Source organism: Strongylocentrotus purpuratus, unplaced genomic scaffold (assembly GCF_000002235.5).
Source record: "Strongylocentrotus purpuratus isolate Spur 01 unplaced genomic scaffold, Spur_5.0 spur5_scaffold_7, whole genome shotgun sequence".
In the NCBI taxonomy this organism is placed as follows: domain Eukaryota; kingdom Metazoa; phylum Echinodermata; class Echinoidea; order Camarodonta; family Strongylocentrotidae; genus Strongylocentrotus; species Strongylocentrotus purpuratus.
In genome coordinates this window covers 9,577,830-9,722,008 of record NW_022145613.1, presented here as the reverse complement: position 1 = coordinate 9,722,008, position 144,179 = coordinate 9,577,830, and the positions used below count along the sequence as shown (strand labels likewise).

Here is a 144,179-nt window from a genome sequence, read left to right as displayed (position 1 = left end):
ATGGGATCGACTCATTTCAATAGGAGCCATCTATGTGTATACATGGCTCTGATTTCAATGGTGAAGAGGCGCCCTCACCTGTTCCCCTTGAATAACCGATCTTGTATTATTGTGAAGGTTTTCAGGATTACACCATGTAATTCTTTCAAAGATATAAGAGCCATTAAAAGGGCTGGTCAGCTCAGATAAGAGCTCTTGGTTCTCTACTTTTCGATCAGAACGCTCTGTTCGGAACTTCATGGTATTAACCAGTGGGGGCTGGTGGCGTGTAATTAAAAGAATATTTCTTGTATTCGAAAGATATTCACCTATGCATAGATTCGAAGGGATTTACAGAGGAAAGTTCAGCTATTTAAAGGACTGATTAGACGACTTCTATAAAAAGATGAAAATGCAATAATTTTATCTAGGGTGCGTCTGTAGAGGGCGTTATATGCATTCATCATAGATTCATAGAGATCTTTCACAGAGATCTATATCTCTATATGGCATCATTCAGAGCATTCATTAAATTCGGTAAGCAGATAGATCCCGGAAGTACGATGGACATTACTATTGGAATTTTTAGGAAATAAATTGGCAGTGGAAACATATAAAAATGGGTGGAAATTGTGCATTTTGTTTCAATATATTTGTTAAAACTTATCTCTTTTGTCCTTCTTTCTTTTTCCCCCTCTTTTTTCGTTTTCTTCTTCCCTTCTTTCCGTTTTTTTCTCTTTTTTTTTATTTTGCATGGCGTGGGCACAGGGGGGGGGGGGGGTAGTATTCCCATATTTCACCCCTCTCTTCCACTCCACCTTCACTAGCTCCCTCAGTACGCCAGTGGTTCGAGGGACCAAGCTAGGAGCAGACTCAAGTAGTGGATTTTGAGGGCACATTACACTCTAAAAAAAAACTTAACCAACTTGGCAAAAAATGTTAACCAACAGTTGGTTTTCAGGTGAACCTATCAAATCTTGGTTAAAATATTAAGCAACCCTAGTTGGTTCATTTTTTAACAACTATTTGTAAAAACTGTACGTAATAATTTGCTTAGAAAAATTAACCAACTTAAGGTTTTCAAAATGTTGACCTATATTTATTAACATTTTAACAAATCATTTTGAAATAACCCTTGTTGGTTCCAAATTAACCAACTATCTACCGATCTTTTCTTTTACCGGGGGGGGGGGGGGGGGGGGGGGGGGGGGGGGGGGGTGGGGGGGGGGGGGGGGGGGGGGGGGGGGGGGGGTTAAGCGAAAAGTGAAAAATTCCGTTCTTTCTTTTTTCTCTTCTTTTTCTTAATTTGGGGCCGTTGGCACTGTAGGGGGGGGGGGTAGTATTCCCCATATTCCACACCTTATTTCCCTCCACCGTACTCCCACAAGTACGTCATTGGTTCGAGGGACCAAGCTAGGAGTACCCCCCCCCCCCCCCCCCAGACCACGATCGTCGCTCTCATGTGTGTGCTTATAATCTGGCTAGGCTTTTATCATAAGCAAATACAGGGCAGTGCAGGACAGTATTTCACGTTACCTGTGAACGTGAATGTCAAATAAGTTCACAAGATTGTAGCAAGTACGTACATCTCGACCTTTGAGTCTATAATAGGCCTACGTGGAAAACGCTATCAAAAGTTGGAAATAACATAACGTGCGCATGTATAATGCCGAGCGTGAGCAAGCGAGAGCCAGAGAATCTTTCCCAATAGGCCTAGATCAACATTCAAACTAAACATGGCAGAATCAACGTTCACGGACCGGACTTTCCCGAAGGTAAGTCAGCCAAGATTCTACATGTATATTATATCCCGATTATCAGAACAGCACCGCGGCAATAGTCCTTAAGACATTCGTATAATTGGTTGAATATGTTAAACTTTAAAGAGATTATCATCGCATTAGATGCCGGTTTAAGATTTCGATAAAACTACATGCTTGTTGTTGTTGTTGTTGTTGATGTTGTTATTGAATTAAATGGCGTTTTCCATCGTCGTTGGATGATTTTAGCCATATGCGCGTGATTTACCTGTTTATGTACCGGCTATGGAGGCGCGCCTTGGTTTGACCAGGGAGATGTCAGTTACCTCCCTGGTTTGACTTTAAAGATCATGGGTATGATTATGATTGTCTTCTCATCCCTAATTCACTGCATGGTATTATGTGTTTTAACTTTACCTGTTTGGTTAGTTTGGTCGTTTTACCTGGCTACTAAGTAACTGTGTATGATTGTAAGTAAGCTGCAGTACCAGTCCTCTCCTATATGGAACTGGTATATAATGAGATTAATTCCTTACCCAAATAGGACACTATAGCGCCAGTGGCGGATCCAGGGGAGGCGGGGGCGGCTCCCGTGGGGGAAAACAGTTAAAAACAGGTAAATGTTACCTTTATTTGGAGACACCCCCCCCCCCTGATGCTCAAGCGATTTGCAAATTTTCGGGGCAAAAAAAAAATATTGCTCCTTACCCCCCCCCCCCCCCCCCCCCCCCCCCGCTTATTCACCGGCTGGCTGTCGCTCAATATTTTCTCACGAATTGGGCCCTCTCTTTGGGCCCTCCCCTGCCATCGGCTGGATCCGCGCCTGACTAGTGTATCGACTTGTTTTCGAACCTGGGACCTCCCGGTCACGGGTCCTCCGCTCTACCACTGAGCGACCACGCCTCTTTTAATGTTCAGGGGCGGATTCAGAATAATGTCCTTGGGGGGGGGGGGTTGTGTAACAGGTATGTGTTACAATATCTGACAGGGAAAGAAAATAAAGTTGTCAAAGTTTACCGGGCTACTGAAAGTGCGTGAAATGCAAAAATGATTATGATGAAACTTCTGACATGTCTCTGTTGATAGGCTGCGCCTAGATGTATTATGCTTTATCCTTATATGCTTTTGCATGCAGTCAGACTGCCGTAACGGTACAATAATCCGCTCAGTATTGACTTAACAAAGTTTTACTTTATTTCTCTATGAACTATGGCTACCTTCAAACGTGGAATGTTAACATAATCTTTTGATGATAATTCTGATCAAATATTGTTTTTTACAGGATGAATGCAACCTACGCACGCCCACCCATAGATTATGATTGTTCTGCTGCTTTATAAAGTTCACCAGAATACATATCGAGGAGTTCATTATTCCTGATTCCAAAGTTCATTAAAAATTAAAGACAGTTTTACCCCGCACATTTTAAAGACATACTTGTCCTAAACACACATTTTTAGAATACGCCTGTGCTACAGTATATCCATTACCAATTTTCCCGTTTTAGAAGAGTAAGAGGATTATGAAGTGACTAAATCAGTTGCGTATCCGGCATTGTACGATCTACCTCCCCCCCCCCCCCCCGTCATCTAGGCGGTTAACAGTTTGTTACGGATCAAAAGCTCACAGGATTGCCCAAATACATTACACCCGGGTGGATGCAGCGCGATTTTTTCGAGGGGGGGGGGGGGTTTAAAATCTGAAATCACGCCGAAAATTTCGCAACGACTGAGCCAGCCGCTGAATAAGCGGGGGGGGGGGGGTAAGGTCGGCTTTTTTAGGGTCACCCATTACGCCCAATTTTTGTTCATACTTAAAAAAGGGGGGATTTTCCTCAAAACATACACATTAAAAAATTAAAGGGGGGGTTAACCCTACCCCCCCCCCCCCCCCCCTGCGTACGCGTCTGGGTGGGTGTAATGTATTTGGGCAATCCTGTGAGCTTTAGATCCGTTTTTTGTGAATTTCGCCCTACTTTTTGTACATGTTTATGTTTTTGTTTGTTAGGGGGGGGGGGTAGTCTATTGAGGAATACCACAGTAAAATACAATTTTACGATGCACATAGGATCAGGAATTCGAAGGCTGAGGACAGCACGCATGCACGAAAGCAAATAGCGATCAGTCTTCCTCGGTTTTCATTTCCTGAATTAGCTTCACCAGTCGATCCGGATCCATCTATTTTCTGCTTCACTTAATTCTTTCCTCTTTCTCTTTACGTCGTGGTGAGCTTCTGGGGATTTCGTTGTTTATGTAGGGATTTCATTGAGAGCTATATTATTAGTAAACAGACCTCTTTGTGCACAAATGAAGGGTGATTTAGTTTTGTTTTAAGGGTAAATGCGTAGTGCAGGGGGCTGGGGGGTGTGGACGTGCATCCTTTTATTAAATACACTGTCGCTCATAACGTTGAAATATTGTTTTCCTCCATTTATGAATTATTTTGACAATGATTTATTCCTAATAGATCTAGATAATAGTAGTACTAGATAATAGTATACATTCTCAGATTTTATTGAACAAATAATTTGCCAGTATTTTGTTTTGCGTGACTGCTAAAGCATTGTATGCTACTATGTTTATCAACTAGGGGACCTACGCCCTTCAGTCATAAATGACAGTAATGAGGATTAATTCCCCACTAAAGAGCACTAATAAAGCACATCGACACGGTTTTGATCCTGGGCCCCTCACAGTTACAGGCCATTTTTTGCCCCTGAACCATGACTGTACGCAGCGGGGCTATAGGGTAGGGGGCAGTTCCCACAAATAAAAACAAGAAAAGAAAATGCAATAAATTTGCAATAATTCATTGAATTTTCCCCCGGTCCCAACAGAAACAAATCTTCTGTGTGCCCATGCCTTGGGTCATAATGCATGGCCGTACAGAGCATTTTTCTTATGTTGGGGAAGCGATCGACAGCACCACAAACGACAACAAAAAATGTTTACACCATACTCGACGTTTGCTAACACGTATTGTTCGTGTGACATCGTCTTTTATGATAAGGATGTCGTGATGGAAACCGTAAATTGGAATCGGTCATTTGAGTCAAACAAAATTGTACATTTATGGCTTGATTGCATCGATGCTCCCCATTGCCATTGCATACTTGGCTAAATTCAATGGTTAATAATATAATAATAATAATAATACATTGATATAGCGCAGAAACTATCCAACATTATGGCAGTATTCTCGAAAGCGGACTAAATTTAGTTCTTGTTTAATCCACCGACTAAGTATGAATGCCAAGTGTCCCATATAAATATATTTTTGAATAATTTACTATGTCCATATTATTATGATAACATAATTATATCACAGTTATATTGTTGTTTATTAATTATGTTATTACATTTTATTTTAATTCAGTGACAGATTAAATTATTCAAAAACATATTCATATGGACAATTGGCATTCCATACTTAGTCGGTAGATTAAACCATAGACTAAAGTAGTCCGCTTTCGAGAATACCACCCTAAGTATAATATTCTACTGCGCTACAAGAGCTCCTGATATGCTTAGATCAGTGAATGACATGCAAGTGCATACAAGTTTCCTGATCAAGAAAAAAAAGAAGTAATAAGACGAGCTTGTTATTTCCGTGGGGAGTGAGAACAGTAGGTTGTCATGTGAGTCATGTGACATCGGGATCATGGGACCATGCCTACAGAAAGTTGGAATCGATTCTTCCTCTCCCATGCCGTCGGGATTAACTTGGGATGTAGCCATTCATTTAAAGAGAAGGTTGAGTTCTTGGAAGAGGTGAAAATAATTTGTGAGCGTTAGCATTGTTATCATGCAAGGGTGGAAGAACATCATAAAACATGTTCCCTGTAAAGTATGGCTCTTCAAATGCCTTCATATTCTAAAAATGTCATGTAACATCGTAAAAATCGGGACGGATTTTTACGCCACGTGTTCGTGTAGACCCATATACATCCTTCTGTGTACAGTGCTTGTTACTTTACCAAGACTTGGCCATCATTTTGATTCTAGAACCTTGCCATACACACACACATACTATATGCCAGATGATCAGCCTTTTCTGATCGATTCCACACCGTTTCTTTCACAATGCAATCGCATGGAGAGAACTCAAATTTATCTTTAATATCTATTGATAGGCTGGTAGTACAAAGAATAATTATGGAGTTTTATATATTTTTTTAAATCAACAATTTTCCTTTAATTGCGGTAGAGATTCACCTCCATCTAGATGGAGCCATTCGACCATCCACTATCTGGGAGATTGCACAGTAAGTATTGCTCATTACACAGAACCCTTCTTTTCGAGAATAATAGGGACTTTTAGATTTGCACGACGAGAACGTGGACTGCTCGTGTGACACCCCTTTAAGGCAATGTGACGTCACTGCCAGTGCCCCTGGATGTCACACGTCGCAGTCCACGTTTTCGTCGTGCAAATCAAAAAGTCCCTATTAATACGAAACTGTGACCGTATACACTGAGAGAAAAGTCAGGATAATGTAAAAGTGACGTTACGCTCATAAGTACCCGTTACACACTAGTCGATTTTTGCCCGACATAGCACTGCATCAGCGCCTTACCTTGTGGTGTCTTTGACGCGCTATTTGAGGGTGAAATCTGTACTAAAGTGAGGGCAAAATTAACAAGTTCAAACGTTACATTGAATTCCTGGTGTGTAATGGGCAATTCGCTTTCACAGCTTCGATTAGCGCAGGTTGTAGCGTAATCGAAATAACGCTTCGTGTGCAACGGGCTTCGAAGCGTCATGACGTCAATAAGCATCATTCCCATTGCACATTTAACAATGGAAGTTACAAACATTCAGCCGAGGACGCAGGTTCGAAACTGAGTCACGTCTTTCGGATGGTGACGTTTAAAAGATCGGTCCCCGGACGTAAATAATCATAATCTGATTCGATTTTTAAAAAAAATATTTAGTTCATATTTGATATCAATTTGCCACCTCATCCGATCGAGGCACCATGGTTAATTGTTTTCTCATTTCCATGGTTACAGGAAGCGTGATATTAGTGTTGGGTGCTCATCTTTGACGGAGCTTGAAAGAGAGCTGGTGGAATGGAAATCGGGAGATCTGAGCACATTCTTATCTCAGTTTGAAAGATATATGCCAGTTTTCATGTAAGTATATAAGCCTATAGTATGTGGGGCCTGGGTGACATGTTACAGTGGTAGACACTGTCTACTGTTTTACATTTTCCTCTGGCGAAACTGAAACATATATATTCATAATTTCAATTTCCCTTTTGAAATTTAACTTTATTCAACAAACGCAAATTATACAAACAGATATAAAATATTTCCATTTAGGGTAAAATACATACATTCAAAAGTAGAATGATCAAAGAAAGTTAATTTGTAAATGTAATTAAGAAAAAATTCAAATGCGGAAGGTGTAGTCGGATATATATATATATATATATATATATTTGTCATGGACTACCCCTAGTAAACAAAAACTATTTATACAACAAGGAAACAATTACGGGAATTTGGGGCAGATTAAAAGCAATGCCCCCGCACGGACACACGTGCTCACATGCGCGCGCACTCGCACAAACACACCACACTCGCACAAACACATCACAAACCCGCCATTTGGACCCACGTTGTTGCATCATCGTCTTTCAAAATAGTAAACCTGAACTGCTGTCTCGTGAAGATCTAGATGAACTGACGCAAAGAGAGAGAGAGAGAGAGAGAGAGAGGGAAAGAGAGAGAGTGAGAGAGAGTGTAAGAGAGAGAGATAAACCAGCAGATTTCAAATCGAGTGACACTTGCAGAAAGCGGTTTCCACTAATTCCGAAGAGGCTTCTTGAATTGCTATGGTGATAATTGTAGTTGTATAGGCTAATCAAATAAACTCAGTGCCCTCATAGCCTCCAACTGCAACTTGTGTTTATAATTTGTTTTAATTATCTGTTTTCACTTTTGTTCTCACTTTGGCAATAATGTCCGTTAAAGACAAGGCGCCATTTTCCTGACAAAGGACTGTGTACGCGTAGCCAGGGGGTGGGGGCGGTGGGGGCGGTCGCCCCCCCCCCCCCCCAAAACGCCGGCCAAAAAAAAAAAGAGAGAGAAAGAGAAGAAAAAAAGGAAGAGGACGTAGAAAGAAAAGGGAAAAAGAGTCGAGAACGGTACAACGGATCGTCTTCTTTCTCTAATAATTTGATAAAACTTCAAAGCTTCCGCGCTTCGCGCGTAAAGGGGAAATTGAGTTCAAATTAAGGATTACTAGTCGAGAACGGAACAACGAATCGTCTTCTTTCTCTAATATTTAATGAAACGTCAAAGCTTCCGCGCTTCGAAAGATGGGAACTGAATACAGATAGGATTAAGGGTCGGGAAAGGTACACTGACGATCGTCTTCTTTGTCTAATAATACGTCAAAGCTTCGCGCAGGAGAGGGGGGGGGGACTGGATTCAGACAAGGATTAAGAGTCGAGAACGGTACTTCGAGTCGTCTTCTTTCCTCTAATAATTTAATGAAACTTCAAAGTTTCCGCGCTTTGCGCGGGAGGGGAGGAAACTGAATCAGATAAGGATTATGGGTAGAAAGGTACAACGAATCATCGTCTTTGTCTAATAATACGTCAAAGCTTCCGCGCTATGCGCATGAGGGGCGGACTAAATTCAGACAAGGATTATGGTCGAGAAAGGTACAACGAATCATCGTCTTTGTCTAATAATACGTCAAAGCTTCCGCGCTATGCGCATGGGGGCGGACTGAATTCAGACAAGGATTATGAGTCGAGAAAGGTACAAGAATCGTCTTCTTTCAAAGCTTCCGCGCTTCGCGGCACCCTCCCTGCACCCACCCCCCTAGGGAGCGCGCTACGCGCGCTCTTTAAGTGATTTACACGCTTCGCGTGCTCACTACCGCCCCCCCTAAAATGAAATCCTGGCTACGGGCGCTGCCCATTATGTGAAAATGACCCTATATTACTAACGGTGGATCCTAGTGAACGATACAAACAGTTTATCGAATCACTGACGTATGCATGCGCTAGTGTACTTCATAAGGTTGAATTGACCAGGCGCGTACGCAGGGGGGGGGGGGTTTGGGGGTTAAACACCCCCCCTTTGGAAATTTTTTATGTGTAAACCCCCCTAAAAAAAACCTAAAACCCCCCCCCCCCCCCCCCCCCCCCCCCCCCCCCCCCCCCCCCCCCCCCCCTTTTGGATTTTTTTTTTTTTTTTTTTTTTTTTTTTTTTTTTTTTTAATTATTTTAAAAAAAAAAAAAAAAAAAAAAAATTATTCCCATGGCCGACCTAAAAAAGGTGACCTTACCCCCCCCCCAACGGACAAAAATGTCAAATTTCCAAATTTCGAGACCAAAAAAAAAAAAAAAAAGTGTCCTCTTTACCCCCCCCCCCCCCCCCCCCCCCCCCCCCCCCCGCTTATTCAGCGGTCGGTTGAGTCGTTGCGATTTTTTTTGACCAAAAAAAAAAAAAATGTGTCCTCTTACCCCCACCCCCCCCCCCCCCCCCCCCCCCCCCCCCCCCCCCCCCACCCGCTTATTCAGCGGCTGGCTGAGTCGTTGCGAAATTTTCGGACCGATTTATAAATGTTAAACCCCCCCCTTGAAAAAAATCCTGCGTACGCGCCCTGGAATTGACAATAGCGCAATGCAAATGGCGCACCAAGTTTGGCATTTGGTGATATGCAACCAAAGAGATTCGATCATACACAGTATGTCCTCCGTAGGAGGACTAGAGGGCCAACTAAAATCTTGACCTTTGACATTTCATAGGTTTTGCATTGGATGCATTATGGGGGTTTTGTCCGATTTGAACGACGGTTTTGGAGGGTCAATGAATATTCATGAGCAATGACGTAAAAAATACGCCAACTACTGTTTGTTGATTGGCCATCGACAAAATGTTTTATGTATTAGGTCATGCATAAATCATTTTTTTCATTCCCAGAATTCCCTACGATTTGAGCACGAAAATGGCGGTTGTATGAACTGCAACTTTCAAGTTATTCAATACGAACAATGAAACATTTTTCTTTTAAGTGATTTTCTATTATAATAGAAGTTTGTCAGGTACATCTCAGTGAAGCAGAAAATCTTCAGGCGAACATTGACATCGAAGTGATACCCTATGATATCAAGAAAAGTAAGTAAAGATTCATTTTGTTTGAAGGTCTCTAAAATTATTGTGATGTGTTCGTCATTGCAGTGAGCGGCTCTCCGCATTGTCACAACGTATAACCCGGTTAACGCCCTACCCCATCCTCTTTTCTTTCTTCTGACCAAAGAATAGGTCTATTAACTGATTGAATGAACTCTAATTTAAGTCATCGACGGTAATATTTTTATTTAGAAACAATCGGGATTTTACCGTAGGTTATTTCATTAGAGCACATCTCATAATTTTAAGTTCAGTTCTTAGCTTGATTAACGATAGTAATCGGTCGTAGATGTGGACCTGTTGTAGACTGCGCAAATGGCTCATTGCTAGTCCAAGCCGATGAGATCTCGTCGAGCGGAATCTGATTTTCAATCCGCCGGTGCTAGCCGGCTGTAACACCAAGAAGCGACTGCGTTTCCTGAGCTAGCTGGCGCGGCTATGACTTTACAGTGTGTTAATGTTACAGTAAAGCCTAGATCTAGACTAGTATTCATAGCATATTCTAGCCTGAATTTTCTGTCTCTTTCGTTCGTTAGCCTCTGATTTGGGTAGGGTCGGCTCTCTCTTTAGCCGACCCTACCCAAATCACAGGCTAATGAACGAAAGAGACAGAAAAATTCGGGCTAAGCAGGCCTAGGCTAGAGTCTAGATCTAGCAGTTGCACTGTCTTAAGTAGATCTAGAAGTCTATAGAAGTCTAGACCTAAACAGCATTTAACCCCGCATCTAGTATAGATCTAGGCCTAGATCTAGGCCTAATTTACTCTAACAAAAAAAGACTAAATAAATGCCTGATGTAGACCTAGACTTCCTCTAGGTGGATCAATGTGGAAGTTATGGAGGGGGGGGGGGGGGCGGGTGCACAATCATTCTGTGCCCCCTTTTTAAGATGTGGCATAGCCATAGGGACGGGTCTAGATTTAGGTCCAGAACCACCTAATAATATTAAAAATAGGCAATTAGATCAGATCTATAGCTTGTGTTATGTCATAGCAAAGACTTCCAAAGCCATGGGTCTAGGCTCGTTTTTGATCCACTAGACTAGTCGTGCACATGTGTCATTATTGTGATCCAGGTCCAGATTCAGCTTAGTTTGAATGTAGATCTAGGCTAGATCTACCAACAACAACAAAAACAAAACAAAAAAGGTGTACCCCCCCCCCCCCTCCCCACCTCCCACTTCCCTGATTTCGTCTTAGTTATGTCATTGTGCCTTGTTTGACATAATTAGTTTATTTTCAGGATTTTATGCCACTCCTTAGTTTTATGTTGGTGAGAATTCTGGATCCAACCCTACATATGACATGGATATTTCTTTCTCTAAAGGACATGAACAAAGTTATAAACTGATAACTAATGCATGCATTTGATATTAGCAGGAACCTTACTAAGTTTCTGTTTTCTTTTAATTGTAGATGCTATGGAACAAAGAAGCAGATAATGATCACAGAAGTGCAACAAAGAGCACCAGGACCTGATCAACAAATGTATCTAATCAGGAACAGGACACCTAAGACCTAAGTTGAACTTTGGCAAGGTATGTTTGTATGAAGTTCGAAAATATTCAGGCTGTATAATCTAAGCCCATGCGAACACCACACTCGACTTGGACTATATACAAAGATTTGGGAACTGTCATCTTGTGTTGCATTATATCTTGTAATTCTCATTTATTCTCTAGCTTTTTATTTAGGTGACAAACTATGGTGTTGCTACAGTTTATTCTCTCAGCATATTAAAAGACGTACTCAAAGGTATTTTTTCCTAAATATTACATGATATCTAACAAACTTTTGTTCACAAAAGTCTAGCAAATAATAACTTAAAATAAATTGGAAATTACTTTTAAAATAATTGGTAATACATTTAAACCTTTACTCTTCTCTTCAAAAAAGGCCCTATCAGATAGACATAAGTTTATCATTTTTTAATAAAATTAAAATGCAAGACCTAAAAAAAGTGGGGACTGGGGAGGTACTATTTTTGAAAATCCAATATAATGCAGCAGTTTTAATCTTATTTGATTTCTCCTCTCTTTTGTTTTTATTACATGTATGCAGGTTGTCCCATGCAGAAGGTTTGATTCTCAGGCTTCTTTGGTACAAGTGCCTTGTCTACCCTCATCTTGAGAACTGTTCCGGTGTCTGGGATCCCTACAACATCTCAGATGTCCAGGATGCTACTTCACAATGGGGACCACAAGAGAACCAGCAGTTTGACTGAGATGATCAGCACCTTTTAGTTGCCTACTATATCTACAACTACAAGGCACTCTGCAAGAAGACTGGGAATGGTGCACCAGATAGTCAATGGTCTCTCCACTCTCCCTTGAAAATTTCCCCACTGCACTACTTATAGCTACTTTTCTTATATTAATTGAGAGCTGATGTGATGAGATAACCACCTGTCAGTGACCTTGCAGGGTGGTCTAATCCCCCTGGCCAAACTAGTACAGACGGGCTTTAACAAATCACGAGCAGGAAGTACCATGACATGACCCTCCAGTTGCACCAAGCCAGAAGCGACATAGACAAGTTTGTATTTGCCCAACACTGTCCCAAAGTTAATGGAACTGACTTCCAGCAAATATAGTGCATGCTGACAGTCCAGCTGCCAGGGACTACTTCTGAGGCATCTACTCTCCTTATCCCACTTAAAAACAGTCTGTCTTCCTCACACCACTTGTAATCTTTAATATTAGTTCATCTTCGTGATAGGCTACAACGCCTTTTGAAGATTACCAGAAGAATAAGAAGAAGATATATCGAGGATCATGAAAGTAATCATATCTTCTTTTAAATGCGTGTACATTTAATATAGTTTTTTGATATTTAATCTGAAGTCAAGTTCTGACAAAAATATTAGGGATGCTGAACTGGATAGTAAATTGAAGGGGGGGGGGGGGTATAAAATGATGTAGTTCAATAGTAATACTGTAGTAATATAATTATACACTGTCGCTCATAAAGTTTGAATATTTTTGTTTTACCCCAATTTATGGAATTATTTAAAAAATAATTTAAAAATAATAGATTTAGATTATAGTATACATTCTCAGATCTTAATTTCAAATTATTTTTAAAATAATTCCATAAATTGGGGTAAAACAAAAATATTCCAACTAATAGTAACAATAATGACAATGATCATGATAATAGTAGTAATAATAATGATAATACAGGTAGTAGTAAAAACAACAATAATAATGTCCAATGTAAGATAAATTACTCATAAAACTCAGTATATACCTGTTCTTTACATAATAAAATAGCATGTTGATATTATTGAATATTTTTTTCAAAATCTACAGTAAACTTTTACAACTGAAAACTTTGAATTCAAGAGACAGTGCCCCCCCCCCCCCCACATCCATTTGTCATCCTTTTGTTGATGTCATGTTGGATTTAAAAAGACCTTTATAGAAACAAAATATGTTCATAAATGAGTTCATAAATGTTGATAAATTAGTTGATACTGCTTAATTCTGTTCTTTTCATTTTCTTATTTTGTGAAATATATGTGATGATGCTGGTGATTATGATGATGTAGGCACTCTGTAATGATAATGCTGTATGACTGAGGTGAGATGGGGTCTGATGCAGTCTTGTGTAGAATTGAGTATGGTGTTCGACCTTTTGATGTTTGTGTATATCTGGTATCAGCGAGATAGATTTAACCATCTTTCCTAATGAGAGAGAAAGCGGAAATGTAACAAGAGAGTGGGCAAGACTAATGTATAAATACAGTATAAAAAATGGTTTACAATAAAGATGAGGGGGGGGGGTAAATAAAGAATAAGTCGATGCCAAAATGATGAAAGCATAGGTAATTGGGGTGTGGATGGGGGAAGGAGGTTAATAGAGCCTATGGAAATGTCAATATTGGAAGGGGTCCCTGTATTGAAAATGTTACTGTTAGCGGGGGGGGGGGGGGGGGCAAATTTCAAACAAATCAGTGGCGACGAATGCAAAAATTTAAATTTCATTGGGGATGGGGCACAATATGAAGAACATTGAAGTTGAGGTGAGAATGATTCATTATTTGGACACTAAAAATATTTATATATTACTTGTTAAGTCGGCTAAATGATCAGTGCAGTTTTTTCTGATTTAAAAAATATTTAAATTAATAAACAAACAAAAAAAAAGAGGTAAAAAATGAATTGAGGTACCACAGTGAAACGGGGTCATTATTTTTGCCTTTTAACTGAACTGAATTTTTTTTAATGTAATAATAATAATAATAGTAATAATAATAATTAAAATGTACTTTCCATCCTGGTGACAGTGAAGTTTGTGGCCCCAACTAAGTCAACCATTTAAAAGTTTATTACCCCCCCCCCCCCTCCCCAACACACACACCTCCTCAACTCTGCATGACCTTTGTTCTACACTTATCCGACCCGATTATGTCGATATAGTAACGCATGCGCATTGTCTTTTTTCATTGCGATAATATGCTAATAAGTGGAAAAGAGCTCATGAATATTCCAATTTTAATTTAAATATTTTGCGCGCTACGCGCAGTCCAATATCCCATTTCGCTGGTGCACTAAAAAATTGTCGTCTTCATAGGCTAATACATGAAAAGTGGAAGCAGTGTGCACTTTTGACCCTCCAAAATCTCCCCATGGCTAGACGGATGCAGAAGCGGAGTTGAACCCCCCTGTATGCAACCGTAAACACACTATCGCAAAGTCTTTCAAAACATCAACATTATCCTGTCAACAGTCTTGTGTGTCTCAGATTGAAATGTGCGACCATTACAATTCCATTTTACATAAGCCGAACACGCCAACAGCTGATACCACAGCGTCTTGAAATTGTCCCTAAGTTAATTTCTTGAGAGTCTTTGTGATCACGTTATTTCAATCCGTCAGTATATTTACCATACATTAAAAAGAAGCTTGTTTGAAACCATCTGCATTTTTGGGAGCAAACAAGGGTCGATTAACGCAAGGAGACACTATTGATTAAAATCTGGAAGGATTCTTCAAACATTGTGATGTTCTTTTTCCAGAGGGAGCCTCGAAGCAATAAAGCGTATCAGCTATGAGCTGTGTGAGGACTTGTCTAATGAAGGAGCGGTCTATTTCGAGGCTCGCTACAGCCCCCACCTCTTATCCAACTTACCTAGAGTAAACAATTTTTTCAAGTACCCGAAGGCGACGTGACACCCCGTGACGTCGTCCGAGCAGTCAACGAAGGTATCCGAGAAGGAGCGAAAGACTTCGGCATAACGGCCCGAACGGTGTTATGCATGATTCGTGACAAACCAGGTAAGGTTCCACACCGAAAACACACGTCATGATAATCGGACATGCATATACGTTAAAGGTATAGACCAGTTTTAGAAAAGCCCCCTCTCAAAAAATGAAATGGAAGCTGTTATTTATCAATCATGTAAAAGTATATGTTTCGACTAATAAGTGATGATACAAATTTTGCCGGGAAATCGCCAATACACACCAATACTTATATGCTAGATGATCAACCTTTTCTGATCGATTCCACAACGTTTCTTTCACAATGCAATCGCTTGACCAGAACTGGTCTATACCTTTAACAATGTTAGAGACGTTATTCTTGAACAAGAATGGCCAGCTTAGAATCAACTATGCCATTTAAGTATGACTTTAATTATTTTGTATTTAATGGAATGGGATATTCTGTATTAACCATGATAAGATATTTAGAAAATGAATTATCTCGCCTCCGCGCTCTCTCTCTCTCTCTCTCTCTGCCTCTTTCTCACCCTCTCTCTCTCTCTCTCTTCTTACTATCGCTCTCCCTTTCTCTCTCTTTCTCTCTCTCTCCCTCTCCTTCTCCTTCTTAGAATGGTCTGCTGAAGTACTTCAATTGTGCAAAGAGTTCAAAAACGATACGGTCGTTGGTGTTGATCTAGCAAACAATGAAATGCTGGAACTCTACTCGCAGCATATTAACGCTTTCAAGGTAAATCCACTTAGTTCATTTTATTCTCTCCACCTTTCTCTCCTTTTCTACCCCCTCCCTCTCTATATATCTATCTCTGGCTCTTCATATCGCTTTCTCTATTGTATTGTGTCATTTATCTAATCAATGATAGTGCGACGTATGGTAGCATATATTATAATGGAATGTAACATGAACTCGAAATAAACGAAAGTGATGAAACCACTTAAACCCCAGTCACACCGACGGGAACGACAACAGGGGGGTGTTTCACAAAGATTTTAGGTCAAACTTAACTCAAAGTTGGACTTAGAAATTATGGAGAGCCATTCGTAGCCTCAAAATAAAATATATTCAAAAGCAAAAACTCCAGTATTTTAGACTTTTCATAAAATGAAACATTGCATGATAATAGAAAATACGAATGATTTGAATCAACATTGTTATGCCTTTAAAATAAATTTAACAAAATATTTTCAAAGATGCTAACGGCTTTCCATAATTGTTAAGTCCAACTTAGAGATAAGTTCAACTTAGGATCTTTGTGAAACACCCCCCAGGCCTGCAAAATAAATTATAAGAAATGGCCAAGAATCAGTCGATTTGGATTCGATTTGACGGGGTGAGTACCACCTTAGTCAAACTACCAAACCAACCACTTATCATCAGATTCTTGACTATTCAGGGGTTATTAAATTCTTGGTTTTGTTAGGTATTTTCGGTCTCATGTCGGTCTCATGTGTGTCCATACCACTGTCACTCCGTCCAACTGACTCCACCCCGATCTATAATTCTTGACCATTTGTTGTAATGCAAATTCTTGTTTGCTATGTGGTCAGTCTTATCGGTGTGATACGTCGGTCACACCGTCAAACCATGGACCTATTACGGATGGACATTCAACGTGATTCTTTCTTTGATCCTATGATGGATCACCGCCTTCTGATTATGTGCATCTTAATGAGAACATTCAGCTGTTTTAACAATAACGACTGCGTAAGCATTTTCGGTCATTGACAAAGGAGCAGTTTCGTTCTCTTGGGTTTTGTTTGGATGGTGTGGTCTGTAAGAGTGTGTCTTTAATAAAAACATTACCAATGGGGAGCAGCAAAGTTGAAAAGCAGACGATTTTGGTGATATGAAATTTATTATTACTGATTCGCACACTATTGCACGCACCAATGACCTTATAAAACAATTCGAGGGCCATGATCTTTATAAGCCCTATGCGTTGTAATTCTGGAATATTATGAGGAAATTGGGGAAAAGGGATTTTAAATCACAAACAAATCAAATATAACCTACCTGGTAATATCAACATGTTTTTCAAAAATAGAACACAGTACATGGAACAACAATTTCCAATTATTAACCAGAACTGCACATCGATTTCCCATGATTTAAGCGATTTATTATCTTCTGCGCATGTATATTAACATGTTTAAAATCACTATCTTGATTCTGTCCCGGCTTATTGGCGGTGACCCTCATGAGATCAAAGTCAAGAAACATGTACGGAATGTTATTGAGACGACATTGACGAAGACAATCACAATGAATTCGTTAAGAAAACGATGAATGTTCATTCGTAATAGGTCCATAGTCAAACCATCTCCGAACCGACCGATTCTTTGTCATTCGTCGTATAGTAATGTAACCCTTGTTCGATGTGCTGTCGGTCTGGGTTCTAGAACACCTACCCCCCTGGACATCCAGCCCCCGGATAACCACCCCAAGTCAACTACCCCCAAGGACAACTACCCCCTAGGGCAACCGCACCCTCTAGGACTACTACCCCCAGGACAATTACCCCCGGAAAACTACCCCAGACAACTACCCCCGAGGACAACTACCCCCGGACAACTAACCCCTGGACAACTACCACCCAGACAACTACCCCTACGACAACCATCGTATAGGATTACTACCCCCCGGACAAATTTCCTAGGGGGAAGTTGTCCGGGGGTTAGTTGTCCTGAGGGTAATTGTCCTAGGGGGTAGTTGTCTGGGGGTGGTTGTCCGGGGGTAGTCGTCCTGGGGGGTAGTCGTCCTAGAGGGTGGTTGCCCTAGGGGGTAGTTGTCATATAGGGGGTATTTGACTGGTGGTGGTTATCCGGGGGTGGATGTCCAGGGGGTAGGTGTCCGGATACGGTTGGTCTGGTGTCGGTCTTACCGATATGACTGAGGTATGACTGAGGTATGACAGAGATATGACCGGATGATGACCGGTGTATAACCCATGAATCTCGCAGGGGGCTGAAGCTGCTAGCATTCACCGTACATGTCATGCCGGCGAGACGGGACCAGCACGCAATGTACGGGACGCCATCGAAGTCCTCCATGCTGAACGGATCGGTCACGGTTATCACGTCTTCGACGATGAGAGCGTCGTGCAGGTAAATGCGCGTTCACGCTTGACCAGTACAGGCCCATTCAAATATGAATAACTGCGGGCAACACTGGTCCGTAACTCCTTAGCTCCATGTTATAGGATACAGAACTGTGAACCAAGCGTTATGTTATCATTACAATTATAAACTCGTTCACCGTTTCATATTTGAAAGAGCTTCAAAAACCACGGCCAAAGAACAACCTATATATATGTACGTTTAAAAAAATAACATGTTGAAGTGAAGTTATAGAAACGAGTATTGCACACGAGGCATCATTTTTGCTGAAAGTGATATCGTACAAAACGTAAATGCAAAGTGAACAATATAAAGAAATCAGTTGAATTTTGAGCGCATGGACTAAAATTGCCTTCATAAACTTAATTAGCGCCAGTGATGGCGTAATCGAAATGACGTAACGTGTATAACAGAGTTTATTCATGGGGCACGTGAGAAATTATGATGAATTTTCCCTGGGGCGGTTTTTTTTTTAATGGTTAGTTGAGGTTGTGTATATTACGTGAGATCTGTTGGGCGTTAAAATTGGTCTGACTAGTGGATACACCACCTGACTGTAGATCACAAGGTACGGGGTTCAAATCCCAGCTTGGTGTTATAATGTCCTTTGGCAAAACGTAAATCTACATTTGCTACTCTCCACCAAAGTATAAATGGGTACCAGATGTGCTTGAGCGCTGGTCACTTTGCCGGCTCGGCTATAACCATGGGATTAGCGTTACTGCATATTAACGGATATGAACGCTATATAAAGTGGCCATAATTACTATGATTATTATTAGCAGCAGTATTATGAGTATTAGTAGTAGTATTATCATTATTGTGATTGTCTTCATTATTATTATTATTATTATTACTATTATTATTATTATTATTATTATTATAGTTATAATTACTATTGTTGTTGTTATCATCATCATCATTTATTATAACTGTTATTTTTGTTGTTGTCAGTGTCATCATCATCTTCATTATCATTATTACTATTATTGTTATTATTTGTAATATTGGATAAATTTTCCAATGTTATCAAATTCCTCCTAGGAACCCACAATATTGAGAGTTTTTTTTTTTTTTTTTTTTTTTTTTTCCTTCCAACATTGACTACATGTAAATGTTGTTTTTGTCGTTAGCTTGCTAAGGATAAGTCCATTCACTTTGAGCTGTGTCCAACTTCAAGTACACGAACAGGAGCTCTGGAAGATGATTTCGACAAGCATTGCGCTAAGAGGTACAAAGCATTTTATACGGACTTAATGCTAATATACTTTTTTCTAAAACGGTAAACAGTGATTAATATTCCTTAAAAAATTATACGGTATCATACATAATTTATTTACTTGAACCGAGTACGGTTCATTGAGGGGGGGGGGGGGGGTTGTGTTTCGAGACAAAATTGGGAAGAAGGAGGAGAAAAAGAAGAGGGTATTTGGATTATTCGAATGATGGTCACGTGGTGGTGTTGGTGATGATGTTAATAGTGATGATAATGATGGTGATGATGATGATATTGATGATGATGATTGTGATGATGATGATAATGATGATGATGATGTTGATGTTGGTCTGATGATAATGTTGATTTGGTTGATGTTGATAGTGGTGATGATGATGGTGACGTTGATAGTGATGATGATGATGGTGATGATGATCATGATGTTGATAGTGGTGATGATGATGATGTTGATAGTGATGATGAAATGTTGATGATGATAATAATTGCAATAAATAACGAATGAATTAATAAGTAATTTGTAAAGTAATTGTTTACCTACACATTTCCGTTTCCCATTCCATTTTTGAAGGTTTCTCAGTGAAGGCATGAATATATCGATAAATACAGACGACCCGACGCTCTTTGGTACGACACTCTCGCGAGAGTTCGGTATAGCTCGGAAGTATTTCGGCATGGACGACAGGGCCCTAGCATTAATGGTGAGAGCGATAATAAGGCCCGATCAGTGGGAGGGCGGGCGGGGGGGGGGGGCAAAATGTGTATGGGGTTGTCAACGGCACACATGCGCTAGGGATGGGGTGGCATGCTTCCCAAGCTGAGCGCATGTTATGGTTGCTCTTACCTGTAATAACCTGTTGTGAAATAGTACTTTATCGGCTTTTTTTTCGTCGCCAGCCACTGGGAAGGACGAGACAATAAAATTATCACAATGACACTGACCAAGGCCCGGGGTGAAGAGATCGTGTCCCCCGATTTATGAAGGAAAAAAAAGAAATTGGAAAGACAATTTATCTTTTTATTTGTTTAAAGATAACCAAGTATGATATTAAGTTCTAATGTCCACATGGTCAAATGCTTTACTAACTTAGTAATTTATTAGGCCTACATTGAGTTATCAAGGGTCAAGCTCTTCGTTAAAAACGTTCTGTAAATATTTGACAAAACGAATAAACAAAATGTATCTATTAATAAATTGGAATTACTTCATAATAATTTGCCTGTAATAGTTACGGAATCATCGTAACTTTCTAGGATAAGCATAGTTGACACTTAATCATGCGTAGTTCACACTTGATCCTCCATTTGTGAACTAACTCTTCATGCTTAAGCTTGTACTAAGTACTAGTTAACTAAATGCTTTTTAATATATATATATATAGAGAGAGAGAGAGAGAGAGAGATTTATAGGTCTGCATTATGGTTTAATGAAAATTCCCTGTCTATCTTTCAGACTCTTAACACTGCACAAGCTACCTTCCTGCCTGACGATGAGAAAGCTGTCTTAATCCAGAGCCTCAGGGACAAGTTTAAGAATATTTTATAAATTATATATGCACCCTTTCCAAAGTATATTATCCTGTATTTGATTGTACGACAGTTGTTCGGCGACAATAATCCACGATGAATTCCCAACAACAACCGACTTCTTAAATTTAGCTCGAGACCCAACACAATACAAACCCTAAAACGGCTAAATATATCCTAAAATCCATTTGCAACCAATGCCCCATTACGACATTTTTTTTTGGGGGGGGGGGGGGGGGGCGGGTGAAGAAAAAAACCAGAGCGGATTTTGCCAGAGCTAAATTGGTACGACAATTATGTTCTTTACATTAATTATTTATTAATTTTCTGAATTAACGGTATAAAGAGTATCCTCTTGAATGCACATACTTCCGCTAATGCGCCCCCCCCCCCCTCACCCGCAGACAAGAAACTGTAGAGTTATGCTATGGTCACATAACCCAAAAGTAGACTGCTCGGCGGCCGAGCGGCGAGTTTTTAACCAATTCTGCCCGGCGGCTGCCCGGCCACCGAGCGGCGGCCGCCCAGGCACCGCTCGGTTTAAGGGCATCGCTCGGTCGCCGCTGAAGTTTTAGCGCGGAGTTAAAATTTGGGCGGTGCCTGCTCACTTTTCACTCGCCGCCCAAAATACGCTCGGTGCCTGGGCGGTCGCCGCCCGGGCACCGACCTAATCGCTGGGCGATGCCTAATTCCAGCAGCGACCGAGCAGGCTACTGATCGGTCGGTCGCTGCTCTGATTTGTGACCATAGCTTAAACTGTGAACCCTGTGGAGCTTACAGGGAGCTTATGTTTCTGAGATTGAGTCCATCCCCTTACCACCACCATCGCCGCTGCCACCACCACCAGCATCACTACCACCACCATCACCAACACTGCCACCACCAGTACTGCCGCCACCACCGAGGCCACTAGTCAAATGTTTGGAATAGCAAAGATGGACCGCAGTATAATTATATTGTCGATAATGTGTAATGTAGTATATAACTATAAACAATTCACGTATTAAAGCATGTCCTCGTTGTGTCATTATGTAGGACTATGATAATGATGTTTTCTAACACAAGATAGGTATGAGCAGCTTTAATTTTTCAATTGCATATGACGATAAGACTCCAAAATGAATATTACGCAAGTTAATGGTTTGGTGGTACACTTTTTACCTCAAATAAAGAACGATTAGAAAGCAACGTTCTTTAAAAGACTCTACTGCCATAGCGGATTTTTTTTCGGGAGGTGAGGGGAGGGGGGGGGGGGTTACAGCAGGCTAATTTTGGTATAACTCAATTAGACGGAAAATGCCCATTTCCTGATTGTGTTCTTGCCTCCCCCTTTCAAATAGTAGGCTCCTATAAAGGCCTGAACAAATCCTATCGGAGAATCCTGCTCATTCCCTCCGCGCTGTACTGATTCCTTTGTGGATGCGCCTCTACTATAACCCAGGGGTGACTTCCTAGCCATATACATAATCAGGCACGGGGGCGTCGCTAGAGAAAGGCTTCGCATTGTCAAATTGCTCACAGCTACCAGCCCCCCCCCCCCTCTTTCTCTCCCTCTCTCCTGACAATTTATTCTACCAATAGTCGGGCAATCGTCATCTCATTTTGATCTTTATCTTGTATAATTAATAAATACAACAAAATGGTATATGATTGTGGATACCGCTTAAATAAAAGGCTTACGTGTCGATTTATTTTATTTTATAGAAACATTAATTTTTGTACTAAGGCAACAGGGAACAGCCCTCCCCCGGAAAACTGCCCTAATTACTCTGCTATCAGTGATAATCAGTATTAATCATTATTATAACGATTGCACGTGTGATTGTTTATGTCTTTTTATGAGCTTTGTTACCATTGCAGCTTGAACAACTCTAGATCTATAATAATATTTTTGACGTATATAGTGTGTTTTATCTTTATTGTTATATAGAGCTACGTATTTGTTTTAAAAAATGCCCCACCTCTTTATATCATAGCCCGTCGCACACGAGGCGTTATTTCCATTACGTTATTACCTGCGCTATTAAAACCCGTAAAGGCAATCAATAAAGGATTTTATAAACTGTTCATTCTACTTTCTGTTCGACATCGTTCTTATATTCATGGCGCATCAGACGCCACGTCAGGCAGTCATTGGAAACCTCGGCTTACGTCATTACACCTCGTGAATCGTAAAATAGTGCATTAAAAAAAATGGTATCATGATTGTACGATTTACGGTAATATATTAAACAGAATTTAAAAATATGCATGATAATGCGGCGAAATTGCATTCTTATCGTTGTAGCAGTAGCGGATCCAAGGGGGGGGGGGGCCGGGGGCCCGGCCCCCCCCCTTGAGAAAAAAATCATGTAAAATCACGTGATTTTTACCTTTTTTGGGGTTGGGCCCCCCCCCCCCTGGCGCTCAAAAGGGGGGGGGGGTGCAAATTGAAATTTTTTTGAGAATCAAAAAAAAAAAATGTGCTCACTACCACCCCCCCCCCCCCCCCCCCCCCCCCCCCTCAGCGAATTTTTGGCCGGCGCGTTTTTCAAAAAAAAGTTGGGCCCCCTCCCCTAAGAAATCCTGGATCCGCGCCTGCGTTGTAGCTAGGGTGAACAAAATGTCACCCGTAAATTTGTTTTCGTAGCAAGTTTCAGACTATATTTAAAAATGAATTGTCTTGAAATTCTGGATTTGAATAGCCTTTTTAATGCTTAAAGTAGTAACTGGATCAATACTAGGCTAATTTTGCATTTCGGGTTCTTGTTCAGTAGGAGAAAGTATGTTTCACATGTGTTACGGTGCACTAACGAGTACGTTTTGTGTTATCATTTTGATTACTGGAATAAATTCATTTATATTATAAGATGTTGATTGTCTGTTTTACACTGAATAAAGTTTCGGGCAAATACCGTGAGCACAAATAATTATATTTTGGGAACAGAGAGAGAGAGAGAGAGCAAAAAAAAAGGACGCTCAGTCACTGCATTGTATAGGGTGGCCTTCCCAAATTACCCTCGTACTGAAATCCAGCTTTGTATCGCATGCAAATTAAACAAACAATATAAAAAATCAAAATCAACGATATTAATAGTTTATTGTTAATAGTTTGCACCCCCCCCCCCCCGCTCCCTAGCCCCGTCTTTTGATAGTGACCTCTTTTGATATCTTCATTAATTCATAAGTTGTTTGCTGCCATCTGCTGCCCGCCAAATTCAACACTTTATTTTGTTGTCGATCCGGAGTGACAAGATGTCTCATAAAACGAATTCTACACTTCTTCCGGCTCTCCGGATTAGGACGATCATGAAAAGTTCCCCGGAAATTAGTGCAATCAGTCAAGAATCATTGTATTTGATTACAAAAGCAACGGTAAGTCTGGAGTTTAAGTAATGTCCCGATGTATTTTTTTACGGGCCATGTTCACTGTGGTCCCAGTAATTCTTTTATATGTGGCTTTTTTTAGAGTCATTGGCTAAATCGTCGCGCGTCGCCGCTGGACCGGCGGCGTCGTTGCATGATGCCATATGCTGCCTGCCCCAGTGCCTAACCCCATAAATCGTGTTGGGCCTTAAAGGCATCGTTTACCAATGTTATCAGTGTCTGTGATATGGTGTAATAATATTGAAGCCCTAACTAAGTAAAAGTAAAAAAAATTGCACTTCAAAATGATCAAAAAGTGCCTCAAAAAAGTAAAAAATCTTGGACTTTGGAGTGATGACCGACCATAGACTTGCCTTTAGATAGGCAAATTCGTGCAAAAAAATATATTAAAAAAATTGACTTGAAAACACATCAGACAATTAGTCTGAACCGAGTCAGGAGCAAATTTGAAGAAATTATATTTTTAAATGTTGTAAAACCAAAGATATAAGAAGAAAACTGACCAAGTATCTGTACTAAAAATTGTACATGTAAAATTGGTTGTATACATTCGACAGCTGAAAATGACGCGCACGGTTGCATTACGTGCGTTCTCGAATCCAAAATCATACTTCACACACACACTCTCGCCATACCGCGAATGGTCCTTCGTGGGGAGCTAGCCGGCTGAGAGTTACTTTGCAGCGATACCAACGCAGCTTCGGAGCTCCGCAGAGCGCCATTTTAGTGGGACTCGGAAGGGTTCGCGTGGGAAGGCAGCGGCCTAGCTTTTTGCCCAAACAACGCTAGATCGGCTGCTGGCAAAATGAAAATAACTAAGATCGAGAACATCGTCGGTTTCTTAACTTTTCAGTGAGATAATTCTGAATTCTAATTGAGACTATATAATCAATTGAATCGACAAAGAAACCTCGGTAGAACTCTTATAACTATACAAAAGCTTGTTTATTTCTTCATTTGACATTTTGTTTTCGACCATTTTTTCGTGCGCGAGTCAATGCAAACTATGTATTACCAAACTTTCAACACGCAAGGAACGGGGAACACTCGCGGACCTCGTATCAAATTTGTTGCAAAAAAAAAATTCAAGTGTGATTTTGAAGCAGTCTAGAATATTGGCGCTGCAATGCGCAGAAATATACTTGAAAGAAACTTAATAAATCATACCTGAATTTTCAGAAAATCGTATTTGTATTAGTGTACCTAGATGTGACTTGTTTATAACTCAGATTTTATGAAGATTTGTCGGGAAAAAATGTCAATTATTTCCGTTTGGTGGTCATTTCTAGGCTAATATTTAAAAAGTTATTTCAGTAATGGGCTCGATGTTTCTCTTATCACACTCGCATGTTATTTCTACATAGATTAAACATAGGATGGTTAAGGGTAAGACCGGATAACATTATAAAAAAGATATATCCTTCCAACCTCCCATATCCAAGTTTTGGGCTGATTATTGCCGACCCACCGCAGCAAGGCCATTCAGATTGTCGTACGCGAGCGAAGCGCCCTCTAGTGCCCCATGAATGTGCCTACTTTAGAGGTCTACTCGTTTTTCCCCAATAGACTGTAGGCCTAGTGTTTATGAAAACTGTTAAGAAAACACAAAATTTGATTTCGATTTCCAATCATATTCATAAATATCTTGATAATCAAACGGGCGATCGGCTTGTAAAACTGAAAGTCATGGGGTTCCTGACTTGAAATGACTGACCTAAACGTAAAGGTTTATAATTATCATTGCAGCATGAGCTAAATCCAGGATTTTGTTGCAGAATCTGAGACAAAATTACCTGATCCCTTCAATATCTAAAGAGATGACGCTGCCACTTTCTTGTCTTCTTTGTCTGTTTGTTGACTTGTTGTAGATCTACACTGTACGTATAGCTGAAACTTGAAAGTCTTGAAATTGTGTTGCATTTGCAAAAACAAAATTATCTATATTCTCAGTGCCCTTGTCACTGAAGAAGTTAATTTTCACTTGAAAATGATGAATAGGAATGAAATCTGAACTTGAATCACTCTGAAAAATGTTATCATTAGATTCTTACAAATACATTGTTTATTGGCCATTACCAGTAGTTCTCTTGTAAATGATACATTGTAATGAAATTCAAACTTAAATCACTCTAAATCATTACAGAAGTATTTTGTAGGTTCTCTTGAAGACTTGAATTGATAGATACAATGTAGTACTTATGAAACTTAAACTGAAATAAGCCTCTACCCTGAATTGTTTGATTCTTGCAGGAGCTGTTTGTTGGTTGCCTAGCCCAGGAATCACTCAAGAAAAGTGCCTCCCCTCGTAACGTGGTCTACAATGACCTGGCCAATGTAGTCAATGACGAAGAGGAGTTCCAGTTTCTTGCAGGTGAGTTGTGGCCCTGATTGCTGTTTTTGTTCATGTTTTTTTTTAAAGAAGAAGTCCACCTGGACAATATTCCTCCCAATGACACAGTGTAAAGTTCATTTTGGAAAGGTGATAGTTTGTACACAAAATTAAAACAAAAATCCCCTTCAGATTCCCCAACATATTTAAATGCAATGGTGATAAAACTGTAATTGAGAGTTTAATGATTTCGCACCACTTTTTATTTCATTTTGAATCTTAAATTAATCTTTTAAGGCTTTTTTACACATGAAGTGGAAAAGAGACTGAAAGAAGAAAAAAATGCTGCATCAAAATAAGTATATGACGTGTAAATAAATTGAGAGGAGGTGAAAAGAAAAGTTGCAGAGAATACAACAAAGACCCCAAAGCCTTCTAACCTAATTGTGTTTTAGCTATAAAAATATGTAATGCTAATTTTATTTTGCCACATTACCATGTCATGTGAGAGCAAGGCTTTTCTTGTAAAGAACTGTGGTTTAACCCCAGTGTTATTGCACTTATTGTACAGTATGCATTCTTATCTTTATAATATTAGTTAATGTTAGTTTTTTTTAATTATTAGCAATATTATTATCAATATTTAAATGATCATTTTTCTTCTTCGTTTGTCTTTTTTCTTGATAGATGTCGTACCTACAAAGATTTTGGCCTCAGAGTACCTTGAGATGATGAAGCAACAGGAACAAGAAGGGAATTCTGGGAATGATTGATTGACCTTTGCCCCTTGGCTCAAAAGCTAAGTGCTGACCTGCAGTAAAGACATTTGATGTGACCTGCTTGGTCAGCAGTGCTATGGTATTTTTTATAATGAATCAAGAGCAGCAGACACGTATGGATGACATTTACCAGATTAGTCATGTGACCAGTCACATGACTTCTTTTCTCTTTTTTTCTCCAACTGATGTATCCATTTTGAAAGAAATATTACATGGGGTGAGGTCACTTTATTTGCACACAGTGGTCCAAACATGACAGTTCAAATAGTTTATGAGGAAGACTGAATGGATTAAATGTGAAATAACCCCTTCCAAATTTTACAATTTCATTCATTTTTATTAGGTAATACAAGCACTCTGGTCTTTCAGGGGTTGATAGTAGAGCTACATTGTACATGTTAACTAGTCATTGTCTCATTCAGTCTATCCTCTTTTGCAAGATTTGTTTATTGTATATTTATTCAATTCCCTGTTTCCTGATGCAAGTTTGAATGGTAGAGAAAAGTGGTAACACTGAAGCAAATTTGTCATATGAGGACTGTTTCAGTAGAAACGATTTAAATACACTGCATTGCTAATATAATTATACATTTAGTATACTCTTAACAGAGATACAGAGCTGCCAATCATTTTGATGTTCACTAATTTAAAAAAAAAATATTCTGGAGGTTTTGTACAGATTTTTGTTTTCAAAGGGTTCAGTTCTTGTAATAATAATAATAATAATGATAATAATAGCTAGTTCTTATATAGCGCTTTTCAGGACCAAAGGCTTTACAGATAAGTATATTATTACCCCGGTCATTGGATTCAGCCTTACCTCTATTATATTTATGTTATGAATATACTGTCCCAATTAAACATTTAATGATTGGTACCCTCTGTTTAGTCTTTTATACCATTACCAAAATGTTTCAGTCAAAGTTGGCAGCTCTGTGTAGAGAAGTACATTTAATGCATTGTGGCCAGTAAGTAGTACCACCTAGTTCCCCAAAACACCATGGACGGTATTTAAAAGCACTTTGTATCCAGTGGAAAAAGGTGCTATATGAATTGCAACTATTATTAAAGGTATAGACCAGTTTTGGAAACGCCCCCCTCTCAAAAAATTGAAACCGAAGCTCTTATTACCAATGATGTGAAAGAATATGTTTTTGACTGATATGTGATGATACAAATTTTGCCGGGAAACCGTCTACTAATTGATATATTTGGTAAATTATTATATCTATCCGGACCGGATAGATATCGCGCACATGACGCGTTGTCACATATACATCTTTAGTTGTACATTGCTTGTAACTTTACCAAGACTGGGCCAATTTTCTTATCATTTTGATGATTCCAGAACTTTGCAGTACACACCAATACTTATATGCTAGATGATCATCCTTTTCTGATCGATTCTACAACGTTTCTTTCACAATGCAATCGCATGACCAGAACTGGTATTATTTGATTTGCAGTTTTGCACCGTGCTTGTAAATTCTGCATTAACGACATCAAGGATTGGATTATGAAAAAAACATTTGAATTCAATATTTCTTTTATTGAGATCTTCATAGTCATGCTTTTTGTGGAATAAAGAATCTATTTATTCTTATTACTTTGGTCTGCTCATGATCAGTTTCTGCGATATGATCTGAATGTAAAATATGTACAGAATAAACAAAGTGAAAATGTAATATTTGTAACTTAGTATTGTGTTAATCTTTAAGTAAGGTAATCTATCGTGGCATTGTCTCCCAACTGGGATATTAATTAGAACAGTTTTTCCACGCATCTCTGTTCTCTGCCATTCTAGTACACTCTTGCATTGATAGTCCACTCCGCTCTTGATGTTCTCTTCCCAGTTGGGTCTTCGCTACCCTTGTGCAGAATTGTGTAACGCTGTTATACGCTTTATACATTCTAATGGTGTGTAATCAGCATTGGTTAAATACAGCTTTTCCCCCTCCCCCCCCCCCCCCCCCCTCCCCTGACAGGCCCAGGGGAACCTTAATGATAATGACAGCTTACCAGGAATGTTGGGAGAGGTGCTTTGGAGGTTCTTGTATTCATTTTATTGGGGGGGGGGGAGGGGATTGAGCCCCAGTGACCCAGTCTAAGAAGGATTCTGCCCCTGAATAATGAACATAATTTTCCTTAGTATGATATTCAAGAAGTCTTTAGACTAGAACAATAATATAATATTTTGTGTGCGTGTGTGAGAATTTAAGAGAGTCTTAGGAGGGCCTGAAATATACAATTGTCATCTTTAGTCCAGAATACCTGTACCATGTATTTCACTTGACGGACCACAGTTTATATGTTTTACTTCACTTTCCCTACCCAATTTTCTCTCTCAAATTGTCCCTCTCAATCCATCTCTCTATCCCCCCTTCCCCTCTATCTTTTTGTTTATCTTCTCCCCCTCACACATTTACTCTCCGACTCCCTTGTCTCTCAACCCCCACCCCCCCCCTCTCTCTCTCTCTCTCTGTATCTTTCTCTGTCTCTGTCTCTCTCTCTCTCTTTCTCTCACGTCCGTTATCTCCCATCACTTTATCATCCTCTCTCTTTCCACTCCACCTCTCTTTCTCTCAATATACTCCTTTATTTTAGTGCACTATGAACCATTTAGAGACACACAAGCAAGTGAAGAGATGCTACAGCTTGTATTCTAAAATATATTTTCACGGCAGATCAAGAGGTATGATTATATGCATATCTTTAGAATAATTATATAACATAATATATAATAAATCTAAATAAATCAAAATAATGAAAAATGCTTTACATAGCTACTCTCACATTTGATTCCTTAGCGTCAACACCAGACACCTTTCTTCTTTTTTGTTTTTGTAAAGTATATTGCATATAGGATGATTTTTTTCAACTTCTTGTCCAAAGATTTTAATGAATTTTCCTGTCAAGGTGAAAAAGGATAATATAAAACCTAAATGTTTGCTTACTATTTTTCTTTCTTCTTCTTCCCCTCCCCTTCTTCTCCCCCTTTCTCTTCTTTTCTTCTTCTTCTTCTTCTTCTTCTTCTTCTTCTTCTTCTTCTTCTTCTTCTTCTTCTTCTTCTCTTCCTCTTCCTCTTCTTCTTCTTCTTCTTCTTCTTCTTCTTCTTCTTCTTCTTCTTCTTCTTCTTCTTCTCCTCTTCTTCTTCTTCCTCTTCTTCTTCTTCCTCTTCTTCTTCTTCTTCTTCTTCTTCTTCTTCTTCTTCTTCTTCTTCTTTTTCTTCTCCTTCTTCTTCATCATCTCATTTTTAATCATCTTAGGGTCCTTTAATATGGCGGAGGGCGAAGTGTCAATCATTATATACAAATATTTAGTCTAGTCTAAATATACGACGGCAGTGTAATAGCACAGCAAAAAAAGTCTACTCTGGATTCTTACAATGAATCAAAACAGGGGCGCCGCGAGTACTCTGATTTTGATATAAGAAAGAAAATTATGGAGGCCAATTGTCGACCTGGGTAGCGTTTCACGAAACCGCCATGTTCGCCGACAATCCGTGAAATGCACGTTTTAGATTCAATTTGTGTTTCAATTGGTGGAACTTGTGCTTCTGACGGTTTTGTGAAACGATGCCCTGGCTGCCGTCAAAAATGTTTCGAATTGGCTAACTGAAAGGGGGGGTTTAAATGTGCCCAGAAAGCTTTGAGAAAAAGTAGTAAAATTGACAATCTGCCAACATCTAGATGTGGCGGCAATATAGCAACGCCCCTAGAAGATAATCAAGAACTGAAAATTTGTTTAATCATCCATACATTAAGGGATTAAGCCTAGGGATGGATAAAATTCATTTAATCATCCCCATCCTCCGCGTATCGATCCATAACGTCTTGCATCCATTCAGTCATGGAAGAGATACGGGCATAGACTCCGGGAGAACCCCGGCGAGCGCACCCGTAGCCGAAGCTTGTGGCACCCACAAGGTGCTGACGCCCGTCGACCCCCTCGCATATCAACGGTCCACCGCTGTCACCCTGTAAGAGAGAACAGCAGAGGGAGAGAGAGAGAGAGAGAGAGAGAGAGAGAGAGAGAGAGAGAGAGAGAGAGTGACAGAGGGAGAGAGAGAAACGAGAGAGTGGTATTGAGACATAGAAAATACAAAGTGAATGTAGTGTTATATTGTATTCTATGTCCTTTTAAATGTGTTGGTAAATGGTGAACATATTCAACCAATGACTGCTAATCCCGATTTGTATTATACCGTAAATAAATAAAAGCACCAAACTGTATATAAATAAAATATATCAAGCAGTTACGTATATTCTTGACCTAATCATACATGATGGGAAAGACAAAATGTCCTTTTTAATGTTTATCAACACACTTTAACAGCAACTCTTGCTTCTCTATCATGTATCGCCAATTTCATCATTAATTTCCCTCAAATTGCATGTATTCACTTTAAAGTTCAAAACCATTACCCCTAATCGCTTTGTTCATTATTGCATCTCCACATATTTTTCTCTTTTTTAAAAAGAAAAACATGCATCATTGCATTACATTTGCTACTTCGGCTAAATAATTGTTGGGACAAAACAAGTCATGTACCCCCAAACAGACTACAACAAACAGTAGGAAGTTGGAATTTACCGACGTAAAGATATGTTCTTCCTGAAAGAGAGAATTTGACAAAAAGTGCATGCATGCCACTAAAGAAAAATAAAGCTCGCCGACGAAAAAAATTAAAAGAGGTCTGTGAATTGACTTACCTGACAAGTATCGATGCCACCAACCATATAACCTGCACAAATATGGATCCTCTCATTAAGCTCAAAATCATACGCAGCGTTACACTCGTCAAAGTCGATCAACTTGACATGGGCCTTCTGCACCGTGTTGGCTATGTCACCATCTAGTCATGGAAAGGAATGCAATCATTTGATGTTCATTCATTCAAATTGGTTTATTTCAAATAAAACTTTCATCGCGGCGTTTAGCCGAATTACAAAAAGGTTACAAACAAAATTAATAACACATAATGTAATATATAACATAGCATAACATGATATATTGAATCTGAAAAATAAATCAGTTTAAGTACGAGAAATATAGCTTATTGCAATATATGGGAATACAAATTAGAAAGAAATCAGAATTTAATAGCATAAAGCAACATAGTTCTACTGAAATCACGTGGAGGAGAAGAACTGAAGAAAGCAATAAACGGTAAACGGAGCAAGTGTATGTGGTGGAAAATATCGATAGTAAAACTGAAAAGTGAGGAGTAACGTTTGCAAATACAATGTAAATTATTGAAATTAAGAGTGGGAGAGATTCAAAGAGGAAGAGTAAATAAGCCTGAGAGAGGGAAAGGTAGAGACAAAAAGTAGTAGAAAGCGACAATTTATTTATAGGAGGATACGGAAAAGAAGAAAATAGAAGGAAAAAAAAAAGGAAAATGAAGAAGAAGAAGAAGAAGAAGAAGAAGAAGAAAGAGTTGGGTGTGATAATATTGTCACTATTTACACCACTTAATTTGCCGAACTTAGTCTAAACCGATTCGAAAACCGATCGAATCTTGGTCATCAGGAGGACTATATTATTTTCTCATTCTAAATATTGTCAATCTGGTTTCGGTCTCGTCGGTGTCATACTGTACCTCAGTCACAACTCCAGAATGACTACCAAAAAGACGCCTAAACTGATAAAATCTTGTCCGAAGGGGGAGGGGGTTGTTGGCCTAAAGACGGCCCACCTTTTGGTGTTCGGTATTGTTCTGTTTTAAGACTAAAAATAGATCCACTGGGTTAATAAATTTGGTCTCGTGAACCTTCAGCATGAATCCTCATTACCAGGTCCCTCGGAGAGGAGTTAAAGCAGTCGGCCGTCTGGTTGCTTTCTAACAAGGATTTATGCTATCTTAGCAGTCAGATAAAATAACCACTACCACCACCTACCCTCTGCTGTAAGTCCCCAACCAACGATGTAGCAGTTCCTGTAGGACTCGTGTTCCCTATGTGATTCGGCCAAACAAGCTGGCTGGATGTAGTTGCCGATAGGCGCCCTTTCCTCCAGTCGGAGCATAGCGTAGTCGTAATCGGTGCTGTCGTCATCATACCATTCATGTCCAATCTGATCGGCGATATTAGTCGTGAAACTTGCGCTTGTTTCACTGTCCAACTGCAGGTCACCGAGGGTAATGCGATTGAAGGCATAGCTGCAAAAGAACATAATATTGTGTAAGTAATTGATGTCGATAATGCTTTTCATTCCAAACTATTTCACTTATCGTCTAGAAATTAGACTCTCGAAGACTATTGGCCTTTCGTCTTTCAGCAGACTGTATAGCTTTCGAACAATATTCGAAGACGACAATACCTTAATCATCAAATATTATTTATAGTCTGTCAAATCTTAGTTGCTGACGAGCATACGGATAATTAATTCGAGAATTAAAAAAATAAATATTGCAGACCGTCTAAAGAAAATGTAACAACATTACTGTGGGGATTGGTTTCGACCATTTGGTTTTTAAGTGAACAATACAACTTCCAGTAGGACTACGGATCTCGGAGTAACCCATGCAGGTACATTCAATCTCTCTATCCACGGAGGCTACATCAATTTCAAAAGACGCCATTGCTTAAATCATTAACTTATATCATTAATTCCTATTGCACACAAGGCGTCAGTTTGATTGCGTCATTGCAAGCGCTACTCAAAAACGTGGAAGTATTTGGAGCATATACTAGGTCGTTCAAACTATTTTTCAATTCATTTCGCATTCATTTATGTACGCTATCACTTTCACATGGCACTTCAGAGGCTGCATGAGCGAGTCACTGACGCAGTCCTTTACGTCACTTTGCGTCAGCTCCGTGAGGCATCGTGCGTATCGGAGTTTACTTACAGACAATGAGCTGCCGTGACAGCCCATCCTGGATTGATCAAGGTAGCTCCGCAGACGTGACCACCCCGAGAACGCAAAGAACCTATGAAAGGCCACTCTCCATAGATTGCGTCTACACCACCAACTATACGGCTATACGTTGGGCGTTCACCGCAAGTCCCAAGGCCAGAATAATCTGTCAGAAAATAATGTCTCGGGTCAAATATTATGCTAACAGAAAACATTGATTCTTTGATGTAAATAAATGTTAAACCTACTGCATCTTTCTGACTCTTTACCATTATGATAAAGGACTCGTATAGTCACCTCGATCCTTGACCAACACATTATTAACCCCAATCCTAAACCTAACATAAAACCTAAATCAGCCTTATCCCCATAAAGCCAAACCCTTCATCTTTTACTAAATGAAGCCCGAGTCTGATTATTAGAAAAGGTGTTAAATCTATACACCAGTGATGCATCAACCACAGGACAGAGTCGGCGCTATACGCCTCTTTGTTTAAAGTCCTCAAAAAAACGACTCCCTAAAACCTTGACCTCGGTCGACCCACCTCCTTCCGGTCCATCGCAGAAGCCTTCTCCATCCGGGTTCTCGTCGGAGTGCATCTCGCATTCCACTGGCCAGTCCCCCATTTCCAGATTCTCGAAGTCACCTCGACAACTCTCCTCGATCTCATAGCATAGAGATTTGCATATCCTGGCTACGGTCGTGGTACCGGCGGTGCATTGTGGGAAGAGCATACTGCAAGCCGCCGTGAGAAACATCTCGTGGCAGTTCGCAATGCGTCGCACGATCCTGTATTCTCGTTTCCCCTTCCTGTGTGTAGTCACCATGGCGTTAGGGAAGTATGACCGCTTGTAGTCGAGTCGTGCAGCGCACTGCCTGTGGTTGAATTTTCTACAGTTGGCTGTAAAAATATAAAAATAAAAGAGGATTGGTCTTTCTGGCTACAATCTACTAATCTAGCCTTTGATATTGTTCTATTGCGTAGTCCATGCAGTGGGTAATTTGCAAATCTCTCACATCACATCAAACTCCCAACTATTGTTCTTATGTCATTAGATTTTCTGAGGCTATTGCTGATTGCTATGTCAGTTAGAATTTCCCGGTCAATACTCAAACTGTTAAACGACATTGAAGATGCCCCCTAAGTGTATGAACTACATATCAATTCCTTCGCGCTCCTTTTGGGAGATCAACCGACCCGCGCGCATTTTATATTACATGACATATGGTAAAATTCTCGACATCTTTTTACACTTTTCTTTACCATTAAAAATCGAAATTGAGAACAATATCCTCAATCGAGATATGAGAAGAAGGAAACATTTCCTTTACATTCCATGTAAAACCATGCCCTTACTTGAAAAAAAACCTCCGTCACTTTGACGTTGAACTTTACAATCCATTTAAAAAAAATTACTCTCTCATACACAATGTCAATGGATCGGTCGTACTGTGCTCGATTGCCTTTCAATAAACCAATCTTTAACTTTGCAGCAACGCGTTTTGCGTCAAATTTGTAAATCCTCAATCACAGACAATGACATATGATACGTAAGCTTTTCATACATATAAATTTCATTTTGATTGATTCATTTTTAGCTCCGTCATTTTTCATGTCAAATCATGCTTCATGTCCCATTTTAGAAGCCCGACCCAGGGTTTTGTGCCAGCTAGCCGTATGCATGTACGTAATGCTATGCATACACATATAACTGAACATGCATAAGTACAGTACATGTACACACGCAGCGCAGCGCGTACGAGCGCACTGCACTACATTTCATTGGGTCAGTACCATTATGAAAATAGGGTAACAATGAGTGGGATGGGTTTAGTGCCGTCACAATAAACTTGCGCATTACACGCGTACGTATAATTAGAGCAATTTATGCACCCCCAAGAAATAATGAATACAGCCCGACCTCTCTACACACAGAACTGCACAGATACCGCACAGTCCGGTCAAGGCGGTACGCGTAGCGTTAAACTGCCAAATTTACAGAAATTGTGAGGAGCGCTTTTGCTATGAAAGGAATTGATATGTATCCCCTTTCAACGAAGAAATCGAAATATTTGTAAATCTTTAAAATCTTTAAGACTGCGTGCTCATTTTTATCAACTCAATACTATCGTCATCATTAAACATAATTTTCACAGTCATGAAAGATATCAACTACATTAATAGGCCAACAAAACATTTCGAATCGTTTATTTTATTTTTTCGTCTGTCCAAGCTGCACGTTATCCTACATACCGTCGCCTTCTTTTGTACTCCTGCTCCTTTTCCATAAGTAAATTTGAATAAGTAACAAAAAGAATTAGGAATCCTTTAAAATGAAGATTCTCTTACAGTCAATCTTAGCAAGATAACCATCGACGTCGGATGAGGGTCACTTTGTGCCTAATTTGGATGTAGCTCCGCCCGTCCACTGCTGGTCGACAGAATCATTGATCCCAACATGCCCGAGGTAACAATGTCGTGATGGACATGCACTGTTTGTTTCTGATCAATATGTTTGTACCCCCCCCCCCCTCTTTCAGTCTTTAATCATTGTCATTGCTGAACCTATACGATATGTGCCAATATTCCCCTTTTGTGAGATTTCGACTCGCACGCACGTGCCTTGCCTGAGAGCAAGTATGGCAGATCTCGCCTTCAGAGGGGTATTCGATCCCTCTATGGTGAGAGCAGCGCTGCTCCAGGATTTACTGAAAGGCTACGCCATGCCCATACTGAAAATTAACCCAATGATGGAATTAACCCGAATATACTCACGGCAGTCGGTTTCGTCAGAGAAATCAATGCAGTCGTTGACGCCATCGCACACCTGATCGTCAGCGATACAGATATTGTTCTCACAAGTATACTCCTCACAATCTGCGTTAGATATGAAATGATCAAAAAAAAATCTTCAGTATTGGTTATTTGCGAATCTCAATTTTCCATATTCTTATAGACTGGGTGAAAATTGACGAAATCAACATCCATCGGAGGCCTAGCACTTTGGCATTATTGCGTATGTAAACGATTATACATTTCAGCTATAAAATTATGATAAACACCAATTTAACTGTTTATCAATAATTATGCAATTATTGTATATCTTGGTCGATTTCTTAAGCGGGTAGCGAAAAGGAGCAAAGGGAACTATAGTTTAAACTTTTAAAGACAACACACAGTATGTTGAAATAACACCGTACGTGTGTACTACTATAAGCAAAGGCTGCTTTCAGACCAAAACAAAAAGCAATGGAATCTGATGAATGGATTCTATCATATTATATTCTTGTGAGTATTTCAGATTACTTCTTCAAAGGACCTCCTCGTAATTATTGGTTGAGACAGTTGCTTCGGCATCAAGTGCCCCAGGCTCTATTTTGTCAACGATTGTGAAGTTAATGTTGCAAGTTGCAATTGAGTTTTAGATCAGGTTTCTTGACGTTTTGGGTAATTGATCCAGGGGTGGAGTGAGGAGTTCGAATAGTGTAAGAAATTTACCACAAAGCATTTTTTGCCATAGCATCATGTCATGGCAACATTGATAAACCACGGAGCACGGATAAACTTACCACAATCTGTTTCATCGCTCAAATCTTCGCAGTTGACGATGCCATCACACAGATCATCCTCAATGATTCCCTGATCATTATCACAACGGATGATATCTACAAAGTAATGAGACACAATCAACAGACTCAGATCAGTAACATGATTCTAATGCTTAAGATTGAACGTGAAATTTCACATCGAAAGGCATAAACATTGGAAGAGAGAGAGAGAGAGGGAGGGGGGCTGATAATTTCTACAAATGAGACAAAACGACTCGGATCAGAGACGTGATTGTGATGCAACCTCAAACTTTACACATTGTTGCTTAGCCTAAAGGGCCCTAGGCCTTTTATGAACAAGTTGCTTTCATGAATTACGAATATTGGCGTAGCGTTTATTCAGCCATTTAGGGAGGGGAGGAGGTACCTGGACTATTTACTTAATGAAAATGAGCTTTTATAAATATCCCTTTTATTATAAAAAAAAAAATACCTGAAAATTAGCAAATCAGTAATATAAATGTCGTGTATTGTCGGACAACTCTGCCAGTTGCTCTTATTTAAGAAATCTAAATATCAACAGTAACTTTAATTATAGTTTTAATATAAGTTGTTGCCAGTGGTGAACACTGGAGGGCGCCGGGGGCAAGCGGGGCAAATACCCCTATCGAATGAAGAAGAAAAAAATGGAAAATGATAATAGGAGAGGGGGGACAGGGGGTAACATGGGAGAAGAAAGGAGAATGGTTAGGACAATGGTAGGAAGAGAGATGAAAGAAAAGAGAGGGATAAATAGAGAGATAAGTGGAGGGGAGGAACGTACGTACGAAGAAGACTTCATTGATTATGTATATCCCAGGGATTCCATGGCACTGTTTCATAAAAGTTATTAACAATAACAAAATGCTAACATTCTGCAGCAGCTTGCAACAATTGCAACAACTTGTGATTCATAACAAGTTTATGAAACAGCGCCTAGGACCCACCCCCCCCCCCCCCCGTCCCTTGTTCGTACCCCACTGCGCTTTGTTATACAGCAATGGATGTTGCCTTACCTGACTTGTGAACGACGGTGATGTTGAACCCGAACCCGAGATCGCGCACGCTATCATCCGTGACGAAAGCAATCCACATGGTACGTCCATCAGAGATGAACCTTGTGCCTCGCCTGATGGTACCAGTCAACTCTCCTTCCGGGTCATCCCCAATGTTTTCATCACCGGAACCTGGAGGTTATAGGAAAAGCAAAACGTTCATTCGTAAAGCCCGTCTGTCCTAGTTTGGCCGGGGGGATTAGACCTCCCTGCAAGGTCACTGACGGGTGGTTATCTCATCAAATCAGCTCTCAATTAACATAAGAAAAAGAGGATCATGCGGGATCAACAGGCACCGATGAGGCATTGTTTGCTAGATAGAGGGCGCAAGTAGCTGCTATAAGTAGTGCAGTGGGGCTTTGAGTACGATGTTTGAAAACATCCGTTACGTCTATACCTGCTCAATGTAATATGAAAAATCAGAATCACAACTCATAATCTCTGTAGTGACTTTTCTCTTGTAAACAAAATGATATATATTAATTCTTCTCGGGTCACAAGCCTCGTTCAATGTAGAACGCAGGATCTGGCAATGGTATGTTTAATGTAAATATAAATGTTATCTTGTTGTCTGCACCATCACCGTATTAACACATCCCATCCCATCAAACCTGCTTCAAGGGTTATCATATCAAGTTTCATGACCATAAGGGTCAAATGCCTTGAAACTTGATGAGATAACTCTTGAAGCAGGTTTGAATACTCGTATGATGTTTTTAAACATTATCATTAATATTTCTTGCTCGATCTTCCTCCTCATAATATGCAAGACATAGAAGGCTTCTATGTCTTCGGGAGGACAAGTTATTGACATAATAATAGGAGGAGAAAGATCGAGCAAGAGATATTAATGATAATGTTTAAAAACATCATACGAGTATTCGCATTCTTGAGGACCAAGGCAATGAAAACAAATCTTTGTGGCATCTTAACACATAGTATCTTGTTGGGGAGGTAGGGAGTACACTAACAGATCAATTGAAAGAGCAAAAAAGAGCCCTTAGATTGAGCAATATTCATCTCACTCAGCAGTAGCAGAACACGCCCCTATTACTGGACACAACATTGGATGGAATGATGCTCATAGAAGGGACTTTTAGATTTTCACGTCGACATAGTGGACTGTTACGTGTGACGTCCTTTTGAGGAAATCCTCTTAAGGGCAATGTAGCCTTAAAAGGACGTCACACGTAGCAGTCCACTATGTCGACGTGTAAATCTAAAAGTCCCTATTGTTGACTTTGAACTGGTCAAGAAAGGTGAACGAGTCAATTTGGATGAAAAGGATCAACCCGTCACTGAATAGGGACTCTGGCTATTCATTGTCATCTATCTTCGCTCCAGTAATATCGAGGCAGCAGATAGCAAGAAACTGTGAACAATCACTTGGCTTGAGAGAGTTCCACAGGAGTGGATAAAAGCTTGCTTTATAAATTTTTAAGGTTGGTAGAAGCTTACATAATTATAATTAACCCAACCAATGAAAGTTTTCTGCATCAATACCTTGCACTTTCGAAAAAACACCCTTTTCACTAATAGGCGCACTTCAAAACATGGAAACAATCGTTAACACAATAATATTGTTGCATTTTACTTTTAATGAAAAAATATTATGTTATCCTAACACCTCCTATTTTTGCTCCCTTGTCTTAAGAAGCCCTACTCACCGAAATAAAGGATATCGTAATCAAACTCAAGAGCGAAATATTCAACGAGTATGGTCACACGATAATTGTTGGGTGCCTCAATAATCCAAACACATTGCAGGTCATTGGGGTACGGGGCATCATCGTCGGTCTCGTGCGAGGAGATCCATTCGTAGTCACCGGCCGACAACGAGATGGTCTCGTTTCCCGAACAACTCACGATCCTGGAGCGATCAAAGAGAGCATCATACCGACCCGGCTTCCTCTTTGGTGGTCGTTCCCCCGAACAGAGGACGAGACACGCAACGATTAGGAGCAGGACGAATCCTGCTGGTTGCGCCATAACTTCAAGATTGTTAAGTAGTCTTCTGAAGAATTCAGCGGGTGAATCTTGCTGCAATTGCTCCAAATCTTGTAACCCCAGTTATCTGTCTTCCAGAGGTTTCATCCGCAACTTTATCACTTAGCACTATCGACTAAAGTGATGGCATCATTATTGCGCAGCAAACCAGTGTGCGTCTACATCAGGCAGAAGACTACAATAACCCCGTTCGTTCGTGGAACTTAAAATCGATTGATTTTAAAAGAGGGACAGGTTCTTACAAAAGATTTGTAGACGGTGGTCGATACAAGCGTCAGTGCAAATACTACTTCGCCTGGCAACAAAGAACATAATATCAAACCCACTTGCATAAGGGTTTGTTTCGGCAATATCTTCAAAATTACCCTCTTTAAATTAAGAAATTCAGTAATCTATTACGATTTCCTTATTTATTTTCATATAGGAAATTCGACCATTTATGACAAACCAAACTCTAAAAGACAATTTTCCAGGCTGTTATCCTCATGCCTTGGAAAGTGTAGGGTTTGGCACATTATTGATTATGTAAAAAAAAAATTGATTGTTGCCAATTGTTTAGTCAATAAATGTATCATGCAGGCATGGTACCCGACGTCTTTTTCTATAATGTTTTGACTGTCTGTGATGGACACGTCACAGACACATTTCGTAAAAGTAAATTTGCATCTCGAATGACCTTTGTTTAATAAATATATTGAGGAAATTATGTGGAGTGGAAGCCACATGCCTAAAGATTTCTGCGAATCATCAAAATTGCCTTCTCGGAACAAAAGTTAGATAAAAAGACCACCATTATATTCACAATCATGAAGAAAAGGACTGGGGAGAGTGAATGAACAAGGAACTTTACAAAAACTGTCCGGAGTCGGAAGAAAAACCGAAAAGGACACATCTTACGGGGATACTCAGATACATCTTGGAAGGGAAGATAGATGATAAACGTGGACGAGTATTAACAAGAATTTGGAAGTCAGACATGGTAGATCATATATCATTATGGCATAATGAAGAAGAAGGCTAGAAAGAGACAGAGAGAGAGAGAGAGACAGGAATGGAGAAAGAACTAAAGAGGACTCTGGTGTGTGCACCTGCCCTTGGCAGAACACCTGAGAGATCGAGAGAGACTGAACCAAGGAAAATCGATTTATATGTGTCATAATGGCCAAGGTTAATGAGTTATTGAGATCATGGACGAATAAGAGGTCGAGTGTTGTAGATCAATGACGGCAATCATATTGTTATGACCGGGGGTAGTGGCTAGTCGGGCAAGTTGGCAATGAGTGAAATGGCCGAGCTGGAGAATGGTTTGTAAACTTACATGACCTCCAAAAGAAGATACATTTCAGCTATTATCAACGTAAGGGAGCATATAAACCGAGTGTTGTTTTTTTCAATTAAAACTGCGTACTAAAACAGATTAAATTATCGAGTAAAGGTTTACTGAGGAGAGAAATCTAAATAATTTTAGTGTAGAATAATGAGTTGTGTCCAAATTTGGCATGATTGTGCAGTCAATAGACCAATTTTCCATTTTGTGGTAACCAGGCGCTTTTGAGAATGGGAAATGATGGGCATTTGTCTACGAAAAAGGGGCCCCATCAGATTTTTAAAGGGGCACTTTTGAGAATGAAAAAGGGGCACTTATAATAAAGGAAAAGTGTTTAAGTTGAAAGAAAAGGGGCATCAATCCGATTTGAATAGGGGCATTTAGCGGAGGTGATAGGGGGGGGGGTATGAAAAGGGGGAAATGGTTCGAGTCCCGCCACGGCACTAATGTCCTTTGGCAAGATATTAATCTACATTTGCCACTCTCCACCCAGGTGTTAAATGGGTACCGGTAGGAAGCATTTCCTTCAATGCTGCGAGCGCCGAAATCGGCTGCCTAGCAGAGCCGGGGTAATAGTTGAAGCGCCTTGAGCACCATACATGGTGGATACATGCGCTATAATTATAATTATCCAATATTATTATTATCAATATTAAAAAGAAAAAGAGGCACGTGTTTAAAAAAAACGGGGCACTTATCAGAGATGAAAAGGGGTAATTATGAGAAGGGGAAAGGGCACTTATAAGAAGGAAAAAGAGCATGTATTAGAAAGAACAAGGGGCAACTATTGGAGGTGAAGGGAGCTTTTATCTTAAGTTAAAAAGAGTAACTTCTCGTACCTGAAAAGGGTCATTTACCTGAGATGAAAAGCGGCATTTATGAGAAGGAAAAGGGGCTTTCTTTTTTTAATGGGGCCACTTATTAGAAAGGAAAAGGGGCACATGTGGAAATGTAAGGTGCACCTCTGGTGATAACATATTTAGTGGTAGAATCTTGTTAATTACTTTGATTTTTTGAATCACTTTTTAAAAGATTTCTGTCTGACTCACCAACCAGTTTGTGTAAATTGTCTGGTTTTACACAACTCAACCAAAATGTTTCAAAAAATATTTTCTGAAAGAAAACTGTACGCATCAGTTAGAGGTGGCGCTATAATCTGAAGTAAGGAACGAGAACATTGATCTCTGCCGATCAATACATGATTGTAAAAAAAAAAATCATTAGGCGCGGCAATCTCGGGCGAGGGGTTGCATCCCCCCCCCCCCCCCTGGTTTGGACGGGGTCTGCCGCTCCAGCCTCAAAACCCATACCCATTATTAGGGGTCATTTGGGGTCATTTTTCTCGAGAAAAAAAAAACCTTGGAAATTTTGACAAAACGGACCCATTTTTAATGGTGATAATTTTGTGAAAAGTGGGACTTATGTTTCAGGATATTTTGTGTGAAAAAGTGAGCCATTAGGGCGGCACCCCCCCCCCCCGTATGTGTTAATATGTGAGTACCCCCCCCCCCCCCCCCTCCTCCATCGGTTTAAGGGGGTACCACTCCCTTGGAAATTATGTGTTCAGAAGAGCCGAGAATGTGAATTTCCGAGAGGAAAAGCACTGTCGACAATGTAGGCAGGGGGAGGGGAGAGGAGGGGTGGGGTGGGTAGCAGTGGCGTACGCAGGATTTTTTCAAAGGGGGGGGGGGTAACATTTTGAAATTGGGCCAAAAATTTCGCAACGACTCAGTCAGCCGCTGAATAAGCGGGGGGGGGGGGGGGGCGGGTAAGGGGACATATTTATTTTTTTTTTTTGGGGGGGGGGGGGGTCCCGAAATTTGAAAATTCGCCGATCGACATTCGGTTCCGTGGGGGGAGGGGGGTTAGGTCATTTTTTTAGGTCATCCATTAGGATTTTTTTTTTTAATTAACAAAAATAAATCAAAAGGGGGGGGGGGAGTTCCCCAAAAACATACATATAAAAAAAACTGAAGGGGGTTGACCCCGACCCCCCCCCCCCCCCTCCCCCCTGCGTACCCGCCTGGTGGGTAGGGTAGGGCGATTTTGACTAGAGACTGAGGCACTATATACACAGAGAGGGAGAGCGAGAGAGAGAGAGAGAAAGGGAGAGAGAGGGGGGTGAGAGTGAGAAAGAGAGAGAGAGAGGGAGGGAGATAGAGAGAGAGAGAGAGAGAGAGAGAGGGGGGGAGAGAGAGAGAGAGAGAGAGAGAGGGGGGATGAGAAGTCCATCAACTTTTGAAACGCGCGAGCATTTTAATACAAGTCATACAATGTCGTATTACGTAATCCGAACATGATTTCTGTGGGATATAATGGGCTATTGAGATTGCACCTGAGTTAATTTTTGGAGAGTATGAATTGCGATAGTGTTTGAAATTAAATCACTCTCTGATTTTGAATCTTTCTATATATTTATTTGTTTGTTTGAGGATTGTTTTACTCGCAGGCATTGTATTATTATTAACTAATAGACTCTCATTATCAGCTACATATCCTTTACTTTTCTTTTCTATCTAAAAATGTTTTGATCGGTTTCAATTTGTTGTGTGTTTGTTTTTCCTTTGAAAAAAAAAACTTTTAATTTTGACATAAAAAGACCTCGGTGTATTGATTGAAGGGGAACAAATATACAACGATGGAGTCACAAACCGGGGCCACAGACCCCACAGACACGTTACGTTGATGAATCATTATTGCCACGTCCTATCTATTTATCTCTAAAAACCGCGAGCATATGGCATAAAAGCATATGGATGTACAGACGATCGAACTATAATTTCATCTATGAGTTATGGAGTACTACGGAGCCCGGGAAGGGACATGGTAAAAATATTTTTATCTCGTTAAAACGAGATAGTTATCTCGTTTTAATGAGATAGTATCTCGTTAAAACGACATAGTATCTCGTTTTAATGAGATAGTATCTCGTTAAAACGACATAGTATCTCGTTAAAACGACATAGTATCTCGTTAAAACGAGATAGTTATCTCGTTTTAATGAGATAGTATCTCGTTAAAACGACATAGTATCTCGTTTTAATGAGATAGTTATCTCGTTTTAATGAGATAGTATCTCGTATAAGTCCATTGCATACTGGAACCGGGTGGTCCCTGTATTAAGCCTATGGGAGTGAGAGAATTCAGTAGTCCACGGGTTAACAACATAATACCCGCGAGGCTAGACTAGACTGCGCGCGCTGGCGCTAGCGCGCTCGCTGCTAGCTTAATGCAGTACTAGTAATAGCGTATATAGCCAGGCGGCCATGCCATGCCAGGCCTTGTACGTATACTCGCACAAACTGAGAAGATTTAGTTCATTGAGAATGGGTGAGTAATTGATTGAAATATGAGTAGATTAAGTGAATTTAGTCATCAATTTTGAAAAAGCTGCAATAGTCTTTGTGATCTACGGTAATTTCGTTACATTGTGAGACCGTTCTCAACAGATTTTTGGTGAAAAGACTAGGAAATTATTGCTCTTGAAATTGAACTTTGATTTTCATCGTCATGAAGTAGTTTGACTGCGGTTTGCCGTCATTTCATCCTAGTACTCCAGTTAGGGGCCCGGCCGTTCCGCCAGGCCCACCCCGGGGAATTTCGGTGCTCATCTGCATCAAGATCAAACTTTCTAATCAAGTTTTATTTGAGATTTGATCGTCATCATGTATCTAATTCACCAATCATCGATTTAATTTAAATATAGATTTAACGTTACACCTTACAATAATCTCTGAAGCATGATTTTTTTGATAATCCAAGTGGATTAATTCTTGTTAAAATCTTTAGTAGATCATAGATGTTGACTCTGATGGCTTTACTTATCAGTGCCATCCGTTCGCTCAGTTGCATCCGTGTCAACTTTATATAGACCAAAATTATCTGTGACCATTGATAATCAAACAACTCGAAATCCTATTTCATTTAGATGTAACTTTAAACCTGGAACTTATTAATAAAAAGTATTCAAAAAACATCAACACTAGGATTTGTTTATTTAATAATTAGATTTTGTGTGGGTCCAGCATGCTTGTCAAGTTATCATTAGAGTTTAGACCTTGACCTTACTAGAGTCTACTAGATCTAGATCTAGACCCCTATCAGTGGCGTACGCAGGATTTTTTCAAGGGGGAGGGGGGGGGGGGGGGGGTTAACATTTTGAAATCGGACCAAAAATTTCGCAACGACTCAGCCAGCCACTGAATAAGCATGGGGGGGGGGGGGGGGTTAGGTCATCCTTTTGGATTTTTTTTTTTGTATTAAAAAAAACAAAAAAAACAAAAAAAAAACCAACTCTAAAAAAAGGGGGGGGGGGTTCCAGAAAAACATACACATAAAAAAAAATGAAGGTAGGGGGGTTTACCCCCCCCCCCCCCCTGCGTACGCTTCTGACTCCTGTTATTACTTTTAATATATTATTAGAGATTTTTTTCTTTGAATTGTGCAGATCATGTTGATAAATCTATTTGTGTAAGAGAAGACCCCTTTTCCACAATTATGTTTACTCATGAAGTCCACTTCTTCTTGTCTTAATAAACCAATTCTACTTGAGACTACTTTATATTTATAGGCCATATGAAGCACTTTTTGAGGCACAAGTTAAATCTTCCATTTGATTTTACTTTGTACTGTGGTCCATTAAATTGGAATGTTGATTTCCACACTTTATTAAAATTAAGGCCAACCATGACGTGAAAAATAGCTTTTATGCTAGATCTATTTTTATTTTGTTAAGGAGAAAGGGACGCCTTGATTGTCGTATTGATTTTGTTTTCTTTTTGTTCCAACAGATGGAAACTGATGAAGAGCTGGAAGGAGCTAACTGATGAGTAGACATTACAACATTTCTTATATTTTCAAGATGAAGCTGAAAGTCCCATGCAGGTAAAATTTTCAGGATATTTAGCACACAAATATTAAACGACCACCTATTAATTCACTAAAAAGGAAATGGAACTAAGTGTATGTTTCAAGTGTGTATAGTGGAGGGAATATTTTATTCTAGTTCTTCCCTTTCTTTGTTTACAAAGGGGTTTGTCCTTATTTACAGGAGGTCCTGTGTGTAGAAGAACGATGTCTAATGCACATTCAAAGCACTACATAATAATGATAATGATCATACATGTAGGGTATACACAGGACCACTCATTACTTTTTTTTTGTAAGTGGTCCTTTCACTTCTTGAGCAATGAAGATGAAGAAGAACACAACATAAGATTAACGAAAGTCTGTTTATACGATGAGTTATGGTTGATTTGTATCTATTATTATCACTTTTTAATTGAAATACCTACATTGCTTTCTCTTATGTAGGATGATGCTTCTCTACAGTGGATGATGAAAGCATGCTGATTACAAACCCAGGAGAGGAATAAAGAACAGATATTGACAGAATCATATCTAGAGATGTGGGCCTACTGCACTTCATACAAGCAAGTGTGCTAATATACCATGTAGGTACCCCCAATAAACTATTGTAGGACACATTTATCATGCAGAAAGTTATAGATCTGACAGTTATATTTTTCATTGTCCATTGACTTGTAAAAGAATACTTGACTGAATATCACAATTGTGATTTAGATTAAAACTAAAATGTCAATATACATGAAATATAAGTCTACATAACGTATGTTTCAATAGCATTATTTCCTGTACATTCTCTGTTCCAAGTTGTTTGGTCATTTTATGTAAACCGAGTATTATTCATTTATGACCACAAGTTTACATTACAAGTACATTGTACATGTACCAGTATTACTTATTTCATACTTGTCTGATCCAAGCTCCATCAGGCCTATTGTCTTAATGGGATCATCAGGAATAATCTAACATGTGGTCAGTAACTAGTTTTGTAGGAAAAAAGTTTAGGTTTTCCCACTAGAACCCCAAGTGAATATTAGTCCTTCCTCTTTTTGTCAGAGCAGGTATCAGGGTGTATGTTATTAGTTGTTGTTTATTTTCTTATACACTGTATCTTATTTCATTTTTCCATTCAACAGACTTGGGTTATCATCACAGCCCTTTCTTCTGAAAACTAGCCTACAACTTCATCGTTGAATGCAGAAGACATCTACATGGGACTACGTCTTAAAGATGCCCCCTCATATAATGAAAGAGGACAGTAGAGATGGGCTTAATCTTGAATATTTACATACTATTTATTTATTATTTGTATTATATGTTTGTAGAATACCACATTTAAAAAAAGCTAATGAATTTATCATCTTGTCAACTCTCAAATAATTAAAGATAACTAATCATCAATGAATAAACATTAATGACATTTTAACAATGTCAACTACCATCTTATAGGATGAAACTGAGTGCTGGGCAGAAAGAAATTTCCTTGAAATTTGAGTGATAAAGATTTATCAGTCTATATCAAAGATTGAATCAATCAATGATATTTATAATTATAATTATACATGTTGAAATTCATTTACCTGTCCTCAGTCTATGGACTTCTGTATTTGAAGTTTTGTAGATTATTACATTATTGCTGCTTCAAGTATTGTATGTAAGAAGGTTTGAAAGACAACCCTCTAAATGCACTAAATATGGAAACTGCTAATCATCATTGCCTGTTGTATCCAAACTGCTAATTTTAATAGAATCATGTTTTGATACTTCCTAGCTTAAGAAAACAGGGGGGGGGGGGGGCTTGTTATCCTCTTCCTGGTGCTGTTTCTAAATGGACCATGTAACAGGTTGCAAAAGTGTAAACAATATTATATTTGTTATGTGTTTATATTAGAAGGATTTAGAAAATGAAAACGTTTTGAATTATAGAATTACTGTTACTAGAAGTAATGACAGTATTGATGTGTAAGGTAAGGGGTGGTTTTCCCAGTGAAATTAACGGTATACCAATGTCAAATTGATAAAAAAGAGAAAACTATTCCTAAAAATAAAATTATAAAGGACATGGGCCTCCCAACTAACTAACCCTGGTACCACTCCTGTTTTTTTTTTTTTTTTTTTGGAGGGGGGGGGGGGGCGCCCCAATTCAAAATTTCCAGTGTTAAATTCCATTGTCTTTAAACAAAAAATATGTCAAGATATTGAAAAACAATGTTTCACTTTCCGTTTTCAATTCGAATAAAATGATTAACATATTTTCCGATCTCTCTGGTCTCTACATTAAAAATGTTCAAAGCTCCTGCAAAGGCTGCAAAAAGGAAAAGTGAAGATAATCCAAGTGAAATGTGGACAGTAATGGAGTGAATATGGATCAATGGTTGATCGTAGTTGATAACGAGTAAATGTAAATGAATGGTATTACGACTGAAAGTGAGACAGAAAGGAACTGCAACAGATTGTTCAGTCAAGACAACAAACCGTTAGTTGCAGAAGATAATTTACGAAAGACAGAGAAAGAGAGAGAAGGGGAATCATTAAGGTACGATGAGAGTGGGTGGAGAAAAACCATCCTCTTTGCCACATAATTTGTTTGTATAAAATAAGGACACTTTATACATTAGCATATTTAACATGTATAATCATAGCCAGAGAATGTGTTGTTATATGGCTTATAGCATGTTTGAGTTAATAAAACAAAAACAGACCCAGTTATTGATAGACTAAAAAGGGAATAAGATCGGATCAGTATTTCTTATTCAATGAAGTTAAGGCCACTCCCCCATATTTAAAAACAACAACAACACAACAACGAGAGGTCCACTTCCCGATGCATTCTGGGTACACCAGCTGTTATATTTTTTTTTGTTTTGTAATATTCTTTATTGTATTCACTCAATAAATAATATTAATTCATACAAATTGTAATATATAACATATTGAAACCAATTACAGAGTACAAAATACAGTAATCTCAATTATATTGAATGAATTAATCCCTATTACATATTATAATTTATAACATATTGGAACAAAGTACAGACTACAATCAACCTAGTTATATCGAATATTACATATTACATATATTATATATATACTGGTGATCGATAATACAAGTTCGAGCGCGTATTTCACCTAACGGTGATCGCATCAGAATAATCTACGCTGATTCGCTGAATCACTTGCGTTGCTGGCGCGCAGCGTGATGAATAAATTACCCATATACGCGTGTTGTCTTTTACCATGTAGTGAACATCATTCCAGTACACCACGCAGTATGACACGCAGTATGACACGTTTCGTGGGGAGCATCCTTCAGAATGCATAATTCATAGGGCTCATGAATTATGCAAGGGGCTTATTTTGGCTTCTAATGGATCCGGACAAAATGGCGGAGCTTGGGGGGCCTGGTCTAGCCTCGCGGGTATTATGTTGTTAACCCGTGGACTACTGAATTCTCTCACTCCCATAGGCTTAATACAGGGACCACCCGGTTCCAGTATGCAATGGACTTATACGAGATACTATCTCATTAAAACGAGATAACTATCTCATTAAAACGAGATACTATGTCGTTTTAACGAGATACTATCTCATTAAAACGAGATAACTATCTCGTTTTAACGAGATACTATGTCGTTTTAACGAGATACTATGTCGTTTTAACGAGATACTATCTCATTAAAACGAGATACTATGTCGTTTTAACGAGATACTATCTCATTAAAACGAGATAACTATCTCGTTTTAACGAGATAAAAATATTTTTACCATGTCCCTTCCCGGGCTCCGTAGAGTACTGCATTGTGCAAATAAAATAAAAGTGATCTCGAAGTCCTTTCCAAAATCATTTAGTCATCAGTGGAAAAGGTGGGCGTGATTCCGAGTTATGACGATATGATCCGAAAGCTTCCGAGAACGCCCAGTATACATTTTGCATACTAATGTACAGCCGGTTTCGGGTCGCCAAGTTCGCCCAACCTCTAAATCGACATATTTTGCATCGCCCGGTGTTGAGCGATGATTAGCCAAGCTCGACATGTTTTAATATGTTACCATTTTATCAATTCTATAAGTTACCATATTGATTTTGTTTCATTTTTCAAGAAACTTTCGTGGTAGCTCATGTATTATTAGGGAATATTTAGTATCCATTACTCATCTTTGACGTCTAGATTGTATCTCGAATTCCAATAGTGTAGGGAGCGAAATTAGGAAGGTGCATGTTATATGTTGGACGCGTTAACCAGAACCAGATTTTTCTAATCCACATTAAACATGGCTGATGGTATGGCTGAGTTCGATGATCTCCAAGCTCCTGCTGCCGAAAATCCTCCTCCAGCCACCGAGGAAGATCCCGCCGCAGCATTTCTAGCCAGAGAACAGGATGAACTTGCTGGAATTGAAGATGATGACTTCGGAATTGGTTCAGATCCCGCACAAACCGTCCCCGGTATGTATGTAGTGATTCGGTGCTGGTGAATGGCAAATCCCCTTCCGTAGACGTAGGCTAGCTAGCCGCAACGTAAATGTGTGTGCAACTGCTCTGCATTGCATTGTGATGAGATTGAGAATGTATGACTATAACCGGCGCCGGTAGTACTATGACTCAGACTTTTACTTTGACCTTTGAATTCGATAACAACAACAAAATTCATTCAGATGTAGTCAAGACTTTAAATAATTATGAATCTTAACCATCCATTCCTTGCAGCAGGGGCTCTTGTCCAAAAATGAGGATTGTCCGCATAAACGCGGACAAATTGCGTCTTAAAAAGTAGACCCTCTAAGGATCGTCTGCATTTTCGCAGACAATTTGTTTAATCGAAGCTCTGCGGTTTCGGGTTCCCTAAGGTCAGGATTGTACGCATAAACGAGGATGGTCTTCATAAATGCGGACAGATGCGTTCACAAAAACAAGGATCACCGGCGTTTTCGCTAAAGTTTGTATTTTCGATCCCTACGCTGGTGATGCGAAAAAAACGGATTCTGTGTAATAAAATACCCCCAGTACATTGGGTTGTCCCTCTTTCCAATGAGTTATCGCTCATAACGTGAAAGTCTCTGTACAAAGTCAATGTGAAATGCATCAAAAGAATCATTGCGGAATCTGTTTTTTCGCATTACAAGCGTCCGTGAAAATGCCGACGATCCTTATTTTTTTCTTGTCTGTCCGCATTTACGAAGACAATCCTTATTCTTGGACCAGTGCCCCTTACGATCCACTAGTCGTATTAGGCCATGTAAAATTGATTACATGTTGATCGTCCGGATTTTTTGAAAAAGAGGAGGAGGGTGTACCATGTTATTTGATATTTGATATTTCAAAATGGCCGCTCAAAATGGCCGCTCGGTACATTTTCCCTGACAGTCGAGGCTATTTTTTTTCAAGATGGCCGCCGACAATTTTTTTTTTTTTAAATCAGAAATAGAGCCATTTTAGCAGTGTTTTTCATGTTTTTTTTCTTTCAAAAAAAAAAAAATCAAAAAAAATTTCAAAAAAAAAAAAAAAAAAAAAAAACAAATAACAAATAACAAATAACAAAAAATAGGAGGCGGCCCCAAAAAAGGAAGCGGGCGGGGACGATCAACATGAAATCAATTTTACATGGCCTTAATATTAAATAATAATAATATAAAAACTGAGTATTATTATTATTATTATCCCTTGAGTGTTAAAACTTGTATTTTGAGTTGATGACATAACATGTTTTGATATCTTATTTTCTCTTTGTAGATGCAACTCCGGCTACTCAGCAACAAGATGACCTAGATCCCCTTGCTGGCATGGGTGGTGGTATGGGTGGTGGCATGGATAGTGAAACGGTAAGATTACAGTGATTTCTGAAAGCTATGCTTGACCTTTGTAGCAGTCAAAGGGCAAATGTTTGTGAAGCAGTCTTCTCGGTGTTGACATTTATGTAAATTTTGCTTTTGCTATCACAACAATTGTACTCGTTAGCCCCTTCCACTCTACACAGGGCGAATGGCTTTCTAAATTCCCAGTAACTCTCAAATTTGAATCATTGTCTATTACTTACATTTTTTTCAAGAGGAGAAAGAAATCAATTCCCATGATATGTTACATGTATGTCAGTGACATTAATTTTGCACTTTCCCCTCCTCCTCCTTCTTCTTTTTCTTCTTCTTCGTCTTCTTCTTCTTCTTCTTCTTCTTCTTCTTCCTCTTCCTCATCATTTTCCTTTTCTTCTTCTACTTCTTCTTCTCATTCTTCTCCTTCTTTTCCTGCTTCTTCTACTTCTTCTTCTTCTTCTTCTACTTTTCCTTCTTGTCCTGTTTCTTCTACTTCTTCTTCTCCTTCTTCTTCTTCTTCTTCTTCTTCCTCTACCTCAACATTTTCCTCTTCTTCTACTTCTTCTTCTCATTCTTCTCCTTCTTTTCCTGCTTCTTCTCCTGCTTCTTCTCCTGCTTCTTCTACTTATTCTTCTTCTACTTTTCCTTCTTGTCCTGCTTCTTTTACTTCTTCTTCTTGATCTTCTCCTTCTTCTCCTTCTTTTCTTTGTCTGCTTCTATTCACAGCCCGCTGATGACTTGCAAACAAATGGACCCTCAGACCTTTATTCGGCCATCTCAAGTGCAGACAACAGAGCAAATGAACCAGAGAAGATCCGCCTATGGAGGGAAGAGCAAAAAGAGATCCTCGAAAAGAAAGGTGAGATGTTTTTCAGATTCTTCATTGTAAGAAAAATTGAAGTATTGAACTTTCTATCTCTCAAAATTAACTTTCCCATGGAGAGTTAAATCCAAATATGTATTTCTTTGCACATGGATTCTTTTCAAATAGACAGACTGCATGCACAAGAATATATAATTTTTAAAACGGTAAAGTGACGTTCAGACGGAGGTTACCGGTAATCGATATATAAAGGATATTAGTAGAGAAAATGGTGCTAAGGTAGTGACTTCAATGCTAGATGTACTATTAAAGATAATCTGAAAATTTAAGTGAAAACGGACCATTATTAACGATAAAAATTGGGAAAAACTGATCAGATCGATTCCTTAATTCTCCCAACTATATTATTACAATTTAATTACATTTTAGGTGAATGTAAATTATCAAAAAGCAATACATTGGCTCTATATACCATTCCAGACATTTAATTGTTGACAGATTTTTTATAGCCTGTTTTATGACTTATTTTCAAGGAAAAACAGTTGGGAAAATTAAAAAATGGTTAGGAGAATTTACTGTTGATCAGTTTTAGAAGGTTTGACAAGGGACACCTTCATAGAAAACCATAAATATCTTTGTGGTTTGAGGATTTTCTCAGGATTTTGTTGCCTGTTAGAGGGTTAGTAGGCCTACAGTAGAAGGAATATAATAAGTAACATTTGAAACAAAAATTACACAATTTTTTTCATCAACCTTCAACAATGTTACAGAGTAAGTTTAACTGCCATTATTACATTGACAGTCTGTCATTATCCTGTGTATTATCATATTCTTTTATAGATGAAGAAGCTGACGAGCTAGAAGTAGAATGGAAGGTTTCGGCTAAGAAGGAGATCTCAGACTGGTACGCTAGGCGAGAAGAGCAAGGTGTCAAAGCAAAGGCATCGAATAGGTATGTCATTTGTTGAGATGTACAATGGTGTAACAAGCCCCCTCGGAACCAAGGGAATAAGCCAGTTTGTAAATAGCCTGGGAATGCATGACCCCAAAATATCCACAGATTTTTACAGGATGGATACATCCCACTTAATTTGAGAATAATCACTGCTGAAGTGATGGAGGTGCTTCATGAATTTCTTTTGTTTGCCTCTTGAGAAGAATACTTCAACCTGTGTATCAGATAAATGTACTGTCAGTGCATGAATGAATACTAATTACATAACTTTCATGAGCACGATACCAGTATTCGTCTTGATGGGTTTTACAATTTGGAAACAAATGACCTTTATCTGCCCATGCGCAATTAGTATTTACGAACTGGCTTATTACCTTGTTTTATCTGGGCTATGAAATGATTGAAAAACGAAGAAGTGGCACTGGAAAATTACGTTGTTATAATAAGAGTTGATTGTAGAAGTTAACTTATACCAAGTTCCTAAAGCTTCCTTTGTATTTGGGGAAGTACAAGCTGTTCAACATACTGTATGCCCTACCACCAATAAAAGAGAGAGCAAAGGAAACTTTAAATAGGGTGCCCCTTGATAAAAGCTTGAGATGAAAAAAGGGAGACAAACATTTGTTGGTCATCTGTTACAGAAATAGAGCCAAGGATATTGCAGAATAGAGAGATAGTACCGTAAATACAGAAAGTCCTGCATGTATAATTTTATGTGTTACAGGTTTTGAACACAGTCTGGTAGGATATAGTATCTGTGCTTATTTAATCTGTATCATTATATTTTTGGATGTAACTGATGTGTATCATAAGTCCCTACTGTATTAAAATTGCATAATTGATCATGCAAGTAATTTTGTAAGTGCAACTACTTTTGTAAGTGCAACTACTTTATTTTTGATTTGACATAACCATAGAATCTTATCGTTCTTTCTTGCTCTTTGCTTCAGGGCGGCTGAGGAGGCGTTCATCCAGGAACGTGACGAGATCACACCAGGGCAGGAGTGGGAACGCATCGCTCGTCTCTGCGACTTCAACCCCAAGAACAACAAGAACCTCAAGGACATCACCCGCTTTAGGTCAATACTCCTTCACTTAAAGCAATCGGGTGTCCAGCCCTCCAAATAAAACCCCATCTAGTGCAGTCAAGAAATAGCCGTCAACCTTTGTGGTAACTTTGTGTTTATGATTCAGTGGATCAGATTTTTTCAGTAGACTTTGACAAAACTCACATACTGTAACAACATTATATAAATAAACTTCACAGAATGTCAAATCTGAAAGTGTAGCTGTGCTTTTAAGATTCATATCCGGTGTTTCTGATGGTCTTTTAAGAACAGCTACATGTATGTCTATTCTTTATAGTTAAAATATTGAATTATGCCCACATTAGATTGGAGAGGTATACTGGTAATATACATGTCCAGCAATACATGATACCAAGTACACATTTTTGTTTATTTTTTAGTTGAATGAGATCAAGTTGTAAAAGAGGTCAGGTCTATTATATAATATACCTGAGACATTAATGCTACATTTCTTTTCAATATATAATATCATTAGCAGTTAGCTGCTTTAACAGAAATCATTTTTTTTTCTCATTAATTTGTTCTTTTTTCCATGAAGACAATTTGGGGACATTAGATAAATTGGATTGGGAATTATTTGAATTTGAAATGTTAAAGTGGGTTTTCCATCAGCCTAACTCAACGATACCTATATGATATAACACAATATGATCCACTGATCTATGTATATTTTTATGCCTCCGTTACGAAGTAGCCGGAGGCATTATGTTTTCGGGTTGTCCGTCCGTCCGTCCGTCCGTCCGTCCGTCCGTACGTCTGTACGTACGTCTGTACGTACGTCCCGTTCTCGTGATCACGTTATCTGAAGAACGGATCAATGGATTCCTACCAAACTTTGGTCATATATGTATCTAGCAAAGTCGATGAACTGATTGGATTTTGGGGTCACGAGGTCAAAGGTCAAAGGTCACAGGGCTCATTATGTATGCAAAAACAGCTTGTGATCGCGTTATCTGAAGAACCGATGGATGGATTCCTGCCAAACTTTGGTCATGTATGTATCTTGTAGAGTCGATGAACTGATTAGATTTTGGGGTCACGAGGTCAAAGGTCAAAGGTCACAGGGCTCATTATGTATGCAAAAACAGCTTGTGATCGCGTTATCTCAAGAACCGATTGATGGATTCCTGCCAAACTTAGGTCATGTATGTTACTTGCAGAGCCGATGAACTTATTAGATTTTGGGTAACGAGGTCAAAGGTCAAAGGTCACAGCGCCCATTATGTATGCAAAAACAGCTTGTGATCGCGTTATCATTAGAACAGATTGATGGATTCCTGCCAAACTTAGATCATTTATGTATCTTGCAGAGCCAATGAACTGTGTAGATTCTTGGTTCATAAGGTCCAAGGTCATGGGCTCATTATGTATGCAAAAATAGCTTGTGAACGCATTCTCATTAGAACTGACAGATGGATTACTATTTAACTCTGGATATCTTGCAGAGCCAATGAGCTGAGTAGATATTAGGATCATGAGGTCAAAGTTCAAAGGGTCATATATGTATATGAGAAATTGTTTGTAATCACGATATTCTGAGAACCTGTTAATGGATTACAATTGAACTTGAATTTGAAAAATTTCTTCTGTTTTGGTTTGTAAAATTGCTCTATGACGGAGGCATCATTTTCGACTGCGCGCAGTCGAATTCCATCTAGTTATATTATACATTCATTCCTTCTCATTGTTGTAAAATAGTCTAAGTAAATAATGATCTTGACCATCATGTGGCAAAACGTTTGAAGTTTATGTCTTGAAAGGGGTCAATGGTGATCCTTGCTCTTCAAAATGACATACATGTACTTTCATAAATCAGTTTAACTTTTTAAACACCAGTATTCGACACAAAGTTTTGCCATGTTATGGTCAACAGTGATATGAGTCAGATGAGAGTTTGTTTCTTTTTTTTAATGTCAGTGCTACTGTTTTTGTGTATTGTATGTAGTTCAGAGACATTTTATATAATAGTAGGAAATCTTTCTCCAAAATCCAAATATAGTGGTCTATATAGATGTCTGGAATATTTTTAATTGAAATTGTATCATTTCCAAAATGCACTGAGTTTAGTATTTCAGATATAACTTCTGTAGTAAATCGACAATATTTTCTACTCTTTTGCAGGGCTCCTCAATATATTAGTTTCAAACAGGTCTGTGAGAACCAATCTCTGTACATTAGAATGTTTTAAGGGGTCCAGATTGAACATGTCTTGGTCCTCGAGTAAAGCATCAAGCCCTGGATTTTTGTGAAAATACACATAATTGTAAGGCATCACAATCCAATCCAGAAATATTCTTAAGGGGGTAATCATTGTAGTGTTACAGTAATAGCTTTGATGGCTGTGGATATTTACGATTAAAAAAGAACTGCCATTGGTGATGGAGAGATTGCATGCATATATATCATACAGATGATTAACCATCATGATTTACTTTTTATCAATGCATGTACATTTGTGAATGTACTTACACATTTTGATATCTCCATACATCTATTAAACTTGGTTTCTCTTTGTGCAGGAAATTCTCTTTGAAATGCGCTATTAAATTAGGGTTTTGGGAAAGGCAAAATGACTTCAGGTCTACCTGGTTGAGAAACTTTTGTGGAGAGGCCAATGGGGTCTTGTATCAGTCTTGTTTTGTTATGGAATAGTCGAACCCAGGAATATACATATCATTATTCAAGCACCATGTCCCAGTATCGAAATATACTTGCCCAATTATAGCCATGTTCATTACTGTTCGATCAATGACCAATGCTTGTCGACATAACGTATCATTGTAGATCAGTTATCATGTACACGTACTTTGTTTTAGCTTAGTTCAGTTAAGTATGGGGGAATACTCAGTTCATGAATATTCAGTAGATGGCACTGATTATTCATGATTGTGGGAACAGTGATCATGGTCAAAGACTTAATATGTTTGTATTTATTTGAAATTGCATTGAATAGAAATCGAGTCATATCATCTTTTTGTGTCCAGGTATAATTTATTTCACGATTTGCAAATTTGTGATAGTTGTATTTCAATTGGAAAGGACATCTAGAGAAGGGTGAAATAAGGGGGAAGAAAGAGAAGAGAAGAGAAGAGAAATGGGGAGGGAGAGAGTAAGTAAAGGAGAGAGAATTTAGAATGAAAGTGAAGTAAGAAAGAGAGCCAGAACGATGTGGCTATATAAGAGAACATGGGTCTCGATTGAAGGGGTGCTGTGATGTCAATCCCAGCATACTTTTCTTTAAAAAACCAAAACAAGTTGACACGGTAATAATAATAACATATTTCCCCCTTGTATACAAAGACCCATGTCACTGATTCATTCATCATCCACAAAGACATTTTAAAAGGGTCTGCATCGTTCCTGAAAATTCTGAAAATGGTTTCCCGTTTCTACTGCAAGACCTTTGGAATAGCGCCATCTTGTACGCGATGACAAAAGCTCTCCCTTATTACACTTGTCGGTATTTTCTCACTTTTTGTCTTTCCCTCCCTCGTCCAGAACTAGAGCAGTTTCCCACCATTACATACAAATAAAGTAAACATAGATTCAAACAACAATGAGTCACGAGCATTAACCGGAGGGTACGGAAAGTAAATGTATTTATACAGGGGTTGACTTGTTTTCTACAAATTAATAAAAAACTAAGATATTGAGACGGATGTTAGCTCTACATAGAGATTTCAAAAGAACGATAGTCGGATAAGCCTACCCGTGTTCACAGATTAACGAAGGGTTCATTGTTTAGCCCTCAGCCCACAGTATGTCTTCCAAGAAATACATACCACTTTCAAACTAACGATATTTTTGTTCATGCCCTTTTCTTTAATTTTTATAAATGTTCACACATATTACAGTATTTTGATAGAAAAGATTCTGACAGATTGAAACAAAAAGATGCTACTGATTTCCGTTTTCTTTCTTTTTTGAGAAAATAAATTCACTTTGTTTTTTTTTAAATAATTTTTTTTTTTTAAGAGAGGGGAAATAAAGCTACGGGAACTTGGAATTAAAGAAGGGGGTCGGAGGGATAAAGCGAGGGAGGTAGGGAAAGACAAAGAGGGAAAAGGAAGAGGTCGAGGGAGGGAAGGGGATCGAGGAGGGATGGAGAGAGAAGAGAGGGATAGGGAGTGAGCCAAATAAAGAAAGAGAAAGAGAGAGAGAGAGCATTTCATTTGAAAATTATGCTCCACTCTTGGTCATTAACTTGTTATTTATGATCAGTGCGTGATGATTGTATTTGTATGGTCTAGATTGTGAATATTCTTCACATCCTTGTTTGTTAATATTTAAAAGTTATTTGTCAGATGGATCCGGCTGGCGTAGATTCGGTATTCATGTAAGTCAGATGACTACGGTGATTTAAAATATCGTTAATCATCTATTTTGGGGGAAATCATGTTCTAGTTTTGTTTCAGGTTCTGTAAAAAAAAGTAAGAATGGTTGCAAGAAACGTTTGCGCCGTCAATAAATTTCATAAATAAACAAAAATCTAAACATTAACTTCTTAATGCTGATCGCAGACATACTGTCTGTGTATTGTATACACTGTTACCATGGTTAGATTTAATGTCTATTCCTGTTCTGTCTCAAATTAAAGCAAAAATTGCGATTGTGTGTCCATTTTCTTAAAATCAAATTTAAAGAAAAAGCTAGCTAGCAAGCCAACACACGAAAAAAAGAAACACAATAATAACAACACAATGCCCATAGGAAAACAAAATACACAGACATTACTGTGTCAATGGTGTACATTAGGTCTAGCTCATGATGAAATACGATAAGGCTAATAGTACCGTAATATTATAAAATGTTTTATGAATGTCTGGATATCACTCTAACCAAACAATCAATGTATAATATACCGGTACCATCATGATTTTGGGAGGCCGAATAGAATGTAAAATGCATTCTGCCCATTAAATATAAGTTCGTCTTTAATCAATTTAATAGTCGAATATGACGTATAGATGTGTGTACATTAGGTCTAGCGAACGATGAAATACGATAAGGCTAATACCGCAATATTTATAAAATGTTTTATGAATGTCTGGATATCACTGTTACCAAACAATAAGAATCCATAATATACCGGTACCATCATGATTTTGGGAGGCCGAATATAAAATGCATTCTGCCCATACAAGTTCGTCTTTAATCAATTTGATAGTCGCGAATATGAAGTATAAACATTTCAACCAAGGTAAAAGGAACAGTGCAGATAATTATGTTAAACTGGGACGTATGGTAACGCTGTAGATCCAAATCACAGTGTGGTCAAACTATGTGTATAATTGTGTTCACACTGTGGTCACTTTATGCGGTACTATCCTAGGTGATGCTGGATTTCATAGGGGGGGGGGGGCACATTAAAAAACAAACATCTTACTTGTACATAAATGTTGCCTTTTTGAGTCAAAAATATGAAAATTGGGGCACATTTTCGATAATGCGTATTTAGGGTATGATATTTTGTTTTGATGGGAGGGGGTCTGTATTTCCCCCTACTATGAATCCGTCAGTGTCGAATGAATGTTGTTCCATCACTGTGGTTCCGTGCAATTGTGTGGTAAAACTTGATGGAACTGGGGTAATAACAGTTTTTTTTATCATGTGTATTCAAACAATGTTAAACATTTGGACGTGTGGTAACGTCATGGGTACATTATTGTGACAGTGCGATTAACATAATGTTGCACCGGGGTGCGCGGCTAGCACCATAGTAATGTAAAAGGGTGGTCAATTTTTGTGAATCTGATGCGATTGGGTTTCCTTAGAGTGTGGTCAAAATATATGTCTAACTGGGACGTGTAGTAATGCTGTGGTTCCATACCACAGTGTGGTCAAACTTTGGAACTAGGATGTGTGATAATAACCTTGTGGATTCATATCATATTTTGATCAAACTACATGTATGTGGAATTCGAAAATGTGGTAACACTGTGGATCTATATCACAGTGTGGATCTGTGGAATGAACGATGATGCATGCTATGGTCCCGTTTGCTACATGTGGGAACTTATATGATGTTCTCAAAACATAATATTTAAGAGTCGTGAGGAGTGTGGTAGTGCTGTGGTTACGTACCACAGTGTGGTAACACTCTGTGGAATTAAGAAGTGTGGTACCAACGCCGTGTTTCTGTGCCACATTGCATTTGCAACAAAAAAAAACATGTTTCCACAAAGCCTCCCTCACCTCATATCCCAAGGAAACTTATATTGATTGACGTCAGCTTCATAAAACAGCCTACTCTTGTTTCTTCTTCTTCCTTCTTCTTTTCTTCTTCTTTTTCTTCTTCTTCTTTTTCTTCTCCTTCTTCTTTTCTTCTTCTTCTTCTTCTTCTTTTTCTTCTTCTTCTTCTTCTTTTTCTTCTTCTTCTTCTTCTTCTTCTTCTTCTTCTTCTTCTTCATCTTCTTCTTCTTCTTCATCTTCTTCTTCTTCTTCTGCTTTTCTTTCTTCTGTTTCTCTTTCAGTTTTTTATGTTTGTCTGTGTCTTTTATTTGTGTAGAATTTCAGTGTATATAATGCATCTCTCTCTCTCTCTCTCTCTCTCTCTCTCTCTCTCACTCTCTCTCCCCCCCCCCCCCTCTCTCTCTCTCCCTCGCCTTTTCTTTCCTCTCCCCACTCCATCGACTTCTGTTTAAAATCCTCCATTATTGTGCCTATATTTATGGCGTCGAATATAACAGAAATTATTTTATAAATTTATGAAAATAAAACGGGTCGGGACATTAAAACGGAACCATTTCAAAAAGCACAAACGATTAAGTAGTGGGTTATCCATGGCAACAACATGAAATCGAGGTCGGGTTGGTGAGGGGATGGATGGAATTTGTAGGGGCGTCGCTAGACCTGGTAATATGTTTGGATGGTACTGCTGTATCTACTTTTTTTAGTACAATGTATGCCAACAATTTCACAAGCAAAACTTTTGCGATCTACCGATATTGCTTTGGAATTTTCAAACAGTTAGAGGCAATCATTTCACTATTTCTTGATCTTACACCACATGTAGATGAAGTATATAGACCAACAATAGTACCCCCCCCCCCCCCACACACACACACATAAAAAAGTGTGTGTGTGTGTGTATTGAGGGGGGCGAGGCCAACGTGTATTCAACTTTCGATTAGTGCACATGGGACAACAGCAACGGTGGCAATTGGAATGAAAGAAGAAAGAATGAAAGAAAAGAGAGAGAGAGAGAGAGAGAGAGAGAGAGAGAGAAAGAAAGATACGAAGAAAGAAAAGACCAAACAATTAACAGGATACACCAGACAAATTACCAGGAAAGACCAATCATCACCTTGGCCGCAGGCATCAATTACGAAAACAAAAGCTGGGGGCAGGCCGATATTGCTAGATATTAGATAATAATATGCTCTGTGACGCATTTATTATTTTTTATGAAGATCGAGAATTATGTAGCCTTAATAAAACCTTAGCAATAAAGGTGGGATAAGAGAGAGAGAGAGAGAGAGAGAGAGAGAGAGAGAGAGAGAGAGAGAGAGAGAAAGAAATAGAGAGAGTAATTGAAATAGAGAGAGAGTATAAGGGAAAAGAGATGAATAATTGAATACAGATGAGAAGGGGGAGGGGGAAGAAATTAGAGAAATGGTGACGGAGAAGGGGAAGAGAAAGATAAGATAAGATAAGATAAGATAATATTCGTCTTTCTTTCAAATGACCGTAGAGCACATTGGATCATTACACATTAATTTTACAATGCAAAATAACAAATTATGGCAATGATAAAAACAGAGTTAACTAAAAGAAAGACGAGGAGACCCTACCAAAAGCAGAGCTTGTAATTATTAGGGTCCCCTCTGAAAGAGAGAGAAAGAGAAAAAAAAAAAGAGAAAGAGGGATAGAGAGAGAGAGAATAAAAAGAAAATGGGTATATATAGAGGGAGAGAAACAAGAGAGAGAGAGAGAGAGAGAGAGAGATAAGAGATAAGCGTGAGAGAGAGAGAGAGAGAGAGAAACTAGAGGGAAAAAAAAGAGGTGATGGAGAAGCCAGAAGGGGAAGAAAGAGAGAGAGAGAGGGGGGGGGGGGTGGGGGAGGGGTATAGAGCTCGAGAATGATAATAAAAAGGGGGTGGAGAGAAACTAGAGAGATATATAAAGAGATAAGCATGAGAGAGAGAGAGGGGGGGGGGAGGGGAGGGGAGGGGTATAGAGCTCGAGAATGATAATAAAAAGGGGGCGTGGAGAGAAACTAGATCGATATAAGCGTGAGAGAGAGAGAGGGGGAGAGAGAGAGGGGGGGGGGAGAGAGAGAGAGAGGGGGGGGGGGGGGGGAGAGAGAGAGAGAGAGGGAGGGGGGAGGAGTAGAGCTCGAGAATGATAATAAAATGGGGGTGGAGAGAAACTAGAGAGATATATATAAAGAGATAAGCATGAGAGAGAGAGAGAGAGTTGGAAGGAGAGTGGAAGGAAGGGGGGATGTAAGGGACGTCGGAACGGAGGAAGTGAGAATCTTGATGATGATGATTATGATTATGTTTATTATCCTAACACAATCGCAACATAATGACCAAACCATCTATTTTTATTAATTTATGTCACAAAAGCGAGAGTCATATGTCCATACGAGCATTATCATGCAGCGGTATAATAGTATAGTTCGGGTAATTCTACTGTGTAATTATATAGTAACGGAGAGAAACCGACAAGTGCGAACGAAAATGTGTACGGTGGTTGGGTTTTAGCTTGGGCCATATCGCACACACTCTCACCCCGTTTACGACCCGCCACAGTACCGGCGACACACTCTCTCTGGGCTGTTGGCTCCAAACGCAATAGTGTGTAATGTTGTGTGTCAGTGTGTATTTGCTATGTACGCAACCGGCCGTACGTACGACGACCGTACAGCTTTGAGAAGCTGTGTTGTTATTGAGGTTGCACGGATATATTCGGGCAACGTTGCCTGTAACTAGATTTTTACAAGATGGCCACACCGGCAACTTCATTTTTTGGTCGACAAGTAGACTTGAATCCCGTGAGAGATAGTGGAATGGACGCACATGGGCATACATTTGGGAAAAAGACATTTCATAAGCCAACATTTTGCCACCATTGTACGGATATGTTGTGGGGTTTCATTGGGCAAGGTTACATATGTGAAGGTACGTGTACGGTAATTTACATATCATTGGTGGATTGCTCAATGACATGATACAGTCATTCATTGACATTGCACAGAGAGAAAAACCAATGTACATGTATCTAATTATTCTAACTATGCATAGTCTAGTGTTTTGTTTTTGTTTTGTTTTGTATGTTGTGATTGAGCTGTACATATGCATATTGAAATGTACTGCTGGTGAAATTATAGTCTGTGCAGTGCAGTGTCCGTGTATCATGGAATATGTTTATTTAAAAAATTGGATGTGTGTTATTAGATCTAGATATTTGTATATTAATTATTATAACTTAAGTATAGGAAAGACTTTGAATAAACTATTACTCACTGTGTAATTATAACAATGTAAATACTGTTACACGTGTGAGTGCATGGTCTATATTCAAGTTGACCAGCAAGTTAATAATATGACTATGCATTATTAATATTATTGAGATATACAGTGTACATGTATTTGATTTTGATATACTGTACCTTACATGTATGTATTTTTTTAAACTTTATTACATGTGTGTTAAATATTACTGTGAATAAACATATACCGTATGCGTGTACTGACATTATGAGTAGCATATTTTTAATTTGTCCAATTACTCAATATACATGTAAATATGAATTATTATGCATATTTATATATATATATATATATATATATATATATATATATGATTTGTATAAATATGTTAGTGTTTCTTTTACTACACAGACGTTGGACACATCCCACAATAAAATGTAATTAATCCAGTCTTGCTATACAAAAATTCATGCTAAAAAGAAATGAATATTCATTTTCTTCACTGAAACACATTCTCTCCAAGGGTGCCCAAAATATGATACATCAGGGAATAATTTTCCTGGTATCGCATCGCAATTTGCTTTGCATTTTTGCATGACTGCTATACAAAATTATCTTGTGTAGCAGTTTTCTTCCATAGAAATGTACAGAATTTCATTTGAAATATTTATCCATCAGCTGAAATTGCTAATCAAGAAATTTGTGGAAAATTATTCCCTGTACATACAGTATATTGTGTATTTAAAGAAACTTTATATTTTACATTATGTGGCAAATGTTACACCTGTAGGAATCAGATCTACATGTATGCCTTCAGAACCCCAAAACCAGGAAGAGTCATCAATGTACAATGCACTGTACATGTATTTTACAATATTGATGTTAAATTATAAACCAAAGGCTATTTCATACATTTATAGTCTTATGTGAGACGAACTTTGCACCTTGGCTCCTTCATTAGCACATGACATCCCGTAGGCGAGTGGTGGTGGTGGTTATATAACCTGACAGCTAAGAAAGCATAAATGCTTGTAAGTAAGCAACCAGACGGCGGCGGCTTTAGGTCCTCTCCGAGGGACCTGGTAATGAGGATTAATGCCTTACCAAAGGGCACTAGCGCATCGACTTGGTTTCGAACCTGGGTCACCGGATCACAAGACCACTGCTCTACGACTGAGCTATCGCGCTTCCTGAGTTGGCTCAGTGGGTAAAGCGTCTGCCTGAAGCCTGCGTTGTGTGTTAACGTGCCCCTCCCGGTTGTTTCATAGACGCAGGCTATGTTAAGTGAAAACACTCAGTCCTTCAGATAGGACGTTTTATGGAGGTGTCGTGTACAGGAGAGTCACCACCCTTGCACGTTAAGAACCCACTGCACTATTTGTATAAAAGTAGGGGGAAACCTCGGTGTAGTGGTTCACCTGCACACTTCAGTAACCTTGGCGTTACATACCGGTATATCCTGACTTATAAATCCTGTCAAGTATTGACGTAGAAGTAGAAGTAGCTTCTAAGGGGCTGCGATTGGGAATGGATTACTGCAACAAGTATTAAATAAGTAAATGAGGGATGTTGCAGAGTTGCCAATTTTCGTCTTACCAATCATGACTGTAAAATCAATCATACATGTAATGTTCTTAATTCACAATCTGTTTCTCTAATTTTTTGTAATGTAAATTGTTTCTTGAATCCAACTAGATGTGATAGGTACATGTACATGTTTGTCATGGAAATGGACTCACCATTTAATGGTAGTATAGAATTAGATTAAAAATAACTATTGGAGCTACAATATAATACACTGTATTTAAATGTATGTACATGTACAGTATTGCTTGAAATAAAGTAAACACTCTTACACTGTGTCACGCATGAGTGCATGTATTAACCCATAGAATTTGCTGTTACTTGGGTGTTAATTAAGTATTGCTTGAAATAAAGTAAACACTCTTACACTGTGTCACGCGTGAGTGCATGTATTAACCCATAGAATTTGCTGTTACTTGGGTGTTAATTAAGTATTGCTTGAAATAAAGTAAACACTCTTACACTGTGTCACGCGTGAGTGCATGTATTAACCCATAGAATTTGCTGTTACTTGGGTGTTAATTAAGTATTGCTTGAAATAAAGTAGACACCCTAACACTAAGTCACACTAAATTCTATGGAATAATAGATGCAGTCATGCGTGACACTGTGTGAGAGTGTTTTCTTTATTTCAAATTTCCAAGCAATACTGTAAGCCTACATGTACATAATTATACAGTCATATTACAGTGTTCTTGTACAGTGTAAGTCTTCTTGTATACACACCCCTGTTCATTATTAATAGTGCGTCCTCCCCTGACCCAAATTTATGTAGCCTAGAACTGATAATTCTTACGACTACCGGTAAATAGAATGTCACCAAAGCTATGGATAGCACTTTACTTGGAGGAAACATACTTAAAGATAAACTCCAGTACTGGTAAAAAAAAATAATAATTCTCACAGAATCAAACGAAACTTACACTGAATGTTCAAGATTACAAATAAATGACATGTGGGAGGGGGGGGGGGGGGGGGGGGGGAAGAGGACACTTTTTTTTTTTTTTTGGTCTCGAAATTTGAAAATTTGACATTTTGTCCAGTTGGGGGGGGGGGGGGGTAAGGTCACCTTTTTAAGGTCACCCATTGGCAATGGGCAATGGGCAAAAAAAAAAAAATCAAAAGGGGAGGGTTTTCCAAAATAACATACAAAAAACATACACATAAAAAAACTCGAGGGGGGGGGGTTTAACCCAAAAACCACCCCCCTGCGTACGCGCCTGCCGGTACATGTGTATTTTGCTTGCTGTTGTGGACCTCGTGAGACTAAGAGAAACAAGATCATCTGGAAAAGTTTTGGTTAGTTTTTACAACATGTATGTTTAGTTACAAATTACAATGTACACTGTAGTTTAATTTAAATTTTTGAGCTTCACAGAGGTGTCAAAAATTAATCAGGCCTCTCATTAGTCACTTTCAAAAGGCCATGGCTTCTTTCCATTTTAGGCACCTTGAAAAGGGGGCAAATACATACATGTACATGTACACTGTACAAGTGTACATGTCCTAATATTATTGAAAGAAAAAGAAAGGGAGGCACCAAGCCTGGCCAAGGTCATTGTTAATGGCACCAAGACATATCATCTGTTATAATAATGATATTAATAATAATAATAATAGTAATAAACAATAATAATGTGTCTTGTTTTCCCAGGGTAGCCTCATCAGTATTAATACTGTTCTCCCTGAGGGCCCTGCAATCATATTATGAGCCAGAGCAGAAGTTCTGTAACTCAAACTTTTATAAACAGAGTTAATGCCCTTTTGCCTCTGAAGATCTGAACAGATGATTTAATAATGTATTAAAGGCCCACTGCACTACTTGTAGCTACTTGCGCCCTCTATATAACAAACAATGCCTCATCGGTGACCATTGGTCTCCCATGATCCTCTTTTTCTTATGTTAAGTGAGAGCTGAGTTGATGAGATAGCCACCTGTCCAGTGACCTTGTAGGGCGGTCTAATCCCTCCTGTAAACTATGGCAGATAAGCTTTAAGCAAAGTCAAATACATGTATCTGGAAATTTGTCAAGGGTGTGAAGGAAGGAAGTAGTCCTAAGGAATTAACAACAAAGTGTCAGAAGAGCACAGTACTCTCAGTTGTTATCTTTCAGAAGCCCCCTCCCCGCCCTCTCCCCAACTTTTTCCAGTTTATAATTTGTTTATCTCTTTGGAGAGGGCACCTTTAGATATGATAATAATACGGTACAGTGTAGCTCCCATTGGTTGCGTTTATCGACCAAATTTTTGGCTAGAATCAGGTTTCTCAAACGTCTTTCAGGCAAATTTAGAAGATGATAAACGCAAAGCCTTTTTTAAAGGGCTTTAGATATGGGCATATCTAAAGACGCAAAAAGGTGTGTTTTGTATGTGACATACAGCCAGAATCACGTTTCTGAGAGATCGATAAACGCAAAGCTGTTTTGAACCTCACATACAAATAGGACCACCCAGGTGTTGTGTACAAGCATGTGTGTGAAGTTGACCTCCGAGAAACTGTCTGCTTCCCGGGTCAAAACAGCTGGGCAGACACAAGGCCTTTATTTTGAATCGTGAAGGGACGATAAACACGACATCCCACAAATCACGATCGTATAGTGGGATATGATAGTGGGGTACGATATGTACATATCTAGTGGCAAGCCCCGATAAACACGCCCATTTATAATGAGCTTAATAATAGTTAAAGGGAAAGTTGAGTTCTGTTTTCAGACCGCAAATGCCTTCAAAGTGCATGGTTATTGCTCTTATTTTTATCTATGACATAGTGCCCTTTTAGAACTTAAAATTGCTATGAAGGTAATTTTAGCTCTACTCCAATTCAGCTCCACTTAAAAAAAAACATGGTGACCGTTAATTAATTATTTAATCAAAATTACAATACATGAGCCGGCTAATTGTGGGTAATACAAGCACCACAAAAATGCCAACAAAAAAGCCAACATAGGCATTGGCTGAAATACAATGTAAAAAGCGTTGATTTCGTTTTTTTCAACGGGTTTTTTTTCAAATTTTTCAAAATATATAATATTTGTGGTGGTACACAAGTATTTGAAATCGTTATATTTCAGCCGTCTCTGAACCGATTTTTATCAAATAAAGATGATTTTGTCATTTACATATTATGTTCTTTCAAATTTGACACTCAGTACAGTTTTTCATTATCTCACAAACAAATTATTTGTGTAGCTCCCTCTGCAACAGAACTCAACTATCCCTTTAATACTTTGTTTCTAGGCGCGGTACATATTATTACCCCGGATTCAGGCTTTTAATACCCGCACATAATAATACCTGGCAGGGCGTTTACATGTTTACATTTGTTGTGTCTTCATTTTCCCTTCTTTACAAAGGAGCTATCAAGTAACTGGCTCTTTAGGAGATTCTCAACTCTCAACCCGCAACCTATGAGATAAATTGGATCATTCTGTAATTCCTTTTTATTGCAACACTTGTCATAAACTGGCCTGTAAAGTATCTCTTGTAGCCTGTTTAGACGCAAGGGTTTTTATAGCAACTTGTAAACTTAAGTTAAAGAAACGTGATAGAAAATCATTGTATCGCTATAAAAGGTCATGCACACACATTGGATAAGAACATCATTTATGGTACATTGTAGATCTTTTTTATCATGTTTTGAAGCGGTCCGTTAACAAAACACCTAATCATCAGTGTGTGCTAATGATGAGCCTCACCTACAGTGTAGTTATGCCAAATATAACGTAATAATATACAACGTTCAGACGAGAACTGTTCCATGATTTTTTTTCTCAATTGAAACGATGCTACTGTACATGTACATTTTTCACTATGTGATGTTTCGTTACACTGTATAAGCTGAAATTTTCAGGTACGGATATTGTCGCAAATGACAGGGTATTAATGAGACATTTTCGCGAGTCCTTGCTTTCGCGAATAGCACACGGCAGAATTAATGAACGGGCATGAACTTGAAGTATTCATAAACTTTTTCACGCCAACACATACACACAGAGACTAGTTCACGTAAGTACACACACAAGTTTATGCAACCCATCGCAACACATACAGTTTGTACAGCCGAGTACCGAGAAGAAATGCACGCGGGGGGGGGGGGGGGGGGGGGGGGGGGGGAGGAGGAGGAGGAGGCGACAGCATTGCATTACGAAACAGTACAAGGTACATGTAGTTACTTGTACTTGTATAAATGTAGTACAGCAGCTAGCAATCGTGAGGACGCAAGCACATAAATTTATGCTGATATTTTCACGCTCTGTATGTTATAGTGCCAATATTTTCCGCATGTTGATAAATTTGCTAAAATATGCAATCCCCGAAAATAAACCCTCACAAAAATAACAGCTTATACAGTATATCAATCAGACTAGAAAAGAATTTATTAGTTATCATATTACTATACATGTATGGTAATAGAGTTTTCTTGTAGCCGTACAACGTAGTCTGAACAACAGGCTTTAGGATTAGCATGTACGTAAGAAGCGAAGCTATAAGTTTGCAATCTTCTTTATAGTACCGGTATGCCAGGTAAAATAAACACCACCAAATTTGGTAAACAGGAAAGTGTAGCCAGCCAATGAGATGCGATTCCTTGAAATGCAAGATCCCAAGGATCAGCATACAAATTGGAAATTTATCAAGAGCCAAGGGCTTTATTGCGATACATTTTCATGGTGTATTAGCAACATATCAAACAGAAAATGTATGCTATTGAGTCTACAATAATCTACCTGGTGGGGTTCTTTGATCATTAGCTTTATAATGGTATTTGTGTGAAATAGAAGAGAACGATATTATACAGTTATTGACTGGCAGGGGGTGTAATATAACATTATTTGGACCGCTGAAGGGAGTTATATTTCCCAAGTGGTTATATTTTCCCGAAGCGCTGAGGGAAAATTTAAAAAAATTTGGGGAAAAAAAAAAAAAAAAAAATTCTTACCCCAAAAAACATTTTTCGGGAAACAAAAAAAATTATTTAAAAAAAAAATTTACCCAAAAAAGCATTTTTTGGGGAAAAAAAAATTTCTAGGGAAAAAAAAATTCATGAAAAAAAAATATTGAAAAAATAAAATGGCCCTCGATAATGGTGTAATGTATGTAGTTGGTGACATACAGTCCTCAAGAGGGCAACATGCATTGATTAAAAATATATTCATTTCACCAGCCGGTATAATATAACACTGAAAAGTGACCGGCCAGGAAAATATAACAATTTGGATCCTCGCAATTGATATCACGTGACGAGCTCTGGACCAATCACATCTCGGTATCTGTCTAAGCTATCTAATATATGTTTTTATAACATGGCTTTGGAGCATGCAAATGGGGGGGGGGGATGCCGCTCAAGCCTTGAAACCCCTACCCATCCATTAGAGCGGCACACCCCCGTATGTCTTAATATATGAGTACCCCCCCCCCCCTGGTTGTACGTATGTACATGTACATTGCAGTTAACTACATTTAGTGATACCTCAATGTATTTCAAGGTTTCTCGTAATAGAGGTTCATTCACTTGACTCTCAATCCAAAAGTTGAGGGTTCAAATCCTAGCAAGACATTAATCCATATTTGCTACTCCCCATCCAGGTGTGCATGGAAATATAAATGGGTACATTTGTACATGGCAAGTAAGGAGAGTTTCTGGAGTACCGGGTAATAATAATTGCAGAGCCCTCGGGAAGAACAGCATTGATGCTGATAAGACTTCCCCTGGGTAGCGGGTACTGAACAAAATAATTCTGATTTGTCATAACAAATTCTATTTCAATGTTATTGGTTTTCTTTAAACCATACATTTTGAATTTGCAAAACAAATTTTACAGGGACCTAGATATTAATGACATAACCACGTTAACAAAATTGCCGAGTCATCAAATTGAGACGACACCTAGAGTAACAACAGGGTTCTGCCCTGCTTTTGATTATTGTAATGAACTTTTAAATTTTAGGTTCATCGAAATGATGTAGGTTTCATTATCTAGAACTTCATATAGATGATAGGTACAAACTTACGGAAATGGAATAAATTGTTGTAAATGAATTGACTTTTGAATGAATGCGATAGTACTTACATGTACATGTACATGTACATGTAGTGGTGGTTGTCACCTATCATTTTTTTGATTTTCAACCAGGTTTGTAAAATTTATATAATTTGAAAGGAAAGTTTTACACACAAAGTCTCACATGTACCCCGGTATACATGTATTTACGTGTACACGTACTGTAAATGTACATGTAGCTCTTTAATGATTTTTACAACCAAGCAGTAGATGATGAATAACATTCGCAAATTGGCCTACAAGGCCCTACTTTTACGTAAGAATATCATAAGTGTTTTTGTTAATAGATCCTAAATCATGTGTATGTGTACAATTGTACGTATGTCCTGAGATATTGTATGTCTTCCTTTCTTGTTTATGAATTATGATCCCTCCTAAATCCTTGTTGAGTCTTAAAGGTACTATGTCCCTTTTGCAGCCAACCTCAAATCATGTAGAATTTTGCAGGAATTATGAATATGTTATGTATGTCCTATCTGTGAAATTTAAATGTTAGCAGTGTCCTCATATTCAAATTATGCAAGGAAACCCGTTTACTTGCTAGACTTCACTGTCAGACACTATTGAGTGACAGACTGGCTTTTTTTCTTCTTTGGTAATAACATACATGAAAAGAGTTGTAAAGGGTACATGAGCATATTTTGTCTACATCAATAACCCACTTCTTGTGGTGGCCAAGATTAAACTGATTGAATCTTTGCACAGCATAAAACGTATGACCATTTGGTACAATTGTCTGAAAATCAAGACTATTACTTTTGAGCTCTATAGCCCTAAAGTCGATTTGACAACTTATAGTCGTTATTTTCCCACTTGAAGACATTTTCAAGCCCCACCTTTTTTAGGGAAGTTCTAAATTAGTATTATCTTTCAAATGCAGTTGGAATTTAACTTTTTCATTTTTGTTGGCCTGCAAATGGGACATAGTACCTTTAACTTAGTTTCTGATTCTGTTTTTAATCATACAGATCATTGACTAAATTTGTTTGCTCTTTACATACAGCAGCAACTCCATGTGTTGTTTTGATTCATATGTCCATCACCATGCTTATTAGACTACCATACAATGTTGATGATAATTCCTCCCAGCCAGCATCAGTATTAATGTAATTAAATTTGCTATTGCTAGCATTTGCTTATTTCCTTACATGTACAGTATGTTCACTGTACATTGTATGTTGCTTTATTATTTTTCCTAATCATAAATCAATTCATTCTGTTTTTGTGCTATGAAGGAACTGAATAAGAATCAACTATTCTCATTTATTATTGATATTATCATTATTTTTATTGATATTTTTATTCTATTTTTAATAATTTCGTATTTCTAATATTTTTTCATTTTAATTAATAATATTTGAGTATTATTAATACTGGTATGTGGATTGTGGAACATATTGCCCATACACACACATGTACATGTTTGTTATTGTACATGTACACTGTATGATGTACTGTAAATGCACATGTGTAGAGATTTTTTTTGGTGAGGTTCAGTGATAGTAGAGCACTTCTAAACATCAAATTAGGCCAAATAACAAAAATGAAATGTTTCTTGTCCCTGCCCGCCTCCTTTAAAAAAAATATTCACTATTCAGAAGAAAAAAAGCCCCAGCCCCCCGTAACAAAAATTAATGCAAAATAGCTGTGATATACATTTTGTTTACTATAATGTTCTAAAGTGATACAAATCATTATTTTTATCATACATTGCATCAGCATACTCACATAGCACAATATCTGTGAATAAATAGGCTTGGCCAGCTATAATTAGCATGGCAGCCATCTTGGAAAAATAGCATAAAATAGCAAAATAGTACCCTGCCTCCTCCTTTTTAAAAAAAAATCTGTACGAGAAACATATTATTTTTGTTTTTTGACCTAATAGTTTACCGGTAACTACATGTAGACTTGCCCTCAAAAGCCAAACAAAAATGATGTGAATTTAGTTACATGTACTGTACATGTGAGGTGTATAATACCGGTACTCCTTTTCCATAATACATGTACACGTAATCTTGACACAACTAGTAGATTTGACACAAAATAAATTGACTACCTGGCCAAAATGCAGATTAGTATTCGGTATTGCAGATAACACATATTCTTCAAAGACTTCATCAAGTTCTCTCTGGCTTAATATTCAACTGGTTAATAATATACAATGAAAATGCATGGCTTTTACATGAATTGTTTAGCACGATCTCTGATGAGAATTTCCAATTTAGTATTTTTACATCACTGATCTTGTCATTTGTCAATGCATTTGAAAAGTACATTTTCCAAAATAATATCCACATTAAACGAGAACCTAATTTCATTAATTTTCCCTCGATTGACCCCTGACCTTTTGACTGCAACCATGGATGGGCATGTATGATTAGGTCTGATCCGCAGGAATCACAAAGACAGTACTGGTTGAGCATTATGCATAGTTTATTAGAATGTAGCCGTGCCATCGGAGAACGGAGCATGGTCGAGAATGAAAATTACTTTGGAAAAGGTCACCACTGAAATTAGAAGAAAGGGGAAAAGAAAGAGGAGATTACGTACATGTATCTTATTGGAATGACTCCATGATGTTGTTGTTGTTTTGTTTTTTTAAACTACATGTACATATACATGTACATGTACATTGTATATACAATGCCAGATACTATCTTGTTGCATACATATGTATTTTGTTGGTGAATCTAGCCATTAAATGTCATGAGTGTGTATGCATGAGATAACAACTTGGGATTAAGCTTGTAAACTGAAAGTGTACATTCTGAATTTATATAAAATGCTCTGTTACGCTTCTATGAAAGAGGCACTTTCATGAATATCAATAATAAGGTGTCTTAATTTTAATGTACACATTATGAATTAAATGTTTTTTTTTTTTTTTTTTTTTTACAGAGTTAATCCTATTTTGGCTTTCAACAGATAATTTTTTTGAACGTTATATTCTATGATTAATTTTTGTGTGTGTGTTTGGTCTCAATGTATTTGGCATCATGATACAGTATTTATTTCAAAACTAAAAGCAAAATACTAAATTTTCATTATTGACTTACATCTTTGATGTTTTCTTTTCTGTCATTTCTGCAGTTTGCAACTTTGTGAGCCATGATCGATGTACAGAAGCCGGTATTTCGCCATGTGCAACAATAGCAGCAGACAGAATAAAGGTATGCTTGAACAATATCCAGTCCAAAAATAACTGTACAAAATATTTGATTTGATATTTGATTACAGGTTATATAACACAAGCTATACACATCAAGAAAACGAAACTTACATGTGTGCATGAGGGCAGCATTTTTCAACTGGGGTGCCGCAAGACATCTCTAGGGGTCTCGCAATAGAAATTTAGTTACATCAAAAACTATTTCGGACTAACGTTGATTTCATGAAAAAACAAATTTCAGAAACTGCTAGAATATGTGATTTTGTGATGAAATAGCATTTTAAAGATGATAAAATGTCTTTTTTTTCCTCGCTTGCTGGCAACATTATAACATCAAGGTGCCTGACTGTATCTTGTATTTCAAACAACAAAAAAATGTCACCCCACTCGTAACATTTAGAAACAGGATAAATCTGGGCAAGAAGATGCCCAAATATTGTCTTATTTGGGCATATGTCATGATAGAATATATGATTTTTTTTAAAATTCATTCTGTTCAACTCTGTCCTACCTTATACTTCTATGCCCGCCTGGATAGCCTTTATACATTCAATTAGATTTTGCAAAAAAGGAAGGTTGGTAACTTGGTGTTGACCTAAAAATAACAACAATCTCCTTGAAAAGTAAATTTGAAGTTCATTTCATTGTAATAGATGATGAGAAAGAGAACTGCTCTTGTTTTGTTTGGATGTGGAGATGTTAAGTGGGTGTGAAAAGTGGAGAGTTGATATGAGCTTTTCAGACAAGGATGTGAAATTTGAGCATAAAAGGTGTTTTTTTTTTTTACATTCTCAATTTCCTTCCAAGTTGAGTTCTGGTCATGCGATTGCGTTGTGAAAGAAACGTTGTGGAAACGATCATCTAGCATATAAGTATTGGTGTGTGCTGCAAGGTTCTAAAATCAACTAAATAATAAGAAATTTTGCCCAGTCTTGGTTAAGTTAAAAGCACTGTACACAGAAAGATGTATATGGGACTACTCGAACATGTGGCGTAAAAATCCGTCCCGATTTTTATGACGTTACATGCCATATTTAGAATGTTGAGGTTTTGAAGAGCCTTGAAGAGCCATGCTTTTCAGGGACCATTTGCTACCTGATGTTCTTTCACACTTGCATACCGGTAAAAAAAATATATTTTTCACCTCTTCCCAGAACTCAACCTCCTCTTTAAAGAGAAGAACACTGCTCTTGTTCTTGGAAGGTGTGGACATTTTAAATGCATGAGAAAAGCAGAGAGCTGAATGATTCTTTATTTTTCAATGGAGAAATATAGGCGTGACAAAGGAGAAATTGAACATACACATGTACATGTGCAGAGAAAAAGGATGTCAATTGCTCAGTTTTTTTCTGTTGTACTAGTACAAGATAAAGATGACCACCCTTTTGAGTCTTGTGGACTGTGCCACACTATGAAGATGCCAATAAAAGCAGGAATTTGATTTTTGCTTAGAAAACCTCCCAGAAGAAACATGAAATACATGTACATGTATATCGTAAATGTACTTGTGCATAAAGAGATGATTTCAAATGGATTCTGAATGCTCAATATCTACTTTGGTGTGAGAGTTGATAAAAGCATACTACATTTATCCTTGATGGGTCTGACAATGCCAATTGCACGAGAGCAGCAGAGAGTTGATTACTGTTTCAATATTTATTAGTAAAACAAAATTCGTACTGAATTATACAATTGTATCAACCTAGTATCAATGTAAGTTAGAGAGAGAAAGGGGGGGGGCAACAGACCAGAAATAATGGAATTATAGATGGGAAGACAAAAGTACACTGCAACATGATTTGTTTGAAAAAACAGTGCAAAATATGTATAGAGTCCAACATTCTGAAACTGATTTAATGATGTTCCTTATGAAGAGGCTGTCTGCAAGTTCCATGGTTATATTTATAATAGCTATCATTTGATATTTTGAAAAGATAACAATTTAAAGTTATAATTTGCTAATGCCATTAACCTGCTAAGTTCCTGTTAGGCAATCTTTGGGGCAACGAACGAAATTGAACCACAGTGTACAGTGTACATGTACATGTAAGTTCATTTGTAGGGTCCATTTTTAATGAAAAGTTGGGGTGGTATTTTGCAAACCAAGTAATTGTCCAGGTTGCTGAGTAACCAATTGAAATGGAAATTTGAATGACAGGACTGATATTACATACCGGTACATGTACATGACATACACGTATATGTCTCCAGTTGACATATTCCATATTTTTAGGTTCAGTTTTGTTTCTTCTCATTACTTACACTGTACTGTACACTGTACATGTAGGTACATGGAAGCAAACATGATCCAAACATTACTGTTAACATAAATGTAATCTTTGTAAGTGTTTACTTGATTTTATTAAAAGCTGACAAAAATTAGAAGCTTTAATTCTGATCTGCATGTCAAGTGTACTTTTAGATGAGTTTGAGTACTGTTAAATACCGGAAAAGATGCATCTTCACTCCTCAAAATATACCAGGAAATATCACTCCTACATGTATGTGACATAGATCGATTCACTGCATTATATCGCAAAGGAGGCTGCAGAATTTAAATACGACTTGTAGTTTGGTGTGCGCGCTTAATTTGACTCGATATTGGCCTATTGTGGCTCATTTGACAAGCATACTAATTATGGCTGCATTTTATCTCTGCATTAATACACACAACAAACGTACCCTGGGCAGCTCTGCTCAGCTCAACTCTGGCTGGCTGGCTGGCTGGCTCTCACAGGTAGCCTCAATAGACTTTACATGTGGTTTATTAAACTGTCATCGCAAAGCCAGATACCAGACGATGCCAAAGCTGCCAATGCTGGCTATTAGTGACAAGAATTACAAAGACCCACTTCTCTCCTCTTCCCCTCTCTCTTTCTCTTTCATCGCTGCTCTACCACAATGAAGCACCGCCTCATGTGGTCTAGGTTGATGACAGACCAAGTGATCGCACACGGCAGCTATAAAAAGACTTGGTAGTAGCGAGGGCTATAAATAGACCTGATATTTATGGAAGGGAGATATTTGTAGCTGCCCAGTAAGAGGAGATGCTCGGGAGATTTGACTAGCGTTGGCTGCAGCAGTGGCAGCAGCGCAGCCAACGCAGTTAGCAATAGAACACTGTGCAAACTAAGCCACACCATACACACACTCACACACACCCACTGTCACCCACACATACTCTCCTTTTCTTACTCTCTTGCACATAATGCATATTGTGGGCTACATGAAACCCAGGCTTCCATCAGTATTTGTTTTCTAGATTATCATCCACCCCCTCTCACACACCAACTAAAGGTTGTATTGCTCATTTTCTATAATGCTACTACCTTTGCTTATTTACTTTACGGCTTCCTTATGAAATCTGTGTCTGGCTTCATTTTCATTGAATGTCATCTTCAATTTTATAGCTATTTATGATTATCTAGGTAATTTAATCATGATTTATTTTTCTGCCAAAATGAAAGAATACAGATGCCTGTATAATTAATAAGAGAGGAGTTAAAGCTTGGGAGAATATCATGATTAATATCCACGGGATTATTACATTTTAAAAGGAAATCAGAGGTAGATGTCAAACTATATTGCAAGACTGGTGATGTGCATGTACATGAAGTTGATTTATTCTTGGCACTTCATTTACAGATCTTTTCATTTTCGTTTAAACCTTTAAGGTATATAAACATACACATGTACATGTTCAATTATATTTATGAGGATTTATGACTCCATGTGCATACAGTACGGTATAGCTGTTCAAAACGAAGTTCATTATCACAGGTTTAAGATGATTTGATTATAAAAAATGGTTCAAAATATATTTGCATGTACATGTACATGTAGCTGCTGTTTGTTGATGTCCGTCAATTTTCATGGATGTAATTTTATTCTGACTCCTTCTAGTGATATTAGGGCTGTTTTGTGTTTTTTTTTCCTTCTAAAAGATACACACTTATCCAGTGCATCATAGGTCATACTTCAACGTAAATATTTGGTACACTGGGCATAAGTTTACATATCAACTTTTATCTCATTATGAAAATACTTTGCTGTATACTTTTGGTATTGAGTATTTCGAATAGTGCGCAATCCTACATGTACATGTAGTTTGAAGAATGTACAGTACATGTAGGCCTACATTGATTTGATTCAATAACTTTCATTTACCATTTTTGTTCTGCTTCTGTGTCACTTTTCAATCTATTATTTGTTTCATTCCATGTGTGATATCCATAAGCTCTATCAATTTGTTATTCATGGAGAGAGGGGGAGGGGGCTGGGTACAAACTGTAAGTCTCATAATATTTTCGAAAATTTACTTAGTATGATTTTATTTCTTTTAGTGATTTTTCTTTTTTCTTCTTTCTTCTTCAAATATTGTTAAAAATTTTAATTTGTTCTTATTTGCTTGTCAATGATATTGTGTCATAAAAGTAGACTGTTTTGACTGATTGTTAATTTTTAATGAGGAGTACATACCAGTAGATAAAAAAAAAAAAGAAGAGGTAAAGCAACCCTGTTATCTATTAAAATGTAAATTAAGAAAGCACCCTTTTTCGCCCTCATCAGATGGAACATATGTGGACATACATGTAGACAAATTAGATTTAGTTGATACAATTACATTTGTAGAAGAATGTCAGAATTGTTTGTATACAAAAAATGTATTGTGCTTTGTTACAAAATAAATAAAAAGTGTCATGTGCAAAGACACAAAAAACAAAAACCAAGTGAAATACATATACGGTAGTGAAACAGACCCCCAAAATGATAACATGTATGTTAAGTTCAAGAATTGCTGTAGCATCAAAAAGAAATTTCCTAAAATTATTAATACTCAGGAATGTAGACAAATTTGGTCAGAAAGGAGAGCTGTGACAAGATAGCTGTTTGGGAAATCTCACTCTGATATCAATTAACAAATTATCAAAAAGAGCTCCAATTTATATTTTAAGAAAGAAGAAATTTTACACGCAAGTATTCAGAAAGAATTATGTGAGAAGGACAGTTGAAAAAATGCAGGTCTTTTTTTTTGTTGAATTCATTATGCCAGTTTTTAATGATTTGAAAAAGAATAGTAGGTTTTAAAAAAGGAATTGTTGTTATAAATTTATTGTCTGTTTGGAATCTTTGGAGCCGGAAGGATGTTTAATCACATATTTTAACACAAAGTTAAGGTCCTTCTGACTCCAAACAGGTAATATTTCAAAGGTGTTGGTTCGTATCCCACCGCTGCCACCACCGTGTAGTGATTTCAATCATACATGTTAGAAATGTGTATTACTAATTAATGGTTATTATTATTATTATGATTATCATTATGATTATCATTATTCTATTATTTATCTTATTCAATATTAGTGTTAAATGTTATTACTATTAAAATATTAATCTTTTTTGTAACATGATTTTTACCACCAAAAATTTAATTGCCCTGGCTTTATTTTTTGTCTTTTGAATTGAATTTGAAATATGAGAGAATTTCATGAGCAATCATTGCTGCCACGATGGTCTTTCAACTCTCAAATTCCTTCTGTGACCTCAACACTCCAACACTACTGTTTTGCTTAAAACTTTTGATTATATTTTCTGAATTTGTAAAGCTTGATATTGTTAAAAAACAATAAAAGCACTTACGGTAATACCATTTTCAATGTAAACAAAGAAAGAATTTGTCCATGTTTCTTATTTTTTAAAGTAAGATTATTTTCTGTACAGTATGTTAACCTTCCCTCCCTAGTTTTCATTCTTACATATTCACTGCTCGATCTTATTTCTTTTATGAATTTTCATGAAAACATCTACATTTTACAAGTAATTCAATACATTTATATACATTTACATGTAACTATCATATTGGTTATGAACATTATGCAGAAATCCCAGAACAATTAAAGTGTAAGTCTCTTTTCCCCCCTAACATCCAATTTTGCTATCAATTATTACTGACTACATGTCCTATACGGTAAGTATGTTTCAATGCAAACCTGTGTTTTGTCTCTGTTTCATCTCGCTAGATAATATCATCTTTATCTGAAAACCCTTACATGTGTATTTATTTCTTCAATCTCCTTTCTATCTTAATTACCAAAACATGTATGCACTCTGAGGTGTTTTTTTCTACCTCTGTCTCACCTTATTACATTCAGCATCTTGATGTACACACTACATGTATGTATCTTTATTTTTTATTTTTTCCTTGTGATGAGGCGCAAGCGACCCACACAAAAATCAATGCACGCTGTACGTTATGTAAATAGATGCGGGCAACCCTTGGTGTCTTGTTGGAAGGTTGCATTATTTAGCAAATGCCAAGGAGTAGTATAGTGGTCACATAGCAAATAGAGTACACACACTCCCTTCTCGCAGACACCCACACACACACACACACACACACATGCATTGAAATGCATGCATTGTAAGCACACATACACAAACACACACACACACACACACTCTCTCTAACTACATGTACATGCACAGGGTATGGGAGATAGAGATGGAGAGATGGAGAGAGGAGGAGAGAAAGAGCTCACATACACTGGAGACTGCATGGAGGTACAGCTAACACACAATCATATACAACATCATGCTGGATCTATGCCATGGAGTTACATACATACATACATACCCACAACGTTGAGCTAATCTCCCTCTCTCTTTCTCTCTCTGTCACCTTTCTCCATCTCTGCCTGCCTGTATATTGCTCAAAGAGACATGCATTGAAACACACATGCTAAGTAGCTAAGCATACAAATATCTAGAGTGCACACAGTTGCACAGAGAGGGCAAGAAAGAGAGAGAGAGAGAGAGAGAGAGAGAGAGAGAGAGAGAGAGAGAGAGAGAGAGAGAGAAGGAAGGAGCTGTACACAAGACACATAAAGGATAAAAAGAGAGTTGTAAGGAGAGGGAGAGAGATAAAGAAAGAAACAGGGAAAGAATTGGGAAAGAATTTGGAAAGAACCTGAAAGTGGATATTGATAGAGACACAAAGAATTTAAAAAATAGAAAGTGAATGTGTGTTTGTGTGTGGGTAAATGAGAGAGTGGGGGGGGGGGGGGGGAGTAAGAGTGCATGCTAAATGATGATTATAATTTTCTATGTGAATTGGTTATTGCTTAGCTGTGTTTTGAAAAAATCCTGAGAGCTTACTCTCCAGAATGTATTGTTATGAAAATACACCCTTCAAAAATATTTGGACCTAGAAATTGCTATACTGGTTTTAGACAGAGAGCAAAATGTACATGAACACCCACACACTAGATGTCATGAAAACTGTTATGAAATTGATATCCATCATGGTTATGTGATCAATTGTGTACTAACAAAATTGAATAAGGATAGAGCAAATAACGGTATTTATTAATAGGAAATTGACTATATATGCCAATTGTATTTGCGGTGTTTTGTTTGAGCCAATTTGAGCTAAAGAGAGACACAGAGTGATTTGGAAGGTGTTTATAATGCAATTAATAATAATGATAATGGTGTAATGATGGCGATGGTGAAGGTGATGATGCTAATTATGATGATGGTGATGGTAATGCTAATTAAGATGATGATGATGATGATGATGATGATAATGTTTTGTTTACCAAGGGTAGCTAGCCTTGTCAGAAATAATAGATTTCCCTGAGGGCATTGCTATCATATTATTACCCCAGCTTTAGCAGATCTACCACAAAGACACTTAAGCATTCAAGGAATATCTTACAATCAGGCACCCATTTGCTTCATGAACACCTGGATGGAGAGTGGCAAATGTAGATTAATTTCTTGCCGAAGAACATTAGTGCAACGGCGGGACTTAAACTGCAAAGCATTTGCTTCACAGTCCAATGACATACATCAGCAAGTCCACAACACATTTACATTGTATATTTTCAAATTCTAATAAAATCCTCTTTCTACACTGAACTTAACATCACACCTACATGTAACCCCACAATTTTTAATAAAATAAAGTCGGTGTCTTCCCAAGAAGACTGCTAAGTCAAGCTAGAGTTTGCTCCCGGCAAATCCTCAAACCTCAATGGCCCTTATCAGGGCCAGCAATTACTCACGACAAAATTGTTCTATTTATGAATCCCCTTTGCAGTTTGAGCCCTGCCATGGCACTCAAATTCTTTTGCAAGAAATTAATCTACATTTGCCACCCTCCACACAGGTGAACAATTGTACATGAAGTACATGTACATGGGTACCTGATTGTAAGATAATGCTTGAATGTCTTTGTAAAATAAAGCCAGGAGCAGATTTTCCCCGGGCAAATGTTGGGTCAGTGTATACAATGTTCATATCTACCACAGATGTACATATCAACATTTTAGATTTGCTTTCTTTTCTTTACTGGCTGTTTCATAAGTTATAAAGACCCCCAAAAAATTCCCCATAAATGGAAATTCAAAGGTAATTTTAGATGTTGTTAGGTAAAATTTCCTGGTGTCCCACTGTTCTGACATAAATGTATTGTAGAGGTAGGCTTATTTTCTGTCAAGACACCTGCTGGGTACTTGTACTATGATACTTGTAGTTTAGCATACTTTTAAGAGCCCTTGATATAAACATTTATGAACATATACATCTACATGTACATGTATGCACTTGGTTGAGATTGTTTTTTAAATACTTAAGAACCTCTTGTTTAGTTAATTATAACTAGAAATGTTATTGATTAATGTCTGATCTGCAAGGTCATTTGTTCATGGCAATCAAGGTTTAAGCATTGTCCTGTCTCCTACAAGTCCCACTCTCTTTTACTACTTTAAAATATATTTAAAAAAAACCATTTACACATCTTGGCCCCGTCATACAAAGAGTTGATATCAATCGCCACTTATTTGCGATTTATATCAATCGCAAGATTCGCAACTACATGTACATGTATGTACATAAGAGATAGGAGACTGCAAACTTGCAATTGATTGGAGGACTTGCGATTGATTTGAATCAATTGTAACTCTTTGTAAGACGGGGCCCAGACCTACAAAATGTATGCGTCAGATTGTAGAGACAGATTTTCTATATGGAGCATGTTTGTGCCATATCCGAAAGGTTAACTGCCTGTAACTGACCATCTGTACCTAAAATCTTTCATGAAAGTGAGGTGTCAGTGAACTGCTCTATTTATAATAGTAATGGTAATAATTTTATTGAAAATTCATTTGCTGCCAGGTGGCTGAATTGCACAATTTTGTATAGTGCGTAAAAACATAAATAATTATACAAATATAATGAACTACACAGTACAGTAAAATTATCCAGCAAATCGTATTATGAGATAACACACAGTGAAGTGATTAATTTTCTTAATATTGTTATACTCTAATGTCAGATACCGTAAATCTCCGTGTATAAGGCGCACCTGTGTATAAGGCGAACCCCTATTTTTTGGGGGGGGGGGGGAAAAAAAAAAAAAAAAAAAAAAAAAAAAATCGTTTTTTGTTTTGTTGTTTTGTTGCCGAAAACCCACGCGGGGAAGGACCTTCATTTTACATCGAGGTGCAGTTGAAGTTGTGAACTTGTCACAAATAATAGTAACAACAGTCTAAGGCTTCATGATACCAAGTGTCCCACACCAGCCTCATCACATCACCTAGCAGAAGCACTGTGTTCTATGCCAAACATCAATAATCATGCATGATATGAATAGCATCCTCTAAATTTCTGACAATGGAGTACCTAGGATAGAACCTTGTGGTACACCATTTGTTATAGAAAAAATACTGAGCTAGGAGACATTGCCAGGCATAGCGCCATAAATTGAAACAAAAAAAAACAAAAAAACAAAAACTTTTTTTTTCTGTACCTGTGTATAAGACGCACCCCCGACTTTCAAATTTTTTCGGCAGCAAAAAAGTGTGCCTTATACACAGAGATTTACGGGGTACGCTGTATGAAATATTACTGTCATAAATGCTTCTCATGTACATGTATCACAAGTTGTAGCATATTGCCTACTGAAAAGTTTGCTAAACGTACATGTTTCTGAATATTTCTGTACATATTTTTACAATAATTGTGATACATTAACAATATTCCATGAAGATAGTGAACTACAGTAGCAGTTATATCACTTGTTCTAAAAGTTCACAAGTTATGATCTCCTTTCTTAATGATTTTATGTTAAGACAAGTTTACATGTAACCACATTTCTTTTTTAGAATGGCACTTTGCAGAGAAAATCCATACTTCAGCGTTAGATGAATCGGTTGAAAGCAAAAATATCAGGGAGTATTTTTTAAGAAATCGGACAAGCAATGAAAATTGATGATTATTAAATGAAATCATGAGCAGGCTTTATAGGAACTTGTTTAAGTTACCATGTGTTTTGTAACTTTTGTTAGTATGGGTTCATTACTTCATATCCCACTGCTGCCACTAGCTTCTGGCACCTAGAAACATAGTATTAGGAGATTAATGTGTTTTATTGTTATTATTGTTTTTAATATTAGTAGTAGTTTTATTACAAGTAGTAATATAATAACTACTCTTTACTTAAAATATGACTATTACTAATACTCCTACTTCTAATGTTATTACTATTACATGTACATGTACAATTTACTATTTATTTTATTTTAGAAAATAATTAAACTGTGACATTAGGGACTTTTAGATTTGCACGACGGCATAGTGGACTGCTACGTGTGACGTCCTTTTAAGGCACTGTCAGTGCCTTAAAAAGACATCACACGTGACTGCCTGTGCCTTAAAAGGACGTCGCACGTAGCAATCCATGCAAATCTAAAAGTCCCTATTACTGCCTTGTTACAGTTCCTTGCTTACAGACCATTTTCAAAAAAACAAAACAAACAAACAAACAAACTTATTCATGTTTACCTAGTGATGAGGTATTGGTGTATTACATTCACTTACATGTATTATATCTTTTTGTATCACGGTTGTGAGAATTATGCAAGGTGCCTACATGTACATTTGTAATTGCTAGGTTGGAGAATATTATAACTTTTTATTTTCACTATTGAAATACAATTATACTGTACAGTGTATGTAACACTCAAATGAAATAATTGTAACAAAACATTAAAAAAAAAACACCCATGCACTAAATTTGATTACGTTATAAAAATGGCCTTTTGACCTTTGCCCAGGACTGTTATCAAAGTTTATGATGAATAGGAAGTTGTTACATGTCAGTTAATATAAACAATATACTTCTCAGTCATGAATTGAATGAAGTGATATTGATTAGTGTAGGAACAAATGAGTGAGTTGTCTCATTTGTATGTTATGTCATAGTGATCAGAGGGACATTACCAATTCCATGTTTGAAGTGCCCATTGGGATATTGGCGGTTCAAGCCCCGCCGCGGCACTAATGTTCTTTGGCAAGATATTAATCTACATTTGCCACATTCGACCCAGGTGAGGTACATGTAAATGGGTACCTGGTAGATTATTCCTTGAAATGCACTGAGCGTTGATTACGGCTGCCAGAGCTAAAGCTAGGGTAATAATTTCCAAAGCTCTTTGGAAGCGCATAGAGACGTTGTATATATGCGCTATACAAGAACCAAATATTATTATTATTAGTCTCAGGTTTTGCAAATAGGTAAACCTACACATGTAATTTGTAAATTTGTTGTAAGTTGTAAATCCAGATTCAAACAACATTTCCAACGATCTCTGTTTCTTTCACACCAAGCAACTTGATAAATATTGAGGATAGATACATTGTAGATGGCTCTTTACCTGGTGTTAGACACACATGTATCGTTTACTTAGAGGCTAGTAGTTAGAGCCAGAAGTATGTTAACTCTGCATGTAAAGTGTTATTAATTAATGCCCTTCTGGCTCTCGACATTACCAAGACGTCGGTACAGTAGTAAAGCAGATGCTGACATTGCAAGCTTACAGTATGTAAAATGTGTCCTCATCTCATTTACCCAATTATGGAAATTTGTGTCACAATTACATATTAGCCAAACCGACCTACGTCACACGATGTGGAAAGCATTAGTTCAGAATTCTGTGTCTTTTGACTTCCCCTCAGCAAGTACTGTTATCTATAGACATGTACACTACCCGGCAATTAACCATTTGTACATATCATTAACGATGATTGCCAAATTAAGGGATTCAAAATCCACCTCTTGTTCGGGGGTGCGTGTTCATTGCATGCATGGCACATGAACAGGCTTATGAAGCCTTTGGGTTTTGTGCATGCAAGCGAAAAAGATGATTTAGTAATTAGGGCCAACATTTCCACATGTCTTATCTACATGTACAGTCAACATTGAGATAATTTTTAAGGTTTGTTCTTACTTCTACTGTAAGTGCTATGGCAATATCAGAAAAGTAGTTATGTACACTATTACATGTATACACTACATGTAGGTGTATTTGTATTCCTCTAATAAACAAAATATTGGTTGATGATTAATTCTTTTGAAGTAATATTTTACATTCCTACCATATTCATATACATGTACATGTACATGATGTACATGTAGCTTATGTAGTACACATGTACATTGTACAATGTAGGGTGGTGTAAATTTAGCATTGTTCTCAATTTATGGGGGGGGGGGTGTAGTAAGAGTAGAGGAAGGATGTAATGACGTTTAGACAGGCTTTACTACATGTACATACATACATGTGATTGCCCTATGACATGTTTCCCAGGATATGATTGTGTAAGAAAGAAAATGGTGAAAACAAAAACATTGAGTTCATCCCTGAATGCTGTGGAGCCATAAATAGCATCACAATTTATGCCAGTACCCTTTACTTTTGACTACGGTAGATAAACTGTGATGTGTGATGTAAGTGACGACTGCCTTTTGTGAATTGTTGCAAGTGTGACTCCCTTTCCTTGCTTTAAAAAAAAAGAAAAATCTTTATATTTTTTCTGCTTTGTCATGCTCATATTTGTGTGTGAGAGGTCAGTGTCATTGTACATGTACTGCTGTAAGCAGTTTGTATTCCAATTCTGTGCTCAGTTTTACAATGCAGAATGCAACATCATTTGTAGAAGCATTTTGTGAGAAAGGTTTGGGAAAGGTTGCTGCCCCACCTGTCTATATTTCTTTTCTCCTTACACAAACACACAGAGAAAAATATGATGTTTCATGTTTGATAAATTGATCTTGCATTTACTTTGATTTGAACATCTGCTGAACGTAGATAAAGATATACAAAAAATTCAATATCAAATAGATCCATATTTTTGTGATAAATTTGTTACAAACCTTGCCCTAGCCTGTCCCTCGCTCAACTTTACATTTTCTAATCAACTGATCGAATATGGACTATTTTAAATGACCTATTTTTCATGTACATTGTACATTTCGATTATAAATGCTCTAAGTTTTATCATATTTTCAAGACCCTTCAACATTATCTACACTGCAAATTACTGTTGAATAAGTCCACTCTCCTAGGTTTCGATGAGTGCCTTGAAAGACGGACCAAGCATTTTTGACCAGCCACCGAGAGCGATAGATAGATGTGTATTCTCATATGAAATGAACAGAGACAGGAGGAATGCAGGGGAAACAAGCCGAGCATGATACTCATTTGACCAATTTAGTCGTTGAAAGGGGGCTGACTTACTTCTCCCCCAACTAACTAGCTAGCCAGTAGGCCGCTAGCCAGCCATTCCAATTAAGAAAGGCATACATGTACATGTAGAAGAGAGCTGTTCATACACAGACTAGTGAAGGTCTGGTCACTGATAACTGCGAGGATAGTGGTAAAGTTATATACCGGGTATATACGTATATGTAACTATGAAAGCAGTCTATGCAGAAACCAAAAAGAGTAGATGAATCCAAAAATGTTGTTGCTAAATCAGTGACCAACAATGATAGCTAATTTTGTTCTACATACACTTAGTTATTGTTATTGTTATCATTATCATCATTATTTGGTACTACATGTACATGTATATGACCAGTTTTTGATGATGTTCAAAAATTTTAATTTTGAACTGATCAGTTTCTCACTTTTACGTGTGTGAACTAAAAAATCTGTCCATGTCCATGTATGGAGAGAGATTCTAATACAAATCTTTTTTTTTGTGCATATGAGGTGAATAAAAGACAAACACAAATCCAGCAAATATAAATGTTTTAAATGGCTATCAGAATCTCATGACTTTTTGTGTGAATTCTACCTACTGTATGAATCTTGATTTGACATGAGATTCAGATCTCACTCTTAAGTACATTTTGAGTAAATAACAGGGATTACTTGTTGTACGCTCTATGTTAAAATAGAGATCAACATGTGCTCCATGTTATCAAAAGGTAAATGGGAGTGAGATAAGAAATCTTGTAATACAAGATTTCTTATCTCACCGCCATTGATAGCCATTCCAAACATTTATATTTGCTGGGTACCGGTATTTACAAGTTGTATCCCCTGTGTGAAAGGGCCCAAAAGAATTGGAATTGGAATCGTGATTCAAATCATACTTTTTCTTGTGTGTGAATAAGCCTAGTGTTGTCCCCATTAGGGTCAAGTATTGTTCGACCAGTGCAGTTCATACGACTTAATTATTCTACCAGCGAAAGTCAATCACTCTGCAGGTATTTCAGCTGTGTACATGTGGGTGATAACTAGATAATGAGGCTACAGTAGTTCTATTGCAAATGATGGAACCATTTGGATATTATGGAATGCAGATTGAGGATACAAAGTGTTTGTTATTGTTTATATTTGATTTTGAAAGGGATTTTGTTTCCCTTCTACATGTAAGACTATTTGTTGTTTATTTTAATAGTATTAGGGGACACATATGAGAAATATTTTGGGAAAAAGCTGCTAGAAAATCATTATTTGTACATTTGTACATTTGTAGATGTGTTGTTGTCAAGTGGTATAAACACTGCATTGATTTAACTCCCCAAAATTACTCTGCAATTATCAAGTGGAATAACCTATACTGGTATTTCAGACATAAGGGGAAACTTTTTTTTGTTGTAAATACAGATGATTTTTTCTTCTTTACAGACATATATGTGTACCCATGTTTACTATTGTTTACACTCTGTTTCCTATTTTTTTCTTTACCTCTTTTCTTGTAGGATCCTGTTCCACATACATGGTCAGATCCAGGGCACTTCAGGAAGAAGTTCTGCAATGTTTGTAGGAGGAGATTAGATGATGCCTTGTCACTACACTGTGAAGGTAAGCTCAAAGATAGTAAACAAAATAGAAATAATAGGTCCATTTATATAGCTTAGCTTCTTTAAGAAGATACTATTCTGCACTTGATACAAAGTATCATATTATTACCCCGGCATCAGTTGAGCCTCCAATCCCTCCATTAGAAAGCGCTAACTCATTCGAGTAATTTCTTCCTAAAGGGTACCCATTTACTTCACCTGGGCGGAGAGTGGCAAATATACATTAATGTCTTGCCAAAAGACATAATTGCCACGGCGGAACTCAAACCGCGAACCTTGTGATCAACAGTCTGATGACGTATCCGCTAGATAGACCACATCAATTCTACGGCTATCTAGTTCTGGTAGCAAAAAGGCAATTTGAATGAAACTCGTTGGATCATTGTGAGACACCTGCTCCAGCAACTCTAACCCTAACCCTAAAATAATCGAAAAGGCTAAAACCCAATTACAACTGTAACCATAACCCTATACCTTTGACAAAATAAAGCCTGGAACAATCGTCGCAGGAGCAAAATAATGTCTTGTATCAAAAGATACATTTGCTGGATACATTTATATTGATTATCACACTGAAAATCAACTTCCAAAGTGTACTTCGACTGCTACCTTAAAAGTGCAAGGGTGTGCAAATGAAATTGTCTAATAAACTATAACACTACATTTATACTGCCAAATTAAAAGGAGCCAACGAATTTATTTATTATTATAATTAAATTCACAAATTTAATGGGTTGAGGGTTTAGTCTTCTACAGGTTCCAATCTTATATGTGTAACATTGTATATTTCCCACAAATATTGAAATAAAATTTGTTTATATCTCTAATGCTTGTGCTCTGTCTGAATTTGATTACCATTACATGTGTACTAGGTTGAACTTTTAAATTATGATGATTGTGGTGAGATCATAACAAGGGATAATTCATGTAAAAAATTAATAAATATACTGTTATTTTTTAGGTGAATATGATTATACTCAACCTCTTCTTTATTTGGGTATTAACAAATGAGCCAGTTCATGGTTGCAGTCTGAGCATGAGCAGATAAAGGTCATTGCAGAACAAATTTTGAAATACACGGAAACGAAATACTAGATACGTGCTCATGAAAGTTATGTAATCATTATTCATTCATGCACAAGCAGTGCACTCCATGATACACAGGTTGAAGTATTCTTTGAAAAGGGGAAACAACGGCTATTTATATAGCACCTCCATCGCTGTAGGAGTGATTATTTCAAAATGTACAAAGTGGGACCTCTTCATGTTTGGAAGATCTGTGGATATTTGGGGTCATTGCAGTAATGTGCTAACCGTGAACTGGTCTATTCCTTCAAGTTATTTTCAAAAGTTTAAATTTTTCTGTTTTTCATAATTTTTCTTGCCCTTTCAGCCTGTGAATACTATACTCACCTTGGTTGTTTAGATTTTGTTGTGAGCAACTGCATACGCTTCATTGCTTATGATGAAAGTAAAGAACTGGTAAGTCAACAAAATTATCTATCATATAAGATTTTTTTTTTGTAATTTGATTTCCAAATATTTTATATTCTGTTGTTTTGTTGTAAATATTACTTTATACAGAATTGCTTTCTATTGAGGTTTACTTTTGAAGATTTATATTTGAATTGTTTTAGCACTTACCAACATTCTGAGCTGATATATTGCTGAGATTTTATTTTCTATATAAAGCTAAAGAGGCAGAATTCAGTATCAAGTTCTAGTTTTCAGAATGTCTGTTAAACATTGGAAATGAAAAATATGAATTATTATTTACTTATTTATTTCCTTTAAAGATAAAGACCAGTTATGGTTATGCGATTGCATTGTGAAAGAAACGTTGTGGAATCGATCAGAAAAGATTGATCATCTAGCAATTAAATATTGGTGTGTAGTGCAAGGTTCTGGAATCATCAAAATGACAAGAAATTTGGCCCAGTCTTGGTAAAGTTACAAGCACTGTACACAGAAAGATGTATATGGGACTACGCGACACGTGCGCAATATCTATCAGGTCCAAATATCAGAATGGTACTGGTATAGATAGTTTTGGACACAAATACGCCTTCAGAATATTATTCATCTTAACTGCATCTTATGCTTGTTCTCATTTTCTTCCAAAAGAGTAACTTAATTTCATAGTGCTCTTGAATAATTCATTCTATCTACACTTTGGACTAAGATTGTTACCCTTTCTTTCCTGCTGTCTATTACAGGATAAAATCACAGTATATCACCATTGGCGGGAGGGAAATCTTCCGACCAACAGCCGATGTCTTGTATGCAAGAAGTCGTGTGCAACCCATGAGTGTTTGGCTAGTATGAAGTGTGAATGGTGTTGGGCAACGGTAAGTTCCTTTTCGTATTCATTTGATTTCATCACTTTTGTCAAAGCGATAACATTTCAGTGTTTTTTTTGTTACTGATTGATTGATCAGGGAATGGAACCTCAGTGAACATTCTACTTTTCAGTAGTTGGAAAGGTGTTGGGTAACAGTACATTCTTTATTGTTATTAATTTTTTTTTTTTTTTTTTTTTTTTTTTATCACCGGACCATTTAGAAAGGGGAGGGGGATTGTTTGACCTCATTTGCCAATGGGTTAGCTGAACGTTTCCAATATTCAAGCAATTAAACAAAAGAGGTGATTTGATTATCATATTTTATTTGACAATCTTCTCAATATTTTCCATCAGGGTCGTCATTTAAAAAAAAAATTGATAGCCCATAACAATGACAAATATTCCAACAGTATTTTTTTTTTTTTTTAATTTTTTTTAGGGGGGGGGGGGCATACCCCCTTACATGTACATGCACATGTATATCCCCCACCTAAAAATGCCCCTTGTTCAAGAGCTGTCTCTATCCATGTATAAACTTGTAGTCTGTTTGTATTTCATGCTTCTCAGAAATAGAGCATACATTCCATGTACAGTGAAATTTCTTTTTTTTTCCCCTCTTTTTTCAAATCCTCAATAGCGACATTTCTCTCCCTCTCACACGCACAACATGCATGTCCCTTTACACGTTGTCGACCCTGATGCATTAGAGGTAGATATTAGTAAGAGTAAGTGCTGGTATTGTTCGGTTAAAAGGATGGCAATCTCGTGCCGTGATGCTCTCTCAATTGTTGCCAGCCCAGGGTTTCACATGTGAGGATGCAAGCCTTTTTTCAAATAAAAGAAACAGGTTGCCTTTTAATGAATTAAGTCTTAGAGAGCCATCTTGAAATAGCCCCAGACTGTACCTTGTGAGTGGTTTCCATAGCAACCCATCATAATGGTACTGGAAGATGAATGCCAGCTATAAAATCGATGTCAAAAAATCAAACAAGCAGACCATCTCTTTTCTCTCACCTCCCTTCTCCCTCCTCTCCTCCTCCTCCTCCCCTTATTCCTCGTTGACAATCCCGACCCTCTTTTCTGCGATGATGGCGCTTAGTTCGTTTCTTGTGCGCTTCCGCGATCTGGCCCCCATGTCTATTTTTAGCTCAAATTGCCTGGAGAAATGAGAGTCGGGTTGCGTTTCAGCTTATGAGGCTAAGTAAGAGGCATATTAGATGTGCTAGAAGAGTGTGGATTGTACAAGGTGGTGTGTACTGGGTTCCTCGTGGATTGTGTGTGCGTGTGTTTGGGTGTGTGTGTGTGTTTGTGTGTGATATGCACGCCTCAGCTATCAGTCTGGTTTTTTGGGGTCAAGGCTTATTGCAATGTTGGTTTATGTTTTGTTGGTGATGAGTTATGTTCAATTGTGTTAATTCTTATCCATGAGCTATTGTTTTTTTTGGTGAATAGTAAAACAATTTGATTCTGGGATATTTTCTTTTCTTGAAGAGCTGTGGATATGATTTGATTTACATAATGTAAAATATGAAACTAGATGCAGCTATTGGTTCACTATGTGATCATTTTTTTCTTTCTCTGTCATAATTACAGATTTATTGATTTTGATGTAGCAGTTGTGACTTAGGAAAGTATCGCAATTTGTCACTTGAGGAGAAAAAAAATGTACAAATTTGTACTCATATCACCTTGATTTTCTTGCTGCATAATTATATATATGCAATACTTTCTTTTAATTGTGATGGGTTAAAGGGAGATATCATCTTTTTATGTACATGTAAATTCATTATTTTTGATTATGGTAGATGTTTTCACTAATAGGTCCAACATGCATACATATTTAGGTGTTATTCAAAAAGGCAATAGAAGCAGGAAAGGGATATTTTTACACATTCCATTCTTATTTTCATATTGTTTCTAGGTCAACGTTGAAGTAATTCCATGAATATTTAAAGATCCATCATTTTGTTGCCAAGACTGTTGCAGACATTTTCCTCCGCATTGAAATGAACATGTAGCCTACATGTACCTACGGGGTAGCCCAATTTTGTTTCTCGGAATTGTTAGATATTCTGCATACTAAATCAACCTGATGGCTTAGGGCAAGCCAGTCTGTCAGTAAAATGAGGCTAGAGCTTGAAAACGTATGGAAATGTTGAAGTGAGGTTGTACGCCTGTATAGATCTGTTAAACATTACTGACACTGTGAATAGAATGTACATATGCATGAGATTTGTTACATAAAAACATGTAACTGATATCGCGTTATTTGTGTGATTTCATTTCACATGAAATGTAAAATATTGCTATTTTGTCACAGGTGATGTATGAGAGAAAAGAAAAACCAACAAATTTATTCCGATAATTTCAATTCAAAGGCAAACATATATAGTGGGCAAATAGAAAGAACTTAGGTATCAACTATTAATTTTTAAAAACAAATCTTTTATGAATAAATTTAGGGTACATGTATGTTACTCACAGTAATTCTTTTTTTTAGAGCATGATAAATGGCAAACATTTGCTCAGCAATTGTGGCATACATTTGCAATATCAATGTGACATGTTATTTGTACATTATTTGCTTTTATGAAATTGGCTACTTCAAATGCACTGGCTAATTGTTTTTACTTCCTTCTCTCTGTTATCAATGAAAGCATCCTTTTTCCACTGTAAACGATTGAGTTTCTGTAAAATCCACATATTAATTTGCGCAAGCAAAGTTCAAAGCGATCTCCACAACCAGAAGTTTCCACTCTCCCTAAATTCTGGCTCTACTTCCTGCAAACACTTTCAATCTCTATCCTGTTTTCCTGTTCCAAAGCAATAGTAATAAGCACTAAGAAATTGATGGAAAATCAAAGTTTGGTGCAGTAATTTTTAAGTATAGCTTAGCTTGAAGTATAGGTCCAATTTCACTTTCAGTTATCATACTATGATTAAGGAAGTATTACAAAAGTGATGACTGTTGAACTGAATGAGCTATCATTGAAACCGAAATGTAATTAAAGTATTCTTTTTTTGTTGTTGATTGATTGATTGATTTTTATTTCTCATGTAAAACATAATACAAAAATAATTATATCACAACAAACAAATATGTAATGAAACGATAAATATAGTGGAAATAGCACGAGAAAAGAGGAACTAACTAATATAATATATTTTAAAGAAAATGTTTACCAATAATATAGTTTCACATGTGCATTTCCTGTTTAAGAGGGATGAATATTTTTTTTAAGTTATTTGTTAAACTTTATAAAATAAGTGTGATTAATGCTCTCATGCACTGTGGCTAGATGTTATCATTACTCTCCCCGGGAGTAGAAATATCTGATGTTGTTAATTAGGCCTGGGGTCATTATACCACCTTTTTTAACCCTTGATGAAAGTGTTGTTGATAGTGGCTATTAAATTGTGAAATTCCATTCTTCTATCTTTGTGAAGTGGTTGTGGGATAGGGGTTCATTCACTTTACTCTCGATCCAAGGGTTGAAGGTTTGAATCCCAGCCTGGCATTAACGGCATAAACGTCCTTTGGCAAAAAATGTATCATCATTTGCCCTTCTCCATCTAGGTGTAAATGGGTACTGGCAATTGCTGGACTAAAAATAACGGTAGGGACCATTTAAAAAGCAGTGTTAATACTGATGTGGCTACCCTGGGTGACCAAGACCCATTTTTTTCATTATTATATAATTCACATTTATGTTGATATTCAACATTTAAGGTTAAGAGATTGAGTCTTTATTGTTTTTGTTTTCCGTTTTTCAAATTGATGTTTGCTTTAACAGGTGCCCTTATTGGTAGTAGATGGTTTGAATACTTCCCCAGGGAGTGGAGATGGTACACGTTGTTTTATGCACGAATCTGATAACTAGGGTTAAAATATCTCAGAATTTGTGGTATGTCAGACATATATGATTACTTATTATTATTTAGATAATAAATCTTTCCATTTTGCATTCTTTGACCTATTTTCTGTTTTCTTTTTCTCTTTAACAGGCGCATTCAGGATGTTTCAAATCTCTTATGAGGGAGTGTGACATGGGTCCAATCCGTGAGCTTATTATACCCCCCTGGGCCGTCTCAATGCCTGTCACTATGAACATGGTCAAAGGAGACATTGTATCCAGGATACAAGGTGAGATTCAAACCGACCAATCACACGCCTGGCTGGCTGGGAAACCGTCCAATCAAAACCGTGCGTACTAATCAATCACTAATCCCTCTATTTCATTGCCAATTTGGTAATGAGATGTATTGATTGATGCAACTGTTAAACATTTTTTTCTTCCCGATGCCACGTTGTTTAGAGTTAACTTCAAAGTTGACAATGCATTCATAAACATTGAAGTCGCGTCACAACTGTTTAGGTAAGGTGGCTGTCCAATTGTGAAATCCCTTACTTTTGTCTTGGCAATTATAAACACCCCTCCATTGCATTTTCTTTTAATATGGAGATGCACTTTATTTGTATCCATTTGAAAACCGACATGTAGCATGCTTGCTAGATATTTAGTGTCTACATGTACATTGTACACATATAATGGTGTTCTTCTTGTTTTATATTTCAAGTCTGTATTAAGCACTGTTTGCCGCTAAACGTTCCACTTTTGGATACACTATATGAATGGGTGTGCATTATTGATGTGTGGGTATACAATTCACTCTTTGTCCAGTTGATTTAGTTATGTTGTAAACTATTTTGTAATGCAGAATACCTCCCCCTTTCCTTTTTTCTTTAATAGTTAACCTCTCAATTGAAAAACTTGTTTCCAATGAATGCTACTGCCACTCTTTTACCAGCCAATTTTACTCAAAATTATCCCTTGTCTATAAATTTAGCATGATTTTAAATATACTTGATCCTGCTTCTCAGTATCACTTCACATTCTACCTACTGCTGTGCATGCAGCTTTGCTTTTTTTCCATGCATGCCGTAATGATAATGCTGAGCGACCTTAGGAGCTGTGGGCCCTCTTTTTATCAGTTCTGGTCTTAACCCTGTAGCGTTAGAATGTGTGCTAGATCTCACACCTCTTACCTCTACCAACAGCTGTTATCAAATTAACCGTCAAAGTAGTTGTCTGCCCTATCCCTCCATAGAGCCCACTGTGTGCAAATTGAAGTGAAGAATAGCATAGAATAGAATTTCGTTTTAAAGATAAAGTTCAGTACTGATCGTGCCATTGCATTGCAGGAGAAACTGTCTAGAAGTTGTTCCGTAAGGTCGATGCAGTACTTGGAACTAAGTTTGTATCGTGAGGTTTTTGGATCATCAAAATGCTGTAAATCACATGCAGTGAAATTGTTATTCTTGTCCTATTAGGATTATGAAGATATTTCAAATGCAATCCTTTTGTTGGTTATACATATTGCAACCAAAATATTCCGTCATATGGGAATAACAAGAATGTGAAAAGTAACAAATTATTGTTTATCTTTACCAAAACCCAATCTTCTCTTTAAACTTGCCCTCAAAGGAGCTTTCAATCCTTTAAAAATCAGTTTCTATGATAACATTTTTCTATTTAAATGTTTAATAAACAGAAATATGACTCTGTGATACATGTAGTTTCATTTTTTATTTGTCTTTTGCCCCAATTTTGAATGCTTAGTTATTATGGTTAATTTCCTGGTTTAGTCTAGATGGCTGTTTTGCTTTCAAATTCAAAGTCGACTGAAGTGAAATTTAAAGGCTTCGTAATGGTTTCTAACGCAATGCATAAATTGATGTTTTAAAACTTTTATCTTGATTCTTTGGGAAATAGTGAGTAGATTTGGCATTATTATGCTCTGCTTTTAATAGACTTTTTGATATACTTGTAAGAAGCTTCTCACATCTACCGGTATCGTTTAATATTATAAGTGTTTGTCAGGGAAAGACTTGTTGTTTGTTTGTTTTTTCTGGTATTTTACTGTATACAAAAATTTTTTTAAAACTGATCCATGGAACTATGGATTCTATTACAAGAAACTTTGTTTTAATTAAGCCCTATTAATATTGGGGATAATTGCAGTTTATTACGATTCACTAGTTTTCTACTCATGTACAAATAGTACATACATGTATGTCAAGAAACTGTAGTTGTATTTTTTGGATTTATATGAAAATTTTGATGCATTTAGGGATATGGTTTACAAGTTATTATATCCAATATCTTTAAAGCTTATCTGTACTAGTTTACAGGAGTGATTAGACCGCTCTGCAAGGTCACTGGACAGGTGGTTATCTCGTCAACTCAGCTCTCAGTTAACATAAGAAAAAGAGGATCATGGGGGACCAATGGTCACCGATTAGGCATGGTTTGTTATATAGAGGGCGCAAGTAGCTACAAGTAGTGCAGTGGGCCTTTAAATACCAAAACTGCAATATATTTTGGAGATATAATCTTCTAATATAAGGAAAACATTTAGATCCTTTTGAAGATATTCGTGCAAAACGATTTCTCCCGAAAGATTTTAGGGTGTGAGGGGCTTCTTCCTCTGTAGCGTAGTGTTTTTATTAACTTGTGATATCTTTAATATTTATAGTTAATTATTGAGTGTTAATCACAACAACCATCCCATTTTTCCATGCATGCTCTCTTCCATTAACTTCTCATTATCATTTACCAATGCTTCTCAAACACGTTGACAAAACCAAAGCTCTTAAAACTGACCTGCAAAATCAACAGCGGCGGCACCTGACACCGCAGACTCCCAACGGAGCCAGGAGAGACGTGGGGGAGGCCGCACTCTCCGCTGCCAATCCGAGGCTGCTACGCACACCGCGACAGACCCACAGGTCTAGCACTTCATCGCCGGTCCTATCCCGATTAAAAGTCAAAGTCAAACGGAGCGAGTCTTTGTCAAGTATGAAAGAATGCTCTAAATCATATTAACACTTTTTCCTCTCTCTTTATTAAAACAGGGAATTAAACAATTTGATGAGTTCTTTTTAAGTCACTTTTGAAGTTTTGAATGGCACAATTTTTTTTTATAGGCATTCACTTGAAATAGACATAACAAATGGAAGATTTGATATCTTTTCATAATGTTTTGACCTTATACTTTTGGCACAAAAAAAGGGATTTTATCGAGTGATTGTGATACAACAAAGTCATTTAAATGAGTGTATTAGGTACATGTAGATGACCCTTCCTAAAGTTTTTTTTTGGGGGGGGGGGGGCTTGTGATTATCAAATGCTATTCAAAATTTGGCAACAATTCATGTTAAATAGAATAGGTTCAATTTGTGATACCTGTGGCTCTTTGCCCATTTGTGCATTTATTGAGATTTTACAATTCAAACTTTAACTGGTAATGCATATTAGAAGACTTGGTTATTTGTTCTTGGTTGTTAATACATACTGTACATACATGTACATGTACATACCGGTATGGAATCACCAATCCATTGGAGGTGATGTTTTTCAAGTTTCAGTAGAGAGGGGTGTTTTTTGAGATTTACATTGAACATTTGATATTTAGTTTGAAGGGGGGTCATGGGATGAGATAACTTTTATCATTGTTACCCTGCGTTTCCTTAAACGTTAACAACTTTAATCCTACCTCCCTTTACAATTACTTGCGTTTGCAGTATTCAGCATGCAGTGATTATAATTGTTGACTTAAATCATTGTTAATTCATTAATCCAGCACCCCATACTTCTAACGTCCATGCATTTCATCTTCATATGCATTCATTTTGTGAAACTGTTAATAGTCAAATATACGATTGAATTTTTTTTTTCTCAGTTAGGTGAAAATGGTAAATGAAACTCAATTTGTTTTGAAGATAGAAATTCTATTCACCAAATTGCAAATTGATATCATTTGGTGAAATAATGTGATACACCTTTATATAAAGTTCTGCTGGCTGCCCCCTCCCCCCCCCCCCCCCCTCCTCCCTCTTAACACAATCCTACACTAAATGAATAGAGTATGTGCTATCCCAATCCTGTGGTCCCACAGACTGCATACCGTGTCCTGCTTTATATACTCTACATGTAGGCTGCCTTCTTTTTGTATACACATAGACTAGGTGTCACAACTTAATTAGAAGGTATAGAAGGATGGGACAGTGGCCTTAAATGAATGAGGGATTCCGAGAAATGGTAAAGAGGGCAAGCGTACTGTCCCCCGTAGCTTTCTTGCTCACAGTCACAGTGCCAAATTGTCAATACCAGTAGCAGCTGCATAGGGGTTTACATAGGGTTTACCTGTAATGATACCAGTATTCACCTGATGCTGTCAATTTTTTCTTTCTTTTTTTTTCTTCAGAAATCGTATTGATATTCATATTTTCATATATGAATAGTCATATTATCTCAGGTTCTCCATTCATGAATCATAGGAACTCCTTTCAAAACCTCCCAATTCTTTTTGAAATAATGACAAAGATTCCTGTTGTGAATTTGCCCTCACCTATTATATTCATCCTACAGTATCACTATCTAGTGCTCGTATTTGGTATTATGTTTAATTTACAGAATTTTTTTTATCATTTTGACATACAATGAAACTGTTTGAATTACTTAGCATGAATAGTGATATTGAGTTTCATCCAATTCAGTGCCACATCTTGAAAATGATGTCTACTTTTAATGATTATCAGGTGACCACTAGCAGCCCACTAATGCAACATAGCATACCGGTACATGATTTTTTTGTTGATTTAAAAAAAAAAAATTATATATATTTTTTTTTTTTTGGGGGGGGGGGTCCGCTGAGAACCAAAAGGGAGTTAAACTCTGTATTCAAGATAATATGAGTTAATGTCCTTATGGCTCTGAGCAAATAACACACAAGCTTTATTTTGCATGGACTATTCTCCATTTTATGCCTGTAATATATGTGAATGCAAGAAGGGTATAACGGGGGATATTCCATGTTTGTGTGCCTTTCTGGCAGAGCATGTGGTTTCTGAGCTAGAATTTCAATTGTGTTTCTGATTTCCGCCTCTTTTTTTTTATAAATAAGTTTCTTATCTTATAGCAAGTATTGGTGTTTGTATTAAAGTTATTTGTCTTTGCTTGATTTTTTTTCCTAAATTTTAATGGTTTTGATTATGTCTTTGCTCAAATCTTTCTTTGAGTTTTGAAGTAATTTTTTTTAAAAGATAAATGTCTGTGCACTGCCATGGAGTGATTACATGTGTGCACTGAGATAAAGAACTAGTTCTTGTACCATCCCTTCCTCTCTCTCTCTCTCTCTCTCTCTCTCTCTCTCTCTCCTCTCTCTCCTCCCCCCCCCCCCCCCCCTCCTCTCTCTCTCTCTCTCTCTCTCTCTCTCTCTCTCTCACTCTTATTCATGTATTTTTCTTGCCTTCTCTACGTCTCTATTACTTTGTGTGTTTTTACCTTGTGTATCTAAGGGTGTCTATCTTGTTTTGTCCTATTTTCCCAATTCCTTATATTCATTCCATCGTAAAAATATAATTTTTTGAATTGCCCATTATTATTATTCTCAATTAAACAATGTCAAAATTTTCAAAAATGAAACTAAAAACTAACGAAAGTTGTAGTTCTTGCATTTTTTGAAAAAGAAAATTGCACATACCGGTACCTGGCTTCTAATACCCTAAGTGGAAACTCATTGCACATATTTTGTAATTCCTTTATGATCCGTTCACATTATTTGTTGTTGTCTTTGCATATTTAACATGTCTTGCTTTGTGAAAATACTTCAACTTCAGGGACTTTACTTCAAGATACTACCCCCAAAAAAAGTTTTTTGGAACTGATATATAATTTTCTTAATGTTAATGAAACAGGATAGCCTTGCATAACTAATTTTTCATGTAGGGCCTGATATTTATTAGTGATCTCAACACATTGTTATTTTAAAAATATAACCCAAATGCAATTAAGTATTAGTCATGGTCCTTATGAAGTTGTAGTATTATGAAATGTTTTAGATGAAGCACTTTTACCTTGTGTTTAATTCAATGTTTGTTTATGTGAATGTCTACATTTTCTTCCCCATGTTTCTCTCACTCTCCTCAGATTTGTTGGCCACTGCACGAAGGAATAAAAACTTCCAGAATCTAAAAAATGCCCGTCATAGTCTAGATTCCCTCACCCTCAGTACAGTCCCTGCTATATCCTCTCCTCTCACCACCACCACCACCACCACGGCCCCACCGTCCTCTAGCAACCCATCCCGTTCCTTGGACCCATCCCCCACCCACCGTGCCAAGCTAAACCTCCCTCAGCTGAACGCTGCCAGCAAATCTCAGGGGTCGTCTCCTACTTCCCCTCGTACCCTATCCCCCAGTCTCTATCTGCCCAAGTCCTCCTCACCCACAAAGGGACCCAGACCAAAGTCAGCCGTTCCCTGCATGCAGTCATCCTCAAAGGGTTTTGGCTCCAAGATGAAGTCATCCAAGTCATTTGACGGAGGGCTGACCTCTCCCGATGTCTTCTTCTCCTCCTCCAAGCCCACCTCTCTCTCCAACCCCCACTTGTCTGAGCCAACAGATGACGAGGAGCAATCGGTCAAACCAACATTGCTCTCGCAGGCTCTACCATTGCTGAATAAGTACAAACATGTTGAGAATGATTCTAAGGGCTTATATCCCCAAACGAACTTGCAGAGTTCAGCCATGACCAAAGACCAAAAAACAAGGGCTACATCTTCAAACCAAAGCTCTGTATCAGGAGATCTTATGACTCATGTGGACACTACCCCCAGACCTACTAATGGTGTTGGTGACTCTGTCTTTGTAGACCCCTTTATCTCTGAAGACCCATCACAATCCTATTGTTCTCATGGGATGATGGTCCTCTCCCCTACCTCCATTTCCGACCATAGTCCCCCTCCCACTCCGACCATAGCACCAATCCCGACCCACCCCCCTCTTACCCGCATCTCTGCATCCACGTACCGCACCCATACCCAGGGGCGGCGGTCCGCCTCTGACTCCGGTTTGGACCAAAGCACCTCTGAGTTTGTTGGTGATGATGATGGTGATGATGATGATGCATGCCTACTTCAGCGGAATGGAGCAGTGCGGGGCAGGCCCCTGTCCACTCAAATTATCTGTTCAGGTCTTTACAAACTTCTTCCCTTTCGCACATTAAGATCTTCAGCATGCATCCCTGCTTTCGTTCATCGGATCCTCCTTCCGTTCATTTAAGTTTCATTCTTGCACGGCCATTTTAAAGGAGAAGAGAACGCTCATATCACTATAGATCTCATAGCCCCCCTGTTCCATTGCACAGTTCTTGTTTATTTGTGTAATCACCTCTGTGTTTTTCCTTGTCTTCATTTGTTTTTCTACATACCGGTACTGTCCACCCATCTTTCTGTTTAATTGTTTACATGTATGTTTCTATTTCTCTGCATTTTTGTCATGGTCTTTCAATCATTCTTTGCATTTGTTTCCATTTCTAAGTAATCTCTTTTTGTTTTCCTTCTTTTTCACCCTCTGTAATACATTGCCTGTATTTTGACAAACTCAAGCCAAGTGAACCAAATTTCTTTAGCTACATCTATTTATTATTTAGACCATATTTTATGTGCTCAAAATTCATTTTGTTGTTGTTGAAATCATTAAAGTGTAACGTATTTCAAAATTGTATTCATTTTGAAAATGTGCATTCACTTCTCCTTTTAACATTTCCCAAGGGGAAAAGGGAATGAAATCTACCAGCATTAATCACAAAGCAATTCTGAATTAAATTGCCCTGATGGTACTTTACTTTACGCAATTGTTAAATGAATATTTAAAAAAAACAGTATACACTGTACATAGTATAAAGCATCACATATGATTTTGATTGCATATTATCTGCAAGTAGCCTTGGGAAAGCAAAATAAAAGAAAATACAGTGTGCTAAATTTAGGTCCATTAACCTTGTTTACTTCTGAAAGCAAAGTGTGAATTACGTGCACATGTTGCCTCTGATTCAAGGACAACTTCCTCTTACAATTCAGAACTTTTGGACCAACAAAATATGAAATTCTATCTTACAGAAGAAAAGGTTACCAGTGAACAGGATTCAGACTACCGTTATGCAGTGTATATATATATAGATTATTCACTTTTAGCGTTATTATTATTATTATTATTATTATTATTATTTATATACTGCGCTTTTACCAGAGCGGCCCAAATCGCTAACAACAAGGAGATTCCTACCAAAAATAAAAACGAAAACTTACAGAAACCTAAAAATCTAGATTACAAAAAAGAAATGTTAAGAAATGCTAAGTTTTCTCTTCTTTTCTCTATATTCTCATAGATAATGAATTCCAATCGCCTCAAATGTTTAGATAATATCCATCCATGTCATGTGAATTTACACATATCATTACAAAAAAAAATCAATCATAAAAGCTATTTTTCCAAAGTTGAACATCTTATGGATATAGTATTTTACAATATGGGCATTTTATTTACAGTTTGCAGCCTTGACCCAGGTTTATCAAACAGGTACCTGGGAGGAAAAAACAAAGCTTGAGTTTAGTACTTTACATGGTTACTCTTCTAAATCCAGCCTAAAAATGAGAAAACTATTTAGTGACCTCATGATTGATTATTAGTCTGGATATTGTAGCATTGTTTTACCATCTTAATTTTTAGCATAATGTCATATCGGTCACTTCTCCTTTTAAATGTACAAAGGGTTTGAATGCACATTGAAAATGAAATGGGGATAGGGCGGGGTTTGCCATAATACTTGCATGGTGGAATATTTCTTTTGTTTAGCCTTCCATGGCCTTGTATTCCTTTGTCTGTTTGTTTTCTATGTCAGCTGTTCCGACATTATGTTTGCATTCTCATATTCCTCCATCGATTTTTGCTCTTTTTTATTTTTCCTCCCATTCCATTTGAGCTTCTGACATTTACCGCTTGTTATTGTTTACTTTGATGCATTGTGTGGAAACCAACTGTCGTTTTATTTTGCTTTAAGATTTTGTTTATGCATATCACTTGAGTTGCTCCATGCTTTAAAATGTGTTTGTTGTTCAATTGTGACAAGTGTTTTATAATCCTCAAAATTGATTTAATTTCATCAAATGCTGTGGTTTTTGTTTTGATTCATTTTCCTTTTTTTTTGCTTTTGTTTTCACACTAATGCTTTTCATTTTATTTTTGTAGCAAATTGAAATTATTAACAAAATTATATTCCACACTGTGAAACAATTTTAAGTATTGCAGCATAATTTTATGAAAATATGATGATTATGCAATTCTACTAACCAAAATTCATGATTTTCTTCTTTGTTCTTTTTTTCCTGATGGTTTATCTATTAATCTATCTTTCCATTTTCATCATACATTTTTAACATGCTCATTTCAAAAGATATTGAATGTTATCATGTATTTTCATTTTAGTTATAATCAAATGATTTTATTATTCCAAATGTACGTATGATATGATTCATGCAACCGTTAAGAAGAACATAACGAGAATGCATTTGAAAGAAAAGAAAGATAGAGCAAACATTAAACAATTCAAGGTAAACCTTACAAGAGGACTATATTAGATTATAACAGAAATAATATTAGAAGAATATGTGAAGTTTTGAAACATAATACCTTCCCCCTTCCCAAATAGTGATATCCAAAGTAAAATTGCAAGTGCAAGGTATTCTAAGCCCCTGGCCTGAAAGCCTGAATTGGCCGCAGGTTGAAGTGTCATCATGCAGTTAAATAATTACCCATCAAATTTTAGCTGATATGGGCCTGATCTTAAATTTGAAGGCTTAAAACCCTCTGCTTTCAATATTTCCATTTGTATACCATTAGGGCCGAGGAAGAAATTGTAAAATTTTCTTTGAAGATCTAGTCTTTGTCCAGTCATAAGGCTTACGACAGCCTTTAGACATGTTTAATAGAAATATAGAGAGAATAATGAAACACTAAAAGATGTCTGAGAAGGTCAGGGGAGCAAGGGGACCCTGACAGGCTAATATTAACCTGCGATGAATTGGGATATATGGGACTGTCAAGCGGGGAATACGATATGTTACTCTTTCATAATCACTAAAAAGCTCACAATATCACTTTGTTTTGATAATATTTCTTCTTATATTTTACATTGTCGTTCAGGAAAAATAATGTGGTATTCATTTTCACAGTGATATATTTTGTTGATTAATTTATTGAATTAAAGGGTGAAAATCACGGTATTATGTTGTTTTTCACTTTCATAAAAAGTATAACAATTGCATACTATTCTTGTTTCTTAACCATTAACCTTTTTTCTTTTTCATACCATCAATAATTTCTGTGTAATTTCCTAATTTGATTTAATCCTTGATATGCAAAACATTTATCAGTTCATATAATTTATGAAATATTCTAGTAATTGCATTTTTTTTTTTTACAAATGAATATGTTTATGAGCTAAATGTTTGCTAAATTGTTGAGTAGCTATGTAGTGAATTTGTAATAGGGTTATTTGAACAAGTAATTATGATTTGAATTACAAAATAATTCATGCACTGAAAAGTTAATTGAGATGTGCAATATTGTAATACTTACTGGTACATGTTATCAGCAATTACAAATTTTCTATAAAGTTCTTTGGAATGAAGTTGATTTGTATGTGAATTACGTTTCAGTGTTTATTGAACATTGTGAGATGAATAATTTAAATTCAATCTTATTTATAGGACTCAAGTTAACCTGATACTCATTCTGGCATATTTTTTAGGGGATAAGAATGAACTATTAAAAAAAACTTAATACAAAACAGTCTATAGTTCATTTTTAATGACAGCATGATTTAGAATAGAAGATACTGATTGAGAGGAGAACATTTTCTCTATTCTCTGAAAAATAGCCTGTTTTTTAAATCTCTGTATTGTCAGTCAAACATAGTAATGACACTTGACAGTAGAATAATATCTTTAAAGACAGATACATATAATTCTTTAAAGATGTTTGTACTGAAGAAGAAAAAATGGTTCTGGCGCACCATGCTCATTTGTTCAGATCTATCGTAATCACCAACACAGAAATGAATGTATGGTCCATGTCATTAAATGTAAATATATGTGTATTCTGTTTGTTCTAAACAGACTTTATAGGTTCATCTGCACAAGATGGAAACTCTGATCTTAGACTCAAGGAGGAATATGGTTCAGAAGGTAGGTTTGATTCTCAAAAAAAAATCTGAACTTGTCATAAAAGAGAATAACTGTATGTCTGTATCGACCAAATGATTTAGTGGTTGTTATTATGTTAGCACATGGGATTGATATTGGAGATGATTGTTAGTTATTTCCTGGTTATATGACATAGCTCACAGATTTTTAGTAGGAAATCTTAAAGTAATACAAAAGTAACAACAAATCCTAGACTTAACAAAAAGAGAATAACTGTATGTCTGTATCGACCAAATGATTCGCATAGATCTTTTTTTTTTTAAATCGAAATGAGCAGGATTCCCAGACTTTTCGTGTTTATTTAGAATTTATCCAAGCCTGTACCATTTCATTTTCTCTTTCAGTAAAATTGATATGCAAATACGTTTGTAATATTAATCCCTATCCATCGTAGACAAAGTTATTTGTGTGACGAGATATCACCACACTAAGTATAATATTAGTATAGAAGGTTTCGATCAGAGGCTGTTCTATCTTCCTGTTGAGTCAATAATCTCTAAGGAATCAATAGAAGAAATGGTTCCATCACTAGTCATAATTCAACCATTCACGCTCTCTTATGAAACATTCCAGTATCTCCATTAAGCATGTATATTATCATACCTATTTCCCATGACATACAAAGTGGTAGGTAGCAGCATCGCAACCTTTCGAGTTAAAACTCGTCCAAGCCTGTACCATTTCCTTCTCTCTTTCAGATGGTCATTTAGTGCGACTGTTTGACGGACCAGCCTCCTTAGAGAAGGGGTCGTATCATCTCATCTGTGTTGCCAAGGATACCACCATGAAACAGCTGACAGTAAGATCATCTCCTTCTGTATACATTATTCTCAAATTGGCAACCCCTTGGTGTATTATTATCCCTCTTGGGTCACCAGATTAATAGTCAATTGTCATAAATGAACTTTTGAAAGTCAAATTTTAATTTGATATGTTTTGTTTCATAGCTCAACTGGACAAAAAAATGTCTCTACGGGATCTGTGTCATGAAATGATGCCTAGTTTTTCTAGATGATGATTAAATTTGAAGTTTGATGCTTGTAAATGATTATAATATAAATTAACAGGGATTCTGGCTCTTTGGCGACACTGATATCTTTTTAAGAGCAAGTTTGTATTAACTATGTTTTGTACACCTACTGTATATGTACATTTACATAAGAGTGTATAAAACGACGCTTGTACTTGTAATGAGTTCAGCATTTTATGAATGTCATGTTGTAGATCACTTTGTCAATTTGTATGTTAATGAAGAACAGGATTTCTTCTCCATGTACCAGGATACACCATGAGTTGTGGTCATTTCCAGAAGTCTTTTATATCACACCACATTTATTTTTTATTTTTTTTTAATCTTCAGGAAACGGCAATGAGGTCATTCTACATTGCTGACAATGCTGCTCAATATTACCTCACAGAAGTAGCAGAATCAGGTAAACATGGTAAATAGCACACACACTTATTATTTTTTCTTCATCTCCTTAGTCTGCACCCCCCCCCCCCACCCCTGGCCCCACCTCCTCATACTTTGTTATCCCCCACCCCTCATGTGCTTTCTGCCCCACCCCTCATACCCCTACCCCACCCCCTCTTGATTCCGTTGAAGTATACCTTGTATATTTATTAAGCCCCTCAAGGTAGAGTCTATTATTTGGCTAACTTGATCAGCTTTAATTCATTAAATTGGCAACACTGGTATTGTTCTTCCAAAAATATCAATTAATCTCAGGGGAAATGCATGGTTAGAAGCTTTATTTCAAAGTTTAGGAATTGCCGGATTGTGTTGTGAAACACTTTCATTATGTTTTCACATTTGATGATTTTGATACCTTTCTTCCTCCTTTTGTGCCAAACACTATACTGTAATGTTACAGATACATGTATGAGTTGTGGTGAACTATTACATCTCCCTGCTCTTGCACCTGGTCTAATATTAGAATAGTGATATCGGTCACAAGTGTTTAAAGATAAAGACCAGTTATGGTCATGCGATTGCATTGTGAAAGAAACGTTGTGGAATCAATCAGAAAAGGTTGATCATCTAGCATCTAGCATCTGCAAGGTTCTGGAATCATCAAAATGATAAGAAATTTGGCCCATTCTTCGTAAAGTTACAAGCACTATACACAGAAAGATGTATATGGGACTACCCTATATCTCTCACAGACCATGAGAGAAACAAATTTACCAAATATATGAATTAGTAGGCGGTTTCCCGGCAAATTTTGTATCATCATGTATTAGTCAAAACATATTCTTTCACATGATTGGTAATGAGAGCTTCCATTTCATTTTTTTGAAATTGGGGCGTTTCCAATACTGGTCTTTACCTTTAAGTCACAAACCACAAACTGTTGCCTTATGTTCTAGTTTGGATCAAAGTTATATTTCAAAGTTCAAGAATTTCTGAATTGTGTGGTGAAACAGTTTCATTATGTTTCCACATTTGATGATTGTAATACCCTTTTTCCTCCCTTTGTGCCAAACATTATGTTGTAATGTTACAGATATGAGTTGTGGTGATCTTTTCCCTCTTCCTGCTCTTGCTTCTGGTCTAATATTAGAATAGTGATATCGGTCACAAGTGTTTAAAGATAAAGACCAGTTATGGTCATGCGATTGCATTGTGAAAGAAACGTTGTGGAATCAATCAGAAAAGGTTGATCATCTAGCATCTAGCATCTGCAAGGTTCTGGAATCATCAAAATGATAAGAAATTTGGCCCATTCTTCGTAAAGTTACAAGCACTATACACAGAAAGATGTATATGGGACTACCCTATATCTCTCACAGACCATGAGAGAAACAAATTTACCAAATATATGAATTAGTAGGCGGTTTCCCGGCAAATTTTGTATCATCATGTATTAGTCAAAACATATTCTTTCACATGATTGGTAATGAGAGCTTCCATTTCATTTTTTTGAAATTGGGGCGTTTCCAATACTGGTCTTTACCTTTAAGTCACAAACCACAAACTGTTGCCTTATGTTCTAGTTTGGATCAAAGTTATATTTCAAAGTTCAAGAATTTCTGAATTGTGTGGTGAAACAGTTTCATTATGTTTCCACATTTGATGATTGTAATACCCTTTTTCCTCCCTTTGTGCCAAACATTATGTTGTAATGTTACAGATATGAGTTGTGGTGATCTTTTCCCTCTTCCTGCTCTTGCTTCTGGTCTAATATTAGAATAGTGATATCGGTCAAAAGTGTTATAGTCAAACCACAAACTGTTGCCTTTTGTTTTAGTTTGGATTCAAGAGCATGTTTCCAAATGGAGATAGAAAAGTGGATTGTCATTTGACAACCTGATGTATTAGTTATGAATCAAGTATTGACCTTGAATAAAAGAAGATTCCTGGAATATTAATTTCCTTAAACAAGCTTCCTTTTCTCACAATACATGTAGCTGTTAGGTGAACATATTCTCATTATGCCTTTCATGATATCCTTTTCACATAATGCACAAAGCACGCTTCCATTATATATGTTCTAGCTGTTCTAACAAAATCAGACTAGTATGTAATATTGTGGAGCCAGTCAGACCAGTATGGTTACACAGGCATTGATTGTTGTGTTATAGTAAGTACCTGTTAAGTCGTTTAAGTCGTTTGCTATAAACCCACCCTGTTCTGTCTATATCCACTGAAAAAAAGCTCATCAAAATTACCACCATTCTCTTTTCTAACAAACTTTCGTTCTTCATTTATAGAATTAGCAAGAAGTTTATCACTATTCTGACAGAAAGAAAAAAAAAATCTTAAAGCCTATCTGCACTAGTTTGGCCAGGAGGGATTAGTCCTCCCTGTATGGTCACTGACAGGTGATTATCTCATCAAATCAGCTCTAAATTAACGTAAGAAAAAAGGGACCATGGGGGACCAATGGTCACCGAATAGGCATTGTTTGCTATATAGAGGGTGCAAGTAGCTATAAGTAGTGCAGTGGGGCTTTAATTATATATTTGTTGATTATGTGACTTTGTATAGGTTCCCAGACTGTGGAGAGAAGACCCAAAGACAGTGAGACTGTTCATCAACTGTGTAAACACCACCCTACGAAGATTCCATCATTCATTCTCAAATACCAGGTAAGAAACAAAGAATTTTCAGTTATAAATAATCTCAAGATTTTGTTGAATAAAATTTGTATATCATTTGTAGCCTTGAATATTGAGTTTAAACGTACATATACATGAATATAGGAAATTTCATTTTCTGTCATTATCAGACTTCAAAGATTAGTCTATCACGTGAATAGAATTGGATTGAACTGAATCAAATTAATAATAATGATTGTTGAAGGTTTGTTGGTTTGGTTGTTATACCTGACTGCTAAGGAAGCATTTGTTTGCTTTTAAGCAAGCAGCCAGGGGACCGACAGTTCAAAGTCCTTACCAATGGGCACTAGTGCATTGAATTGGTTTCGAACCTGGGACCTCCCAGTTACGAGACCACTGCTCTACCACTGAGCCATTGCTCCTCACACATAATACATGTAATTTACCCAGGGGAGCCTCATCCCATTGAAGTGAACTCCTGTAGATCTCATCAAAATTGCTAATTTTCCATCATTCTTTCTCTTGTTCCTTTCCAGGGAGGTGATGCAAAGAAGGGGATCATCAAAGTGTATCCTGGCAACTTAGATGCTCCGTAAGTAAACAATACGCCAACAAATAGATTTTCACATGCTTGAACATATTAGCATAACCCAATGCATAATTCTGTTTGCATGACAGTATAGCATTGGATATTTCAAAATGATACTGAAAAGGAATTTAATTGTAGGTAGTATGTTTACTCTAAATATTGCACTTTTATTTTGTCTGCATTGTGTGCAATTTTTTGTTTTATACATTTGTCTTTTAAATTTGGTTCTTTAAGGTTGAAACTCTATATCATATAATTATCCTGGGCAATGAAACAGTAGTGTAATGCAGACAACCATATTTGAACAGTAAAATGTTTTAAATGTTTAAATGTTTTTTTACTCATTCTTACAGAGTGCCTGTTGAGTTTACATCCATCTCAATCACCAGCTATATTTCAGTGGAGGAGATCATTGACATGTCCTTGCATAAATTTGGCCTTGAGGTATGCATATTCATATTTCTCTCTTTAAACAAAAATTAATGCAAAATATATATAATTCACATTGTTATTTATGTTCATTTATTTTTCTTATTATTTACATTAACATTTTTTTATTTCATAGAAAATTCAGCCAGTGTAGTTTTTCTCCCCTCATTGATTTGTGTGTGTATGGTAAAGAACTTATTCAGTATGTGACTGAAACTTTGCAGTGAAATGTTTGAGATTGAACTACATGTATATGTTAGTCGATGTATATATGATTACTAGACCAAATGTTCACGTTCTCTTGAAAAGTCACTTATTTTTAACTACTACAATTAATTCTTCCCTTTTTCTTGCTTTGCGTGTTGATGAAGAACCTGTTTAGAACATGAATAAAAGCGCACGGAAAGACCCTTTATTATATGAGAAATACAACTGAATTTATGTAGATTGGACAACTTGTTTAACAACTGATGTTGCTATGCCACTGTGTCACAATTCCTTCAAAAACACCCATTTTAACCAGTGCCTAATCTTCTGTATCCATTATTGATTTGTATGTAGGATGAAGAACCTGTTCAGTACTCTTTAGTTGAGATGATCATGGATCATGAGTTACAAGAGAGAGCCATGGAGCGAGATGAGTGTCCATGGACTCAACTTCTCAAAGCACGCAAGGTGGGTTCAATAACAAGGTTTGATTTTGATAGTCAACATTTTGATAACTATATCATCTAACAAAGTCATGTTCATGTATACTCCTGTGTGATGCATACAAATATGAAATGAATTGTTGGGATGTATAGAAGTACTGAAACATTACAAATACATAAATCATCATCATTTGATCGATTTTATTGATTTTTCAGTTCAATCTAGAATCACAGCTTAATGATGAATAACACACTTGTAGTGAATAAAAGTCAGATGATGCAACAACAAAAATAACTGAGAGAGGAAAATGGACAATGAGAAATAGAATGTATTTTATTTAAAACACATTTATGTACAAGTGTGCAAGATATGTCCAACATAAAAATAGGAATACTCTTTAATACTCTTTTCTTGCTTACTTCTTCAAACGTAAAGTAATCCTGGTTGTTTTTTATTGTTACAGAACTCTCTACGGAGAATGCAGAAGACACGATACTACCTTCACAAGAAGGACAAGTGTGCATGTCATCAAGGAGCTCAGATGTTTGTTGGGAACCTTCCCATCAATCTCTCAGAGCACAAGTATGCACACATCATCAGGAACCTGCTAGAAGAAGGTTAGTATAACACCGATGTTTGGTGTTAGTGTTAAGGGCTACTTTACATTGGATTATGTTATGTTTAGTGTTAGCCTTATGGCTTTTTACCAGTGGTTGAATATGTCTTGTGGTGTAAGTGTTAACATACTCATCATCAGGAACCTGCTAGAAGAAGGTCAGTATAACACTGATGTTTGGTGTTAGTGTTAAGGGCTGCTTACCACTTGATTATGTTATGTCCAGTGTTAGCGTTAGGGCTCTTTACCAGAGGTTGAATATGTCTTGTGGTGTAAGTGTTAACATACTCATCACCAGGAACCTGCTAGAAGAAGGTCAGTATAACACCGATGTTTGGTGTTAGTGCTAAGGGCTGCTTACCACTGGATTATGTTAGTTCAGTGTTAGCCTTATGGCTTTTTACCAGTGGTTGAATATGTCTTGTGGTGTAAGTGTTAACATACTCATCATCAGGAACTTGCTAGAAGAAGGTTAGTATAACACCGATGTTAGGTATCGGTGTTAAGGGCTACTTTACATTGGATTATGTTATGTTCAGTCTTAGCGTTATGGCTTTTTACCAGAGGTTGAAAATGTCTATTGGTGTTAGTGTTAATACACTCATAATCAGGAACATGTTTGAACAAGTCCAGTATAACTCTGATTGATAAAATGTTGGTGTTAGTGTTAAAGGTTATTCACCACCCAATGATTCTGTGTGGGGTTAGTGTTACAAGCCATCTACCAGTACCTGATTTTTGTCTAGTGTTAGTGTTATGGGCTTCTCACCATGAACTGTTATCAATGTTGAGGTTAGAGTTAATAGCTATTTGATACTACAGGCTGTTTTTATATTCAATGTTACTGTTAAGGGCTACCTACCTTTGACTGGTGTTCAAAGTCAAGATTCAAGATTCAGGTTTTGTTGTTCATGTATGATACAGACATTAGAGTTCCATTGCAAATGCAGTAAAGAAAGGGAAAAAACACTGTATCATGAGCTGAGAGACAGCCATGAGTTAACACAGTGTTAAATATATGAATATATACTGTTCTGCCTTTTGGCAGACAGTATATTTACGTTAATATCATTCTGAGCCACATAATTACAAATTCCATTGTGTTTGGTGTTATGCTAGCTGCAACTAATATGTGGTTCTATGCACTAATTAACAGTTTAAAAAAAAAAAAACTGGTTGACTTCATGTGCAATGTTTTAGTTGGTAGCCATTTGGTCACTGATTGATTGATATTAGTTTCAAGAGCCGATTACACAGTCACTCATTTCATTGTATAAGAGCCACTTATCATCAAGTGATTTGTATGTCTTAGTGTTAAGGACCATCTGCCATTTGTGTATTCAGTGTTATTGTTTTGTTTGCATATGTACCTAAGTAATAAATCTATATTATGTACTAGCTATGTTACTCTGCCTGCGGAACTTATACTTTTGATTTGTAAACCTCGGTCCTGGGTTATTTGTGTTCATTCATTATTTTAGTGCTGAATGGTTTTACAATAATGATGAATCAATGAAAACTTGCATTTATTTTGCTCTCTTTCTGTTTGATCTGTTATTATAGCCAATTGCAAGGTCTTCAATGCAGTGAACAATGTATACGAGCAATATGGTGAGTGTTCTTCTACCTCCTCATTTGAATCTTGATATGTTTGCTGAAAAGAAAATATTATAATCGATTCACATATTCATGTGTATTTTGTCTGGGGCAATGTCCATTAGAGAATTGATTGAAGTTTTTTAGTTTTTTGAAAGAGAATTGAGTGACACATGTCATGATTATGCATTCCCAAACATGACTAGTGTTTACTGTATAGATGTTAACCATATTTTAAAGAAACTCATATGAATAAAGAGAATCTATATTTCTAATACATTTAACCCTTTCAGTGTTGTAAACTGCAAATCCAACCCAAGACTCTTGATAATCGATTCGATCTACTTACATGAACCGAAAACATTTTTTTTTTTTTTTTTTTTTTTGTCAGAGCTAAAGAGAAAATGATTCATATTGATATATAGCTTTCTCATTATCATATAAAGTATGAATATTACATGAACAACAGGACTGTGAATAGAATATATATTATTGATTTTGGAACATCCTATCTGTCATTGAACTTTTATTTTATATATATATATATATATATAAAGGATCTACAGTAGTCTGTTTTAAAGACCCTGAAACAGCAATCTAACAATATATCTATCATAACATTTCTTTCCGATCGGTACAGAAGCAGCGTTTTTCAATGCTACCATTTTAAAAGTTTTTGCATGAATTCAGGCTCCATTCTCGGGCTTATTGAGTATCTGATATCACTGCATGAACACCACTTTTATCATTGTATCTATCTTATCATTTATTTCCACTACTACAGGAGCAGCAATAGTCTGTTTCAAAGACCCTGAAGTAGCGATCAAAGCCTTCTATGTTCTCAAGGATCAGTCGTATGACGACAGGCCACTCACTGTTCTCTTCATTCCAGAAATTCATGTAAGATTGGAAAGGGTTCTATGAAGTCTAATGCTCAAATATGAATTCTTGTACAGTAATATTGATGATGATCTGGATTTATATATAGCGGTTAATACGAAATGCCGTCTCAAAGTGCCTTGCATATATTATAATCCTGGTCATCGGGTTCATTCACGCACAATGTGCACCATCTCCTCTCCCTTGGGAGTATTCCAACCATATGGTCACCGTGAGGGCATATTGCTCTGTCTATCACAAAGGCTTTTGTCATCCTACCAGGTCCCCATTTTCTTCCTGGGTATGGAGTGGCAAATGTAGATTAATGCCTTGCCAAAGTAATTTAGTGCCATGTCAGAATCGAAACCCATGATCTTTGCATTTCAAGTCAAGAGTATAAACCACTTGTCTACGACACCTCTACCAGTGATGGCAGTATTTGCTAGCTGATTCCTGAGATCAGTTTGCTTTTAGTATTTGGGTTCCTTATGTTGTATAAACATTCATCTAACTTATAATTCTTGTACTCTGATAATTGTTTAGAGAACTGAAGTTTCTCATTAAAGTACTTCTGATGAAAGCTGTGATAGAAAGTTACATTAATGATACCAATTGTTGCATTACAGCTTCACTACAAGCAAGCTGAAAGAGATATTAGAATTTATAATAATTAAAATAATTTGAAAAAATGTACATTTATTATTGACCTTAAGAGGTTTATTAGATTTTCTGCCCTTTTTAATACCAATATTGTAAAACAAACTAGAGAAAACATTAAGAATTGTGATAGTATCAATTAATGTATTATCATGTATTGAACTTTAAAGTGATGACTTTTAATAAGGCAATGTTTTGAGCACTTCATTCTCTTCTCTGTTGCTTTGCTTTTTTGTTTGTTTTGTGAGAGTGTGTATATACATGTGTATAGACATATTTTTGATATGATGTATTACTATTGGTTTTACTTGTTTTTTTAGTCTGAGGCACTTAGTGAGGATGCCATCCCGTTGCTGGTCTTTGTCAACATAAAGAGTGGCGGTTGCCAAGGAGCCGAGGTGATGGACTGCTTCAAGAAGATGCTCAATCCACTCCAGGTCTTTGATCTGGACCAGGGAGGACCCTTACCTGGGTGAGTCAAAGCTAGACCATGCAAGCTCCTTCGTTTTTTTTTTGGGGGGGGGAGGAGGGGGAGGGGTTCCACCAGTGGAGGATACAGGATTTTGTATGACAGGGACAAACACAAAAAAGGCAAACAACAACAATTAATAGTCCTGAATTCAACAGACTTGGGCAGCATCTCATAACATCCAAAGTTCACTATGTGATTCACATTGACTGCCCCACCCCTTTCTCCAATTCTAAAAGTTTTGGGGTATATAGTAAGGCCCCATCCCATTTTCTGTCTAATGATCCCCAGTTTGAAAGTAAGTATATAGGCCTACTCACTGGATTTTTCGGGAGCAATTGATGGAGAAATTTCACTTGTCCTGTTACACCCTTCAAGCCATTCTTTGACTAATTCTTCTCTGTTTCTATATTCTAGCCGATGTATGTACAGTTACTTAAAGGAATACAGGGTACTAAGTAATTCATGTTTTCTACCTGTCTATGTTTCAGCCTACATGTTTACAGTCACTTGAAGGAATACCGGATCCTCATCTGCGGCGGAGATGGAACTGTAGGTTGGGTACTCCAATGTCTAGATGACATCGGCCAGGAATCTGTCTGTAGCTCTCCCGCCATCGCAATACTGCCATTGGGAACAGGTCAGTATCAACATTTTCTGCGCGCTTCAGGAAAATATAACTCACTTCAGCAGTCCAAGGAATGTTGTATTACACCCCCTGCCAGTCAATATCTGTGTAATATTTCTGTACTTGATTATATTCTATACTAAAAATAAAAAAATATAATGAAAAGCTAAGAAAGTAATGAGAAAAGATATCATGTATCATTGTTAACAATTTATATGGTGCATGAACTAATAAATGGGAAACTGTAAAATGTGTGTATTTCTGGAAATTGACACCTACTGGTTGTGCACTTGCAATGCATAGGCACACCAAAAGAATCATTGTCCCTTCAAATCCTGATTTTTGTCTGGAATTACCATTTGTCTAACATGTGTTGTGTTTTCTTTGGAATCGATGATATCATTTTTTGTAATTTTGTTCGTTTTCAGGTAACGATCTAGCGAGAGTTCTGAAGTGGGGCGGTGGTTACCAGCAAGGAGAAGACCTGTTTGCTATGCTCAACTGTGTGTTAGAAGCAGAAGAGGTCAAACTAGACAGGTCAGTATAAAAGAATTAACTTACATGTACTAATCATGGGGGGTGTTTCACAAAGATCCTAAGTTGAACTTATCTCTAAGTTGGACTTAACAATTATGGAGAGCCATTTGAAGCCTTATAATGAAATATATTTAATAGCAAAAATTCAAGTATTTTAGACTTTTCATAAATTCCACATCAGGAACATGAAATCTCCCATGATAATAGAAAATATGTATGATTTGAATTAACATTTTATGCTTTTCATAATAACTGTTACAAAATATTTTCATAGATGCTAATGGCTTTCCATAATTGTTAAGTCCAACTTAGAGATAAGTTTAACGATAGGGTCTTTGTGAAACACCCCCCTGGTCACTAGCATTTCCAGAAAATCAGCATTCTTTATGAGTGAAGTATCAATGATATTTTTCATGGTGGAGAAACTTAACCTACAAATCAGGAGTTGTTTGGCCCCTAAAAGATGCATATCTCATTGCCATATGAAACATACAAAAAGTACAAGTACCCTTCCTTTTTGTTATTTTATCTGTAAATGCTTATGAAATGCAGTTACATGTGATATAAATCATAGTGATATAGAAATCATTGATGCCTTTCTTCTTTCTCATTTTTTGACAAAATAATATTTTTCATATATTCAAAAAAGGTATCATAACAAGAGGATGAATATGAACAAATTTGAATACTCATTTTTGGTTGGCGCAATGTCTTTTTTCTCAGTAATGAATGGGACCATTTTTTTTTGGCTTCATTTTGTTATTTACCATTCAGAAATTTAATAATGTTTTTTCTTATTTCCTATGTGTAGATGGACGGTGATCTTCGAGCCGAGCGAACAAGGTCCAGGAGGGAAGTACATCGACGCAGACAACAAATCCAACTCATCCAACAGCAGCTCTAGCAATGATGAAATGCCCAACATGTTTGTGATGAATAACTACTTCAGTTTGGGCATTGACGCCGACTTGTGCCTAGGATTCCATATGGCAAGGGAAGAAAAGCCAGAGAAATTCAATAGCAGGTCAGTGGGTGGGATGGTGTTGGTGGTGGTGATGGTGGTTGTGGTGGTGATTGTTGTGATGGTGGTGGTAGTGGTGTTGGAGGTGGTAGTGGTGGTAGTAGTGGTGGTGATGGTATTGGTGATGGTGGTGGTAGTGGTGATTGATTATTGTGGTGGTGGTGGAGGTGATGGTGGTGGTTGTGGTGGTGGTGGTGGAGGTGATGATGGCGGTTGTGGTGGTAGTGGCGATTGTTGTGGTGGTGGTGGTGGAGGTGATGGTGGTGGTTGTGGTGGTAGTGGCGATTGTTGTGGTGGTGGTGGAGGTGATGATGGCGGTACTAGTGGTGGAGGAGGGTGTGGTGGTGACAGTAGTGTTGAAGTAAGGGATGGTGGATGTGGTAGTGTTGATGTAAGTGATGGTGGAGGTGGTGGTGATGGTGGTGGTGATAGTTAAGTCTGTGGTTAGTGTTTGTTTAATTTCTTACTTTTTTAAAGACATGATACATACATAAAAAGGAGAAATATAACCTAGCACAATAGGTAGTGTGCAGACTGAAAATGTTTTATATATGTAAAAATAAAAGAAAAATAAACTGTGTTTATCTGAAAATATACAACCTCTGGCCATGAAACTGTATGTGATTATAATATACCAGCCTGAGAACATTTCTTTGTTGCATCCTTGCTCCTAGATTGCACAACAAGAGTGTGTACTTCAGACTTGGTATGCAGAAGCTAGGTAGGAGAACCTCATGCAAGGAACTCAACAAAGAGATCAGGATTGAGGTTGATGGTAAAGCTGTCAACTTACCAACGCTTGAGGGCATTCTCATCTTGAATATATCAAGGTAGGTCAAGAAATTTATTCTTGTTTTGCAAACCGACATCATTGTTGTATGAGCAGATAAGCACATTGCACATGCATGTCTGTCGTTTTGTCAAACCGTTAAGAAATCCTTGCCAAGCACATCTTGGATGAGAAAGATGTATCTCCACACATCTTCACACTAAAGATGAGTTCACACTGTATCTCCACACATCTTCGCACTAAAGATGAGTTCACACTTTATCTCCACACATGTTCACACTGTAATGATGAGTTCACACTGTATCTCCACACATCTTCACACTAAAGATGAGTTCGCACTGTATCTCCACACATCTTCACACTAAAGATGAGTTCACACTGTATCTCCACTCATCTTCACACTAAAGATGAGTTCACACTGTATCTCCACACATCTTCACTCTGTATATGAGTTCACACTTTTGAAATTGTATGTGTATATAATTATTTAACACCGGAAAATTTGACACGGATTTGCAATCAGTCAATACACACTTTCTGATCCATAGTAATTGAACATCTATTTCTACACCTAGTACATTTGACGCTGATTTGAGATTTTCAAACACTATTAAACAGTTTTGCACTCTTCTTGTGATTATCATTGTGCTATACCCGTACATCTTGTATGTAGTCTATTTGTAAAATATATTGTTCTAGCTGATAAAATGAATTTGTATTTGCTCATTTGTATATTTCATATGGAATATATATTGTTCTTGCTAATGATATGTCTTTGTACTTGTCATTTTTATCATATATAAAACATACTCATCTTGCTGACAGGAATTTGTACTTGCTTATTCATTTAAAAACATGTTACTTTTTCGATGTGCATACTCACTGAGATTAACAAGAGACTTCACTCACCATTCCTTCCAGCTGGGGATCAGGTGCAGATGCCTGGGGAATAGACGGACAGGACAACTCATTCTCCAAGTGTCGCCATGACGACGGGATGCTGGAGCTGGTAGGAATGACGGGTGTGGTCCATATGGGTCAGATCCAGAGTGGACTCCGGTCAGGTGTTCGCCTCGCCCAAGGAGCTTCGGTAAGAATAGGATCTTGAGGAACTGCAAGGACAGTCAAACCCAGGGGGTGTTTCACAAAGACTAAGATCGACTTTAAGTTGGACTTAACTATGGCAGCCATTCATGCCACTGGTTGCTCTCATCATTGGTATCTCAACTATATTCTTTCAAAAATATTTTTTCCTTCAATAATGAATTATCAACAAATTCTGTAGATTTGTGACCATGATTTTTACGTCCCTTGTGAGACCAATGCCACTACACGGTGAGAGCAAACAATGGCATGAATGGCCTGCCATAGTTAAGTCCAACTTAAAGTCGATCTTAGTCTTTGTGAAACACCCCCCTGTATAGAAAGAGCACTCAAGGGTAACAAAGAGGGTAGTCATTTTTTTAAACAGGCATGACACATGCTATGGCAAATATTGCTCTACGGTCAGTTTTAACACCAACTAATTCCAAACTTTAAGTCTGTGGACTTATTTTGGTACCAAAGCCTAACTGTAAGTCCAACTTGAAACCCGATTGCAACCCTAACCCTCCCCTTAACCTTTCCCCTAACCCTTCCCCTAACTCTTCCCCTAACCCTACCCCTAACCCTTCCCTTAACTCTAACCCTTACCCTTCCCCTATCCCTATATCTTTGAAGTAAATTCCAAAGCAAGTTTCGCTGGAGCTAGTATTGGATCATCATAATTGGATCTTTAGGAGCTAGAAGTGCTTTCAAACCTGAAAGGATCGCTCAAAGGAGACTGAAAGGTGATCACTTTTCAAGGGAACACCAATGGATTTTTATAGACAGGTGACTGAAATAGGTCTTACTACATTACGAGTTTCACAGCGAAAATCATATTCTTTTCACTTGCATTGATTGACCATTCTTTACACTTTTCTTGATTGTTTGTCCATCAGATCCGGATCACAATGAACACTGACATGCCGGTACAGGTAGATGGAGAACCCTGGATGCAGCTTGCTGGACAAGTAGTGGTCTGTCGGTCAGCCTTGCAGGTAAGAAATGGTCAAGATGGGCCGACAGGGTAGGAGAGGATCAATCTTGGTGGAGAAGGACTGCCTATGATAAACCATGAATGATTCAGTTGATTTCTTGATTTCTCTTCAGGTTTTTTTTTAATATATTTTCTTTTAAAATCATCCAAGAAAGTTAAACTTATACAACCAGTGCATTATTGAAAGGGCATACGATATTGGTATGGTTATGTATCATCAAGAACAATAGTCACAATTTGCAAAGTGTGAAAATATGACAGTCCTGGATGCAAACGAAAGCAAATTCAGAACCAGATGCAGGCATTGGACGCTTACCTGTCTTATCACTTGTGTGGCCCAATGTAATAATTCATTGGTGAACCTGCAAGATTTATGATATGTTATTGTAATATATTATAATCATTGGTTCATTTTGTATGTGTAATATATAATAATCGTTGATTCATTATGTATGTGTAATATATTATAATCATTGGCTCATTATCACCGAAAAGCCATTAAAATATAACCTTTAATAGCAGAGTTTAGTCCTTTGTAACTTTAGTACTCTAGTACTTTATAGAAAAGCCTTTTTAACCTGAAAATCAGGCTATAAAGTGTATTCTTAGCCTCTCTCTCTCTCTCAGCTGTGCAAACCTTTACCTTTATATCTGTGTGTGCTTTCAATCCTTCTCTCCAGGCTACAATGCTGAAGAAGTCAAAATCCAAGATCAAACGCCGAAACACAGAACCTGCACTCCCAAACAGCCAGGAGGCTGCTGCTGGCGCTGCAGGTCAGAAGCGAGATCAGCAGGGTCGTCTGACGGCGATGAAGAGTGACGAGACGACGAACCAAGTTTGAGCGGCGCCAAATATCCTAGGTCCTTTTTATTTTGTTCCCCTTCTCCTGCAGATTAGGGTAGTACCCATTCCTTGTTGCGAGATGCTCGCATCATTCTTAGAAAGTAGTGTCAGTGACCACTGGACGGAATTCCAAGAGAGTTGGATCTAGTCCGAAGCGGTAGATGTAGACGGTGTGGAGGGAAAGGAGTCATATAATTTAGTCGCCTTGGAAATCTTTCTTTCCTCGTAGTCATAAGATGTTTATTTCTCCTGACAGACAAAAGTACTGTAAGATTAAGCATCACACAAATTTCGCCTAAGTACACCTTAGTAGTTTTTTTAGTTAGTTAAAGCATTACGTGAGCTCTTGGTCAATCTTAGAGGAGGTACCCAGATTCGATTACTCTCGGAGTGGTGAGTGATGGTTACCGTTGAGGAGCAAAGATGCCATCTTCTGGTGGTGTTTGGAGACAGAAAGGAGAAATTTTGAGATGATAAGGCAAGGATGCTAGCCATGATGTTGTGTCACCAAGATCAACAACAGTGACTGATGTGATAAAAGTGATTATTTGAGGATTTCATAATAATTGAAATCAATACTGGGTACTTGTTGGAGGGTGTGTACAGGTGGTCTTTAGGGGCCTAATGATGTACAGGACCAGGGATGTTGATGAAAAGAGAGATCTTGTTAAAGGGGATCGACTACGGTGTCCCCTTGCAAGGGAATTCTTTCTTTGATGATGGTGATTACCAACCACCGAACAGTTGACATCACATCATAGGAGAGATAGTTTTCTTGCATCTCTCCACAGCAGAATCATCCAAAACAGACACATCTCGATATCCAACTATTCTGACAAATGTTCGATCCTTGCCTCCACATCTTTCTTTAATGAGGCCAACTTTTAAATAGGAATGATGCTTCTGTTTTGGATGGAACCTGGAGAGATGTTAGGTCTTGATCAGAAACTGACTGGCATCCTTGTATGGCCTCTAACCGTAGAGAGTCCATGTGGATGACATCACAATGGTATCCAGGCTAGGCATCCTCGCACGTAATGATATTATTAGAATTAGGTACACTGTAGCTGTAGCAGCCCCATGGTGGAATGGCTTTGAGTCAGAAGCTTAACTTTTTGGTTCACCTGTCTTTGATACTTGCACCACAATGAGTAGCTTTAAGTCGTTCATTATTGCTTTTTCTATGAATTAACGATGCTTATATTAAAGTGACAGCGTGAGAGGAGGAGTATGACTTGTGTAAAGTGAATCGACTGAGACGTGTGAGCTTTTATTCTAAATGCGATGACAAATAATTGATACGTACATTTTTTCATATATGCCACTGTTGTGCAGTGTGCGAATACCATGACATACAACCAATACTGCAACTTGTATATTTTTAAGAATTTGAGATTGATTATGAATAATTAATTCATGCAGAATGGATATTCTGCTCAGAGTAGTAGTGTAATTAACATGTACTTCTCTCAGATCATTTATGTGTATCGACACGTTTCTTTCTCTATTTGCATATCATGCCTATTTCGTGTTGTATATATCCCTGTTCGGGATAGCATAATCAGCAATGTGATGGAGTTACGGCAAACGATGAGAATATTTGACAGTTTTTTTATGACTATGATGATGTGCAATACCTAGTGTGATGTGTGTACATTAGAATGCTCTGCACAGCACAATGAGTATCTACTGCCCGTTTCAAAGTAAAAATTTGAAGAGGAAAAGGAAAATGATCCAAGTTTCAGCCCTGAAAACTCTGATAAAGTCCACAGAGGAGATGGAACAACCTTTTGTCTATTCCATGCATTATTCAAGATGAAATGGTGTGTAGTTGGACCCTTGACTTGGAGAAGAGGAGATTGGATTTGAATTCTGTCTCTCCCTTTTTCATAACAACACCTCCATGACCTGGGTCAAGGGTCAAACTGAGTTCAAATGTCAATAGGTCAGATTTACACAAGACAAAGAGTGTATAAGGCTGGCAGAAGAAAACAAACAAACTTTCTCTTGGTCAAATTTTAAACTTGGATCATTTTCTGGTATCTTTCTTTTTTTATGACACAGACTTTATAATCACAGTAATATGATAAAAACAATCGATGAAAGATTGAAACTGAAGAAGAAAAAAAATGAAGACATTTGTGTGTGCTCACTGTCAGTTTATTTGAAAGAAATTGACAAAAAATTACCTTTTATTTTCTGTACAATGTCACTGTCTTACTTTGTGTATTCATGTTTAACACACTGATGCAATTACACTAAAACGTTTGTATAGAAAGCAGCCAGAGTTTTTTTAATATTCATATAACTCATGTAAAAAAAAATATAAAGTTTTGAAGCGCTATCTCGCTGTGCTCAAGTGTTTGGTCTTAAAAGAACTTGTCACAATAGCTCCTTTTTGCCTTGCGAATCCTCATTTCTTATTTTATGAAGAATGAGCAGGGCAGTCTGTGCTTATTGTCTGTTCTCTTTGTCTGTTTTGGATCAATATTTGAGAGAAACAGCTTTTATTTTGTTCTTGAAATTCAAAAGAATGTCATAAACACTGTGTGGCTGCAAATTGTATATAATTGAATGCAAATTGCATTTCTATATTAAAAAACAGGGTCTTTACATTTAGAAAAAAGAGAGAAACTAGCTGAAGATTATTGAATAATTTTAACCAAATTGTGCAGAATGACATGATGGAAAAAGGATTCACAAGTTATTTTACTAGATGATCAACAATATATAGATACTAGCACTGTGTCACTTTGTGATTAAGATTTGAAGTTTGAGATTTCCTTTGTACGGGAATATATAATGCATTATTTGTTTGTAAATATCCAAATTACGATGTCTACTGAACTTAAAGAGTATAGGACGCTGACTAACCTGTTTTCTGAAATTTCACCATAAAGCAAATTTACCCAAAATTTCATTTGAAAACATCCTTGATCATCATTTATTTAATCCCTTCTGCTTAGGACATGATCTGATTTAATGTCCTTTTGCTTTTCAAGAGGTAGGATAGCATCAAAGCATTCCTGTCCTCATAATTTAAATAGCTTTTCTGTTCAGTGACAGATCATAAAATAAATCAGCTTGGCAAGAGAGAAACAAACCATCACCTACCTTACCTGCCCCTTGTTTTCCAATATCATTTATCTCATAAGTATCTCCAAGAAAGTCTAATTGAAGAAGTCTGTTTGGCTTTCTAAGCTTTTCCGTCTTCTTTCTACAACCACCCTTGATTACAGGTCTAGACACGTCTTACGCTTTTCAAGAATTTTTGAAGAATTTTTCTGAACCGGAGCAACCACTGTTGACTCCTGACGAGACAAAAAAGTACAAGGAAACTGAAAAGAACACGAGACAGGACAGGTGTATCATATTTGGACTCACAAATGATTTTAGATCAGACCTTTACGTTCTCGACCACTGGCGTACTGCCAGTGACTAACTTTGTATTTTATGGAAATTTAAAAGTGCACGTCTTTGGAGAAGCGTGCTGTAAGGATCGCTGAGGTCTCTTTTGAAGACAAATTTGAGATTAAGCTAATGAACATTGTATTTATCTCTCGCTTTCTTGCTTTCAGTGAGGAGCACTTCTTGTTTTTCTCTGGATATCAAGTACCTTTCTTGCTTTGTATTTTGTTCTGGTAAAGCATTTCTTAAACTGCAGATGGAGGTTTCTATAATTGTGTTCATAACATTAATCTTTATCAAATACATCTATTGTATAAGATGTATAGCCATGGAATTGTAACATCCCTTTTTCCCCCTTGTGAGAATATCATGTTCTTGGCTTCTCCAACTTGAGCTCATTAAATCTTACTTTATTGACCTTAAAAAGTGCAAGTGATACACATGTGAAGTACCCCTTCTCCCAAATTTGTTGAGAGTTGTTAAGTATTTGGAGGAAAATCATTCTATGAATTTTTTTTACCAGTTTTCAAATCCCTGTATCCTTTTAATGAAAGTTGAAAGAAATGTGTGCATTTAAAACATTAGTATGATGTCTTCTGTTAGGTGTTAATTTAAGCATATAACAGCCATGTCCTGTTTTGGCTTGACCTTTTGCATAACTCATCATAATTAAAAACGACCAGTGTAAGAGATAAATCAGTTACAAAGTTAATCGTATGCATTTGAAGTGAACCTTCAATTCAGATGGATATTTTGTTGTTGTAACTTGATCAGTCATATTGAAAACAGGGTCCACATATCTGAAGGGGGTTATTTGGACCACCAAACTGATTTGAAAAAGACGAATAATTGCTGAAAACCCTATTCACTAAATTGCACACATGGGACACCTTTTCTCTTAAATAGTTGACTATCACCATATCTTGTTAAAAATCAATCAAATCATGTTTCAGGCATCAATTATTTTGTAGTCAGTAACATTCAGTGAATGTGTCCTTGGATTCGCTTAGTATTTCATGTCCATGATCTTTCACCCTGAGCCTTCAAGTTTAAACAGCCTTTCCTCATAATTTGAATGTTAAATGATCTCTCAGCCAAAATGTTAATCTTCAGTTCATGCAGATCACTTGGTGTTGAGTTGATCTGTTGGTTTACATCAGCCATTTAGCTGTTATTCGGTATAAACCAAAATGTCCTTTTGTATTGCGAAGCACTTCTCTTTGTCGACTTTTCACAATGCTGTGAATTTTGTCTTCAGTAACATGAAATAACCTCTGTCTGCAGTTAGAGTTATGTACCTTCTATGCCACTCCTCCAATTCATCTAGTATCCTTGCTCCAGCCTCCAGGAATTTGATCCTCTTATCATCAGTTACTATGCCTGATTGAGACAGCCTGTCAAAAAATCTTGAAATTCTCTTTCATTGACATTGCTAAGCTCTGTCAAATTTTACAAGATAAGTCACAATGCACAGAGCTCTCTATGCGGTATGTTAGGAAAATCCTACTTTGGGTTGGAGGAAGACTACTAGATGAATACAAAAAGTGGCATGGTTGTAATAGGCCATGTATAATACATATACTTATCTTAATTTGCCGTAGTGACATATATCTCTGATGATTTTCAGAATGATCTCTGCACAATTAATTGTGAAAAATCCTTCATCACTTGTTGAAGACGATGAAAAAATTGCAGCACTTTTGCCACGTACATCACTGTATTTGGTACATACTGGTAGATCTTAGTGTAAGGAACATGTATCGTGTATTTTTTTTAATCATATATAAATATATATAAATATATATATATACATATATATATATATGTATATATATATAAAAGTCACATTCTTATATATACATGTATTAATCTCACTGTTGGCATTGAGCTGAAAGTAGTACATATCTACCTTTTAATCTTAGGCCAGAGTTTGAAATGGAGCTTTGTATATAATCTATTTTCTACAGTCATTTGAATTTAGCTTGGAATAGTGTGTGCTCACGTTCTCTTCAAAACAATATTTTATTTCTGTTATTTATTGATCTCAAACAATGGTATCGGTGTAATTATCTTTTTAGTTTATATCGTTTAATCAAGATTGCATCTCTATTTATGTCAATTTTTGTTCATTTCATACTACCCATATTGGAAATTATGCTTTAATTGACTATTCTAAGTAGGAAACACTTCTATTTACGAGTCCCTCTTCACAGTGCATCATTTAGATGCCATAATTTGTAGCAATTTGTTGTGTCAATGAGCGTATGCATTATTGGATAGTGCAGTAAGAATGGATTAATTTGTTATTGTGTGTATAATTTTATTTCAGAATTGTAAGAGTAACTATTTTATTGAAATTGACCTATGACCTCTTGTTTTTGATGAACAAAACTTTCTTTTTGTTGCTGCCTATATTTAGAGTAGGATAAGAAGTTTTTTGAAGCAGATATTGTTGCTCTGTGAAGACATCATCATATGATTGATGCTTAGGGTTAATTAAGTTCGTTGATTGGACGAGAGAACAAGAGATGCTTGATGCTTAATATATAAATATATACATATATATATATATATATATATATATATCATACCATATAGATCCTAGGGCTGGTCCCGCAAATTTGTTTGTTGTAAGAACTATCTTACTTTCGTCACCATTGAGTAAGGGAACAAATAAGAACCCTCATGGTGCAAAATATTGTTTCTTGAGAAAACGGAAGACGTTTGTGATTTATATATACACCAGTATTATCTTTAAATCGTTTTTTCAAGCTTGCTCTGTAGCGGGCTGCACCGACAAACAGCTCAAAGTACCCTTTTCCCAACACTTCTTTATTGACACATTTGCAAGCTTAGATTTTACTCATCACTGAAGCAAGATGTGATTTTTAGTAGATTTATTCAAAATTGTAATTTAACACTTCATATTCTACACTTTTGCAAGCCTAGATTTGACTCATTGCCGATGCAATATGTGTACTTTCTTGTTAATTCATTAGAAATTTATCATTCTTAGTGATCTTAGCTTGTAATAAGAATCTTTCCTGTAGAACACCACAGACACTGCTTAACACAATACGCTGCCATAGCAACACTAAGCCATTTAAGCCTTTACAAAAACTTGCTGCCTATTAAAAGCTTATTAAAATGTAATTGTTCCAAACTGCACGTATTCTGTAGAGGGTCAATCAAAAGAGTTCTGTAGAGATATATTGTCAATTGTTTCAAGTACTTTAATGAATTTATAAGAAAATCTAAAGAATATATTGAGGACATTTTAGGTTTTATTCTTTCAATTTGCTTTAAATTTTGTTCAATAAGGTTGTGATAATCAAAACATTTTATATGATATTTTGTGTTTTTCCCAATATAAATCTCAATTCTCACAGAATATCATAAGTCAATCCAATTAGATCAGTCCTGCCGTATATTGTTGCTAAGATTGTTATAAACCAATGGTTCAGGGAAAATTACAGTTATAGGAACTATGAAGTAACACAAATCAAAAACATATATTTATGGTATGGATAATGATATGTGATAATATAAAAACAAATATTTAATTAAGGTCAGATGTAAGTTACATTAGACAAATTTGAGAGCAGTTCTTTTTCAAAACTCATTTATATTTTTGTAGTAATCATTAATTGATACAAATAATGATGACATTACTTTGCAATATTTCTCCCCCCAAAATTATGTCATATGTGGAGCCCTTCTACTTTTCTATTCTCCTGTCAGGAACTCCGTAGTACAAGTATAGTTTTCTTTAGTTTGATGTACAATAAGCTTAGTAGAGAAACGTAAATGGCACAAGAACAAATTATTATTCACAATTGCAGGAAAAAAATTAACACAAAAACTTTATTGTCTTATCGAGTGTAACAAAAGAATTATTGGTCCGAAAAAGCACCTTACAAGTTCTAAATTAATGTCTATATAACTTTTAAAATTTATAGAATTTCTTTATTCTTTGAATCATGTCATCATTTTGCAAATTGATTTCATTTCGGAAGCACTTTGGGTTTAGATTTAATGTTTATATAATTGTCTGGTACGTGAAAAGAAAGTAAAAGAACTAATTAACCTTCAAATTATTTCACATGTGTGTGTTTGAGTGTGTGCATTGTATTAAATAATCCAATCTTGATTTATACTAATTATTATCTTGGTGGATCACACAATTATCTAATACTATATCCTTTAACTATTTCTAAACCAGGAAAACTTTTGAATTAATTTATAAACATAACCCATTTTAGTTAGGCTCAACTCATATTTTTTGGACACTCTTACATTCAGATGGTTAATGTTCCAAAAAGTGGAATAGGTAAATTGTTTTGCAATTGTTGCCTTTGCGTGTTTAATTTCTTTTACTCCCCCCGTTTTTTTAATGTTTCAAATTTTCTTTCACTTGTCCGAATATTTGTATTCAAAGATTCAAAGTCTCTGTTTATTATAGCAAGCACCAGTGATTTGTTGTTCACAGTGAAATCATTTCCCAATATACAAGGTTTGATACTAATTACATAGAATATATTCCATGGTTATCAAAGGTCTGTTGGTTATCTCAGTCCAATACTGCGTTTCTACGGATATCTTATCCTGCAGTTGTATTGAAGGTGTTCTTGAATAACTTTAAAATAGGCCGATTATCAAAAAGCATGCAGAGGGGTTTCTGAAAAGCATAAATTTTGATAACTGATCAATAAAAGAGGCATGAATTTATAAGGACTTTTATTTGGTATTGGCTTTCAATTGGTAAGTAAGTAAACAAGTCTCTCGATTCGACAATATCATTCCAAATTGGCAGTCATAATTATTTTTGAAGCATGGGTATACACATTCATGTATTACAAGTATATCACCATTTTAACACGTGTATAACATTTGAATAAACGTCCCCATACATTTCTTTAAAATGAAGTTGTCTTATATTCCCTTTACAATGTAATGTTTTTAAGTGTGGGCAAGTGTTGATTTCATTTATGTTTATTGTGATAGCATGTCTATTGTTCATGTAATTAGATCAATTAGTAGAATGTACCCACACAAATGGAACAACCAATAGTTCTTTTTTTTAATCCTCGGTGTATAACTTGTACATAATTGTTCTAGAGAAAGAGCATTATGATCATTTATATGATCTCTGTATCTTTCTCTCTTTCCTGCACTTTTGACACTCACCAGTGCAAGGCAAGCTGACTGCTATAAAGTATACCACACATGTTTAATGACATAACAGATTAAAAAAATATGTAAAAGCATTTTTTTTCTCTCTGTGTGTCTCTATCCTGTTTCTTCTCTTTCTTTCAAATATGAAATAAAAACTGAATTGCTAACAATAGAAATATGTACGTGTCAACTTACTCATGATTTCTGTGTACCAACATTTCTGTAAGCTTATCGTTTGATGATGCAAGTAGGTTATTTACAAATGATTGATTTGATAGCATTTGGTGATACTGAAATATTTACTTAGCGTGAGCAAACTTGATACAAATTTCGTATATGAGCACCCAAATGTGCCCATGGATATTTTCAAATTTAGATCATCTGTTTGGGGGGATTACAGTTATGAAACAGTTAAAATTTGAAGGTTCCCCCCCCCCCCTGCAATATTGAGATAACAAGTCGACTCGAGATAATCAAGCTCAGTGTCTGCCTTGCCCGTTTAAAAGGTTTGGGGCACAACGTTAACTTATGATGTGTCTGCATGTTTGTGTGGGTGTGCGTGTGGGGAGTTGTGTATGGGTGGGTGGGTTGGCATTTTTGTATGTGGCTGTATCTGAATGTCGGCGTGAGGGACTCGTACGCGTATGTTACATTGTGTATGTTCAGTCATTCATGCACCCAGGCACTAAAGGATGACAAGAAAGATGTGCCCTTACCCCACCCCCCCCCCCCGCTTATTCTCTTGCTGACTGAGTCGTTGCGAACATTTTCCTCAAAAACTAGACAAAAAAAAAATCATAAGTCAATCCAATTAGATCAGTCCTGCCGTATATTGTTGCTAAGATTGTTATAAACCAATGACCAGGGAAAACTACATATATAGGCTCTATAAAGTAACATAAATCATAGACAAATGTTTATGGTATGGATAATAATATATTATAATATGAAACGCATATTTAATTAAGGTCAGTTGTAAGTTACAAGAGAAAAATTTGAGACAAATTCTTTTTGAAAACTCATTCATTATCTTGTGGTAATTATTGCTTGATACAAATAATGATCGCATTACTTTGCAATGTTTCTCCCCCAAAAAGTATGTCATACGTGGAGCCCTTCTACTTTTCTTTTCTCCTTTCGGGATCTCCGTAGTTCAAGTATAGTTTTCTTTAGTTTGATGTACAATAAGCCTAGTAGAGAAACGTAAATGGCACAAGAACAAACTATTATTCACAATTACAGGAAAATATTGAACACAAAAACTTTATTGTCTTATCGAGTGTAATCAAAGAATTATGTTCTGAAAATTCTAAATCAATGTCTATATCACTTTTACAAATTCATAGAATATCTTTTATTCTTTGAACTATGTCATAATTTTGCAAATCAATTTCATTTTAGAAGCACTTTGGGTTTAGATTTAATGTTTATATAATTGTCTGGTACGTGGAAAGAAAGTAAAAGAACTAATCAACCTTCAAATTATTTCACATGTGTGTGTTTGAGTGTGTGTGCATTGTATTAAATAATCCAATCTTGATTTATACTAATTATTATCTTGGTGGATCACACAATTATCTAATACTATATCCTTTAACTATTTCTAAACCAGGACAACTTTTGAATCAATTTATAAACATAACCCATTTAACTTAGGCTCAACCCATATTTTTGGGACACTCTTACATTCAGATTGTTAATGTTCCAAAAAGTGGAATAGGTAAATTGTTTTGCAATTGTTGCCTTTGCGTGTTTAATTTCTTTTATTCCCCCTTTTTTTTTAATGTTTCAATTTTCTTTCACTTGTTCGAATATTTGTATTCAAAGATTCAAAGTCTCTGTTTATTATAGTTTCAACAGTATATTGTTGCTCACAGTAAAATATTTTCCCCATAAACAAGGTTTGATACTAATTATGTATAATAAATTCCAAGGTTATCAAAGGTCTGTTGGTTATCGCAGTCCCATACTGTGTATCTACTGATATCTTATCCTGCAGTTGTATTGAAGGTGTTCATAAATCACTTAAAAATAGGCCGATTATCAAAAAGCATGCAGAGGGGTTTCTGAAAAGCATAAGTTTTGATAACTGATTAATAAAAGAGGCATGAATTTGTAAGGACTTTTATTTGGTATTAGCCTTTAATTGGTAACTAAGTAAACAAGTCTCTCAATTCGACAATATCATTCCAAAATAAGGCAGTCATCATTATTTTTGAAGCATGGGTAAACACGTTCTTGTCTTACAAGTATATCACCCTTTTAACATGTGTATAACATTTGAATATACGTCAACATACATTTCTTTAAAATGAAGTTGTCTTGTATATTCCCTTTACAATGTAATGTTTTTAAGTGTGGGCAAGTGTTTATTTCATTTATGTTTATTGTGATAGCATGTCTATTGTTCATGTAATTAGATCACTTAGTAGAATGTACCACACACATGGAACAACCAATAGTTCTTTTTTTTTAACCCTCGGTGTATAACTTGTACATAATTGTTCTAGAGAAAGAGCATTATGATCATTTATATGATCTCTGTATCTTTCTCTCTTTCCTGCACTTTTGACACTCACCAGTGCAAGGCAAGCTGACTGCTATAAAGTGTACCACACATGTTTAATGACATAACAGATTTTAAAAAATATGTAAAAGCATTTTTTTTCTCTCTGTGTGTCTCTATCCTGTTTCTTCTCTTTCTTTCAAATATGAAATGAAAACTGAATTGCTAACAATAGAAATATGTACGTGTCAACTTACTCGTGATTTGTGTATACCAACATTACTGTAAGCTTATCGTTTGATGATGCAAGTAGGTTATTTACAAATGATTGAATTGATAGCACTTGGTGATACTGAAATATTTACTAAGCGTGAGCAAACATGATACACATTTCCTTTATGAGCACCCAAATGTGACCATGGATATTTTCAAATTTAGATCATCTGTTTGGGGGGATTACAGTTATGAAACGATTAAAATTTGAAGTCCCCCCCCCCCCTCCCCTGCAATGTTGAGATAACAAGTCGACTCGATGAGATAATCAAGCTTAGTGTCTGCCTTGTCTGTTTAAACGGTTTGGGGTACAGCGTTTACTTATGATGTGTATGCATGTTTTTGTGGGTGTGCGTGTGGGGAGTTGTGTATGGGTGGGTGGGTTGGCATTTTTGTATGTGGCTGTATCTGAATGTCGGCGTGAGGGACTCGTACGCATATGTTACATTGTGTATGTTCAGTCATTAATGCACCCAGGCGCTAAAAGATGGCAAGAAAGATGTGCCCTTACCCCCCCCCCCCCCCTCCCCCGCTTATTCTCTTGCTGACTGAGTCGTTGCGAACATTTTCCTCAAAAACTAGACAAAAAAAAAATCATAAGTCAATCCAATTAGATCAGTCCTGCCGTATATTGTTGCTAAGATTGTTATAAACCAATGACCAGGGAAAACTACAGATATAGGCTCTATAAAGTAACATAAATCATAGACAAATGTTTATGGTATGGAGAATGATATATTATAATATGAAACGCATATTTAATTAAGGTCAGTTGTAAGTTACAAGAGACAAAGTCGAGACAAATTCTTTTTGAAAACTCATTCATTATTTTGTGGTAATTATTGCTTGATACAAATAGTGATCGCATTACTTTGCAATATTTCTCCCCCAAAAAGTATGTCATACGTGGAGCCCTTCTACTTTTCTATTCTCCTTTCATGATCTCCGTAGTTCAAGTATAGTTTTCTTTAGTTTGATGTACAATAAGCTTAGTTAAGAAACGTAAGTGGCACTAGCCTATAATCTAGGCGGAGTGCCGAGCTTTTTTCTTTGCTACTAGACTAACCTTAAGCAGAACGTCTAATACGGCGAGACTACAAACCGTGAGCCGCGAAGCGGCTCACCGCCTATCACTGGTTTAGCTAATCAATATTCATATATATTCAAAATGGCGGATCTATGAATCATTCAACAGCCCTACCAAATAAGGTACAACTATGTTACGTTCGACCAATCAGATATAAGAAACCGCAACGAAAAAAGATTGCGCATAGACTCTTCTCCATACGTGTTTCTGATTGGTTGAGTTCATTTCGTATTCATGAGGTTTTTTCGTACGAAAAACTGCCACGGATTCGTCGTCGATCCTAATAAAAAAAAACAACGACTAAAGCTAGACCAGTGATTATAGGCGGTGAGCCGCTTCGCGACTCACGGTTCGTAGTCTCGCCGTATCAGACGTTCTGCTTAGGGTTAGTCTAGCAGCAAAGAAAAAAGCTCGGCACTCCGCCTAGATTATAGGCTAAGGAATGCCTAGTTTGTTGGCCGCATAATAGAAAGAAGACGATTCGTTGCACCGTTTTCGACTCTTAATAAGCCCTATTTATCTTAATTCAATTCAATTCATTTAATATAAACAACAAATTAATTCATTCATTATAGACCTACACAAACATCACATGCATTGCAGCCCTTAAATATCATCCCCTCGTCCCTTAAGTTTTAGGTGTGAACAAATGACAACCACCGAGTAGGACTTGGGCAATGCAACAGTTACCGTATTATTTATCACTCTCAATCAGATGCGTTCACAGTTTTCACACCTCTTAAAAAATGTTTCTGGAATTCATATAATGATACATGTACTTTGTTTATTATTTAAATCTAATGAATTCTTTAATTTCCTCAGCCAAATCCTTTCTCAAATATAAAAATAATAAGAATGTGTACAGGCTTACCTTGAAATAACTGAAGAGACAAACGGCCACTGTAAGTCTTGAACATGCCAGGTCTGGAACTTCAGTCTTCATTCCCCCCCCCCCCCCCCCCCACACACACACTCCGGGGTCGGAGGGACCGCATGCACGTTCCTAAAATCTCCAGGAAAGGGGTATTTTTTCGCGCGACAAAATCCGGCCCGAGAATTGTAAAAAAAAAGGGGGGTGTGTTTGACTTTTCACCCGGAGATTTCTTTAAAAAGGGGGTGGGTTTTTTTCTCTCTCTCTCTTTGGACTCCTGAGAAATGTAAAAAGGGGGTTATAAAATATCTTGAATATCATAGAAAAATTGATCGAATCCCGGGATCAAATTCCCGAAACTCCTGCTAGCTTTGAAAGCTCATTCAGGATTATTTCATTTTGAAAAGTAAAAACATTGGCCCCCAGCCCCCCAGTCCCCCTCGATCGATTAGAGCTCACCTGAAATTGGGGGGGGGGGGGGGGGGGTGGTACATTTAGCAGAGTTCCGGATGGGGGGGGGGGTCTCCAAGGCAGAATAAGCCAGCGAAAAGCCGGCGAAAGGGGGATTCAGAAATGTTGGCAGTCCTGAGATAGGGGGGGGGGGGTGCTTTCAAAGGGAGGGAACGAGCATACTCGTACCCTAGATAACACTGAGTGGGGCGGGGGGGGGGGGGGAGCCGGCATCTACTGTACATGATTGCACTTTTTAAGCGCTCGCGCGCTGGCGCAATTTACGTCTAGGCTATAATAATACAAAATGCAAAATAACGAAAAATTATTCTGAAGTTTGTGAAGTGCTTGTTCGCGCACGTCGCGCAATTAATGATCGTGACATACAGTATACGTGTAGGCTATACAGTTATGCATATATATATTTTTTTTAAAACCTCATTTCTCATGCATTATGCTGAAAGTGAAACAATCACATTTTTTTTTCCTTCGTCTTCTTCCTTTTTTTTTTCTCTCTTTTTTTTGGGTAATATCAGGGGGGTGATTGTACAGGCCACCCCCCCTTCTTCAAGCCAGGGGGGACGCAGCCCCCCCCCCCCCATCCCCCGGGATTTACGCCCCTGTTTGGCGTACTGGGTATACCACACCACGCAACTCCGATGTGAAAGGGGACGTACTCTGTGCAAGGGCAACGCGAACCTACGGAGTATGCAATTGGCGTACCTATGCGTACGATTACGTATTACAAGCATGTGTTGCGTACGTTTACGTAGGCCTACAGGTTCGCTTACGGTTGCTTACTGAATGGGCAAGCTTTTACTGCTTTGCCGGACTAGCCTAGGGTAGCGTACTATTGCGTAGGCTTGTCGTACTGTAGCGTAGTGTCGCGTAGTCTTGCGTAGACTTGCGTACAAAATGCGTACTTCCTGCGTATAGTGTCTACGCCGAAAGTATGCGTCCATCTCGCGTACCCCTGTGCGTCCCTCAGCGTATAGTTAGGTAGGACTGTGTAGGACAGCGTACGCTCGGCGTAGTCGGTACGCAACACTACGCAACTTTACGCATTGTCCGGTGGGAAAGGCGCTTTACGTGTAATTGTCTTGCTTGTGAGAAGTGTGCGTGTCTTTGAGCGTATTGTTTGGTGATCAGATTGATAAATATTATGGAGAGGCAATTCAAAATTATCAGTGTAATCTGGGAGATGTAAGTTGTTATTGATGTTTATTATTAAGATAGTAAATAAACGTGGTGCAGGGTGAACTGGTCTGTATCCGGACACTTACCCCTGGACATTCAACCCCCCCCCCCTCGATAACCACCCCCAGTCAACTACCCCCTAGGACAACTACCCTCTAGGGCAACTATCCCCTAGGACAACTACCCCCAGACAACTACCCCCAGACAACTACCCCGTAGGTCAACTACCTCCGGACAACTTCCCCCGGACAACTACCCCGTAGGTCAACTACCTCCGGACAACTACCCCCTAGGTCAGTTGTCCGGAGGAAGTTGTCCTAGAACATGGTTGTCTTAGGGGTAGTTGTCTGGGGGTAGTTGTCCGTGGGTAGTTGTCCCAGGGAGTAGTCGTCCTAGAGGGTGGTTGTCCTAGGGAGCAGTTGTCATACGGGGTAGTTGACTGGGGGTGGTTATCCGGGGTTTATGTCCAGGGTGTAGGTGTCCTAGAACCGATCTGGTCATACAGTCTGGTAGTTGGTGGATTCTTGAGGGAAAGCCTACTTTTCTGATCGGTTTGGTAAATATTATGGAGAGGCCATTCAAAATCATTAGTGTAATTGTCTTGCTTGTGAGAAGTGTATTGTCTTTTTGATTGTATTGTGTGGTGATGAATGGTGATGTCATAATTGTCTGTTTAGAAATTAGAGCCAGAAGGGCGTTACGTATGTGTTAAAAATACATGTACATGAGTAAACGCACTTCTGGCTCCATGCAGAGGATATGCTGATCGTCGATTACAAAATGGTTTGTCTTGGTTTTCATTTTATCCCGGTTAGTTTAATTGTTTTCATATGAGGTCGATCATGCCCAGTATTTTTTTTTTTTTTTAAACTATACATGTATATTGTTAAAAGATGAAAATGACATAATTTTGTTTTTATCTGTTTTATCTATTTAAAAACAATATTAATAGACCTTTGTTAAACTTCATTCAAACAAATTATTTACTTTATGGTCAAAGATAATTCTGTTTGACAAAACGATACCGGCATAGCGAAATTATACTGCTTTTTTAAACTTTTGCTCAGAATTTGTTGTGGCATTCCATCGACTAATAACTCTGCATGTTTTCATAATGATAATTTTTCATTTGAAAAACTTTAAAATTATAGGCATGTCGATCGGGGAATGACAAAATTACACCGGAAGATATTTGAAATTTGGAAATGGTAATGTTCTGAATGATTTCCTGTAGCCATTGGGTTTTACTGACTTACATATTGTATTTTGTATTTTATTGCTCAACCATGTAGATATAGGTTTGTAATTGATTTGTGTGAAATTCCGCCATGTAGCATAGAACAGATTTTTTTTTTAATGTCTACTGAAGTATGTGGTAAATTAATCACATGCACACTATATTTTGTCATATCTATATTGTTATTATTAACACTGAAAGCCTTCTTGGTGAAACCACAACTTGTACTTGTTTCGTATTCGTAGAAGATGGTCATTATTAACGCCTTGATTTGAAAGTGCACCATCGAGTTGATTAATGTGCATTTATACTTTAATTCATAGAGAGTGTGTTTGACATCTTGTGAAACAACGTTCTGAAGCAGTTAACTATAGGACCACATTAATCATGGGGTAACGACTTTGGTTTTTGTCAAGGAGTTTAGAAAGAAAACATATCCAATTTATAATATTGTTGCCAAAAACTTAATTCAAGAAACAGTAATACCGCAAAACCTTTGCTAGATCATACCGATAAACAAGTCCAGTTAAAGGATTGGGCTGAAATAGTGTAGATGATTAGCCCTAGTTTACTTACAGCTTCCAGAATTAATCTCTAATCATGTTCAACACTATAGTTTTGGGTTGGATATTCTTTGGGGGGTTGTTTTCGGGTGCGTTGTGCAACTGTGGTTCGTATTTTCAAACCGAACCAAATGATGTGATCATCACCGAAGGACAAGATGCCTTCTTTATCCGCAAGGTTTCCAATGTCAACCGAAAGACAGATTCGCTGACATGGGTTTTGAACCCCAATAAGCATGACATTCTTATTTCGCCATCACATAGTACCGTGGACAACGAAATAACATCATTACTGACCGTACTAGGAAGAAAAAAACAAACACAACGTTGTGTTCTAAACTACATTGATTCCAACTTCATGATGAGGTCGTGTGAATCCAGGGATGCAAGGATTGTTGTGAAGTATTTCCCGAGGGAGGACGAGATAGAGTGTGGGCCTCAAATTTCCCAAACAGTTTATGAGATGCTCAGTGTGGTGCAAGGTACCGGGTGTACGCCATTGGGTGTGATGTGTTCGCGCGCTATAACTACAGGCCACCGCGCCGTCGGGTGTATTCTCGTACTGATGTAGGTGCAAAGCTAGAATGGCTACCACGCCCACTTCCCTCTCTATGTCTTTCTGAACATTCCTTTCCTTCTCAATACAATAACTTTCACCTGCCTCAGTTATTCAAACCATACCGCCTCGCCACTTCCATTACGTAATCATTAAAAGGATCCGCATATACAACATTTTCCTGCTATCGTTGTACTGCAGGAAAATACAAATATCCCTGGTATACCTTACAGTCCAAACGATAAATATGTGCAGGTGACAATCGACGTAGCAGACGACACTTGATAATAATTTTGTATGTGAGATTGCTTTGCTAAATACAAATTACTTTGTTAATAAATATCAACTAAAATATCTTTTACATTTAATAATTCATGAGTGAGTAAAAGAAATATACCAAACTATATAATTATATGAAATACTTGGTGGCAATTAGGGGAGTTTGACGTGATGACCGATTGCACCCCTCTGTTAATAACCGAATAGTCCATGGTGTGTCATGAATATTCATGTTTTTGCTTACCTCGGCTAAATGTTTGCTTTTACTAAATTGAAAAATTACGGTGGGGGGTTGGATGAAATGGACATAATGATATAGGCAGAAGTGATCTATGATAATTCATGCTTTTTATGTTTCGTGTGCTCGACCTATAATCTTCAAATCGCTTGGCAAACTGAGTCCAAAGTTAGACTAGTTTCACATGTGTATTATAGGCAATGACGATCGAGCTTGCAACCTATTTTGAAAAATTACGGTGGGTGAACTTTCAAAAGTCAATGAGACATGAGGGCTCCAATGAAAGAGCTAGTGATAACGTACGTCGGGGTGTATGTGCTTTTCGTTTAAACAAAAAAAAAATGAATTTTTAACGATTTAAAAAAAGACCGTCCATAGGCTAACATGTTAGGCTGCTGACTCTGACCATGCTCTGACGATAGGGGGCGTTGTGAAATGAGACTCAACGGAGCAATGTGGTTTCGCGGAAGCACAGATAATACTGAAGGTGGCGTCTCCACTTCATAATCGCGCATGCGAAAGGGTGTCAGAAAAGCATATTACTTCTCTTCAAACACGCAGCAAAGTTCAGATGGTTCTGAGTTGTCAGGAAATTAGGTCTGGCTTCAACAAGTTTGTTCATATTCTTGTACAGAGAACGCCTGCTCTGCATCGACTTTTAAGGTGAGCTGATTATCCTTAAATTTAAAATTATTGATCTTCTGTAACAAATGACGATAGTAATTCACAGAGTCAAAGAATTTTGAAGTGTAATAAACCTTGATCTTCGGTTCTGGATGAATATTTTATAGCTCGTTTGTGATTACCTTCGATTATTTCTCTCTTGTTTATTTCTCTCTCATCATGGCATAATCATGCATGGCTATGTTTAGTCTCGTTAGAAAGTTAGTTTATTCGGTTTTTAAATGATACCCATTCTGTAATGATTTTTCAGTCATGGAATGTGCAGTAGATCAAATTAAAGGGGCAAGGTCAAAAGTGAAAAATGGCAAAATACACCGCTCTTGATCGACTGTGCATTTAAATTACCCTGCATCCTGTCTAGGTTAACTGTTGAACATGTCCGTTTCATCAGTTAACCTAGACAGGATGCTTCAGAAAGTATATATTTAGAAAATATATTCAGGATTTGCAAACTTTCGTTCTCTTCAACTTGCAGTCTTTGCAACCAAGAATTGGTGATGATGCCTCTCCATTTGTACACGGTTATAGCATGCTTTCTATGCTCGCAAATGGTCCTTCAAACGCAAGCTGGTCCCAGTGCCGAACAAAATCGTATTGTTGATGGCAGTGGAGGTTCTGATAAAGAATTTGACTTCTTACCAGTATCATTCAGCTCTAATTGTTCGTATGCACTGCTTTACAACGGACTAACATTCCACGCAAACGACACATCGGTTCCCAGTATCAACTATCCACCGAGCAAATTCAATCGCACGTCTGTCGACAGTCAACTGATTTTTAACTACCGAATAATAACCCTGAGGCTCCAAAATCTTAATATTCGTGATTCGGGCATTTACACATGTTCTGTCACTTGCCGCACTTCAGCTGAAGTTCAACAATATCAACTCATTGTCATATCACCGCCGAAACCCGCCTCATGTAAGTGGCTTTCCCCTGACCTTTCACCATTAGGCGAAACGACTTTACAGTGCTCTGCTGTTCAGGGATACCCAAAAGGTAGTATTGTCTGCTATACGTGGATTTGTGAAAGGGCGGGTTCATTCACAGGAGTCTATTCTCCAACTTTCATGACGGGAGGAGCTAGGCTGGAAGCATA

The 144,179-nt window shown here is 37.3% G+C and overlaps 5 protein-coding genes and 1 long non-coding RNA gene across 11 annotated transcripts; 5 read left to right on the top strand and 1 right to left on the bottom strand.

Moving 5' to 3' along the window:
* Positions 1–1,456: 1,456 nt before the first annotated feature.
* Positions 1,457–21,204, top strand: LOC586781 (adenosine deaminase). Its single transcript, XM_030974743.1, is given in 10 exon segments — positions 1,457–1,758; positions 5,946–6,003; positions 6,752–6,874; positions 14,911–15,035; positions 15,038–15,169; positions 15,727–15,845; positions 18,077–18,220; positions 19,366–19,463; positions 20,038–20,167; positions 20,920–21,204. Coding segments are annotated over 10 exon segments (1,065 nt in total). The 5' UTR covers positions 1,457–1,715; the 3' UTR covers positions 21,013–21,204.
* A 2,955-nt stretch (positions 21,205–24,159) lies between these two features.
* LOC584991 (chromatin accessibility complex protein 1) lies at positions 24,160–28,114 on the top strand. The gene is made up of 3 exons (XM_030974847.1): positions 24,160–24,347; positions 26,610–26,730; positions 27,376–28,114. Exons 1-3 carry the CDS (start codon positions 24,228–24,230, stop codon positions 27,459–27,461), a joined length of 327 nt encoding a protein of 108 aa, XP_030830707.1. The 5' UTR covers positions 24,160–24,227; the 3' UTR covers positions 27,462–28,114.
* Positions 28,115–30,698: 2,584 nt separating this feature from the next.
* Positions 30,699–41,165, bottom strand: LOC584950 (enteropeptidase). Its single transcript, XM_784794.5, has 9 exons — positions 40,641–41,165; positions 38,935–39,105; positions 37,901–37,996; positions 37,107–37,208; positions 34,875–35,231; positions 34,321–34,495; positions 33,368–33,627; positions 32,180–32,322; positions 30,699–31,444 (listed from the first exon to the last, which is right to left on the bottom strand). Exons 1-9 carry the CDS (start codon positions 40,960–40,962, stop codon positions 31,262–31,264), a joined length of 1,809 nt encoding a protein of 602 aa, XP_789887.2. The 5' UTR covers positions 40,963–41,165; the 3' UTR covers positions 30,699–31,261.
* A 4,407-nt stretch (positions 41,166–45,572) lies between these two features.
* On the top strand, positions 45,573–48,464 carry LOC115919716. The gene is made up of 4 exons (XR_004061970.1): positions 45,573–45,637; positions 47,098–47,191; positions 47,621–47,760; positions 48,310–48,464. It is a non-coding gene; the product is annotated as an uncharacterized LOC115919716 (long non-coding RNA).
* A 2,950-nt stretch (positions 48,465–51,414) lies between these two features.
* On the top strand, positions 51,415–56,469 carry LOC591682 (clathrin light chain A). Its single transcript, XM_791234.5, has 5 exons — positions 51,415–51,620; positions 52,905–52,993; positions 53,708–53,840; positions 54,645–54,756; positions 55,710–56,469. Exons 1-5 carry the CDS (start codon positions 51,446–51,448, stop codon positions 55,885–55,887), a joined length of 687 nt encoding a protein of 228 aa, XP_796327.2. The 5' UTR covers positions 51,415–51,445; the 3' UTR covers positions 55,888–56,469.
* Positions 56,470–64,591: 8,122 nt separating this feature from the next.
* Positions 64,592–133,231, top strand: LOC105445671 (diacylglycerol kinase theta). Of its 6 annotated transcripts, none has more exons than XM_030974346.1 (26): positions 64,592–64,975; positions 76,027–76,106; positions 91,158–91,260; positions 92,653–92,741; positions 93,476–93,607; positions 97,606–97,744; positions 100,252–100,458; positions 103,593–104,636; positions 108,622–108,690; positions 109,407–109,507; positions 110,069–110,141; positions 112,700–112,800; positions 113,307–113,362; positions 113,713–113,803; positions 114,350–114,463; positions 114,903–115,056; positions 116,619–116,666; positions 117,436–117,551; positions 118,508–118,659; positions 119,148–119,296; positions 119,713–119,821; positions 120,633–120,845; positions 121,517–121,672; positions 122,554–122,722; positions 123,615–123,713; positions 124,393–133,231. In XM_030974346.1, exons 1-26 carry the CDS (start codon positions 64,798–64,800, stop codon positions 124,552–124,554), a joined length of 4,104 nt encoding a protein of 1,367 aa, XP_030830206.1. In that variant the 5' UTR covers positions 64,592–64,797; the 3' UTR covers positions 124,555–133,231. The 6 variants fall into 6 exon arrangements, with proteins under 6 accessions (XP_030830206.1, XP_030830205.1, XP_030830207.1 ...); XM_030974345.1 differs by having other exon boundaries at positions 64,593–64,975; positions 110,069–110,150; XM_030974347.1 differs by lacking the exon at positions 100,252–100,458 and having other exon boundaries at positions 64,593–64,975; positions 97,606–97,804; positions 110,069–110,150.
* Positions 133,232–144,179: the final 10,948 nt, after the last annotated feature.

Bases quoted from the DNA above. Each gene is read 5' to 3' on its own strand.
- LOC105445671 (XM_030974345.1), top strand. From the start codon at position 64,798: ATGGCCACACCGGCAACTTCATTTTTTGGTCGACAAGTAGACTTGAAT. The intron at 113,363-113,712 runs GTAAGTAAACAA...TCATTCTTACAG, and splicing joins CCTGGCAACTTAGATGCTCC to AGTGCCTGTTGAGTTTACAT. The intron at 119,822-120,632 runs GTCAGTATAAAA...TCCTATGTGTAG, and splicing joins GAAGAGGTCAAACTAGACAG to ATGGACGGTGATCTTCGAGC.
- LOC591682 (XM_791234.5), top strand. From the start codon at position 51,446: ATGGCTGATGGTATGGCTGAGTTCGATGATCTCCAAGCTCCTGCTGCC. The intron at 52,994-53,707 runs GTAAGATTACAG...TTCTATTCACAG, and splicing joins GTGGCATGGATAGTGAAACG to CCCGCTGATGACTTGCAAAC. The intron at 53,841-54,644 runs GTGAGATGTTTT...ATTCTTTTATAG, and splicing joins AGAGATCCTCGAAAAGAAAG to ATGAAGAAGCTGACGAGCTA.
- LOC584991 (XM_030974847.1), top strand. From the start codon at position 24,228: ATGTCTCATAAAACGAATTCTACACTTCTTCCGGCTCTCCGGATTAGG. The intron at 24,348-26,609 runs GTAAGTCTGGAG...TGATTCTTGCAG, and splicing joins ATTTGATTACAAAAGCAACG to GAGCTGTTTGTTGGTTGCCT. The intron at 26,731-27,375 runs GTGAGTTGTGGC...TTTTCTTGATAG, and splicing joins GGAGTTCCAGTTTCTTGCAG to ATGTCGTACCTACAAAGATT.
- LOC584950 (XM_784794.5), bottom strand. From the start codon at position 40,962: ATGGCGCAACCAGCAGGATTCGTCCTGCTCCTAATCGTTGCGTGTCTC. The intron at 33,628-34,320 runs GTAAGTAAACTC...GTTCTTTTGCAG, and splicing joins GTCACGGCAGCTCATTGTCT to CTATGCCTTCAATCGCATTA. The intron at 32,323-33,367 runs GTAGGTGGTGGT...TTCCATGACTAG, and splicing joins TTGGGGACTTACAGCAGAGG to ATGGTGACATAGCCAACACG.